Here is a 144179-nt window from a genome sequence, read left to right as displayed (position 1 = left end):
CCTATGTATGTTCCTATTCTGGTTAAAGTGGATACAGGAACAATTCCCATTACGGAAATCATCAGAACCAAACGGGATTTTGGCATAACTGCAGCATTGGTTACTGCCATAACCCTTTCTGCAGCAGTGGCTATGACTGCTGCCATTGCCATGGCTGCTCAGGTCCAATCAGCTGAGACAGTCAATGACATTGTGGAAAAAACACCCACAACATTAACTACCTTAAGCTCTATTGATGGCCATTTAAAAGCTGACATTCTAACTGTGAACCAAAGAATGGACCTGTTGCAGGAACAGTTGGATGATTTAGTAACCTTAACTTCCATAGGATGCATTCATTTCTTTTCTTCTTTTTGTATCACTTCCAGGATAGCCAACAATTTCATGAAGAACAGCAACCTGAGTTGGCAGCTGAGTGCCTACCTTCAGGGAAATTGGAGTCAACAGTTCGAGAACCTGACAGATACCTTAACACAACAGATTGTTTCCGTGAATGCTACACACCTGAGCCTGCCCACTGTTAGTACCTTCTTAACTACTCTTAAGCAAGCCTTTAGTTTAGTTAAGGAATGGGCTGGAGTAGGGGTTATGCGTTCCATGATGTTGTTAGACATTTTTGTTTGCCTGTGTTGTCTATGCAGGTTCAAGAAGTCACAAAAATCCCAAGCTGCCATATTGGTACAGGCCTTTGCTGCAGTGGAAGCAGGACAGTCCCCTCAAGCATGGTTATCCATGCTGACAGACAAATAGATGCCTGTCTCACCCTTACTGAGTGAGTGATGCGTATCTGAATAAGTCATGCTCAATGACGGGCACCTACCCTCTTGTTGAGCGAATAAGCATACATGTGTTCCCTTCAACCTAAGACATGAGCCTGTGAGGGCGACACAGTGACTCTTTGACGGGTAAGATAGGGACATTGGGGTTGAACCTAAGACAGAGATGACTGAAATCTGATAACAGATACTGCTACTCCTATAATATTAAAACAAAAGGGGGAAATGTTGAGAGCTGCAAAGTACCTCACCCAAAAGATGGCGCCGGTTTCCCCCTTCCACCAGCCCGACGGCGAGTGCTCTCTGTGGTAAACAACTCTTAATTTGGTAAAGGCCATGTATCCTCTTAATTCTGCTTGGAGACAACCTATCCTGGAGCACCATGTAGGGTTAGGTAATTGGTAGATGTAGACTATATCAGGCCCTGTCTTCCTCTACCCGGGGCAGCCACTTTGCTGTAAATCAAGGTTTCCAATTAAACTGTGTGAAGAAGATTCCTCGGTGTTGTGTCGTTCTTGCTGGTCAAGGGTGGACGTGACAAAAATTAACCTTAAATTTGTATCAGTAAATCAAAATCCATACAAATGCAAAATATTCTCTTCTATATCGTAGTCTCCCCTTTTCCTTTAAAAAGAGATTGTCTGGGATCATTAACCATTTATATCCAACCCCATTTAAATGAAAACAAACATTTATAAACAGTATTTGGGAATTTGGGCATTGTTCTCTCCAAACTGCTTCCTGCTGTTTGTGGGCATCGTCAAAACCATGGGGATCATAAGAAAACACAGAAACCTGGACAAATCCTGGCTGTAATAGTCTTCAAGGTTTCATTGTCCCAGTTGTCTTGGATGTTGGATCACCTGGGCCACTGCTTCAGGGGGTATTGCTTCATCAAACCACATTAGTCTGGACAGAATGCACAGCTTTGCATTTTTTGTGGAAACACAAAATATTTTCCCAAAAAAATTCCTTATACTTAAATTTTGAAGTCAAAGCATTTTCAAAATATAAGTTGGATTAATTCATCAGCATTTATAATAAAATGTCTGTCAGTTTCTTTCTTCATCAATCAATCAATTTAAAGACAACACAACATATAGTATTCAGACTCTGTGTAATTTCCATCTTTACATGGCTTTTAAAAAAATTATTACTCTATTTCTTCTACTTCCCCCCCTTTTGAGACAGGGTTTCTCTGTGTACCATTGCCTGTCAATCTGCACACCATGCTGGCCTTGAAATCACAGAGATCTGCCTGCCTCTGCCCCCACTCCCACCCCATAGTGCTGGGATAAAAGGCATGTGCCACCACTGCCCAGCTACATTATTTCTTTTTTTTAATTGCTTTATCTTGTTTATTTTCTCTCACAAGCCTAGGTATTTTTAGTATATTTTTAAACACACTGTAAACCCTCTAGAGGTTTTACTTCTTCTGAATCTGTCTTTACTGTATAACTCTATCTTTTTCTAGCCATGGGTCTTTTATCTGCTAAACAGTGTTGCTAAAAGAGCCTTGTTTTTTTCCACTTATGCTGAGTCAAGAAACCTCCCATAAGGGAGCCTTGAGCCTCTGCTTCTCTAGCAAACAGAGATCACCCAAGAAAATGCTGCTACCAAGAAGCTGTGCTTGATTTTGTTCTTTGGTTTCTAAAATCACTTTTTAAGCTTTTGTCAGGTTTTACATGGAAATTCCTCCAATCCACATTGTTAGCACCATTTTGTAGGTGGTGATTCTTTCCCTATCAGCCTGGTCCTCTAGCCACCTCAACCCCAAATAAGTACACAGAGACTTATATTATTTATAAAACTGTCAGCTGGTATCTTGGGCTTCTTATTGGCTACCTCTGTCTTAATTATTAACCAATTTCTATTAATCTATGTATTTCCTCTTGGTGGTCTTGGCTTACTGGAAAACTCCTAGTGCACCCTCTCTTCCTGGAACTACATGAGGACTCCATCTGCCTACATTTCCCAGAATTCTCCCCATCTCCTAGCCCTGCCTATGCTTCCTGCCTGGCCAATCAGCCAATCAGTGTTTTATTCATCAAACAATAAAAGAAACACACACACACACACACACACACACACACACACACACACACACAGACATCTCCCTTAAGGTTTTATTAGATTAACTGAGTAATTACTGTTTAAAAAACAAATAGTGTATGGATTAGTGTAGCTATATTCCATTTATTGTATTTTAGAACCTAAAATAACTTTCAGCTTTTTGCCTTACTTTAGAAGTGTCTGTATACTGCTCAGGTACATCTGTTGAACACAGACATTTCATAATGTTCTACAAGTGTTTATGGGACAATGGCAAACTTAATCCATTGTCTTGAGAACTTGGGTTGTTGTGCAATTGTTGGGCCCCAGCTCCCATGGGGACTCTGTGAGTTGCTTGTCAGCCAATAACCACAGGTGCATCCTGATTCCTAGTCTGGCTTACAGCCCCAGCCTTTTCCCACTGGCATCAACATCTAGCTGTGCATACATGAACTCTTGAACCTTGATTTTTCCACTGTGTTGTAAGTCTGTATATAACGCTGCTTCCTCCATGCAATAAAGTCTCTCTCTCTCTCTCTCTCTCTCTCTCTCTCTCTCTCTCTCTCTCTCTCTCAGCACAAATGACCGGATGTGTTGCCTTTCATTTAAATCTCCAGACTTTGTCCTGATACATTAGACTTGCTCAGGTGCCACATGGAATATTATTTTAACTATGTAAATATGTGCTACATTTTTCTATTCTGTGAAATATTACTTTAACCTTGTAAGGTAGGTTGTAAACTTTTAAGCAGAGATTTCTTTCCTGCCTGGTCCCATAGCCATTCATCCCCAAATAAACACACAGACACTTATATTAATTATAAACTGTTTGGCTGATTGCTCTGGCTTCTTGTTGGCTAGTTCTTTCTCAATTATTAACCCATTTATATTAATGTCTGTAACACAATGGAGCTTTGGTTTACCACAAAATGCCTGGGCATCCTTTCTTCTGGGTAGCAACATAGCATCTCCCCAGTAGCTCCTCTCTGCCTTCCTCCTCCCTGCGTTCTCCTAGGTAGACCTGCCTATATTTTCTGCCTGGCTACCAGCCAATCAGCATTTTATTAAACCAATTAGAGAAACATATATTCACAGCATACAGAAGGACCTCCCCATCAGTGTGTTGCATTAATTTATGCTGCACTTATTTAATGATATAGGAATTTATTACATTTTTTTCACTTCACCTGGCTAAGGCACCTGATAGGTCTAATAAAGAGAAGAATGGCCAATAGCTTTGTAGAGAAAAGATAGGTGTAGCTGTCAGCCAGAAAGAATAAGTAGGAGGAGATATCTAGGCAAAGGAAGAGAAGAAGGAGTAGAGAAAGAGGAAGAAAGAGGGATAAGCTCAGGGTCAGAAGCCAGAGCTGAAGAGATCGATCTGCAGTCCGTAAGGCTAAGGTTTCTTTATTCAGATAAACACCAGCCAAGCACAAGCCAAAGCGTGCCAGGGGCAGCAAGGCAGCCAGGCCAGAGAGAAGGAAGAAGGGGCTCTCCACGTGTGCATGGTCCCTTAAGAACTGTTCCCGCATCACCTTAGACTTCCCCTCACCATGCCCTCATGGTTGTGTCCTGGCACACCTGTCCGGGCTACTAGGAGGCAGGGCTACAGTGTCTCCCTACATTTTCCCTTTTAGTCTAAAAGAGGATTAAAACTTAATAGTGTAAAACATCCAAAATTAACAATCATAAAGGTGAAATATAAGAAGATACAATAATCTGCTATTGCACATCCTAACTATGTCTATTCCGGCTAAGCCCTAAAGTCATGTGGAAATGGTGTCTAACTTGAACACCTCCTTCCAAACCCAACTCTAAACAATAAGAAAGTTATTCCTAACTAGGCTTACATACCCTAATAAATAATAATGGGGAGTGGGGGCGTAACATCTTCTAAGTTACTTCCTGCTGAAATGGAACGATGGTAGCCTTGTGGGGTCTTGTGGGAAAAAAAAAATGTTAGCACAGGGAAAGTCTCTATTGGGTTATCTCCAGTCCATGTTAGATGGGATTTGCTTGATTGAAGATCTAGGTTGAAATATTCAACTTGATTGAAGTCACTCAAGGCTCTGGTGGGAGTGTCAGTCGAAACAGAGTGAGTTGAATCCAGTGCAGTCAGAGAGGTATGGCCCAATTCTTTTTCCAGAGCGTGCATGGATTGTCATCAGGCGGGTCTTCATTGGCTGTATGGGACTCAAACATAAGTGTCATCAGAGAAATGTTTGCTTGTACATGTATATGTACTGGGAAAGACAACCATTGAAAAACGACAATTATGAGAGGGTGTAGGCCTTGAAAGAAAGAGCCAAGAAAAGACAAAGATAGTCCTCCAATTCTTCATTTATTCTGTATTACATCAATTGGCTTCTTTAAAATTTTGTTAAATAACATGCTTGGATTTTAGGGGAGGAAAGCCAAATCTAACTCTAAATCCAGTATCAATTTAATTGAATAGGGACTAGGAAATAAAGAGAAATAGAGTTATTTGAGAGACAGCTGTAAAGTTTACAGTATGGCATGTTCCTTTTGTTTGATGGTTATAGCTATGTTCTGTCCTTTGACTTCCAGAGGTGGGTTTTCCTGTGAGGATGAAAAAAAAGCTCTTCCCATTCCTTTGGGAGGCTTTTATTTAGTTCATGAGATATACCTCAGCAATACCTGTCAGTCGTCCTTGTTGAGAGGGTTGTCTTTTTCAACTAGAATCTTGATCAATTTTGATGGTATCCAAAGATTTTCTTCTCCTGTGGAAACAAATGCAAAATCCCTACCCCATCGTATCACATGTCCGGGTTTCCATACCGAGATCAGTACATCTTTGAAGTATACTGGTTGATTCAGTTCAGCAGTTTTTTTTTTTTCTGTAGTCCAGTGTCTTTCAGCAGCTGTTTGTCCTTTGTCATTGGCATTAAGAAAGTTTAGTGTCAATAAAGTTATTATGCCACCTATATTTGGGGGGTTTTGACTTACTAGCTTGCCTATGGAGCATCTCCTTAAGTGTCCTGTTAGACCTCTCAACAATTGCTTGTCCTGTATGATTGTGTGGTATACTTGTGACATGCTTCATGTTATAATATTTGAAGAACTGTTCCATTTTTGTGGAGACATATGCTGGAGCATTGTCAGTTTTTATCTGTACAGGTATGCCCATAACTTCCAACACCTCTAGTAGGTGTGTAATAACAGAATCAGCTTTTTCAGAGTTGAGAGCAGTAGCTCATTGGAAACCTGAGAATGTGTCAATGGTATGATGCACATATTTCAAATTTCCAAATTCTGTAAAGTGAAAGACATCCACCTGCCAGATTTCATTCCCCTGAATGCCTTTAGGATTACAGCCGCTGGCAGTGGAGTTTGGTTATAAAAGGATCAAGTAGGACAGTTTCTCACTATCTCCTTGGCTTGTTGCCAAGTGATTGAGAAGTCCTTCTTTAAACCTTTGCTATTTACATGATGTTTTTTATAAAATTCTGAGGCTTCTAGCACAGTGCCAATTAATAAATCATCAATCTCGTCATTGCCTTGTGCTAGTGGGCCTGGCAGACCCGTATGGGATCTGATATGCGTAATGTACAGAAGATTACTTCTGTTTCTGATTGTTTCCTGCAATTGTAAGAACAATGAGGTTAGTTCAGTATTATCAGGGACGAATTCTGCAGTCTCTATGTGCAAGATGAGTCTCTCCGCATATTGGGAATTAGTAACTACGTTAAGAGGTTCTGTAAAATCCATAAGCACCATGAGAATTGCTTATAATTCTGCCTTTTGTACAGATGTGTACGGACTTTGAACTACTTTACTTACCTCACTTGCTTTATAACCAGCCTTACCTGATTTGTTAGCGTCAGTGTAGAAGGGAAGAACTCCAGAAATGGGAATTTGTCTTACAATGAGTGGAAGAATCCAGACTGTCTTTTTATGAATTTAATTCTGTCAGTTTTGGGATAGTTGTTGCTAATTATTCCCAAAAAGTCGATAAGAGCTATCTGCCCATATTCATTATCCTTCCATAAGGAGAAAATTTCATCATTAGTTAAAGGTCTATAATTTCTGCTGGATCTTTTCCAGTCAGTTGACGAAGTCTTAATTTGCCCTTTAAAATCAAATCAGAAATCTTTTCTATATGTCTTTAACTTTTTATTCTGTTTATGTGGCAGAAATATCCATTCTAATATAGTGTCTTCCCTCTGCATCAGAATTCCAGAAGGATATTATTTGGATGGCAAGATTACCAGAATGCAGTCTAAATCAAGGTTTATCTGATCTACATACGCATCCAATATTCTGTTTTCTACTCATTGTAACTCTTTTTCTGCCTCAGCAGATAATATTCTAGGACTGTTTAAGACCTTATCACCTTTTAGCGCCATTTTTAAATGCTTTAAGTCATGTCCTTCCATACCAATAATCGTCTGTAATTGAGAAATTTCTCCTATTAGCTTCTGAAGACTGTTAAGAGTTTGATAACAGTCCCTTCTCATTTGCAGCTTCTGTGGTCTAATTCTTTGTAAGTCTATCTTATATTCTAAATAGTTAATAGAATCTCCTCTTTACATCTTTTCTGGGGCTATTTGTATCTTTTCTGGGGCTATTTGTGACCCCCATCTAGGCAGAGCTTCCTTTACCATGTCAAACATACATTCCAAAGTTTCCTTATTAGGAAACTTTTTCCATATAATGATAAACAAGAGATTGTGGAAATTTATTATGAATTATTTTTAAAGGTTGTTGTACAAAGTGTTGACACAAAGTAGGACTATTTAGCATCCCCTGAGGTAAAACTTTCCACTGGTATCTCTGAACTGGCTGTGAGTTATTAAGAGTTGGTACTGTAAATGCAAATTTCTCTCTATCACTTTCTTGTAATGGGATAGTGAAAAAGCAGTCTTTCAGGTCAATTACTATGCTCGGCCACCCTTTAGGTATTAAGGAAGGCAGTGGCATTCTAGGCTGTCGAGAGCCCATAGGTTGAATTACCTTATTTATGGCTCTCAGGTCTGTCAGCATTCTCCAGTTATCTGACTTCTTGATAAGAAATTCAGGAGAATTCCAAGGGCTGGTAGGCTCCTCTATGTGTCCAGCCTCTAGCTGTTCCTGTACTAACTTTTCTAGAGCCTCTAGTTTTTCAGAGGTCAAAGGCCATTGCCCTGTCCAGACCTGTTTATCTGTAAGCCATTTTAATGACAGGGCCTTTGGTTCCTCTGAAGGCCTATCATTTGTATTTAGTGTCTGTACAGCCTGGATAGTTGGTAACCATTTTTCATGGCATCTTACCAGATCCTTCCTACTATCCAGCGATTTTCTAGAATGCTTATCTGACATTGGAGGGATGTTAATATGAGTATTTCATTGTTGTAAGAGATCACGACCCCAGAGATTTATAGCTGTATCTGCGATGTAAGGTTTCAGTCTTCCTTTCTGTCCTTCCGGTCCAATGCAGACCACCAAGTTAACACTCCGTCGAACTCTAGATAGAGTACCAATTCTTAAAAATTGTACATTTGCCTCTTTAAGAGGTCATTTCTGAGGCCAAGCCTTTTGGGTAATAATAGTTACATCAGCCCCAATGTCCACTAAGCCTTTAATAACTTTGCCATTGATTTTTATTTCTAACTGAGGCCTGGAATCAATAATAAAAGCTTGCCAAAATATGCGTTTCTCATTTTTACCAGTCACATGTGATTCTTTATCACTATTCAACTATCACTATTCAAACTACCATCTAGAGCAGTATCATTTCCCATAATAGGCAACGAACTATCTATTCATCCTGTGAGAGATTGTCTCCCATTGCCATTGGGAACGATCGGATCTTTCTCGATGTGGGGGGCTGCTGGAGGCCCCCTTCGGAGTTTCTTGATATTAACAGGTTCCCTTGCATGTCCCTAGTCGATCTCCATTTGTTAGACCAGTGTTTGTCCTTACCACATCTCCTACATAACCCAGAGGGCAATGACCTGTCACGTGGGGAATTGTTAGAATTTCTTTGCCTACAATTTCTCCTTATATGTCCCATTCTACCACAGCTGAAACATCTATTCTCCTGATGCTTTCATGGACTCCTGGAGCATGCTCTTCCTATGTGAGGCTCCGGTTCATGGTAGCGATGAACACTGGCCTCTCGATACCTGTATGAGTCCCTGTAAGGTGCTTCTCCTTTCCAAGTCCTTCTGTTACTATCTCTCCTAATCTCCTGCTGTCTGTTGAAACCTCTTGGGACAGCCTTTCCTGCCCAGATTCCAGCATCTTGCATGTTATAGTCAATGTGGGCAGTATGCAGAACCCATTCTTCTAATGGAGCTGATCTGATCTTTAAAGACAAAAGTATTCTTTTGTATATTGGGTTTGCATTGTCATAAGCTAAGGTATACACAATTGAATGTTGTATCGCTGAATCTGTTACTTGTATGTCTACTGCTCTGGTCAACCAGTCTAAGAAGTCCTTAAATGGTTCTGTTTGTCCCTGTTCTATTTTGGTATAAGCTTCTAGTCATTCTCCTGGCTCACGAACCTTATCCCATGCATTTAGTGCTGCTTTTCTGCATAGGGACAGCATATGGTCATCATATTCAGTCTGAACCTGTGAGTCATCATAAATACCTTCTCCTATGATTTTCTGGAGGGGCACATCAACCCCGTCCTTAATGGCCTGCCGTTATAGGAGTTACCCCTCCTCTCTAAGTAAAGCCTTCCATTCAATTTGGCAAGAATTCTCAAGGACAACTGACACCAGTCCTACCCAAGCTGCAGGTGTCACCCTGTTAAAGGTGGCCCATGAATGCAACAGCTGTTTTACATATGTGCTATGAAGGCCATATGAGACAACCGATTCTTTAATATGCTTAAGATCTTTCAACTGGATTGGTTGCCATTTTAAGTTTGTTATCCCTGTTCTGTAATTCATTTGTAAGCTTTGAAACTCAGCTCTAATTCTCCCATAGTCTCTCTCTGTGAGACCCATTGATTTAATGGCATTACACGATTGTTGAAGCCTATTCTGGCTATCTTGTACCTTAGTAACAAAGGAATAGGAGAGAGGGACTATTTGAGTTTCTAGTTGGCTACATATGTCCTTTAATTCATCACAGTCCACTGCCTGTCTAGCCCCCAACTCTGCTGAAACATCTGTTAATTCATTATGGTCTGTAGCTTGCCTGACCTGTAAGGCCCCTACAATATCCTGTAATTCATCACAGTCTTTGCCTGCTTAGCCTGTAAAGCCCCTAAAATAATTTTTAATTCATCATGGTCTTCTGCCTGCCTAACCTGTAAAGCCTCTAAAATGGAGCACTTCAGCTTGAGTAATTGACAGGTCTGCCTGTATCGTATAAAACATAGAAGAAGCCTATCATCCAGTTTCTGTTCTGCCATCTCCATAAGCATTTCATAAGTCATTCTTGTCCCTTCTAAACCTCGTTATGCAAAGCTTGCATGTCCTGTAGGCTGGTGGGCAAATCAGCCTTCCCTTTATTCCTGAGGAACGACAATATGTGAATTAATACATTCACAGCTAATAAGACATATATGCCAATATTCAGCAAGTCAGCATGTTTCTCCAGCACTGAATGCGCGTAAGAATAGGTGAGAATATATAGAGGGAAGGGCGACAGAAATTCAGCTACATTTAGTGGCAATGCCATTTTCAGGTGCAGTAACTATGTGTGACCAGCAGGTGGCGCAGCCGCATCTATTTTCAGTAGGATCCGGACCTTTCAGAAAATTTCTAGCCACTAAGAAATTCTTAGAATGTACCTAGCAGTTTTTGCGTCAGGCAGGTGATCATACCCACAGCTAAATTTGAAAAGACTCACCCAGCAGCAGATGCATCCAGGGTCTGGCCCAGCAGATGGCGGGCAGAGCCCGGGAAACAAAGAAAACAGGTGAAAAGCTGAGGTGGGGGACAGCCACAGCGGGAACCAGGGGATAGGAGGTGAAGCTGCAGTGGTGGCGGTGGTGGCAGCAGTGGGACAGCTGAGGAAGACTGGCCGCGTGGGCCAGCGGGCAATGGTGGTGCCCATGCGTCTTTCACAGTCCAGTGCAGAGCCTCAGCTGGCCCCCGAGCCCAGCGTGTCGTGGGGGTTCAGTGGGCACCAAGTGAAGAGATCCATCCACAGTCAGTAAGGCTAATAAGGTTTCTTTATTCAGATAAACACCAGCCAAGCTCAAGCCAGAGCGTGCCAGGGGTGCAAGGCAGCCAGGCCAGAGAGAAGGAAGAAGGCGCTCTCCACGTGTGCGCGGTCCCTTAAGAACCATTCCCGAGTCACCTTAGACTTCCCTCTCACCACACCCTCACGGTTGTGTCCCCGCACACCTATCTGGGCTACTAGGAGGTGGGGCTACAGTGTCTCCCTACACCGAGCCACCAGGCAGTCAGACAGAAAGAAAGGAAGAAAGAAAAGTAAAAAAGCTTTAAGGTAAATTATACATGAAGAGAAACAGGCTAAAATAACATATAAGAGCTATTGGGGTAAGTATAAAATTAGGCTGAGCATTCACAACTAATATATCTCCCAGTGTTGATTTGGGATCTGGTTGGTGGCCCTCCAAAAAGAAAGGCTGGTACACTTGGGTTATGGGGCACACTTTAATACCAGTGTGCCGGACGCAGAGGCAGCTAGGTCTCTATGAGCTGGAGCTCAACTTCGTCTACATAGTCAGTTTAACACCAGACACACTTTGCATTTTCAAACAATTTATTCATACACCCTTCAAGGTTCTTGAACATACACATGTTCACTATTTGAAGTCCTTGTCTTGTCCCTCAGGTATATCACATTTCTCAGTGCCTACAGTATAGTTTATGGATTTTGATGGAGGCATATTGTTAATATTTTTGTTTTGGGGCTAGTGTCTAGGCATTTCACATTAACATGATTGAGGTCATTCTGGGTATTGATGTCTAGTCTTGTCCTTGTTGGGTGTTTTATTCCTTGTTTTCTGTTGTCTTCTCTTTGTCTTAGGAAAGTGTGGTTGCAGAAGCTTTCCATGGTGTAGAGTGCTTTTTCACTCAATTGGAGGCAGAGTGAAATAGAGGTGGGATAGGAAAATTGGATAGAGGAGCTTCAGGAAAGAGCCAAGGGGATCTAGTCCACACTAAGAGGGCCTCCTGAAAGTAAATTACAGTAAGTAAAGAATCATCAGGAGAGACAGGGATAAGATGTCTATGGGAACCTTGTGTCTATACCAAGAGTTGGAGTTTGGTAAATGGAGTTGAGGTAATAGGAGGGGCACAGGCAAGCAGCTTGCTGCACGACTGAGTATGGGAAAAGAGAGATTGTAAGGGGGGACAGGAAGGATAGTGTGAGTCACCAACTTAAGTCCAGCCTGATGCTATCACTAGGGCTCCCAGATTGAAAGGCTTTCTAGGTACTGGAGGTTGACACAAAGGAATGGGGAAGGGATACAAGGGGGGTGATAAGTACCATAGGAAGTAGGAAAACTAGGTCTGCTCTAAAATTCAAAGGCATCACCTGGGAATGGAGGCAGATGGGGATAAGGGCATCTGTAAATAGGCTGATGCAGGGATTGTAGTGATATGAGCAAGATTATAATGGATGTCAAGAAGGAAACCAAAAATTACCTACTAAGTCTTAACCTAGTATGGTTACTGGGGATCCCAGATTGAGAGTTTTTCTAGGTATTGACAGATGACACAAAGGATTGGGAATGGGCTAGAGGGGATGTAGAAAGGGACCACAGAAAGGAGGGATTAGCATCTTGACATTTATATGCTTAGATATGGTTTTCTCTATCTTATTGGGATTACTTTTTTATTTACTGACATCATTGCATATATGGTTTTGCATCTTTCATTAATTTCTTGAAACTTGTGCCAATTGTGTTTCCAGTTGGGGTTTCTACATAAACTACAGGTGTGTAGGATAAGTTAACACAAGTTCCCAGCCAGTGAATATGAAGAATGCTGGAGACTGCATGTGATATTTATTCAGTATAGTTGTTGCTCTTCTTTAGATATTATATATGTTTATGGATGTTCAAGAAGAGTTTGATTTGGGTTTTGTTTCTATACTAATTGTTGTCAGTGAACTACAGACATCAAATTGTTCCAGTAGGGAATGAGCTTCCTTGTGCCTCTGGTAAAATCTGGGCCACTGGAAAGTCTAGTGATAAAGCACATTTTCTTCAGGTCCTGTCTGTGTATTGCACAAATAATGTCCTCCTATGCCATTACTTGTCAGTGTTGCTCACATGGCACATTTTTTCCCCATTCGTGGAAGTCAGGCATGATTCCTCTGGTTAAATCTGGATTTCAGAAGGACCTGTGTGTGCAGACCTAAGGGCCTGACCTTGCCCTTTAAAAAATATGTTTATTTATAATACATACAGCATTCTAGCTGCATGTATGCTTGCATGCCAGAAAATGGCACCAGGTCTCATTATAGTTGTGAGCCACCATGTGGTTTCTGGGAATTGAACTCAGGACCTCTGGGTTAGCAGCCATCTATTAACCCCTGAGCCATCTCTCCAGCCACTGACCTTGTCTTCTATTGACAAATTTCTTGGGATGAAATGAAGTTTCTTTATCTCTTCCTTTGGAAAAAATTTTATTTCCATCACCTCCAGTGGTGGCATCCAACCTTTGAGGTGACCACAGATAGATAACTGGGTTCTGATGCTCCTGTTTCTCCTCTTAACAACAATCCTTTGCCTTGCACTAGAGGACATGAGGGTGCCCTGGCTTGATTGAAAAGGCAAACTGCTTCTGCTGTTTATGTACAAAGGGACCAACAATACAACACAAAGGTAAGGGAAGGGCAAACTTTGTTCTTCCTTAGAGCAAGTCTATCACCATCAGATGCTTTCTTAGTTGCTGAAAAGTTCTGTTAGATTGGCACAGGATGTCCCTCACTTCTGAGGATTGTGAGGTTTCACAAAGTACAGACTTGCCTCTACTTGGCTTTGAAGAGGTCCTTAAAATGTCAAGCTTCCTCATGGTTCTTTTCTGTTGATTCTTTCCTTCTGTGTGTCTTTCCAAAATGACCGATATATGTCCTGTACTGTTAGGAGCCATTACAAGCTGGTGCGTATGTTAGGAGCCGTTGCAGGCTCTGCGCAGGTACACTAGGTAACTTTGTAACTCTCCAGCCCTTAGTCTCTGCCCCTCCCATGACGTCATATGGTTCGATTAGCTGACGTCACATGATCCGACGGGCTTCATCCAGTCAGAAAGTAACAGTCTGAGGCGACGGTTGCCAGCCTATATAAGGAAGGGTTTTTGGGTGTTCAGGGTCTCCATTTTGTAAGCTTATGCTCTTGCTCTCAAGAGGCATTAAAGCTTTACTGCAGAAGGATCCTGAGTAGTATCCCCGTGTCGTTTTTTGCTGGCGAGGTGGTTAGAGAGGGACACTGTACTTCTTCCTAATAGCTTCTTATACTCTGTGATAAATTGACCTGATGAGTACAAATTCAGATCCATGCTGGACCCCTGAAATATTATTTTTTCTTGATTTACATAAATACTGTTGTCAGGCTGGAATGGCATTCTCTTTGTCTTTATATATTCTCACTGGAAATAAAATTTCTAGAGTTTTTATTTTTGCAGAGCTATCTTTGTCATTTAGGCTACCAGAGGACAAAAATAGTAATTCTTACCATCCCACACTTTTTATCCCTAAGAGGCTCAATTCATTTCTGCTTATATATGCAATGAAGCAATGTGAGAGGGGATCCATGCTGAGTATAGCAAAATGGTTAACTAGGCATTTGCCATTATTCATGTATTGACTATGATGACTTATTGAATCTATTAATGAAAGAAAAATAATTTTTCCTGTCAAGGAAATGCATATGAGCCTACTGGCTTAGGCTTCAGTCAGTTGTTTTTCCTGGTATACCATGTGGCACTTCAAGTGGTAGAATTATTCAAAAGCTTCATGGATTTTGACAACACGTCTATGTTTTAGAAACAAAGATAGGCTCATCTGTTCTGGAAAGTCACCCTCTGCAGATACATGACTCAGGTTCGTCCTAAAAAGGAAGCTGATCTGAAATTTCATTTTTATATCAAGCAAGTTTCATACCATAAACCATGGTCATTTTCTTAAGTAAGATTTTTAACCTCCAAGAATGTAAGTCCTTTTCTGTGGCCCCTGCCTTCATTCATAGCGAAATATATTCCTTCCTGTTTTTGGAAGGGGATGAAATTTTCAGGACAATTCCTCTTCACTGGAAAACTTTTCATTCAATGCCATTGGTTGACTCCTTGTATTGTGATTTTTGGTTGTTCTTCCAGCTCTTCTACCACAGTAGATGTCGCTATGTCTTCCTCTTTGTCCTGACTTTTATTATTTATTTGATACTTCAACAATTTTGCTTCAAGTAAAATTACCCATTTGTGTAGACACCATAAAGAAGCAAGCCTGGAGATACTGGATGTTGGTTCACTTGTGCTGTGCTTAAACATTTATTTTTTCTTGTTTCATTTAAAAATGTTTTTATTGCAAAGAAAACACAAACTGAGGGAATGCTGGAAGTGGAAAAGCTTAGTAAACAATCAGAAACCACAGATGCAAGCATAACCAATAGAATACAAGAGATGGAAGACAGAATCTCAGATGCTGAAGACAAACTAGAGGAAATAAACTCGTCAAGCAATGAAAATCTGAAGTCTAACAAATCCAAAACACAAAATATTCAGGAAATTTGGGACACCGTGAAAAGACCAAACCTAAGGATAAGAGGTATAGAAGAAGGAGAAGAAACCCAACTCAAAGGTGCAGAAAACCTATTCAACAAAATCATAGAAGAAAACTTTCCCAACAAAGACATGCCAATGAAAGTACAAGAAGCCTACAGAACACCAAATAGAGTGGACCACAAAAGAAAGCCCCCTCGTCACATAATAATTAAAACACCAAATGTACAGAATAAAAAAAAAATATTACGAGCAGCAAGGGGAAAAGGCCAAGTAACATATAAAGGCAAACCTATCAGAATTACACCAGACTTCTCAATGGAAACTCTGAAAGCTAGAAGGACCTGGATAGATATTCTACCAACTCTGAGAGAACATGGATGTCAGCTCAGACTACTATATCCAGCAAAGCTTTCAATCACTATAAATGGAGAAAACAAGATATTCCACGACAAAACCAGATTTAAAAAATATGTAACCACTAATCCATCCCTACAGAAAGTACTGGAAGGAAAGCTCCAACCTAAGGAAATTAACTACACTTGCATAAACATAGGCAATAGATAATCCCACTCCACAAAAACACAAAATAAAAGGCATGGTAAATCCACATACAACAGCAGTGCCAACAACAGACCAAAAACAAACAAGAATAAACACTGAATGGAACTTAATTTCCCTCAATATTAATGGTCTTAACTCGCCTATAAAAAGATACAGGCTAACAGATTGGATATGAAGACAGAATCCATCCTTCTGGTGCATACAAGAAACACACCTTGAATTCAAAGACAGACATTACTTTAGAGTAAGGGGTTGGGATAAGATACTCCAATCAAATGGACCCAAGAAACGAGCTGGGGTAGCTATCCTTGTATCTAATAAGATAGACTTCAAACTAAAATCAATCAAAAGAGATGAAGAAGGTCATTTCATATTCATCACAGGAAAAATCCATCAGGAAGAAGTCTCAATTCTAAACATCTATGCCCCAAATACGAAGGCAACAACATTCATAAATGAAACATTATTAAAACTCAAATCACAAATAAGGCCTCACACACTTATAGTGGGAGACTTCAACACCCCACTCTCACCCCGACAGGATCACCAGCCAGAAACTTAACAAAGAGACAAAGGAACTAACAGAAGTTATGACCCAATTGGGATTAGCAGACATTTATAGAACTTTCTATCCAAACACAAAAGAATATACCTTCTTTTCAGCATCACATAAAACCTCCTCAAAAATCGACCACATTCTTGGCAACATAGCAAACCTCAACAGGTACAAAAAAATTGGAATAATCCCCTGAGTCTTATCAGACCACCATGCTTTAAAGATAGAAATAAAAAACAAATCAAAGTGCAAAAAACCTACCAACTCATGGAAATTGAACAACATGCATTTGCAACATTCCTGGGTCAAGGAAGAAATAAAGAAAGAAATTAAAGACTTCCTAGAATTCAATGAAAATTTTGATGCAACATACCCAAACTTATGGGACACTTTGAAAGCAGTGCTAAGAGGAAAGTTCATAGCTCTAAGTGCTCACATGAAGAAACTAGAGAATAGCCACACCAGAGATCTGACATCACAGTTGAAAGCTCTAGAAAAAATGGAAGCAAATTCACCACGGAGGAGCAGACACCAGGAAAATCAAACTGAGGGCAGAAATCAATAAAGTTGAAACAAAGAAAACAATTCAAAGAATCAATATAACAAAGAGTTGGTTCTTTCAGGAAATCAACAAAATAGACAAACCGTTATCCAAATTAACCAAAAGGCAGAGAGAGATCATGCCAATTAACAAAATCAGAAATGAAAAGGGGGACATAACAACGACACTGAAGAAATCCAGAGAATCTTCAGGTTGTACTTTGAAAACCTGTACTCCACAAAATTGGAAAATTTAAAGGAAATGGACAATTTTCTGGACAGTTATCACTTACCAAAATTGAATCAAGAACAGATAAGCAACTTAAACAGACCTATAACCTCTAAGGAAATAGAAGCAGTCATCAAAAGCCTCCCAACTGAAAAAAGCCCAGGACCAGATGGCTTCACTGCAGAATTCTACCAGAAATTTAAAGAAGTGCTAATACCAATACTCCTCAAATTGTTCCACAAAATAGAAGCAGAAGGGACATTGCCAAACTCTTTGTACGAGGCTACAATAACCTTGATACCCAAGCCACACAAAGACACAACTAAGAAAGAGAACTACAGACCAATGTCCCTCATGAACATTGATGCAAAAATTCTCAATACAATCCTAGCAAATCAAATACAAGATCACATCAGAGAAATCATTCACCATGATCAAGTAGGCTTCATCCCAGGGATGCAAGGATGGTTCAACATATGAAAATCCATCAATGTAATCCACCATATAAACAGACCGAGGAAAAAAAATCACATGATCATCTCACTAGATGCTGAAAAAGCCTTTGACAAAATCCAACACACCTTCATGATAAAGGTCTTGGAGAAATCAGGGATAACAGGAACATACCTCAACATAATAAAAGCAATATACAGCAAGCCAACAGCCAACATCAAATTAAATGGAGAGAAACTCGATCCAATTCCTCTAAAATCAGGGACAAGACAAGGCTGTCCACTCTCTACATACCTCTTCAATATTGTCCTTGAAGTCCTAGCTAGAGCAATAAGACAACAAAAGGAGATCAAGGGAATACAAATCGGAAAAGGAAGAAGTCAAACTCTCACTATTTGCAGATGATATGATAGTCTACATTAGTGAAAAAAACTCTACTAGGGAACTCCTACAGCTGATAAACACCTTCAGAAAAGTAGCAGGATACAAGATTAACTCAAAAAAATCTGTAGTCCTACTATACACCGATGATACATTGGTGGAGAAAGAAATCAGAGAAACATCACCCTTTACAATTGCCACAAACAACATAAAATACCTTGGGGTAACACTAACCAAAAATGTGAAAAACCTGTACCATAAGAATTTTGAGTCTCTAAAGAAAGAAATTAAAGAAGATACCAGAAAATGGAAAGATCTCCCATGCTCTTGGATAGGTAGGATCAACATAGTAAAAATGGCAATCTTGCCAAAAGCAATCTATAGATTCATTGCAATCCCCATCAAAATCCCAACACAATTCTTCACAGACCTTGAAAGAATAATTCTCAACTTTATATGGAGAAACAAAAGACCCAGGATAGCCAAAACATCCCTATACACTAAAGGAACTTCTGTAGGCATCACCATCCCTTACTTCAAGCTCTATTACAGAGCTATAGTCCTAAAAACAGCTTGGTATTGGCACAAAAATAGACTGGTAGACTAATGGAATGGAATTGAAAACCCTGATATTACCCCACACACCTATGAACTCCTGATTTTTGACAAACAATCCAAATTTGTACGATGGAACAAAGAGAACATCTTCAACAAATCATGCTGGCATAACTGGTTGAAAACATGTGGAAGACTGCAGTTAGACCCAAGCCTTGCACAAAACTTAAATCAAAATGAATCAAAGATCTCAACATAAATCCAGCTACACTCAACCTATTAGAAGACAAAGTGGGAAATACCCTTGAATTAATTGGTACAGGAGACCGCTTCCTGAACATTACACCAGTAGCACAGACACTGAGGTCAACAATTGATGAATGGGACCTTCTGAAACTGAGAAGCTTTTGTAAGGCAAAGGAGACAGTCAGCAAGACAAAACGGCAGCCAACAGACTGGGAAAAGATATTCACCAACCCCACATCTGACAGAGGGCTGATCTCCAAAATATGCAAAGAACTCAAGAAGCTAGTCTCCAAAACACCAAACAACCCAATTAAAAAGTGGGGTAAAGAACTAAACAGACAATTCTCAATAGAGGAATCTGAAATGGCTGAAAGACACATAAGAAAGTGCACAATATCCTTAGCCATCAGGAAAATGCAAATTAAAACAACTCTGAGATGCCATCTTGCTCCTGTCAGAATGGCCAAAATCAAAAACACCAATGACAGTTCATGCTGGAGAGTATGTGGAGAAAGGGGAACACTCCTCCACTGCTGGTGGGAGTGCCAACTTGTACAGCCACTTTGGAAATCAGTATGGCGACTCCTCAAGAAAATGGGAATCAGTCTACCAGAAATTCCACTCTTAGGCATATACCCAAAAGAAGCACATTCATACAACAAAGACAGATGTTCATAGCAGCACTATTTGTAATAGCCAGAAATTGGAAGCAGCCTAGATGCCCCTCAACTGAAGAATGGATAGAGAAAATATGGTATATTTACACAATGGAGTACTACTCATCGGAAAAAAACAATGGAAACTTGAAATTTGCAGGAAAATGGATGGATTTAGAAGAAACCATTCTGAGCCAGGTAACCCAATCACAAAAAGACAAACATGGTATGTACTCACTCATATGCGGATTTTAGACATAGAGTAAGGATTACCAGCCTACAATCCACACTGCCAATGAAGCTAATAAACAAGGAGGTCCCTAAGAGAGAAATACATGGTCCCCTGGAGAAGGGGAAAGGCTCAAATCTGCTGAGCAAATTGGGAGCACGGGAAGAGGGGGGAGGGAGCTAGGAGAATGAGAAGGAGAGAGGAAGAGGGATGCTGAGGACATGAGGGAGCAGAAAATATAAGTCAGGGGAAGAATACATGATAAGAATGGAGATATCATAATAGAGGGAGACACTTTTGGTTTACAGAGAAATCAGGCACTAGGGAAATGTCTGGAGATCTACAAAGATGACACCAGCTAACTATCTCAGCAACAGAGGAGAGGCTACCTCAAATGCCCTCCCCCAGATTATGAGATTGATGACAGATTTATATGCCCTCATCCAGCAGCTGGTGGAAGTAGAAGCAGACACCCATAACTAATCTGAACTGTAACCCAGATGCAGATAGCTGGAATATCAGCATGGTACTGATCCAGACCCAAGGAACATGGGTTTCTGGGAGGAAAACTCGGAAATCTATAGGACCTCCTGTAGAAGCCATATATATATATATATATATATATATATATATATATATATATATATATATATATGCTAATTGAAACTCAAATATGTGATGAATCCAAGGTGTTTCAGTGAGTGCTCACCTGTGCATGCAAATTTGATTTCATCTTTAGTAAGTAGTAAAGTTATATGCTTGCCAAAAAAAAAAAGTGACACACTGGAAGACAAATGTCACACAATTTCAATTTTATGTGTAACCTAGAAATGATGAACTTATGGGAACAGAGAGCAGAATTGTGGCTATTAGGCTTCAATGTGGGTCTTTTAACAATGGGGAAACGATTGGTTTAAGGATATAAAACTGCAGTTGGACAAGAGGCATGGACTCTGTGAAGTCTTGAGGTCTACTGAGAGCATGATAAATATGGTTGATAACAATATGCTATATTTTAAAAGTTGTGAGATAGTATACTTTAAGTGTTCTCAAAACAAAAATGATGAATATGTGTGATATAACATGTTAATTGCTTTAATTTAGCCATGCCATTGTGAATGTACTGTATTCTGCATCATAATTGTGCATGACTTTATGAGTTAAATAAATGAATGAAAAAAATGCAAACAAAAAAAGAAAAAAATAGTCAATTACATAATTCCAGTTTATAACTACACATTAATATACATTAATTTTCCAAAGTGGGGAAATGGGGACATAGGAAATAACAAACCAAAGCAAGTGCAAAGCTCAGGAGTGAAAATATTTAATCCTATAGCTCCATTTCAATCGTCAAGGGTTTCAGATGGCTTTAGCTCTCCAGCTTAGCTGACAGCATTATATATTATTCCACTTCCTGTTTGCTGTGCGCTCTGGTAGATATCTCACTGCTCTGGCATCTCCAGTATCTTGTGGTCTCGAATGCCACCTAGGATTCACTTTCACAGCTTCATGTAATGTCTGTCATGAGAAGGAAATGCCCTGCCAAGTGTTTGCTGGCCTCTGCAACAGACTGAATCTGTAGAGGATGAATTTACACACACCCCACTTTTGAATCTTTTTATTTTTTTAGCTTTAATTCTTCTATCATGTAATACAATCCTACCACATTTACCCATCCCTCCCCCAGTTCCTCATCCTACCTCCTCTCTTCCCCAGATCAACCCTGCCTTTCCCTTCAAAAAAAAAAAAAAAAAAAAAAAAAAGCAGCATCCTAGGGATATCTATAGTGGGAAATTACCAATATGGAGTCAGGTAGAAATATAAGGGTATTTAATAGGGAAAAGCCTTACTTACAGAGCGACCTAGCCAGCTGGTGTGGCAGCAGTCTGTACAGCAAGCTGAAAAGGTGAAAACTGAAAGTGAAACCAGCCAACTGAAACTCTTACTCTACTCGCAGGCGTGGTTAGGCGTGGTCAGGCAGACCTGTAGCCAGCCCCTAAGCAGGCATGGCTACAGGTTCCTCTACAGATATCCATTGAACATGGCCCAACCAGATTCAATAAGACTGGGTACAAACCCTCACATCATGGCTAGTTGTGGCAACCACGAAGGAGGAAAAGTTTCCCAAGCACACAGGCAAAAGTCACTGGTATAGTACCTTAAGAAAAACAATGTCAGATTTGCTTTCTAGCTTGGCATGGGTGCTCACACCCAGGAGGCACATTTGTAGCTGCTTCAGTAAGCTTCCTTAGAATAGAACAACCCCGTGATTTCCTTTACAAATTAGAATGTTCTCTGGGTGCCCTTATTGTCATTTTTCCTTCCTTTCCACACAGATGTCTCTTCTTACTAGTGCTAATTTCCTTGACAATTACAGCCTCTCTGCTAACACTTTCATTAATTATAACACTAAGCTTCCTTTGACTCTTTTATTCTTTTCCAAAGTGTACAAACTTATTTCTTTGCTTCAATTCTTCCTTTTCACTGGAGATACATAAGAGTGGTAAATAACACAGAGCCATGGGTTCAATGATATGTTGTCTTGAAATATTACCCATCAATGAAATGAATCCCTACATTTTAATTTGGCTCCAGGCAAGTTCTTGGAACACTTGGACAGAAGATAGACAAATTCTTTTTAAAAACATCACAAGAATATCTGCTCGACAAGTTGTCTTTGCCTCCCTTTGAATCTTCCATAGTCCACAATTCTCTCAGTGCTATTTTTTCCAGAAACCTACTTGAACAACCCATTAAGTTCTGGTTACAGAATTCCATTACTTTTGTAGTTCACAGTTCCTAAAATTTTGTACCTCTCTCCAAAAACCAACATTGTCATGTTCTTCATAGCAGTGACTCACACTCATGTACCAGCTTCTTCTGCATTAGTTACTTTTCTGTTGCTGTGCTGAACCAAAGTGATTAAAGGGGACTTGTAGAAGAGTTTCATGTAGGGGTCCCGATTGATGACTCTGCCATGGAAGGGAAGCATGGCAACTGTGTCACACATGACAGCAGGAGCAAAGTGCTAAGAGACCACATCTTCAACTGCAAACATGAAGCATAGAGAGTAAACTAGCATAGGAGTAAGGCTAGGAATTCTCAAAGCCTACTCCCACTGTAATGCATCCTTCATCAAAGCCTCCTCCTGTAACAGTGACATCAGTGGGGGACCAGTGTTCAAATGCATGACCTATGGGAGAAATTCTCCTTCAAATCACTACAGTGAGGTAAAAGCAGGGGTGGACGAACAAAGGAGGAAGGGCGAAATAAGGTGGAATGGGTCTGGGAGAGTTAGGGAGATGAGTGGAGATGAGAATGTATCAAATGTGAGAAATTCCTGAAGATTAATAAAAATGTTGCATTAAAAAGAGCCTTAATGGTTAATTAAAAAAAAACATATACTTCTAACATAGAGAAAATGTATCACTAAGAAAGGAAATCACCTGTGGCTAAACCCAAAGACTTCCTGGAACAATGTAAATCCATCCTTTAAAGGAAGCTGACAAAAATGCCAGAGTGGAGTAGTGGTGCTTCAACCATGGTTCTGGTGTCAAACTACCAAACCAGCTGTTTGATCAAAGGCATAGCAGCATCTGGATCCCCAAACACTCGTCCTGCAGATTCTACCATTCTTGCCACAAAGTCTGAAAAGGGTTACATAGGACCTTGTAATATCTTTGTAAGATTTCCACTGACCTCACCCTTGTTAGGAAGAGACCTCCAAGCCCTAATGGCAATTTGATTAATCTGATCATACACTTGAGCCTCTGTTTGCAACTGTTTGTTGCTGTGCAAAACATCCTTGACCAAGAAGCATGTCCACATCCCAGTATTGATCACCAGCCACGCGATTAATCGCACCTTGATTATTGGCAAACTCAATTTGGAGAGCTCTCCAATCCAAATATTGTCCTTGTGATAAACAAGCTCTTACCAAATTCGTCCAATCACTAGGTGTCATACAGAAGCGATTGAGTGCTTCTACCTGGGCAATTGTAAAAGCTGCCGTTACCCCATAGGTGCGTACCGATTCTGCCAGAACTTTGACTATTTTAAAGTCAATCGGTTCATAATATTTCTGTTGGTTACCATCTGTAAAAACTGGATAAGCCAGTGGTTGAGTAATCCGAAGCTCAGTGCGAACCGTTCGCCACACTTCCGGACAGAAGGTGGAGCAACCAGGACCTCCTACTTCCTCTTTCGAGCAGTAGGGGGGAGGAGCGATAGAGCAGTGCCCTTGCTTTACAGTCGCCATTTTAGGGCGCTGTTTCTCTGATACTTTTAAGGAATGTTTTTCCAAGAACTCAATAATCTCTCCCTCCTCTTCCTCTGTGAGGTCCTCATCCTCACATATATCCTGCTCTGATCCTGAATCCTCTCCTGGTTCTTTTAACTCCTTCCTCAACTTTCCTAGAGAAGGATAGATTCACTTCTTATCCCCTTTCAGTTTCTCCTTTTCTCTCTCACTTTCTGACTGTTCTGATCTTTCTTCTTGGAGCATTTCAAGGGCAGCCTGTCCATTCGCTATAGCTTTCTTATTTCCCTCTTTGTCCTCTAGACAGCTGTGCACCAGACGCCAAACCGGGCGAACACTCGGCTTCAACTTTCCTTGTTCCCAGGCAAAATCCAGGTCTTTCCCTAATTTATCCATGAGATTGCTCAAGGCAGCCAACCAGGGTGCAATGGTGTCGCATTCATTCAGGAATCTCTGCAACGTGGCTTTAGTTAACCTTAAATTTTTAGAATGAAGCAGCTCTTGAAGAGCCAGGAAAATTGGATGTGATTGTGATGACCCCATTGTGATTTTGTCTTAGTTTGTGCGCTCCGAAGGTGTGCAAGTCGGGTAACACCACCAGAAAACAAAAGCCCACACTGCAATATTAAAAAGCAGCCAAACCACCACTATAATAGTGGGGTCCATTCACTTACTCTCACTCTGCAAGTTAAAGCAGGAGTGAGGTTTTTTACTTTCGGTTCGCTTTTGTAGTGAACAATATTGCTCCTTTCTGGAGACTTTACTGCCTCTTTCCCGAGGGCTTTGGAACTCCTTTACTGGAGATCTTTCTCCTCTTTCTCAGGGCCTTGGTGCTCCTTTACTGGAGACCTATCTCTGAATTCACCTCGGACTTTATGGTTCCACTTACCTTGGGAACTTACCAGCGCCACCCCGACTATGAGAAGTTCTGATTCCCTGTATGGGCCACCACTTGCGGCGTCCACCCTTGACCAGCAAGAACGATGCCACACTGAGGAATCTTCTTTACATAGTTTAATCGGGAACCTCTTTGCTTTACAGTGTTAAATGGTGGCGGCCCCGGGTCAAGGGAGACGGGGCCTGATATAGTCTACATCTAGCAATCACCTAACCCTATGTGGTGCACCAGGATTGGTTGTCTCCAAGCAGAATTAAGAGGATACATGACCTTTACCAAATTAGGAGTTGTTTACCACAGGGAGTGCTCGCCGTCAGGCTGGCGGAGGGTGGAAACCGGTGCCATCTTTTGGGTGCGGTATTCTGCAGCTCCCTACAGATAGGCACCAGACTCAGGCACCTGCTCAGAAGGGCTACGTAAGATGGAAAGATATCCTTATGGGTCTATGGCATGGACCGGACCTGATGTTAGCATGGGCGAGAGGTTCTGTTTGTGTTTTTCCCCAAGATCAGCAAGACCAGGTGTGGATTCCAGAGAGACTAACGAGGCAGTGCAACAAACAAGATGAAGCCTCCGATATTGATCCTGCTGCTGACCTTGACATCACCATGGCTGATCCAGGCCAGAGAACAAATCCTGTGGGCCATAGCAAAAGCGTGGCCAATTCCCTTGCCTATTCATTGTGCATCTAAAGTTTTGCCTGTTTTCTTTTCTACTAGTTGTGAATTGGGCTTGCCTTGTGTAAATTTAGACCCTGACACTGCCCAATATTCAGCCACTAATATTTCTCTCCATGGAGCATTATGCTTCTCCCTTATTAATAATTCTAACCCATGCATTTGGTTGAAAAAGGTTTCTGTTGGCAATTGGCTTGACCCCCTTACTCATAACCAGATCTCAAGCACTATGCTCACTGAAGTCGTGACCCAGATTAGTACAGGCACTAGTTCTGGCCCTGGCACTGGTACAAATGGTATCAAGGATGTAAATATCACTACACTTCTGATGCTGATGGAGGGGCTCTGACCTTCAAATTCACGCTATAGTCAAGAGAACTCCACTGCTTGACAAGTCTTGCCTTATTGTGCACCCAATCGAGGGTATCCTTCTCATTGGACGTCCTGTCAGAGTCCAGATCACAAACTTAAACAGATAGCTCCTGGTTTTGAATTTACTCCCCCTCTTGGCAGGTACCAGTATAACCTAACTCAAGGAGGTTCCCAAAGAACAGGAAGCAAAAATACTTGGCCTTGGTTCCAATGGGTTTTATCCAATGAACGTGGAACATTTACTTCACTTGAACCTTTTGCGGTTCTCCAGAATCTCTGCATAAGACTTCTTAATGTTTCTGGTACAAGGGATGAGAAGGGACCTTCTCTTAAGAATCTATCAATACATAAAACTTTGGATAATTTCACTGTTCCAGCTAGCCCAGTATGTTTAAAAGCTCCCTTTTTCTTTCTGCTCTCTAATGCTACTAATGCTACCAAAGAAGTGATCTCACGCAATTCGACTGACCTCTCCTGCATTGCTAGTCAATGTTGGAATGGTTCTGCTAATACAGCAGTAGTGATGAGGATTCCTATGTATGTTCCTATTCCGGTTAAAGTGGATACAGGAACGATTCCCATTACGGAAATCATCAGAACCAAACGGGATTTTGGCATAACTGCAGCATTGGTTACTGCCATAACCCTTTCTGCAGCAGTGGCTATGACTGCTGCCGTTGCCATGGCTGCTCAGGTCCAATCAGCTGAGACAGTCAATGACATTGTGGAAAAAACAGCCACAACATTAACTACCTTAAGCTCTATTGATGGCCATTTAAAAGCTGACATTCTAACTGTGAACCAAAGAATGGACCTGTTGCAGGAACAGTTGGATGATTTAGTAACCTTAACTTCCATAGGATGTATTCATTCCTTTTCTTCTTTATGTATCACCTCCAGGATAGCCAACAATTTCACGGAGAACAGCAACTTGAGTTGGCAGCTGAGTGCCTACCTTCAGGGAAATTGGAGTCAACAGTTCGAGAACCTGACAGATACCTTAACACAACAGATTGTTTCCGTGAATGCTACACACCTGAGCCTGCCCACTGTTGATACCCTCTTAACTACTCTTAAGCAAGCCTTTAGTTTAGTTAAGGAATGGGCTGGGGTGGGGGTTATGTTTTTCATGATGCTGTTAGCCATTTTTGTTTGCCATGTTGGTACAGGCCTTTGCTGCAGTGGAAGCAGGACAGTCCATGCTGACAGACAAATAGATGTCTGTCTTGCCCTTGCTAAGTGAGTGATGTGTATCTGAATAAGTCATGCTCAATGACGGGCACCTACCCTCTTGCTGAGTGAATAAGCATACATGTGTTCCCTTCGACCTAAGACATGAGCCTGTGAGGGCGACACAGTGACTCTTTGATGGGTAAGATAGGGACACTGGCTTTGAACCTATGACAGAGATGACTAAAATCTGACAACAGATAGATACTGCTACTCCTATAATATTAAAACAAAACAGGGGGACTGTTCGGAGCTGCAAAGAACAGCACCCAAAAGATGGCGCCGGTTTCTGCCTTCTGCCAGCCCGACGGCGAGTGCTCTCTGTGGTAAACAACTCCTAATTTGGTAAAGGCCATGTATCCTCTTAATTCTGTGCGGAGACAACATATCCTGGCGCGCCATGTAGGGTTAGATGATTGGTAGATGTAGAGTATATCAGGCCCTGTCTTCCTCTACCCGGGGCCACCATTCACTGTAAATCAAGGTTCCCGATTAAACTATGTAAAGAAGATTCCTCGGTGTTGCGTCATTCTTGCTGGTCAAGGGTGGACACGACACCCATGGAACTACAATAGAGGAAACAGAGAACCATGCTAATTTAGACATGTTACATAAAAGGTGAGCAATGATGGACCCAGAACAAGATGAATATTTAAATTTGGAAAAGTATTTGTGGGTAAAAGTCATGAATAGGAAATGTGTTTTACCTGTGGCATGTTGAAGCAGAATGTTGAACCAGAAAGTAAAGTCTGCATGGATGCATGGTTTTATGTGTACAGTTTATGGCCAGGTACACTTTCCATGCTAGAGGTCCATTTCAAAGGTAATCTTGGCATTGAACTATCAGGGCTGTTCTATGTGGGCTCCTACCTTGCAGCAAATTTCAGGCTTGTCTCACTGACTTGCCTCTGAGGATGTTTTTGATGCATTCAGGATCCCCAAAACACTTGCATTTTGTTCCCATGGACAACTAGGACCACTTAATCTGCTTCCATGTGAGCACTGGGACTTCGTCTGAGACATTGCTCTTTGGTGCTACTCACTTGGACGCAAGGACAGAAAGTTCCCCTAATCAGCAAGCCCACTCAGAGTTATGAAGTTAAACCCCTGAAGAATCCTACCCTGGAAAGAGGCAGACTTCTCTCTAAAGAGTTCTGAATTGTTCCTAAGACCTTTTGCCTATGTTCTGATGTACAATGGTGCACTCCTGTTTAGTCACACTGGTCTTGGTAGCAAGTGCATACAGGGCCACACTTGTAATTTCTTCTTCCTAACATTTGGTGTCGCTCTTTCCTGACCAGGCTGTGAACTCACCAAGTCTCTCAAATCTGTTTCCTTTTGTTCAATTTCTTACTGTTCTGTTGTTATGAACTCTGCCCTCTCAGCATTAAGCATGCATCTTGGTATTTATTTGCACTCTGTTTTATATAATGCTTCCATTTCAGTCTTTGTGAAACTATGAAGTTCTGTCACAGGTTCTTCTGGGATAAAAATGTAGTTTTGCGTCCCTCGACCTCATCTGCTCTGGAAAATGTACTCAAGGCAGACTCCATGCCACTGCCATGATGTCCTCTAAAACTCTGGATGTTAACTTTTGATTTATTTGGCTATTAAACATAGAAATTTTTAATGTATTGTCTGAATTTTTTTCTGCTGATATGCGATGAGTTTCTACTAGCAGTACCCTTGTTCTGTATGCAGTACTGGATGTAGTTTTCATACACTGTCCTTCCAAAGGAACATTAAAGTCATTCATTATTTATACTCTTCATTGAAATATCACCTTTATTGCACAAGTAACTATATCTTTGAGAAGATATCCCTTAAGAAAGATGAAGTAGTTCATAAATGGAAAAGACTCATAAATGTTTCTTGTCTTGTGAAATGGCTTTATTAAATAAATGGCATTGTTCAGCTACAACATTTTGACTCTAATTAAGAGTGTTATTGGTTTGTGAAGTTTAATTACTTTTATGTATACAATTTCCAGTAAATTGAGACAAAAATCAAAACTATGAAAGAAATTATATTTTCAACAAGTTTAGGTTTATGTTGGAAGGTGATTAATATTTTAACCCTAAAGCTCTATGAAACTTTAAGCAAGTTTCACTTTCTACTTAGAGTTAAATTTGGAAAATATAATTCATTTATGTGTTTGCAAATTAGCACACTTCACTTGTTAAATGTTACTCTTTGGAGGCTAGCTAGTGAATATGAAAAATTTGCTAAGTATATTAAATATTTCATTTGACATAGGTTTCTAATATCAATTATAATTCTGATTGAGAAATTAATACTTTTAGATGTAAGCTCTGTCTTTTTCCTGGGTAAATAGAAATTTTGCAATAACTTTTGTTAAGGATACAGTTGCACTCTATCAATTTCTTTTTTTATTCACTTTTTTTTCCAATCAGCCACAGCCTTGCTTGGTCTTTATGCCCTTTCCAAATTTGATGCTGTGATAAATGCAAGCAGTACGAGTCTGGTCCATCCTGTAACAAAAGGAAAAGAAAGTTAAGAAGTAAAAACTTAATTCCTAACTGATTTCTTCATTGGGTAAGAACTGTATGTTTTCCCTTTGTCAATGGAATATCATATTGATAACTTTAAAAACAGTAATAGTGAAGAGTTACATTGAAAATTATGCTTCATATAATTCTACAAGATTTATTACTAGCATCATAATATAGTCTGTGTTAAGATTCTTGAAGCTATTATGAAACACACACTTTTTGATTCTTAAAAGATATTATAGGTCTTCTTTCCCCCCCTTTTCTTGGAAATAAGTTCTTTTCCCTATAATCTACCCTGACCTACAGTTGCCCTCTCCACCCATCCTAGTTCCTCTCCACTCCTCATCCCTCCAGATGAACCCATGTCTGTTCTGGTTAGGAAAAAAGCAGTCTTCTATGAGATAACAGCTAAACATGACAAAATAAAAAGGCATAAATTGAAAAACCATCACATCAATGGTGGATGAGACAACCCAACAGAAGGAAAAGCACCCCCAATAGCAGGCAGAAGAATGAGAGACATATTCCTTTATACATTTAAAGGTCCTGTTAAAATACTATGCAGAAAGCTACTATATATATATATATATATATATATATATGGAGAGAGAGAAGAGAGAGAGAGAGAGAGAGAGAGAGAGAGAGAGAGAGAGAGAGAAAGACCCATGTGTAGGACCTGTGTTTCCTGATTTAGTCTCTTTGAGTTCATAAGACTGTTTCTCAGTTGATGTAGAGGACTATTTTCCTGGTGTCCTCCATCCCTTGTGTCTCTTACACTCTATCTGCCTCCTCTTTCTCTGGGTTCTGGGTGTTCTGAAGGGAGGGATTTGATGGAGACACCTATTTGGAGCTGTCCATTCCAAGGGCTCTCTCTCTCTTTCTCTTTCTCTCTTTCTGTCTGCCTCTGTCTCTTTTTCTGTGTCTCTGACTGTCTGTCTGTCTCTCTCAGTCTCTCTGAGTTTTCTTTATATTTTCGTGTCTGCATCTATTCCTTTCTGCTGCAGGGGGAAGTTTCTCTGACGATAACTGAATAAGGCACAGAATCTGAGTATAGCAGAATATCATTTGTGGTCATTTTAGTTTTTTTTTCCTTTTTTAAGACCAGTAGTGTTTGTTTTTACTTTTGGTCTCTGGGCTATATAGTCTCTGCTTTTTGTCACCCAAGCAGTGCCAAGCCTGGATTCTGTCTCATGGAATGGGCCTTAAGTCAAATCAGATATTGGTTGGCTATTTTCATATTTTCATGACAACATTGCCTTCCAAAATCTTGTAGTCAGAATTCATTACAGGTCAAAAGGTTTGTGGCTGGTTTAGTATTTACCCTTCTCTTTTGGTAGCCTACAAGGAACCTTTCCAGACTAAAGACACCAGAACATAGGAGTGAAGGCTCAATGTAGGAATCAGCTGAACTTCTTTGTGTTCTATGAATTGTGTGTGGTTGCCCTTGGAAATGGGCCCCTCTGTCAGTTTGTGAAAAGAAATCCATAGTCTTAACAACAGCCTGGGTTATGTAAAGATTTCTGTGGGAACCCCCCTTGGTAAACGACTTGATATCATGCAATGCATTTCTGTTACTAGAAGACTTCTTTGAGACAAGAGATGGCAAATTAGGGATTCCCCATGCTAAAGAAACCTGATGTGGTTTGTTTTCTTTTTTAGGGAGTTTCTACTGCCCTATGGATTTTTGATACTGTCTCTCAAATGTCCCACAAATCCAGCCATCTCTTCCTGCGTTCCCTCACTCAACACAGTCTCCATTCTTCCCCACCTGATCCTCACTTTCACATTCTCATAAGCCTCCAGTCCACTGGACAAAATCTGTTCTATTTTCCCTTCCCAGGGAGACCCACATGTACTGCCAGCCCAGGTCCTTCCTCTGTATATAATCTATGTAGGGGTGTGAATGGAAATGGCCCCATAGGCTCCTAGGGTCTCGAGTTATTGAATATGGCATTGTAGGAGTCTGTGTGGCAATGGTGGAAGAAGTGCGTCACTCTGGGTAGGCATTTAGGTTTCAGATGCTCAAGTCAGGCCTAGAGTTATTCTCTCTCTCTCTCTCTCTCTCTCTCTCTCTCTCTCTCTCTCTCTCTCCCTGCTAACAGCTGGTCAGGATGTAGAACTCTCAGCAACATCTCCAGCACCATGTTTGCTTGCATGTCACCATGCTTTCTGCCATGATGATAATGAACTAAACCTGTTAAGTGTAAGCCAGCCACAATTAAATGTTTTTCATGGTATTGGCATGCCTTCGTTGCAGCACAAATCCTATGACAACCTCTTTGGGTCTAAAGATTGTAGTTTGGTTAACCAATGGCTAATATTCACATATATGTGAAAACATACCACAGCTATCCTTCTAGGTCTGGGTTATCTCACTCAGCTTGATTTCCTGTAGGTCCTTCCATTTCTTTGCAAATTTCATGTTGTCATATGTTTTAACAGCTGAGTTCTACTCCATTGTGTAAATGTACCACATTTTCTTCATCCATTCTTCTGTAGAAGGGTATATAGTTTGTTTCAAGTGCTTGGCCATTATGAATAAAGCCACAATGAATATAGTTGAGTAAGTGACCTTATGGTAGGACAAAGCATCCTTTGGATATATGCTCAAAGTGGTATAGTTGCATCTTGAGATATGTGGGTTCCCAACTGTCTAATAAATTGCCATATTGGTTTCTGTAGTGTCTGTAGAAGTTTGCATTCCCACCAGCAGTAGATGAGCTTTGCCCTCATTCCACATCCCTGTCAGCATGACCTGTGACTTATGTTATTGATCTTAGCCATTCGGACAGGTGAAAGACCAATTCTCAAAAAGTAAGCTTTGATTTGAATTTCTCTGATGGCTAAGGATTTTGCACATTACTTTACTTGTTTCTCAGTGACTTCAGTTTCCCTTATAGAAAATTTCTTTTATATATTTACCCCATTTTTCATCAGGAACCTTTGTTCCCTTTAATTGAATCTTTGTGGTTTTCACATTATGCATTCTGATTCCATTTATCTGCCCATCTCCTTGAATCTGCCCTCTGCCCTTGCAACCTCTCCTACAATCAAAACCAAATAATAATAAAAAAACAACCCAAACCAAAACAAAACAAAGAAAAAATAATAAAATAAAAATTAAAAACAGCAGTAAAAACATCATCAAAAACAACAAAGAAGAATCTTGTGGAAGTTGTAGTGTGGCCTGTTGAGTCACACAGTTTACCATTTAAGACCATTCATCTTTTCTTACAGTGTTCATTGCCATGAATCTTTTTTTCTGACTCGAGGCATCTGTTTTTTTTTTCTACACATCTGATAAGTTTTGAATACACGGTTATGGAGCATCTCCTGGCATTGATGTAATAAGCCAATTCTTTTTCTATACAGTATCTTTTAGATTTCATATTTTAATAGTATTCCAGATTTCCTGAATGTTTGTGTCAAGAATATTTTTAGATTTATCATTTTATTTGGCTATGTATCAATTTATTCTATTGTATCTTCAACACTTGGTATCATCTTTTTCATCTCTTTTATTATGTTTGCAAAGGTTGCCTCTGTAGTTTCTTTTTGAAGTCCATAATATTTCATTTCCAGAATTGCTTCACTTTGGGGTTTCTATGTTGATTCTACTTCCAATTCCTGGTCTTGAACTGTTTTATTCACTATGTTCCACTGTTTGTTTATATCTTCCTGTGTTTCTTTAAAGGATTTGTTAATGTCCTGTATTATGGCGCCTCTCATATTCATAAGGCTATTTTAAGGTCTTTTTTTGTGTTTCAGCTATGTTGGAATGTTCAGGGCCCTCTGTAGTAGGATAACTGGGCTATAGTGGAACCGTACCACTCTTGTTATTATTGTTTGTGTTTTCATGCTGGCATATAGACATCTGGGATTGGGATGAACATAGGTCTAATTGCTGATTTCTTAATTTATCTTCATTGGGTGGGGTTTTGTTACTTGGTGTTCTTTTCTGCTCCAGATTTTCAGAGAGTGTTATACCTGTGTATTCCCTTGTTGAAAATTTACTTTGAACCTGATAGTTATGGCCACTTGGCATTTCAGGTAAAATATGTATATTGAGAGATGAGTGTAAGTATTGGGGATAAGCTAGGTATCTGAGGGGATGCACACAAGAAAGATGAGAGTAGGGTGTCCAACCATGATGTGTTTATTTTATCTCCTTGGGATGGGGGAAGACAGTGAGGAGAGTTTATCCCACAGGTTCTTTTATATCTCTGGGGATGAGACAGACAGATGGGCTCTAGAGAAACTGAGGGAGAGCAGAATATCTAGACAGCCTATCTGATTTCTCGTCAGGATGCTGTGTGGGTTTTCAGGGATGGGCATCTGGAATTAGGGGCTGGGATAAAGAAACAAGTGGTGAGAGGGAGGTAGGAGGGGAAAGCCTGTGGGATCCACAGGAGATGTGAGCAGAGGAGGAAAGATGGCTGCAGTAGGTGTTCTGTTGCAGAGTTAGGGATGAGACTGGAGGATTGGGTTTAGAGGAGAGGAGGGCATGGTAAAGATCCTCAGTGTACTTACCTGTTTCCTTAGACTGCACAGCTGGTGTGTTCACAGGGAAACCATTCTCATGTTAGATCTCATGCTGAGATACTGAAATGAGTTGGTGGAAGGGAATTTGGAGGAGAAGGTCTTTGTGATCTGTTGAGGTTGGGGTCACAGAGGAAAGGGAAACCACAGCAGGTTGTCTGTTACGGTGCTGGGTGTGAGAGTAGCAGATTGGCTCTGGAGCAGGAGAAGAGAGAAGTAAGGGTCCGTCTCTTGTCTCTTTGTTGCTCTAAAAAGAGCAGCCTTTGGGTTTTCAGGTGATGCTTTCTTGGCTTGGGGACTAGACAAGTGGGAGAAGGCTGTAAGAGGAGGAAGATCTGCGGGATCTACAGAAGATGGGATAGTAGAGGGGGCAGGGATGCTGCCACAGATGTTCTGCTGCAGATCTGGAGATGAGTCTGGGGGATTGGACCTGGGGTAAAGGAGGTAGAAGAGAAGATCACAGGAAGCCTGCCTAACTTTCTCAAAGGAGTGGCCTGTGGTTTCGTTGGGGTGCCTGCTGGAGTTTGGGGCTAGGACAAAGCAACGAGTAGGAGGAGTGAGGGGACAAGAGGAATGTCTGTGGCATCTGCATTAGATGGGAGCATGGAAAGGGGACAGGGAAGGCTGACACAGGTATTCTGCTGCAGGGTTAAGGGTGAGATGGGGAGATTGGATCTGGGGGTACAGATGCACACTTAATGCTGCTAATGAGAAAATAACACTTTAAAAAAGAGTGGGAGATGGAAATATGAAAATATACAGTTTAACCCTGCAAGTTTTCTCTATTAGTAATGGCATAGGACATTGGGGAGTCTATTTAACATGTTCTAATTTATGTTTGAGACTTTCATGCATATAAAAAGTGTTATGATATCTACCTCCATTTCCCCAACTCCTCTCATGCCCTTTCAGCATGTACCATTCTCAACTCCATTTCATGCTGTGTGTGTGTGTGTGTGTGTGTGTGTGTGTGTGTGTGTGTATGAGATTGCATGTGTGTGTCATGGCACGTATGTGGATTAGAACTTAACTAAGATCACCAATCTTGGTGGCTAGGGTCTTTTATTGAGGAGCATATTCTCCAGGCCCTAATGTCTATTTTTGTTACTCTTCATTTAGAGTATCAATAATTGCTGCTCCATAACCTTACAAATTGTATAATATCTCTCACTGTAGATCATATGATGAAATTTAAAAATTAAAGTGCTGTTAAATTTCCAAAATATGTTACTTTAGCCTTTTAATGGTCAAAATTCCATTCAATGATGATTTGACATAGATAACTCCAGAAAATTTGCACTACACAATTTTCTGCTGCTTTTTATCTTTTGACATAAAATTTCATGTCATCACATACCTCTACAGTTTTTAGTCACCTGCATTTTACTATCAGTGCCTGATAACCTGATTGACTGCCTATTTTTACTTTATTTTTTCAGTTTATATTTAATCACAACACTTTCTTTTGAAGAAACATTTGCACTTCTACAATACATGTAAACCAACATACTTAATTTTTGTCAAGATAAAATGTTCTTCTAAAGAAATTGTATTTTTTCATATATTATAATACAGCATTTCCTTGTATTTTTCAAATAATAGATAAAATGAATTTTTCATAGGCCAGTGTTCTCTGCTGTTTCTCTAGTAGAAGTTATAAACTTAATGTCACTTTGCGTGGAAGGGTTGCTCTATCCAAGACCCCAACAGACACAGGAGAGTGTGAAACAGTAAATAATCATTGTACTAACACTACTTAAATTAAACATGCAGTATGAAAATCTATAACCTAGGTTTATTTGAAAATTGACTGACTCTTTTTTGGTTTAAACCTGCAGGACTGGAGAACCTGGGAGGGTCCGAGTTCTAAGGACAGCAGTCTATAGTTTGATGATTTCTTAAGATTTGTGGCCAGGTTATAACTCAGAAGAGAAAATATAGCAGAAAACTATCTATGCGGGTCTTCATGTTCACAATAAAGAATACACTTATGAAACATTTCTTATTGTTCTTTATGGATTAGGAATTTTGGCCTTAGATTTCTTGTGGGGATAGCATGTGTTCCTGCAATTGTTCATGCACAGGAAGTCCTCAGGTGTCAGTTTTCTCATACTACTCATGGACCATGGGGATTGAACTCAGATTGTCAGCTCTGGGGACAACCACCCTTACATTCTAAGCCATTTGCCAGCCCTGCATGAGGATTTTAAGATGTTATTTTATGTGTGTAATGTAGATTTTAGTAAGAATTAGTTTTAGATGGGATCTCCGAGTTGTTTTGATTTGCATTTCCCTGATGGCTAAGGATGTTGAACACTTTCTTATGTGTCTTTCAGCCATTTTAGATTCCTCTATTGATAATTGTCTATTTAGTTCTGTACCCCACTTTTTAATTGGATTATTTGGTGTTTTGGAGACTAGCTTCTTGAATTACTTGTAAATTTTGGAAATCAGCCCTCTGTCGAATGTGGGGTTGGTGAATATCTTGTCCCAATCTGTGGGCTGTCATTTTGATTTGTTGACTGTGTCCTTTGCCACACAGAAGCTTCTCAGTTTCAGGAGGTCCCCTTTATTAATTCTTGATCTCAGTGTCTGTGCTACTGGTGTAATGTTAAGGAATCTGTCTCCTGTACCAATTCATTCAAGGGTATTTCCTACTTTCTCTACTAATTAGTTCAGTGTGGCTGGATTTATGTTGAGGTCTTTGATCCATTTGGTCTTAAGGTTTGTGCATAGCAATATGCATGGATCTAGCTGCAATCTTTTACATGCCAACATCCAGTTATGCCAACACCATTTGTTGAAGATGCTTTCTTTATTCCATTGTATAGCTTTAGCTTCTTTGTAAAAAATCACCTGATTTTTGTGTTCATAGGGGTGCAAGTTAATATAAGAGTTTTCAACTCAGTTCCATTGGTCTACCTATCTATTTTTGTGCCAATACCAAGCTGTTTTCAGGACTATATCTCTATAATAGAGTTGAAATAAACCATCTTACACCTGTCAGAATGGCTAAAATAAAAAACACCAATATCAGTTTATGCTGGAGAACATGTGGAGAAAGGGAAACACTCTTCCACTGCTTGTTGGAGTGCCAACTCATACAGCCACATTGGAAATCAGTATGGTGACTTAGAAAAATGGGAATCAGTCTACCACAAGATCCAGCAATTCCACTCTTAGGCATATACCCCAAAGAAGCACATTCATACAACAAGGACATCTGTTCAACAATGTTCATCACAGAATTATTTGTAATAGCCACAAACTGGAAACAACCTACCTGCCCCTCAACTGAAGAATGGATAGAGAAAATGTGGTACATTTACACAATGGAGTACTTACTACTCAGCAGAAAAAGAAACAATGGAATCTTGAAATTTGCTGGCAAATTATGGAACTAGAAGAAACTATCGAGTGAGGTAACCCAGTCACAAATAGACAAACATGGTATGTACTCACTCATCTATGGATTTTAGACATAGAATAAAGGATTACCAGCCTACAATCCACACTGCCAGAGAAGCTAGTAAACAAGGAGGACCCTAAGAGAGACATACATGATCCCCTGGAGAAGGGGAAAGGGAGATCTCCTGAGAAAATTGGGAGCATGGGAAGAGGGGGGGTAGCTACAAGAATGAGAAGGGAAGAAGAGAAGAGGGAGGAAGACATGATAGGGAATGGAGGTTGAGTTGGGGCAAGAACAGAAGAGAGCAAGTTAAGAGATACCATAATAGAGGGAGACATTTTAGGTTTAAAGAGAAATCAGGCACTAGGGAAATGTCTGGAGAGCTAAAAAGATGACACCAACTAACAATCTAAGCAACAAAGAAGAGGCTATCTTAAATTCCCTCTTCTGATAATGAGATTGATGACTGATTCATATGCCTTCCTATAGCCTTCATCCAATAGCTGGTGGAAGTAGAAGCAGACACCCACAGCTAAATCTTAAACTGAAATCCAGTTGCAGAGAAGGAGGACTGATCAGCATAGGTGTCCATACTAGGCTGATGAAACCCACAGAAACAGCTGACATGAACAAGGGAGAGTTCTTGGTCCTCAGACTGATTGATAGCTGGGAAACTAGCATGGGACTGATCTAGATCCTCTGAATGTGGGTGTCAGTGAGGAGACCTTGGAAATCTATGGGGCCCATTGTAGTTGATCAGTAATTATCCCTAGCATAGGAATAGACTCTGGGAGCTCATCCCACATGGAGGGATACTCCCTGAGCCTAGAAACAAGGGAGTTGGCCTAGGCCCTATTCCAAAGCATATGACACACTTTGAATACCCCCTATGGTAGACCTCACCCTCCCTGGGGAGCAGATAGGGTATGGGATAGGTAGGGTGTTAGTTGGGAGGCCAGCTGAAGAGGGGAGGGAGAGGGATGTGGGATAGACATCTAAAATAATTTTCTTTCTAATTAAAATAAAAAGTTAAAAAAACCAAAAATACCGAGGATAGTGAAAATAACCTTGCACAATAAAGGAACTTCAGGGGGCATCATCATCCCTGACCTCAAGCTCTACTATAGAACTGTAGTAGTGAAAAGTGCTTGATATTGGCACAAAAAAAAAAAAAAACCAGGAAGACCAATGGAATCAAATTGAAGACCCTAATATTAATCCACACACCTAGGAACACCTGATCTTTGACAAAGAATCTAGAACTATACAATGGATAAAAGAAAGCATCTTCAACAAATGGTGCTGGCCAAACTGGATGCAGACATGTAGAAGATTGTACATAGATCCATATCTATCACCATGTTCAAACTTAAATCCAAATGGATCAATGACCTCAATATAAATACAGCCACACTGAACCTCTTAGAAGTTAAAGTGAGAGGGAACCTTGAACAAATTGGCACAGGAGACAACTTCCGGAACATAATTTCAGAAGCACAGACACTGAGATTGCCCGTTAATAAATGGGACCTCCTGGAAATGAAAAGCTTCTGTAAGGCAAGACCAGTCAACAAACAAAACGGCAGCCCACAGAATGGGAAAAGATCTTCCTCAAGCCCATATCAGACAGAGTACTGATTTTCAATTTATACAAAGAACTTAAGAAGCTAGTCACCAAAACACCAAATAATCCAATTAAAAAGTGGGGTACAGAACTAAATAAGCAATTCTCAAAAGAGGAATTTAAAACTGCTGAATCACATTTTAAAAAGCCATCAGGGAAATGAAAATCAAAACAACTCTGAGATATCATATGACACCCTTCGGAATGGCTAAAATCAAAAATGCCAATGAGAGTTTATTCTGGAGAAGATATGGAGAAAGTTGAATGCTTCTCCGTTGCTGGTGGGAGTGCAAACTTGTACAGCCACTGTGGAAATCAATATGGTGGTTTTTCCAGAAAATGGGAACCAGTCTACCACAAGATCCAGCAATTCCACTCTTAGGCACATACTCAAAGGACACACATTCTTACAACAAGGACATATGTTCAACTATGCTCATAGCAGCATTATTTGTAATAGCCAGAACCTGGAAGCAACCTAGATGTCCCTCAACTGAAAAATGGATACAGAAAATGTACATTTACATAATGGAGTACTACTTAAAGGAAAAAAAAACAATGGCATCTTGAAATTTGCAGGCAAATGGGTGGAACTAGACAGAACCATCCTAAGTGAGGTAACCCAGTCATAGAAAGAGAAACATGGTATATTCTCACTCATATATGGTTATTAGATATAGAGAAAAGGATTACCAGCCTATAAACCACACCTCCAGAGAAGCTAAGAAACAAGGTGGAGCATAAGAGTGACATACATGGTCCCCAGTGGAAAGTGAAAGACAAGAGCCTCTAAACTAATTGAGAGCATGGGGGACGGGGAGGGAGGTAGGAGAAAGAGGAGGGCAGAGGAGAACATGGGGGATCAGGAACACTGACTGGGGAGAGGAATAGAAGAGAGCATTAAAAGATTCACAAAAATAGAGGGAGCCACTATAGGTTTAAGGAGAAATCTAGCACTAGGTAATTGAACAGAGATCCATAAGGATGACCCCAAGTAGGAACCTAAGCAATACTAGAGAGGCTACCTTAAGTGTCCTTCTCCTATAATGAGAATGATGACTACCTTAAAGGCCATCCTAGAGCCTTCATCCAGTAGCTGACGGAAGCAGAAGCAGAGACCCAAAGTTAAGGACTGAACCAAACTTCTGGAATCCAGTTTCAGAGAGGGAGGAGCAATGAAAAAAGGGGTAAAGACCATGTTGGGAAAACCCACAGAAACAGCTGACCTTAGCATGTGGGAACTCATGGACCCTAGTCTGACAGATGGGGAACCAACATAGGACCAAACCAGGGCCCCTGAAAGTTTTTGTCAGCTTGGAGTGCTGGACATTCTATGGGTCTCTGGCAGTGGAACCAGGATGTATACTTAGTGCATGAATGTACTTCTGGAGCTCCTTTCCCATGGAGGAATACTCTCTCAGCCTAGATACAGAAGGGAGGGCCTAGGTCCTGCCCCTAATGACTTGACAGATTTTGATGGTCCCTCGTGGAAGGCCTCACACTCCCTGGGGTGTGGATATGGGATGGGTTGGGGGAGTCAGTGGGGGGCACGGGAGGATGGGAGGGAGAGGGAACTGAGATTGATATGCAAAATAAGATTGTTTCTAATTTAAATATAATTCATAAAAAGTAAATTATTGATATAATCTTGTTGATATTGTATGATATTTAAGTCTTATCCCAAGTGAGCACAGACAAGGACTTCATTAATTAAGAAATAGTACATTTTTCCTCGTGCAATTATAAGAAGGCTTCTGTTTTTACATTTTCCTTATGTTTTATTCATTTTACAAAGCAGATACAGTTCCCCTTCTTCCTGTCCTCCTGCTCCATCAAGGTGCTTCCCACTGCATCAAGGGTGAACAAGGTGGCCCACCATAAGGAATGGCTTCCAAAAATCCAGTGCATGCACCAAGAATAAATCCTGATACTACCATTAAGGGTCCCACAAACAAACCAACCCACACAACTGTCACCCATATTCAGAGAAGTTAGGTAACAAGGAAGACTCTAAAAGGGACATACACGCTTTACCTTAGGAAGAAGGAAATATATAGGATCTCCTGGGTGAACTGGGGGTGGGGAGAGAGGGAAAGAGGAGGGGGATGAGAATATAAGAAGGCTTCTTAAGTTTCCTTAAGGATTCATTATTTTCAAGTAACATAGTATACTTAGTTTCTACCTATTTTAACAACAGGGTAAGTAAACTGGGTACATGAGTGCTGATTATAGGAGGCAAAATGGAATTGATAGTCAATAGTCTAAGTCTATAATTTGAAAAGAAAATCTAAAATTAGATGGAAGGACTTTGAGGAAAGTTGCTTCTACTTAAAGGACAGAGAATATGTTCCTAAAGTGATGGATATGATGAATAATACCCAAAGGGCAAAAAATGGAGGTTTTACAAATCTTCTTTGCATTAGTTCCCCTGAGACCATGGCATCATTTTCTCTGGTACCTAATGTTAGAAGTAAATTTGTTTTCAATTTTTTCATTTTAACTAGAAACAAGATTGTTTTACATGACAATCCCAGTTCCCTTCTTCCTCCTGTTTTCCCCTCCCACCCCACAACTAAAACCCTACCTATCACATATCCTTTCTTCTATTCTTCCCCTGACTCAAACTTTCTGCTCCCTCATGACCTCTGCATCTTTCCTGTTCTTCCCTTCTCATTCTCGTAGCTCCCTCCCCATCTTCCCATGCTCTCAATTTGCTCAGGGATTCTTGACCCTTTCCTGTAGGGGAACCTGTAGCCACACCTGCTTAGGGGCTAGCTACAGGTTCCCCTACACTTTCCCCTTCTCAAGGGGACTGTGTATGTCTCTCTTAGGGTCCTCCTTGTTTCCTAGCTTCTCTGGCAGTGTGGATTGTAGGCTGGTAATCCTTTACTCTATGTCTCAAATCCACATATGAGTGAGTACATACCATGTTTGTCTTTTTGTGATTGGGTTACCTTTTCTCAGAATGGTTTCTTCTAGTTCCATCCATTTTCCTGCAAATTTCAAGATTCCATTTTTTTTCTGCTGAGTAGTACTCCATTGTGTAAATGTACCACATTCTCTCTATCAATTCGTCAGCTGAGGGGCATCTAGCCTGGTTCCAGTTTCTTCCAATTACAAATAGTGCTGCTATGAACATCGTTGAACAGATGTCCTTGTTGTATGAATGTACTTCTTTTGGGTATATGCCTAAGAGTGGAATTGCTGGATCTTGTGGTAGACTGATTCCCATCTTCTTGAAGATTCACCATACTGATTTCCAAAGTGGGTGTACAAGTTGGCATTCCCACCAGCAGTGAAGAAGTGTTCCCCTTTCTCCACATCCTCTCCTGCATAAACTGTCATTGGTGTTTTTGATTTTGGCCATTCTGACAGGAGTAAGATGGTATGTCAGAGTTGTTTTGATTTGCATTTCCCTGATGGCTAAGGATGTTGAACACTTTCTTATGTGTCTTTCAGCCATTTTAGATTCCTCTATTGAGAATTCTCTATTTAGTTCTCTACCCCACTTTTTAATTGGATTGTTTGGTATTTTGGAGACAAGCTTCTTGAGTTCTTTGTATATTTTGGAGATCAGCCCTCTGTCAGATGTGGGGTTGGTGAATATCTTTTCCCAGTCTCTAAGATGCTGTTTTGTCTTGCTGACTGTGTCCTTTGCCTTACAGAAGTTTGTCAGTTTCAGGAGGCCCCATTTATCAATTATTGATCTCAGTATCTATGCTACTGGTGTAATGTTCAGCAAGTGGTCTCCTGTACCAATTAATTCAAGGGTATTTCCCACTTTGTCTTCTAGTATGGTTAGTGTGGCTGGATTTATGTTGAGGTCTTTGATCCATTTTGACTTAAGTTTTGTGCAGGGAGATAGGCTTGGGTCTATCTGTAGTCTTCTACATGTCTGCAGCCAGTTATGCCAGCACCATTTGTTGAAGATGTTGTCTTTGTTCCAGCATATAAATTTGGATTGTTTGTCAAAAATCAGGTGTTCATAGGTGTGTGGGTTAATATCAGGGTTTTCACCTCTATTCCATTGGTTTACGTGTCTGTTTTTGTGTCAATACCAACCTGTTTTCAGCTTGAAGTCAGGGATAGTGATCCCTCCAGAAGTTCCTCTATTGTACAGGGTTGTTTTGGCTATCCTGAGTCTTTTGTTTTCCATATAAAGTTGAGAATTGTTCTTTCAAGGTCTGTGAAGAATTGTGTTGGGATTTTGATGGGGATTGCAATGAATCTATAGATTGCTTTTGGCAAGATTGCCATTTTTACTATGTTGATCCTACCTATCCAAGAGCATGGGAGATCTTTCCATTTTCTGGTATCTTCTTTAATTTCTTTCTTTAGAGACTCAAAATTCTTATGGTACAGGTTTTTCACATTTTTGGTTAGTGTTACCCCAAGGTATTTTATGTTGTTTGTGGCAACTGTAAAGGGTGATGTTTCTCTGATTTCTTTCTCCACCAATGTATCATTGCTGTATAGTAGGACTACAGATTTTTTTGAGTTAATCTTGTATCCTGCTACTTTTCTGAAGGTGTTTATCAGCTGTAGGAGTTCCCTAGTAGAATTTTTTGGGTCACTATTGTAGACTATCATATCATCTGCAAATAGAGTTTTCCTTCTTCCTTTCTAATTTGTAATCCCTTGATCTCCTTTTGTTGTCTCACTGCTCTAGCTAGAACTTCAAGGTCAATATTGAAGAGGTATGGAGTGGACAGCCTTGTCTTGTCCCTGATTTTAGAAGAATTGCATTGAGCTTCTCTCCATTTAATTTGATGTTGGCTGTTGGCTTGCTGTATATTGCTTTTATTATGTTGAGGTATGTTCCTGTTATCCCTGATTTCTCCAGGACATTTATCATGAAGGGATGTTGGATTTTGTCAAAGGCTTTTTCGGCATCTAGTGAGATGATCATGTGATTTTTTTCCCTCAGTCTGTTTATGGTGGATTACATTGATGGATTTTTGTATGTTGAACCATTCTTGCATCCCTGGAATGAAGCCTACTTGATCGGGATGGATGATTTCTCTGATGTGTTCTTGGATTTGATTTGCCAATATTTTATTGAGAATTTTTGCATCAGTGTTCATGAGAGACATTGTTCTGTACTTCTCTTTCTTAGTTGTGTCTTTGTGTGGCTTGGGTATCAAGGTTATGGAAGCCTCCTAAAAAGAGTTTGGTAATGACCCTTCTGCTTCTATTGTTTGCAATACTTTGAGGAGAATTGGTATTAGCTGTTCCTTAAATTTCTGGTAGAATTTTACACTGAAGTCATCTGGCCCTGGCCTGTTTTTGGTTGGGAGACTTCTGATGACTGCTTCAATTTCATTATGGTTTATAGGTCTATTTAAGTTGCTTATCTGTTCTTGATTTAATTTTGGTAAGTGAAATCTGTCCATAAATTGTCCATTTCCTTTACATTTTCAAATTTTGAGGAATACAGGATTTAGAAGTATGACCTGATGATTTTCTGGATTTCCTCTGTGTCTGTTGTTATGTCTCCCTTTTCATTCTGGATTTTATTAATTTGCATGTTCACTCCATGCTGTTTGGTAACTTTGGATAAAGGTTTGTCTATCTTATTGTTTTCTTGAAGAACCAACTTTTTGTTATATTGATTCCTAGTTTCCATTTTATTGATTTCAGCCCTCAATTTGATTATTTCCTGGTGTCTGCTTTTCCAGGGTCTATTGGCTTCTTTGTTTGCTAAAGCTTTCTATTGTGTTGTTAATTCTCTAGTGTAATTATTCTCCTGTTTCTTCATGTGGGCATTTAGTGCTATGAACTTTCCTCTTAGCAACTGCTTTCAGAGTATCCCATAGGTTTGGATATGTTGTGTCAGCATTCTCATTGAATTCTAGGAAATCTTTAATTTCTTTTTTTTATTTCTTCCTGGACCCATGAATTGTGCAATTGGTTGTTGCTTAATTTCCATGGGTTTGTAGGTTTTTTGTAATTCATGTTGTTGTTGAATTCTAAATTTAAAGCATAGTGGTCTGATAAGATACAGGGGGTTATTTCAATTTTTTGTACCTGTTGAGGTTTGCTATGTTGCCAAGTATGTGGTCGTTTTTAGAGAAGGTTCCATGTGTTGCTGAAGAAGGTAAATTATTATTTTTTGGATGGAATGTTCTATAGATATCTGTTAAGTCCTATTTTGCCATAACTTCTATTAGTTCCTTTGTTTCTTTGTTAAGTTTCTGTGTGGTGTTCCTGTCCAGTGGTAAGAGTGGTGTCTTGAAGTTTCCCACTATAAGTGTGTGCTGTTTTATGTGTGATTTCTGTTTTGGTAATATTTCTTTTACAAATGTGGATGCCTATTTATTTGAGGCATAAATGTTCAGAAATGAGACTTCATCCTGAAGGATTTCTCCTGTGATGAATAGGAAGTGATGTCCTTCATACCAAATTTTGGATTTCAGGAAATAGAATTGAGATAATAAGAAGGGCACTGGAAAGCAGATTGTTGCAGAACTGGGTATGGGAAAAGAGAGATTGCAATTGAAGATAGGAAGGATAGTGTGGGTCATCATTTTAAGTCCCAGCCTGATGCCACCACTAGGGCTCCCAGATAGAAAGGCTTTCTAGGTACTGGAGGTTGATACAAAGGAATGGGGATAGGCTAGAAATGGGAGTATGTGATAAGTGAGGAAAGCTAGGTCTGCTGTAAAGTTCAATGACATCCCCTGGGAATGGAGGCAGTCTGGGATGAGGGCATGTATAAATAGGCCGATGCAAGGCAAGATTATAATGGAAGTCATGAAGGAAACCAAAAATTTCCTACCAAGTCCTAACCTAGTATGGTTACTGGGGATCCCAAATTGAGAGTGTTTCTAGGTAATGACAGCTGACAAAAAGGATTGTGAATGGGCTAGAGGGGATGGTAGAAAGGGACCACAGAATGGAGGGATTAGCATCTTGATATTTATATGCTTAGATACTGTTTTCTTTATCTTATTGGGATTATTATTTTATTTACTGACATCATTGCATATATGGTTGTGCATCTTTCATAAGTTTCTCAAAACTTGTGTCAATTGCATCTCCAAATGGGGTTTCTACATAAACTACATGTGTATGGGGTAAGTTACCCCAAGTTTCCTGTTAGTGTATGTGAAGAATGCTGTAGACTGAATGAGATATTTTCACATGTGTAATTGTGACACTTCTTTAAATATTATACTTTACGATAAATCTTTCCGCCCAAAGCCGCCTGAGCCATACCAACATGTGGGCAGTCTCTGCCAGCCGCCTGAGTTCTGCCTGCCACGTGGATGGACAAAATAATACAGAGAATTAAATTAGGTTCAAATGTTGCTTGGCCAATGACTATGATTTCTCATCTGTTAGATCAGTCTTAATTATCATAAATCTAAATATTCTATAAGACTTATCTTATCGGGCAACTTTGGTGTCCTCCCTTGCTGGTGGATCACATAGTGCCCCTGGAGGAAGAGAGGAGGGGAAAAGGGGACCACTTCTTTTTCTCCTTCCTTAAATATGAGTCTCCCTGCTCTGTCACTTCCTGCCTGCATCACCACTTCTCTACTACATTTCCCAGAATCCTCTTTGACTCCTAGTCCTGTCTAACTTGCTTCCTCATTGGCCAAACAGTACTTTATTTATCATCCAGTAAGAAAAACACATACACAGAAGCACTTCCCCCATCAATTATATATGTTTATGGATGTTCAGCAAGAGTTTAATTTGGATTTTGTCTCCATACTACTCATTGTCAGTGAACTACAGACATCACATTCTTAAAGCAAATGAGCTTCCTTGTACCTCTGGTAAAACGCGGGGCACTAGAAAATCTTGTTAGCGTTAGTGTGCTAAACCACATTTTCCTCAGGTCCTGTCTGTGTACTGCCCAAATGGTAAGTTCCTCCTATGTCATCACTTGTCTGTGTTTCCCACATGACACATTTTCCCCACTTTTGGAATTTGGACATGATTCCCCTGGCTAAATCTGGATTTCAGAAAGAACTGAGTGTCTAGACCTAAAGGCCAGACCTCGTGTTCTTTTGATGAATTCCTTGGGAATAAATGAATTTTCTTTCTTTTTGACTTTGGCAAGGAATTTTTTATTTCCATCACCTCCTGTGGTGGAATCCAACATTTGAGGAGACCACAGATAGGTCACTAGTTTCTGATGCTCCTTTTTCGCCTCTTAAGAACAATCCTTTGCTTATGACTAGAGGACATGAAAGTGCCCCTGCAAAGTGCTTCTGCTGTTTATGTACAAAGGAACCAACAATACAGCACCAAAGTAAGGGAAGGGAGAACTTTGTTCTTCCTCAGAGCAAGTCTATCACCACCAGATGCTTTCTTAGCTGCTGACAAACTCTACTAAATTGGCATGGGCTGTACCTCATTCCTGGGGCTTGTGAGGTTTCTCAAAGTATAGACTTGCCTCTACTTGGCTTTGAAGAGGTCCTTAAAATGTCAACTGTCCCCATGGTTCTTTTTTGATGATTCTTTTCTTCTGTGTGTCTTTCCAAAATGACCCATATATGCCCTGTACTGCTTCCTAATAGCTTCTTATACTCTGTGATGAATTGACCTGATGAGTACAAATTCAGATCTCTACTCTGAAATGTTATTTTTTCTAGACCTATATAACTACTGTTGTCATACTAGGATAGCATTCTTTTTGACTTTGTATATTATCACTAGAAATAAAATTTCTATAGCTTTTATTTTTGCAGAGCTATATTTGTCATTTAGGCTACCAGAGGACAAAAATAGTAATTCTTACCATTCCATACTTTTTATCCCTAAGAATCTCACTTCATTTCTGCTTATATATGCAATGAAGCAATGTGAGAGGGGATCCATGCTGAGTATAACAAAATGGTCAACTAGGCATTTACCATTATTCATGTATTGACTATGATGACAAATTGAACCTATTAATCAAAGAAAAATAATATTTTCCTGTTAAGGAAATGCATATGAGCCTGCTGGCTTAGGCTTCAGTCAGTTGTTTTTCCTGTTATACCATGTGACACTTCAAGTGGCAGAATTATTCAAAAGCTTCATGGATTTTGACTGGTGTTTTCTTGAATAAAGAGACTTTAATCATCGCATCCATGTTTTAAGAGCAAAGATAGGCTCATCTGTTCTGGAAATTCACCCTCTGCAGATACATGACTCAGGTTCATCCTAAAAAGGAAGCTGATTTGAAATTTCATTTTTATATCAAGCAAGTTTCCTACCATAAACCATGGTCCTTTTCTTAAGTGATATTTTAACCTCTAAAACTGTAAGTTGTTTTCTGTGGCCCCATTCTTTTTCAAAGTGAAATATATTCCTTCCTGTTCTTGGAAGGGTATGAATTTTTTTCAGGATTATTCTTCCTCACTGGAAAACTTTTCATTCAAGGCCATTGGTTGACTCCCTGTATTGTGATTTTGGTTGTTCTTCCAGCTCTTGCACCACAGTAGATATGGCTATGTCTTTGCATTTTCACTGATTTTTATTATTTATTGAATACTTTAAAAATTTACATCAAATGATATTATCCATTTGTAAAGACAGTACAAAGAAGCAAGCCTGCAGATACTGCATGTTGGTTCTCTTGTGCTGTGATTAAACATTAATTTTTCCATGTTACATTTAAAAATATTTTTATTGCAAAGAGTCATAGGTCTTGTGTTCTATTCTCCACAGCACCATCAACGCTGTGCACTAGAATTTTCTGGAAATACCACTGCCACTCTGTGCAGTGGAGACCCTGCAGCTTTGGGTCTGCAGATCCAGTCCAGTCACGTGCTCAAGCAGATCGTAGTTGGGGTGGATGTTGAGGCAGACCAAGTCATATCTCTGGATTTGGGCCTGAGTAGCTACATCGCTAGTCTGCCACGTGGCAGATGGGGGGAAATGACTCTGCAGCGGACACTTGCCAGTATAAATGTGTGCTGTATGCTTTGACTTGTTGGGTTGTACTGTGGCTTCCATGATGAGATTTTTAATTTTTTCCTTTTAAATTATTTTATATTTATTTTCATATTTTTTCCTCTTTAATTTTGTTTTATTGGGCTTGGGGGAGTGCATGGGTAGAGGGTAGATGCAAAGGGACCAGGAATGAATGAAATGGACATATGTGATATGAACAACACAAAGAATAAATTATCTTTTTTAGTTATTTGTGCATTTTGTACAACATGGTTCCATTATACTCACCTCCTCTCAGCTCTCCCAGTCGTTTCTTCCCTGTTGTCTTCTTCCTTCCTTTTCTGTGACAGAGAGAAGATCAAATGAAAACTTGGAACTTCGACCACGTCAGTCAACCCTTCTGTAGGGACGTTAGCTGTCTGCACCGGAAGTAACGTTCCCTCCAGAGATTAGAACAGAGTAGCAGCAGTGTTAGTCACTGGAGCCTGAGGACTGCACAGGAGCCTGAAAACACAGCTGCAGTCTTCACGGAGCTGCATCAGTTGAGACATGAGAGAGGAGCCGGGAAAAGAGAAAGATGCCAATAACAAAGATCCAGTGGAAGAGGAGGATGGCAAGGAAAGTGAGGAGCTGCAATTACCTAAAATAAGCACCTACGTAACAGCAGTTCCAACTGCTGTACAAAAGTTAAAAAGGCTCACAGCAGCTAAGAAGCCTGTTATTACTGAAAGTCCCCCAAAGTTACTGGAGGGGCCATTCGGCTTGGGCTCTCTAGTTTCCCCTGCTTTTCAACGTTTCAACAACATTGACTTCTTCACGTTTTTATACTTCGTGGTGGTCACAGGTCATGGTAAGTTGCAGGAGCAGAGTTGCTCTGCTGGCAGTAATATTAAGGTAGACAAGACGGTGGGAATGAAATGTTTGATGATGGGGCAACATTTAACCGGATCCTCTGCCTCTGCTTCCAGTCCTTGGCCACCTGCTTTGTAGGGTCCACGCGACACCAGGGTATCAGCTTCTGATCTCCAGATACAGAGCTGATCAGAAGGTGGTATTGTTAGTTCTTGTTATTTGATGACCAACTTGAGTTCTGGGTTCTATTTCTTGGAGATGAAAGTTGAAGACCACATTGCCAGCTTTTAGATGGTTTCTATTCACAATTGTGAAACACTCTGACAACTTTCTGGAAGCATCTATTTTTTTCTTCATCTTTGAATTGCGTGGGGTCGGCGGGGGGTGGCGCGCAAAGCATAAAGGGTGCTTTTATCCACATGTTGTCTCCTCCATCTTTTTCACTTTGTACTATTTGACTTATAAATTTCTGTTATTAATTTTTTGCTATAAAAAGTCTCACTTTTCTTGCATGTGGTCCCCAAGCTCCATCAGTCCACATCTGAACTTTCCTTTATTTGCAAGTGTTCTGGTTAACTCAGAAACTGCATTTGACCACCACCTGGCTCTCACACTTCTCTGTTGCCAGAGAGAGGCTCGGGCAGTACATATCAAAAGTATAGCAAGAATTTCCTATGGTTTTCTGCTTTGCTGGGGATTTGGGCAGGAGGAGCAATCCTAAGTGTTTGAAGTTCTTAAGGTAAAATAGGGAATTGACATCCTATCAGCAGCAATCACGGATGTTTCCTCAGCACTGTGCTGCTTGTGTCTAGCTGTGACAACTGCTGGGACAGAAGACCAGCAGGTGATGAGCAGCTTCTCAGTGTTTGAGACAGCTGGACAGCAGCATCTGTGCTTAGTGCAGCAATGACTTGTGATCCAGCCCCGTTGCAGACATAAAATGAGTTTTAATTTGTAACTATCTTCTCTTTTCACTCCAAGAAATACAATACATTGTAACTATAACTTGTATCATGTTATTTTTCTTTCACTTAGTATGATTATTTTCTTCTTTACAAGCTGGATGGTTATTTTATACAAATAATACTACCATCTATTTAATACACAACAACATGAAACTATTTAAATTAAGTATATACATTTTTCTTATAGATTGATAATTCCCAGAAACCTTAAACTTCAAGCTCAAATCCTAGCTATGGTATAAGGTTGAATTAGAAATCAAACCTGTGTTCAAATGTTTTCATCTAAAAATATATAAACATTCATTATATTATTAATTCTTCATAATTGATGCATAGTGCATTTAAAAACAGGGATGAGATAATAAAACCATAATTGATTTTTAACAAACTACTAATAGAATTAGTTAAATGAAATTATAATTTTCAAGTAAAAATATTTTGTGGATGTTAAAGAATTGATTTTTTATATACGTTTACTGATCCATGTTTTTATAAAATAAACTTAAATCAGTGTAACATTTTCTTTGAATGATTGTAAAAGTGATATGTTTGTTTACTAAAATGCATTGTTGCCTTTTGTATTTCTTTTGAATTACTAGGTATTGTATTTTCTCTTGTTGATTTGAGTTTTCATAAATTCGACAAGGAATTTTCTCTGTCAGAGAAAGAGAGATTCATAATGGATTACAGTGATTATCATGCATCTTTCCTGGTAGCAATGATCGTAGCATACTATGGAGGCAGAGGGAACAGGCCAAAATGGTTGGCAGTTTCTGCCTTTCTATTAGGAATTGCAGCAATTATATTTGGTCTTATTTTCTTCAAGTATGAAATTATAAAACCGGTGGAAAAAAGTGAAGGTGAGATTTTTTTCAAATATATTACCATATACTAAATTAATATTGAAATCATTGGTTCAAGGAATTTAAAATAGGTCATGATCTGTAACTGTGTATCCTTTCCTTGTTTATGTAACCATGCTTATTGACTAGCTACATTAGTCTAATTAATTAGCTTTCTGATTTCTCTCACAGAAGTGTTGGCCCTAGGAAAGAACATTGTGGTATAATTTGTAAAATGATTTCTTTTAAACAATCTTAGTGTGTCCTGAATTTCTTAAGAAATCCATTAGATACTTTAATACTCCCTTCATTGTCTTTGTAGCACAGAGCCACAGTTCAAATACAGGAATAAGCCTACACATAGAGAAGGGGTAACATTCCGAGTTACTCTTCATATTAAAAAGTTGGATGCTACTCCTTTGACTACCATATGAATACGTAAAAAGAGTGGCTTTCTCATGTTGTTTGATGTTCTTTATTTTGCAATACTTTCATTTTTCCTAGTAAATAAGGTCTACTTGATAAATTCTTAGAGTATATTTGGAATGAATTGTCCCTGATCTTTCCTAATCATCTACAGGCTTTTTATGTATAAGATAAGCTGGGTTTTTAGCAAGACAATATGAGTGAATGAGAAACATCTATGTGTATAGGTATACAAATGTTTTTGAAGTTTAGAATGTATACATATGTGTTTATAAAATATTAAATTATATTTAATATTAAAAGTGGTTACTATGAAGAATAGCTATTTTAATATTAACATAGTTCCACACTATATAATGCATACAAATATAAATACTATATATTATACATATGCCTGTAATATGTCTTTTATATTTATAGAACTGACATTAGCTTCCATAAGAACATGACTTATGAAAAGAAGGGAATGAACAAAATTTCATTCTTTGGTTCTGTTAACTATATTCTGGTCAGAAATGGTGGAACCTTCAGGAACATTGCATCTTGATAAACATTTAAATTCTGATCAGTGGTTAAGAGCATGTAGTACCCTTGCAGAGGACCCAAATGTGGTTCCAAGAATACACACCAGACAGTTATGAACTACTCATAACTACAGCTCTAGGGCATCTGGTACTCTCTTATGGCCTCTGCTTGCATTGGCTTGACACACACACACAAACACACACAATCTAAAAATTAAATATAAATATTTAAAATGTTGTTATCAGTGCTGAAAAGGAGTTACAGCAGTAATCATTTTTCCTTTCTCTTGAATCTTGTTCATGTCAATTATGTTTTTTTTACTTGGGATTACATGTGTAATTACACAGTCATATTTTAGTCTATACAAACACACACAAGAAAGAACTTCTGCATTTGTTTGTTTTATCTACCTCACTTCTCTTATTGCTGTTTCCTGATTGTCTTTTATGCTCTCTTTCTTTTTTTTTGTTTTTGTTTTTTTGTTTTTGTTTTTCAAGACTGGGTTTCTGTGTGGCTTTGGAGCCTGTCCTGGAACTAGCTCTTGTAGACCAGGCTGGTCTCGAACTCATAGAGATCCACCTCTGCCTCCAGAGTGCAGGGATTAAAGGTGTGCCCACCAATGCTGTGCACCACCAATGCCCGACTTACGCTCTATTTCTTTTTTGCACATTATTTACTAGATAGGTACTAGGCTCATCTTCTCTTATGAGCTGAACCTCTTTGGTATCATCCATACCTTTCCCTTTCTATTCTGTTATCTGCTCCATGAGTCCATCTGGTATCTCCAAAGATGACTGGTTCATATTCAAATGTGTGCCTCAACACACATGTGGCATCATACTTCAGCACATCTTGAAATATCCAACACAAAATTTCTCCACAAATTCATGAAAACACTCATACTGTATTGTCATCTTGTTTTCTAATAAGCTTAATATAAAGTGACCATCCACACGTCTGTCTCAGCAGGCATACAGTATCAGCTTTATGGTGAGAGCCATGAGTGCTTACAACTTACTCATAATTAAGACAAACTTCTGTTCTTTCATGAGGACCTCAGGAGAGTGACACCTATTTTCTCTGATTCTCATAGTTACTATTTCCCAGTGTTTGCAGTTTGTTTTCTATCTGTCAACATGACATAGCAACTTCTTTCAATCCTCCTCTAGTGAGTGCCCTCACCTGTCTTCTCTCATCATTCTTTACCTCCTTTGTAAACCTTGGGAGTGAATCATGCACCTGTCCTTTCCCTATGCCCACTGCTGATGAGTCCTGCGATGAATCTGCTGCTGCCAAATGGAAGTTATGGTTTCCTCATAAATAGATCTAGTCACCTGAAATTTGTCTTAGTCCACACTCTATCCTAACCTTTAAAAAGACTTTAATTTTTTTCCTGCATCCTAAGATGTCCTGTGTTGAATGAAAAATGATTTCATGGAGGAAAATTACTCTAATTCCATTACACTGAAATTTTTATTGGGCCTGCAGATATGTTATCAGTATTATTTACTTCTCTCCACCTACAATGAAGGAGGTGTGCTGTGGTGGTTATTCTGTGTGCTCCTGTCCCAAACTTGTCCCACTAGTGATCTCCTTCTACAGCTCTCAGGAGGTCACCCTTCTCTGTCAGTTCTCACTAACACTTAAATGCAAGCAAATTCTTCTCATTCCATTTTGAATTTTTGAATGCTTCATTTGTTTGGTTTTTAAATTAAAATAAAATTATATCATTTCCTGCTTGCCATTTCTACATCCAACCTCTCCCACGTCTCATCCTCTAAGCCCTCCATGTTGTTCCCTCCCTCCCCATTCCTACCTTTGCAATCTTAGTCACTCTCAGATTCATGGCCTCTCTTTCTTTGTTATTGTTAGTCTGTATATGGTGATAGATGAGGGCCTGTCTTAAATTTCTTTAAAATGTTAACTATCAATTGTGTTTTATTTGCTTGAGTGTTCTCCATGTATGCATGCACACACGTGTGCCTGATGCCTTCCAATGTCAGAGAGGCTGTCAGAGTCTGAAACTGGAGGTACAGATGTCTGTGAGCTGCTAGTTGGGTGCTGGAAACAGAATCCAGTTACTCTGGAAGAACACACAGAGCACTGAAATGCTGAGCCACCTCCCTAGCCCCATGATCTTCTCACTCTTAAAGAATGACAATCGCAGGCATGCTTCTAGTCAGTACTCTGTTTATCACCTGTTGAAATTTCCTTGTTTTCCTATGTGAGTTTGTGAAAGACCTATACTGATTTCTTGTTTTTTTTTTTTTTCATAAGCTTCTTTGGTGAAATTTCACATGGCTTTTACCCAAAATGTTGTAACAGAATAATTTCTGACAAAACATTAGCGTGACTCATGCTATTTAATATATTTAAACCTTAATTTTTATAAAAATAGAACTTTAATCACTATTTGTAATATTGAATACACTCTACTTCATGATAGTTTTTCTTCTGAGATTCTCTATGTATTCAAACTATATGTTATTTAGAAACTTCAATTCCTTAATATAGAATTATTTTATTGTTAAGAGTAAAACTCATTGTATTCAGTTACTAGTCAATGGAAAGATCAGAAATGTGACTTTTAGGAGTAGGTAGACTAGTATACTCAACTTTCTAGAACAAGATAGAGGTAAATAGGCTCAGTAAATGTATTGTGACTGTGAAGAGCATGAAGGAAATTCTGGACTCTATTTCCCAGGAAGAAAAATTGGATTTATGATACTAAATGTTTTTCTTCAGCTCCACATGTATTGCTAGAGGTCATGGCAAAGTGATAATTTGACTACAGTTTTAATTTTACTGAGAGTTTTCATGTTGTGAAAGAGCAGAGATATACAGAAGTGTCCATGATAATTACAACAGAAACATATAAGGGACAACTGAGACTGTTAACAGGGGCATTTTAATACCAGTTTTATGTATTATTTGGATCGCATACTGGAAGACATTAGCTGGAAAGATTTGAATAATACAAAATAAAAATGTGAGAATGTTGCATGCTCAGTCATAAGTAGTTCCTCCAAGGTACACTGAACACATGCCAAAGGTGAAAGAAGTAGATGAGGTGGGGGGTATGGGATGTAGTGTGAAATGATGGATTAGACCTGAAATGGAATTGTAAACTTGAACTGGCAGAAGCTGCACACAAATTATCCAAGGTAGCATCTGCAAGCAACATACATGGAGGCAAAAGGAGCTCACAAGTGGAGATTTTATGTAGCTAGATGTTATTCAGAGAGAGAGAGAGAGAGAGAGAGAGAGAGAGAGAGAGAGAGAGAGAGAGACGAAGGGAGAGAGGAAGAGAGGGAGGGAGGGAGCAGTTCAGTCCCTGCCAACCTGCCAATGACTCTGCAAAAACAATCCTTCACCCATTATCCTATGACCAATTCTAACACAAGTCATAGATAATGTAAAAATAAACATGGATGTAGAGAAGGGATCTAGTTGGGGAGAGAAAGCCCATTAGTAGGAGTGTGAGGAAAACAGAAGGGTAAAATGAGATGGAATTCATCAGAACACATCATTTGTATGTATGAAAATATCATAAAGAAACTAATTGACCATAGTATGTATTATTATAATTAAAAAGAAAAGCATGAACATGCTGGGTTAAATCACAATTTTAGGTATACTGTCCCATTTGTATGGAGTTAAGTATTATTCCATAAAAACCAATTGAAATTGAAATACCTTTTCTTTAATATAATAGGTTGTAAACTCCACTTTAATAGTTTTTCTACAATATTTCAAGAATGTGTTAAAAATTTCACCCAAGATATCCATAGTAGATATGGTTTATTATCAGCTACTTAAATCTACAAATCTACTAGCAAGTATAAATAAAAACCTTATAATCATGTGAGTAACAAAAAACAGAAATAACATGTTCTTAATTTTTTCTAAAGGTTTTTAAATCTAATGGGTAAATGGCCACACAGCCACCAAAGAAATCTTTATGTAATATCTTTTTAAAATGATCCCATGTGTACTTAGATGTTCTGTGGCTGTGAAAAAAATGCCAGATATAAACAGCTTAGAAGTAGGAAAGCTCTGTTTTATCTCATGATTTCAGAGAACCCCCTTCATGGGTGCTAGGTTTCATTGACTCTGAACCCATTGTCAGGCCAGGAACTAGGAGTATGCTAGAAAGTCTGTTTAATTCATGGTCAGGGACAAGGAGAGTGAAGACAGAAGCATGATAAGACAAGACATTTCTGTCAGAGACGAGGTGGCATCTCCCCATTACAGTTCTAGCCCCCATTCCAAATAATATCCACAGGAAATTAAGCATTTGGTACATGGAGCTTTAGGTAGGTATTTCATATACAAACCATAAGAGTACATAGTGTAGAAGCTCATGGATCTAAAACAGGAAATTTTTTAATGAAAGAAGCACACACATAATTTAAAGATTGCTAAAGAAATGACTATACTCAGATGGTGGACTTCGGCAATTCAGATCATCCAGGGCATGCCAGTCCTTTTATTCTGGAGACAAAACTCATTAGAACAGGGTGTAAACATAGAAAAGATGAGTGGATATGTGTCTGTAAATGTGTGTCTTTATAAGCTTATCTTTTACATGTGATCTTGTGCATATAAACAATCAAACTGTTTTATTTATACTGTGTCTGTCTTCCAGTATGCCACACATTTTATTTTATTGTACTATTTCTATCTAGAATATGATAATTGATTGTGTGATTACAGTCAATTCAAAAGCACTAAGTAAAAGTAAAGAAGTGTGGTGGTAGCAGCTGCAAGTTAATGGTACATTTAATTTTGAGTTCAATTCAGTAAAATATCTTTCTCATCTTTCAAAAGAGTTGTGCATAGAACAGCACAGGAAAACGACAGATTGTCAAGAATTAAGAATACCACACAGATCAAAATGTATCTATCTCTTCATCGTTGCTCAGTACCTCCATGGAATAACAGGGATGCCTATGTATATCCTTGGCATATCCTTCATTTTCGACCATGTTCCCACATTCTCAGCTGGCCTCTATCTAGGCAAGTTTGTTTCTTTCAAATGTGCATGGCGCATGTTGAATATTCGTTAGGTTTCTGCATGTTTCAACTGATACAGAAAGACTGATTCAGAAGTGTGATGACATTGTACCAGGTAGTGATGACCTGTGGCCATAGCACAAGTGCAAATCACATGGATCTACCTAACTTTGAGGCTTGGAATACTAGGCTAATCATCAAAATGTCTCTGAAAAGAGTTAGTGGAATAGCAAATAATGTATGTTTTAAGTGGCAAAAATTTTTCTATTTGTCTCTGTTTCTCTTTCCCTCTGGGAGAGAGTAGGAGGGAGGGGAGGGAAGGTGACAGAGAAGAGGAAAGGAAGGGTAGGTAGTTGACCACAGTGTCATCTCTTCCACTTACAATGTCTTATGAAATGTGTCCTTAAGTAAACATTGATTCGTCCCCAGATAGTTTACCTAATAACAGAGTCTAGTCCTGGTAGGCCAGAATAAAGATATACTTTCCCAGAGATACCTAGATAGCATTATTTTAAATATGAATCTAATTTGTACTTACTTTGAAAATGTCACTATTATTAAAGGAACTATGGTTTATTAATGTTCACACTGATAAATAGGTGTACATTAAATATATAGACTGAGATACAATTAATTTCAAAATTAAATTTTCGAAGTATCCAGTACTGATTGGATAAGAATGTGCCACCCAATTGTCCTGTTAGACAATACTCTATGTGGCTCTCTGGCAGTGTCCTAGGGAAGATAAATATTCAGAGTCAGACACTGAGTATAACAGATGACCAATAGGTCTGTTTGAAGCAATATGAAGTCCCAACAGTGCAGACTAACAGTTCCCCAAAAATCAGATTGTGGCTCAGCACTAGCATCAACTATAAAACTAGCATCAACTCTTACAAGAATTTTCCACCAGCCTCCTGCCCTACTAATTTGGGATTTGTTAGAATAAATGCCAGAAAATACTTCCAATCTCTCTCTCTCTCCCCACTTCATTTTCCTTCCATTTCTTCCCCTATTTTCCTACCCACCTTTCCTCTCTTCAATAATAGAGATTAGCATGAAAAATATTCAGATATCACAGACTGTTAATTGGTATTTTGTATTATCGAGTTAAGAAACTGGTGCTGTGTTCATTTTCAAGCTATCTGTGATGCTGCACAAGTGTGTGGATACTCTATGGGTTTTGTAATAGGATCAATACGTCCTCCACAGCATGGAAATCCAAATGGAGTGTAAGTTTATACTATTTCCTTTTCTATTTAGTGTACATTATATAGAATATTTGTTGAATAGGTACTATAGTTCAGAAATAATAAACACTTAATTATTAAAAGTTTTAGAAAATATATGTAATGTGGGCAATAAACATTTACAATGTATATTTGTATTTTCACTGTTTGAAAGTAACTAAAATCATTCCTTAAAAGTTCACTAACTTTTTTATGTTTTGTTGTTAAAAACATGCATTATTCATACAATACAATAGTAATAATTATGTGCAGGATACATAGAAGTTTTCATCTTATTTATGATTTAATAATCTTTTCCGTACAATATATTCTGATTATATTCTTCCCTTTTACTAAACTCCTCACCTCCTTGCCACATCAGCTGCTCATGTTCTTTTCCTTTTATTCACTGAGAAAACAAAACAAAAATAAAACAACCCCCACACAAAATTAAAACAAACAAGGAAAAGACTAGTAAGATAAAATAAATGATACAACAAAACAAAATTAAAATCATTTCAAAAAATATGAATTTATTTGTTTTGGGTAACTACTCCTGGCTATGAGACAAACTCTCAAATAGAGCTTTTTATACCCAGTGACACTCTACTGTAGAACACTTGCTGTCCCTTCACAAATGGCCATCCTTTGGATATAGTTCCATGGAGAGAACTGGTACCCCGTGTCTCTTTCCCCCTCTCAGTGTTGGGACCCTATCCTGGACCAGTGCAGATCTTTTGTGTATTGCTACTGTCTCTGTGAGTTCATATGTGCATCAGTCCTATTGTGTCTGGAAGATGCTATTTCTCAGGAGTCATTCATCACTTCTGGTTCTTACAATCTTTCCATCTCCTCTTCCATACAGAGACCTAGGCCTCGAGGGGAGGGGTTTGATGATGACATCCCCTTCAGGACTGAGTGCTCCAAAGTTTCTTACTCCAGTTTATTCAGTTGTGAGTGTCTGTCTTCATTATCATCTACTGTAAGAAGCTTCTCTGATGTGTGTTGAACAGGCATTTATCTACAGGTATACTGAACGTTATTAGGAGTCATGTGATTGCTGTAGTGCTTTAGCAGAAGAATACTATCACGTTTTCTCCTAGTCACATGACTTATCTTGTCTCCAGTTCTTGGCCACTTCAGCAGTATCAGATATAGGATCCATCTTATGGAGTGAACCTTAAATCCAATCAAAAAGTTCTTGACTACTCCAAGAATGTTTGTGACACCATTACACTAACACAAATTAAAGAAGGACTCTGTTTTAGGTCATAAGGTTTATAGGTGCGTGATATTGATGATTGTTTCTGCTCTGGTAACATGGAGAGTATCTTTCAGGAACATAAATGATAGTAGGGATGAAATATTTAGTTAGGCACTAGCACAATTTTTCCATGTTTGAAGATATAAATTAAGTGCTGTCTTTAGCAATTGGGCCTGATTATCAAGTTGTGGTGACTAAACAATAGCCTTGTTAATATCTTGTGATGTATGGGGGTCTTGTGGCATGCCTTCATTAAATTATTCAATAAGATTTTAACTTGAACCTGAGCTTTGATGGCATAAGAACTATTTGGGGCATTGTCTCCTCAATTATTTGATGACTCAGTTTGGATTCTTTTCATGTGTGTATATATTTTAGGAAGTTTTTAGAGTATTAGGTTTTTATATGGAATTTCAAATGGTCAAATGGTCTTTAGTGTTAGAAGTTTCTCCCCATAGTTCCTCCTTTATCTGTCTCCAGTGTCTCCTTCCCTATTTAAACCTTTCATTCTAGTTCCATTCCTCTTTATAACACTATATTACATTGTATTTTCCCTGTCTGGGAGATTCTCTCCTAACTCCTGATGCCTTATTAGATATCTAACAATCTGGGTTATTCTTATTGAAGTGCATATTTAAAATGCTTGAGGGCTAACATCCACATATTAGAGCATATATATATATATATATATATATATATATATATATATATATATATAGAGAGAGAGAGAGAGAGAGAGAGAGAGAGAGAGTGTGTGTTTTGGATATGGGCATCTTACTTGGCATGAATTTTTTTTGGTTCCATCCATTTATCTTCAGCTTTCACAATTTCATTCTTAACAGAAGAATAATACTCCATTTCATAATCCTGTCATAATTTCCTTGTTCATTCATAAGTTAATAGATATGTAAGCTCTTTCCAATTTCTGGCTGCTATGGATACAGCAGCAATGAACATAGATGAGCAAGAGTCACTGTATAGTCCTTTGGGTATATGCCCAATGGTGGTATAATTGGATTGAGGGAGAGTGACTCTGAGCTTCCTGAGAGAATCTCCACTCTGATTTCCATAATGACTGTTCCAATGAAAACTCTAATCAGCACAAAATATCATTTGTGTTTTGAAATTCACAGCTTGACAGTTGTGAGACAAAATCTCAAAGTAGTTTTTATTTGCATTTCCCTGATGGATACAGTTGTTGAGAATTTTTAAAAGTATTTTTCAACCATTTTGTTTCATCTTTGAGACTCTGATTACATCTGTACTCCATTTTTAAGACTAGAAATGTTGTACTCCATTTTAAAATTAAGTTATTTTTTGGTGTTCAGTGTTTTAGTTCTTTACATATTTTTAGATGCTATCATTCTATCATATATAGTTGGTAAATATCTTTACCCATTTTGTTTTCTGTTGCTTTGCTTGAGTGATTATGTGTCTTTGCCTTATAGAAGATTTTCAGCTTCATGAAATTCAATTTTCATTAAAGTTTTGGCCTTAATGATTTTGCTCTTGGAGTACTGTTCATAAAGTCCTTTCCTGTATCAACAAGTTCAAGCCTATCTCCTCCACCCACATTCTCTTCTGTGAGGGTCAGAATGTCTGTTCTTATGTTGAGGTCCTGGATCCTCTTGGAGTTGAGTTGTATGAAGAGTGTCAGATATGGATCTATTTGCATCCTTCTATTACCACCACCACCATTTTTGATAATACTCTCCAGTGTCTATTATTGGTTTCATAGTAAAAACTATCCAGTGTGGGTACATATGTGGAATTATATCTGGGTCTTCAATTTGGTTCCATTGAATCTGTGTTTATGTCAATACTATGATGATTTTATTACTCTAGATCTAAAGTGCAACAAGAAATCAGAGATAGTGATACCTTCAGCAATTGTTTCACTACTCAGGATTATTCTCTCTCTCTCTCTCTCTCTCTCTCTCTCTCTCTCTCTCTCTCTCTCTCTCTCACTCTGTGAGTGTGTATGAAATTGAAGTTAATATTTTAATTGTAAGGAATTGTGTTGTAATTTTGATGGGGTTTTTGTTGAATCTGTTGTTTGCTTTTGGTAGGATAGCCATTTTGGTAGGATGATCATTAATCCTGATCCATGAACATAGGGGACCACATCGTCTGGCATTTTTCAATGTATTAAGAATTTATTACACGTTTCTCATGCACTTGGTTTGAGAGATGTCAAGATACTTTGTGAGGCTATTGTAAAAAGTATTGTTTCCCTGATTTCGTTCTCAGGTCTGTTTGTTATTTGTAGGAAGGCTACTGAATTTTGCATGTTAATTTTGTATCCTGCTACTTTGCTGAAAGTATTTATTGGCTTATAAGTTTTCTTTAAGGTCTTATTCATAAAATCATATAATCTCCAACTAAAGATAATTTTAATTTTTCCTTTTCTATTTGTATCTCTTGCAGTTGTCTTATTGCTCTGGGGGTAGACTTAAGTACTACAATAGATAGGTATGGAGAGAGTTCTTTTTTCACTTACTTAGTTTTAGTGGAAATGCTTTGAGTTTCTCTCAATGTATGTTGATATTGGCTGTGAGCTTGATGTAAATCACCTTTGTGTTGTTGCAGGGTGTAAATTATGTCTCTAGTCTCTCTAGGGCTGTTTAATCATAAAGTGTTGTTGCATGTTGTCAAAGGCCCCTTGTGTAGCTAATGAGATAATCACGTGACTTTTGTCTTTTAGTCTGTTTATGTGGCTAACTATATTTATTGATTTAAGTATGTGGGACCTAACCTGCATCTCTGGGCTTAAGCTTACTTGAACATGGAGGATGATCATTTTGTTGCACACCTGTATTCAGTTTGCAATATTTTGCAAGAGTTTTTGTATCTATGTATGGCTTGTAATGCTGAAAAGCTACCTTGACTTAAGAGAATCTTGACAACCTAAACCTAGGGTGCTGTATAGTCTTTACATAGTAAGTACAGACTGCAGACTAAGAGAAAATAAGCATCATGGGTTGAATTTTAAAAAGCAAATGACAAAGACAGTGATATTGCCCACCTCTCTGTTACTGCTACAAAAGATGAATTAGCCAGGGCAATGCTGAGAGCTCACCCTGGTGTTGAGGACAGGGGAGAACTGGTAGGCAGACCAACCCTGCAGCTCCCTAGAACCAGGGTTTTGACTTGGTTGACCCCCCAATATCAATTCCATCAATGACCTGCTAGAGCACATGAAGAACCCTGACCCACAGACTTGAATGTTCAGGAACTCCATGACACAGTGCAACAACAGGATACCCAAGAAGAGTTCCAGTGAGGGCCCAGAATCTCCATTTTGATGTAAACCAGAGGCCTTGAACCAGACCAATGATTCTGGAATGAACAATTGCAAGTAATGAAACATGGATGAGGTGGTTTACTATGTGACTCGCTGTGTTCCACTCCAGATTCCATGACAAGACTTTTAATTTCAGCCACTTTTCTCTTAAATTTCACTGTACTTGGGGCAGGAGGGAGTACAGGAGTGGAGGTAGATTCCAAAGTATGGTTAAACGAATGGTATCAACATATATGCTGTAAAAGTCATGTAGTGTAAAAATTGAGGATTAGAATAGAGCCAGAAACTGGATGAAAGCTCTTGGGATGACAACCAAGGTAGTCATCAATCTATTAAGGTCAATGGCATCAAAGGCAGTCTCTCCACCACTGCCTGGATTCTTAGTTGCGGTCATCCTGTGGATCCCCCTATATTACCCCTGTGCCAGACCTCTCTCCAAATCTATACTACCTCCCTCTATCAAGGCATCTCCTTTCTTGCCCTCCCCTCTTCCTCCCCCTGTCCTCCTGATTTTTCCTGTTTTCCTACCCCCTTCCCTTCTTCCCCTCTCATCTTCCCACTTCTCTCCTTCCATGCTCCCAATTTGCTCAGGATTTCTTGTCCCCCTCCTATGGAACCAGAAACAGGCTTCACTGAAAATGATCTCAGCTACAAATCAAAATTATGCAAGAGATTCTATCCATATGAAAAGCAATATGAATTAATTCTTCAATAAAGAATTTAAAATGTCTGTTTTATAAAAACCCAAGTAAGCTTTAGGAAGAGAACTAAAGAAATAATTCATTTTGGAAAAACACTTATCATGTTTTACAACTTTAGTTTAATTTCCGGGACTCTCATTGTAGAATTCAAGAATTTACCCATGTTATTTGTCCTCTGTCCACTATCCAGGTGTTAGGGCACATGTTTAAAATGCATTATTGTCTTTTAAAATTGAAGTGTACTTTGGGTTTTATTAGAATGAGTTACAGGCTGTGGTCAAGCTAATCCTACAATGGCTGCCTACAAATAGAAGTTTAGTAGCTTTTTAGTTCACAAGGCTGGCATCTCAGCTCATCTTCAGTATATTCTGGAGTCCTGAAGAATTGTGCTCTATTGCCAGTGAAGGAATGGATTGCTGGTGAGGGGCAGAGAGCAGGCAAAGAGCAAAAATGGGCAGGGAGAAGTGTGAGCACTCACTATCAGACATATGTTAAAAACTGAAAGGATCAGTTCTTAAAAAAATACAAATGAACAACAAATATTTGAAAAATATTTGACATGCTTCCTCATTAGGGAAATGCAAATTAAGACTGCAGTGACTCTCCATCTCTACTTGATGAGATTAGCTGCCATTAATAGTATAAGTGTTCATAAGGATGTGGGGAAAGAAAAAACTTATTCACTTCTGGTGACAATATAAACATATATATTTTCTGTGGGTGTTCCAGAAAAAAATTCTGAAAAATGAGGTTTTTGAGAGATGTCTTGATAGTTAAGAATGTACACCACATCTTCTAATTCTGTGAAGAACACCATTGAAATTTGATAAATACTGTAAAGTATCTATAGAAAACTTTCAGCGATATGTCCATTTTCATAATATTAAATTCTTCTAACTAATGTACATGAAGGTCAATCAGTTACTAATTTTCTTTTATTTTTCTCAAGTTCTTGATAATTTCCTACCTTCTAGTGTTTTGTGTACTTCACCATAATGTTCATTTATCTTCATTCATTTTTCTTCTCTAGATCCCTTCTGCTTTGAAGCAACTGTTAATGTAGTTGTTTTCCTCAGTATTCTCTGTATGCTTTTCAGTTGTTCTAGGAAAATCACCAATCTTCGTACACACGTCTCTATCCTAGTGCTCTGCCAAAAGAGTCTATCATAATCTATCAAGAATCTTAGGGTATTTTAGGTATAAAATGTGATCATCTTTAAATAAATTTCTCTTTGCCATTCTTTTCTGTACCCAGATGCTTGGGTTAAGACTGTAAGAGGTCTCTTCAGCAAGGGTGCAGAGAGTTGATACCCTTGGTACAGTGTAAACTGTGGAAGAATTGCTGTCACAATGCCCTTGTTTAGCACTGTGCTGGCAGTCATCATGGCTCATGTCCTCTATTGCATGACTCTTCTACAACTTCTTTTCTTGGGGTTTTACTCTAAGGAGGGCTTGAAATTTTACCAGGGCATTTTTTTATAACTATTGATATGATTATGTGATTTTTTTATCTTTGGTTCTCTTTTATACTCTTTCTAACAATTATTGTAAGCAAGGAATTTTATAATTCGATATCCTCATAACTAATAGTTTTTCTTCTTTTTTCATTTAAGCTGCTTTTCAATTTAGAATTAATTTCTCTTTCATTTTAGATACAAACCCTAGTTCCCCCTCCATCTTCTTCTTCCCCTACCAACCTCCCTCTATGGAAAGGCTTATTAGAGCCCACTCTATATAGTGGCATACCTTGCTCAGCCTTGATAGTTTTTCTTCTTTTACAGAGGCAGAGGCAGAGGCAGAGGCAGAGGCAGAGGCAGAGGCAGAGGCAGAGGCAGAGGCAGAGGCAGAGGCAGAGGCAGAGGCAGAGGCAGAGGCAGAGGCAGAGGCAGAGGCAGAGAGGCAGAGAGGCAGAGAGAGAGAGGGGTGTTAAATCTTTCTGCCAAAAGCTGCCTGAGCACCACCACCACGTGTGAGCTTTACGCCAGCCGCCTGCCCGAGTTGGGCCCAAATGAATACACAGAAACTTGTATTAGGTTCAATGCTGCTTGGCCAATGACTAGGATTCTCATCTGTTAGCTCAGTCTCAATTATCATACATCTATATATTTTATAAGACTTATCTTATCGGATGCCTTATTGGCGTCCCTCCTTGTTGGTGGATCACATCGTGCCGCTGGAGCAGGAGAACAGGAAAAAGGGGACCTTCCTGTTTCTCCTTCGCTTAAATATGAGTCTCCTTGCTATGTCACTTCCTGCCTGGATCAGCACTTCTCTACTACATTTCCCAGAATCCTCTTTGACTCCTAGTCCCGCCTACTTGCTGTCTCATTGGCCAAACAGTATTTTATTTAACAGTCAATAAGATAAACATACACAGTACATTCCCCATCAGAGGGGCAGAGAGATGGGCAGAGAGAGGGGCAGAGAGAGAGGGGCAGAGAGAGAGAGAGAGAGAGGGGCAGAGAGAGGAGCAGAGAGAGAGAGAGGGGCAGAGAGAAAGAGGGCAGAGAGAGAGAAGGGCAAAGAGAGAGGGACAGAGAGGGGCAGAAAGAGGGGCAGAGAGAGAGAGAGGGGGCAGAGAGAGAAGGGCAGAGAGAGAGAGGGATAGAGAGGGGCAGAGAGAGAGAGGGGGGGCAGAGAGAGGGGCAGAGAGAGAGAGGCAGAGAGAGTGAGGCAGAGAGAGCGGCAGAGAAAGAGTGAGGCAGAGAGAGGCAGAGGCAGAGGCAGAGGCAGAGGCCTCTGGGGGTTGGAGGACAGCCTGGTCTACAGAGCCAGTTCTAGGACAGCCAAGGCTACAAGGAAACCATATTTTGGAAATAAAAAAAAAAAACCCTAAAACTAAAACGTAGTAACTGTGTTCACTGACTTCTGTAGATCCTATCCCCAAATGGTAAAAGCAGACAAACAGAAGCCTTTGCTAACTTTAAAAACTATTTTAGGAGGCCTCAGCATTGACTAAAGACAAGAGATGCTGATAGCTTATAATCACTCTGTGAAAGAGAAAGTTAGCAAATCCCAGCACAGGGTCTTTAATATTCTCTGTCTGCCTTTGCCAGCTGCTAAGCTTTGTTAGAAGCAAGGAAAGCTTAGGAAAAATGCACATGGTCCTGTACGGAAAATGGAAATACCAAAGAAGCATCAAATACACTGACCACAAGAAACACAAAGAAGGAAGGGACTTCAGATGATGTGTGACTACAAGGGTCAGATGCCATACCCAGGAGAAGCTTCCACCAGAGGTCCAGGTGCAAGATTTAAAGGTGCAGGATAAAGAAGGGAGACTTGGTTTTCATAGGAGCATGGCTTGAATAGGAACAAATGGGAGCTTATGCCACCTGAGTAGAGTCACTGCAAAGGGAAGTGGGAAAATCAGGCTCTGATGGGAGCAATTTCGAACCAAGAATGCACCACACAACTGAATACTAACAACCAACAATTGGAAACAAAACCCCAAAATTAATAGTGACAAATTAAAAAGGAATGCAAATTAACAGATTATGATTTGTTTCTTTTTTGCTCCTAACTCATATTGCCTATTTTTCTCTGTTGAAGTGAAAACGAGAATCAATTTCGAAGGTTGCAGCGAAATTGGTGGAGTGGATTTTTTTTAGTGGCTCTACTTTCATGGTGTGCAGTGTTACCATTGTTATGTTTTCCAACTTGGTTACCCGGTAAGTATAAAAATATTTAATTATTTAGAGTAACTCTTACCTTCAGCTCCCATTCTCAAAGAACAGATATGCTATATTTCTTTCTGAGTATGTTTCTCCTACTGGTATTGCTCAGCAGTAAAGAAATACTATCATAGTGTTTTCTTTTTAACCAAATCAGTTAGCTTTACATTCAAACATTGTATTTGTATACTACATTTTCATTAGTATATAATTATAACACACATTGTCTCTTTTGAAATACTCTTTATAAAATGTATAGTTGTCTTTTAAAAGTGTGGTATATATAAATCTATTTTCCTAGTGTTTTAATTAAGATTCTCTAGAGTAACAGAACTTAAATATAAAACTCTCTCTCTCTCTCTCTCTCTCTCTCTCTCTCTCTCTCTCTCACACACACACACACACACACACACACACACACACACACACACACACACGGCTGTGTCAACAAATGTTAATTATTAAATATGGCTACTGAATTCTACATTAAATCAAGAATTAAATAATTCAGCCGACTTCCAGGAGTTTAGAGACATACGTAGTGGTTGACTGCAAATTTGGGCAGTGAAGATTTGTGAAATTTTCAGTATCAAGCAATTGTCTTCTGTGAAGTACTTTTGTAGATGAATTTGCATTCTAAAATATGCACTGGCTTTAGTTTGTTTAAACTAACTTACATGTCATTCCAAGATAAATTGGGATTTTTATAACAAGTACAAATTCATAATGTATGTTTTCTTACTGAACTAGACATATCAAAAGATTGTTTTGTTGTGACTTATAGGCGCACTCAAGATAAGCCTTGAGAAAGAAAAGGAATCTCCCTCCTTTAACAAGACACTTAAAAATAAGGAATTTGGACCTAGTTTGAAAGATATGATTGAGGCTACTAAGGTAAAATGAAATAATATAGAAAAATAGAGTAATCAAGCCTGTTTAGTGGATCTGCTTAATTTTCTTACAGAGTTAAGACAATGACAAGTCTTTAATTTCAATCTGGGTGAAAGTTTTGGAGTGTCTTAATTAAATTGTCCATTTTCCTTGTAATGGAGAGAGCTCCTGAATTGGCATTGATAGGGACCTGTCTAGTGCCAAACCCTGAGGATACACAAGGATAATTTTGGTTTAGTTTTCATTGCTTTTATGTGTTTGTTCATTCCCTTTTAAAAAATAAGGCATTTAACATAAAGGTTATAAATTGGAAGAATCCTATTCATCAACACATCTTCCCAACACAAAAAGAAGTCACAATCTTGAATAAAAAATTCTGTTTTCATTGATGTTAATTTAATAGGATTATCGTCCTAACAAATGGCAGGATGCAGAGGAAGCCCCTTCCAACACTCTAATCCTGTTGTGAATATTTTTTCTTTGATTATATCATTTTTCTGGCATATAGATTACATGGTTCTAATTTCCATATACAGATTTCATTCATTTTTAATGAATTTTACACTGAATAAAATGTCTAAAAATCTTTGCTATAACATCAATTGAATTTTCCTAAACCTCATTAGAAGTATATCTCTGTATTCCCAATTACCCATTATTTTTCCTTCTCTTTTTTTTTGTTTTATTGCTCATTGTTCTACTCTAAGCATTTTATTCCTTTAATTTTTTATTTCAAAATTAAAATATAAATATAGCCTTTTGGCCCATTCCTCTTTTCTCTTTTCTCTTCTTCCCTTTCTATGTATCCCCATACCACTTGATCTCTCTCAGTTGGAGAAGTTCTACAGTCAATTAAGGAACAGCACTGACATCAAGAGAAATAACCTTCACTAGGGAAAAGGTCCCTAACCCTTTTAAAATATTTATTAACTATATGTTTTCCCCTACTCCCTTTCCATACACATAATGCTACTGGTCTATAAACTTTGGCTTGTTTACCTATTTAATGGCTAATATCTACATATAAGCAGATACATTCCATATTTAACTTTTTGGGTCCTGTCACTTGGGATGACTTTTTTTCTAGTTCCATTCACTTGTCTGCAAATTCCATTATGTAATGTTTTTCACAGCTAATACTCCTTTGTGTAAATGTACCACATTTTCTTCCTCTATTCTTCTTTTGAGGGGACTCTAGGTTATTTCCTGTTTCTGGCTATTATGAATGTAGCATCAATGAACATGGTTGACCAAGTGTCCCGTGGTAGGAAGAAGCATCCTTTGGGTATATTCCAAGCGTCTTATTGCTGAATGTTGAGATAAATTGATTCCCAACTTTCTGAGGAATAGCCATATTGGTTTTCACAGTGGCTGTACTAGTTTGCTCACCCACCAGCAGTGGAGGAGTGTTCACCTTATTCCACATCCTGCCCAGCATGAACTGTCACTTGTGGTTTTGATTTTAGCCGTTCTGAGAGGTGTCAGATGGAGTCTGAGTAGTTTTGATGTGCATTTCTATGATGGATATGGATACTGAACTTTCTTTAAGTGTTTCACAGCCATTAGAGTTTCCATTGTTTATAACTGTCTGTTAAAATCTGTACCCCATTTTTTAATTGAGTCTCTTCATTGCTGTCTAGTTCTTTGATATATTGAATGTGGAGTTGGTAAATATTATTTCCCATTCTGTAGGCTGCTGCTTTGTCCACATGACTGTGACCTCTGCCTTACAGAGGCTTTATTTAGGTCCTATTTATTAACTGTTCACCTTAGTGCTTGCCCTATTGGTTTACACTAAGAAAACTTCTTGTGACAGCTAAAGGCTATCCTCTCCCTTCTCTTCTATCCTGTTTGGTGTTTTTTTAAAATTATTTAATCTTCTTGATGTGATTTTCCTATTAACATATAGGTGCCTTATCCTTTAGCCCAATGTTGCTTCTTCACACAGAAGTCTCTATCACCACTTTACCTAAGGCAGTTTTGTGTTTAAAACTATACCTTTACATATGGTCTTGCATTATTTTCATCATTAATATAGCAAACAGTTATCTCAAGTCACATTTTCTTTTTTCCCTTTTTATTTATATTAGAAACAAGATTGTTTTACATGTCAATCCCAGTTCCCTCTTTCTCCCCACTAACATCCTACCTACCCTATACCAATTCTGCTGTCCAGAGACAATGAGGTCTTCCATGGGTGGTTCTTTAGAGTCTGTCATAAACTTTGGGATAGGGCCTAGGCCCTCCTCCATGTCTCTAGGCTAAGGGAACATCCCTCTATGTGAAATGACCTCCCAAATCCATTCCTATGCCAGGGACAAGTACTGATCTACTACAAGAGGCCCCATAGATTTCCAAGGCCTCCACGCTGACGTCCACATTCATGGGGTCTGGATCAGTTCCCTGCTGTTTTCCCAGTGATCATTCTGGGGGCCACATGCTCAGGTCAGCTGTTTCTGTGGGTTTCACCAGCTTGGTCTTGACCCCTTTGCTCATCACTCCTCCTTCTCTGCAACTTGATTTCAGTTCAGCTCAGTGTTTAGCTGTGGCTGTCTGCTTCTACTTCCATTAGCTGCTGGTTGAAGACTCTAGTATGGCATATAAGTTAGTCATCAATCTCATTATCAGGGTACTGCATTTAAGGTAGCCTCTCCACTGTAGCTTAGAGTATGTTCTATGCCACATATCTGTTGCCGCATGACAAAACATTTTTAGTGGGACAGAAAACTGTTTTACTAATCTGTGTGAAGTTGTATGAGGCTCTATTCCTCTCAGCTGAACACAGGGTGACAAAAGTGCTCACAAACTGAAGGACAGAATGATCTCAAGACTTCTTTGCTCTACCATTAACTTTATTACTGGTGTGGCTTTAGAACACTCACACACGGGCTTGCTGGCAATTGTAAGGTCATCCTGTGCTCAGTGACTTAGTGATGCCGTGGTACATGTCTGCAAGGGCCAAACTTGAGGTATGGTTATGAGGCATCTTAGAATATAAGCTGTGCCACTAAGTAAACTGTACTCTGAGATATAAGGTGTTGTTAAAAAAGATACAACCTGAGAAAATTTTAGAGCAAAAAGTGAAATAAGTTACTCATAAGCCCCAATATACAAAAAAAAAATCTTCCAAGAACACACAATTCTAAAGATACTGTTGTCAAAGGAGATCAAGAGTGCATGCATAGGGACTTTTATTGTAACCATGTTCGTGACACTGGGGAGTTGAAGGTGACACAGATATTAGATCCTATAGTACTCGAGAGATACAGTGGAATCACATGATACAAAGTTAGAGAACTCTCACTAGATGGGTTAGGTAAATGCAAACTATGAGTGTCTCTAATAAGACACCAAGAAGTACTTTCAACATGCTAGCAGATCCAGAGATAAAAGCTGTTTTTACTGGACAGAACCATCAAATTACAAATATCTTATGGAATATGTCTATTTCAGAATTACAGTTTTGTTTGCATAACTCTGTTTAGACTATAGAAATCTACTTCTGTGTATTTATCATAGGCATGGGAAGAGATGAAATCATTGTGATATGACTTGTTTTGTTTCAGTGTCTGTTGAGGAACCCGCTGCTGATATGCTACTCATTGTGCAAAACCACAGAGTGCCTGACTTTTAGGGGATCTAAGTCATTTCTGCCCATTTATTTACAAAATCAGTTTTTGTTAACGCCCTCACATGCCAGTATGCTCACAGGTAGATTTTTTCTTCTTACTGTGCAGATTTCAATATTTCCACAATGTGTATAATTAAGTGTGATATGTGTATTTAAGAATTATGTCATGTAAGCAGAAGACACAGGGTGAAGTGTACTTAGATGCCTCTTGCTAAAATTATAAAAACACGACTATGCTACACTCCATCAATGTTTTTAATACATAAACTTCACTATTCTGTTTATATTGCTCACTATCTTCCTGCCTCCAATCTACACACCTGCCCATTTCCTTTCCCCTTCTCCATAGGTAAACAGGCTTCTCAAGCCACAATTTGCCCTTCCCTTTTCCACTCTTGTACCTTTCTGCCTGTGGGTCTGTACTCAATGGTTTTCTGAAATATTCATATCATTTCTTACTGATTTTTCTATTTCTTTCACCAGAAACTATACTTTTCAGATTCACATTGATTTGAACTTTATGCATTGTATTTATTCTGTGGTATGCTTCTTTCTTTAACTGCCAGAGACATGCTGCTGTTTACACACATGCAATTGTGAATCCATTACTATACTAAGAAATATGAAATTAGATTTAATCTTTATGACTCTAAACAATGTCACTTGAAAGATCCCTTTAATACCCCTTCATTCATATTTGTAAATGTTTTTCTATGTTTTGACACTAAACAGGAATTGCTATTGTTTTCCTTTTTGTTTTGTTTTTTTAATTTATTTACTTAATTTAGAAACAATCATATTTTACATACCAATTCCTGTTCCCTCTGTCTCCCATCCTCCCATACCCCCTAGTGAACTCCATCCCATCCCCATCTACTACCCAGGGAGTGTGAGGTCTTTCATAGGGTTTCATCAAAATCTGTCCTTATAAGTGTATTGGGAATTTGACTCTTTAAAAGACTTCTAAATAATAGGTCTCATAGGAAGTATTAAAAAGTTCTAGAAATAATTGAAAAGTGAAGAACATAAAAGTTCATTTTAGGCTATGAAAAGCTAAGTAGGTTTTCATGACAGCCAGGGATACACAGAGAAAGCCTGTCTCAAATAAACAATCAAACAAATCTAAAACAAAACAAAACATACCAACCAAAAGTCAACCAGGCATGTTATAGCATTTAGTGGAACCTGTGAAAGCATAGTAAAAAGAGTACTTACATTAATGTTTAACTCTACAGAAGGCCAGAAAAAAGATACTAAAGCATATGGGGAAAAACAAAAGCAAATATTCACAAGTACAGAAGCCTTGATATAAGCAGATTACTGAGCAGATTCTTCTTTTCCAGCATCAGGTTTCCTTATATGTTTACATGTTGTTCTTTTCATGTATCCTGATGCATCAGCCCAGGTATAATAGATGTATTAACAATTGCATACTCTACCTTGTCTTGAAAGGATGAACTTTCATACAATTTTTGTATCTATAGCAATGACTTAGACTCATCTGATGCTACAGTCTGAGAGTTTTCATGCTTCTCTGAGAAAGCTTTGCTTTTTGTCATGTGTCCTGTAGTTAATTATGTTTCATTTTTAGAATCTCCCCAATGTAAAAAGTCATTGGCCTCTAGCTATGTGAGAAAGTCTACTAAAAGATTCTTTCTTCATTCCTCAGAATCTTTTGTCTCATAAGATCACCTGTCACAAAGAGCTGTAGCTCAAGGAAGTGATGTGATTAGCAATGGTTAAGGTACACTCTTAGGAGAAAACTGCTGATACTTCAAGCTAGGCTTGTAAGAAAAATGTTCTCTCCCACTCCAAGAAGCTAACAGTTGCTCCATGGCTTGGGCTCGGTGTTCTTGTCCAACTACTATCATCAAGCTAGGATGTACTCTCACTTGGGCTTTCACAGTTTTTTAATTAGTATATCATTTATTTTTTTCTTTTTTTAAAATTTAATTTAGAAACAATCTTTCTCCACAGGTCAATCCCAGCTTTCTCTCCGTCCCCTCTGTCCCTGCCTCCACCAAGCCCCCAAACACCCACTCCATCACCCCTTCTCTCTCCAGAGAGGGTGAGGCCCTCCATGGGGGATCTCTAAAATCTGTCATATCATCCTGGGCAGTGCCTAGGCCCTCCCCCATGTGTTCAGGCTGAGAGAGCATCTCTTCATGTGGAATGGGTTTCCAAAGACAATTCATTTGCCATGGATAAATGCTGATTTACTACCAGAGACCCCAGAGATCGCTGAGGCCTCCTCACTGACACCTGCAATCAGGGGTCTGTATCAGTCCCATGCTGGCATCTCAGACATCCATCTGGGATGCCAGTACCAGCCTGACTACTCCATGTTTTATAATTCTAGTGTGTGAGTCTTCAACAAAATGGATTTATTTTCAAAATCAGTGATTAACCGAGAAAAAAGGCAATCATTAGTAATGCTTGGGGGAACTGTTGGGCCTGGTTGTCCAACAATTCTAGAAGTAGTAGCCCATTTTTCTGCAGTAGAGGTCCCAGAAAGTGATGTGTAAACAGGCTAGGCAATATCATGTGACCTGTAACACAGAAAATGAACAAAAAAAAAATCAAATCAAAACACTTAGGTCGACAACTCACACCTTTTACAATTAGGTCACTAGTCATTTTTGTCCTTTGATTCAGAGGAGGACATCAGATAACACATTTTCCCCTCTTAGTTCTGGAATGAGTATCATCTTTGTCATCTAAAACCATAAGGTAACTTGTCTCTGCTCTGAGGGCAGAGATACAATCACTATCATCTATGGCAGTTTACATTACCAAAAAAACATGCTTGCAAAGAGTTCAGAACAAAGAGCAGCCTGCTTCAGCATTCAGTGTGTAAATATGATTAAAACTGATAGGGGAAATTATCTAATAAGTATACCTGCAGTTATGTAATATAGGAAGATACAAAACATTGCCATAATGGGAAGACTTTGCAAAATATATTGCTTAACTGAAGCTTTACTTAAACATGGAGGCACATAAATGTTGAATGGAAGAAGATGCTGTAACTCGATGTTTTCCTCTTTCACTTTTTGAGGGGCCCACCAACCAGCTCCCAAATAACTCACACATGGAGGTTTATTCTTACTTATGGATGTCTGGCCTTATTTTGGCTTGTTTCTCTCCAGCTTTTCTTAACTCATATTATCCCTTCTAACTTTTGCCTGTGTGCTTTCCACATTCTCTTCTGTAAATCTGATCCTTATTCTGTGGAATCCTGTGTAGCTGGGTGGCTGATCCCTTGCATCCTCCTCTCTTCCTTTTCTCGTTTCTTTTGCCCAACGGTCCCCAGATTTCTTCTCCTATTTATTCTCTCTACCTTACAACCCTGCCTATCCATTCTCCTGCCTTGGTATTCACCATTCAGCTCTTTATTAGACCAACCAGGTATTTTAACCAGGCACAGTAACACAGCTTTACAGAGTTAAACAAATGCAACATAAAAGAATGCAATAGGTCTCTGCATCATTAAACAAGTGTTTAACAGCATAAACAAACGTAACACATCTTAAATTAGTATTCCACAACATATTTTCTTTCACTTTTTCATTTTTATGGAACATTTCACTTATATGTATTTATTGTGGTATGGTTTAATTGTATGTAAGTGTTGTTATTGGTATTTTTCTCTACCTATTTCTTCTGCACACATTGGATTGATTGGATTGTAGTGTTGTGTAAGTTTACTTTGTTATTCTGAGTGTTTCCTATTTTTCCATTCCTCCTCTGTTATTTTTTCCAGCTCATATTCTTCCTGTGGTTTCCTCTTTCTAAGTCTTTGCACTAAAGTAGAAAAGTGATAGCTTATACTGGGTATTCTGTAGTAACATATTGTTAAGACTGTTCATGATGATCATCTGTGAGAGATCTCAGTGACTTGGTGGGTCTCATTCTTGTTCATAGAATAGTTTCAGAAAGCCTGGTGTTTCAATTGTCTTTCAATAAGCCATTCATTCAATCAGCTAAATAATAATACAGCAATAAGACAGCTCTTAACTTCTATGTGGTATGGACTAAGTTCCTGGCATGTACTAGATAACCAGTGTATAGGAGCAACACATCACAATTCCTTCCAGAATCCAGTAGACATAAAATGGATCCAACCCCATGCCTAAGATTCTATATATTATGAAGTCCAGGTTTATTCGATTTTACATCTTCTTTATTTTTTGTTTTGTTTTGTTTCAATACCTGTATTTGATTAGAGGGAGTATTACCTAAGTGTAGTTATTCTGTAGTCTCAACAGATTAATTTATAACACTATTTTCTTTTCCTTTTCTTAGGCATGATTGTAATTCCAGGAATGGCAATTGGCCATTTTGTGGGAGGTTTAATTGTTGACAGATTGGAAATGAATTCTAAAAGCAAACTAAGATTTACAGTGGTGACATCTATTATAGCACTTGGGCTTTTTATGTTAATCCTTTTTGTAAAGTGTGAAACAGTGAAATTTGCTGGAATCAATGAAGATTATGAAGGGTAAATATGTTTGAGTACTAGATTTTTTAATCATAATAAAGGAAATATTTTCAGTAACCAAATATATTTATATAACACTTAGAATTGTTAAACATGTAAATGAAGTATAAAAACAGTTTTACTCTTCATATTAATGGCAAGTATACATAGAGACATACTTTTCATGTATTCATAAATGATTTAGAATCAAAACTAAACTTTGTGTTAGGGTATGTAGCAATACAAGATGGTACTAGGATATATGTGATTTGACCTTGTGTTTTGAACTAATCTGTCTGCCTTCCTGTAGGCATCAGGGATGAGTTTAAAGTACATATGAGCATGTACATAAACATTTTAATTTAAATATGCAAAAGTGCAAAGTGCTTGGCATGGATTTATATTAAATATTGCATAACATAAATGCAACTGGAAGCCAAAGGATTAAGCAAGTGAAATGATAAAAGGGAACAATAGTACTTTCAATTGCAGTAGAATAGCTTACAGCAAACCAATACATGGTACAGAAGCTATCCATGAACTTTACTTCCTTTACAAATTTATCCCAAGGACTTAGAGGAAGGTCCTGAATTCATAGACATAGCAACAAAAATATAACTGTAACTGAATAAATGATAATTTAAAACTTTCTAACGATTAAAATCCTATTCTGTGCAAAGACTTTTAATCTGGCAGAAGAATTATACTGGGAAATGGAAAAATATATGTAAAATAAAAAATTCAAGTCTGCAGTTGGAGTCAATGACATGTCAACTGAAAAATCTCTGAATACAAAATACTCAGACAATTGCTTCCTCACTCCAGCATAAAGACAAATGGGAAATATTTTATTTTTAAGAATTTAGGGGGATATGAACAAATAAGTTTCCCAAATCAACTTCTCAAGTATTCAATGTGAGCAAAAACTCATAAATAAAATAAACTGCTACTCACTTACTGCTTAGGCAATAGTGCTATTGAACCTCATATGCATGAATACTAAATGTTACTATCATGTCACTTCTTTACAAATTTATTTGAAAATTATTTATAATTTATGAATATCTTTTCAAAATAAATGGGACCTCCTGAAACTGAGATGCTTCTGTAAGGCAAAGGACACAGTCAACAAGACAAAACAGCATCACACAGAATGGGAAAAGACCTTTAACAACCCTACATCTGACAGAGGGCTGATTTCCAAAATATACAAAGAACTCAAGATATCAGTCACCAGAACACCAAATAAATTTGAATTAAAATAAAATTAGGTCATTTTCCCATAATAAAGTTTTCCACACACCTACAGAGCCTGTAGACATAAGCAGAACAATAAACAAAAGGTCAAGAGTGGAGAACATACTGAAGAACCAAAACAATGAAAAGAAGTCAGAGGACTCAACTGGTAGAGATAATTTTTTTTTTTTGTTAAGCCTAAACAAGTACAGTGGTGCTGTCTTTCCTTTAAAGATTCAAAATAGTTAGCTCAGTGATACATTGTGACTATTTAGAGACTTAATGCTTGCAAAGCAGACAATCAGACCTGAGAAGGATGTTACATGTTTTAAAAATATTTTCCAGGGGAATTTACTTTTCAACTGGAAACAGAATTTAAGGTACACTTCCAATTTCACATAATCCTCCAGAGTATAAGAGATCTATATATGTACAATGAATCTTGTAGTGCTAGGGAAAAATAGGAATTATATTTCTGCCTTAAAGTCAAATAGAATTTACCACAAAATTAAATTTCTTTGAATTTATGAATAAATTTATTTTATTAATAAATAATATGTTACAAACATGAGAAACATGATCCATATATATCTTTTGATGCAAAAAATGAAAATCTTTCCTTCTAGATGAAAGAGAGCAGGGAAAATGAGAGATAAGGGCTTTGTCTTCACAATATAAGAAACTGGACTTCTGGATTATGAGCATTAGGTATAGTCTCTTTTGTGAATGCTTATATTTTTTTCTTTAAAGACTATTGTTTCTCAAGCTGGGTACTGGTGGCACATGCCTTTAATCCCAGCACTCAGGAGGCAGAGGCAGACAGAGCTCTGTGAGTCTGATACCAGCCTTCTCTACAAGACATAGTTCCAGGACATCTTCCAAATCTACAGAAAAACACTGTGTCGAAAAAAGTCGAATACAAAATCAAAACAGACTATTGTTTCTCAACTTTAATATCAAATTTCCTAAAAAGTATGTCAAAAGATAGATTACTGCCTCAGATTATTATAATTTCTTACATGAGTAGTCTTAGAATTTGTAGGCTCAGAGGCAATGGTGTTGCTGCTGGGGTAAGGGACACATGTGCACACCGGTGGTTTGGCAAGATTGATGGCAATATTGGTGAACAAGATGGACTAGGGAAACATGAAAGCTGTGACCTCAAGGGGTTGTTTTTGTTTTGCTTTCTTTATTATGAACAAATTTATTGCCCAAAATAGTGCCAAACAGAAATGAAAACTTAGTGTGAATATACACACTATAATTTGACCAAATTCTTAAAATATATGTCAGTTCCACATTATATTTCTTGGATAATTTTTTGGAGTTTACCAAATTTTCAGCCAAATTTGGTAACTATACACCTTTAATTTTCCACATGTTCCAGTTAACTATGTACATATTAATTTTCCAGATTCAACTTAAACTCTTTCAGTAAGTGAGTCTGTGTCTTTGTCCTTTCTTCTTTTATTTCTTTGTTTTTTTTTCTTTTCCTTTGACAAGCAGATGAAAGTGAATACTATCTCACTTTGTTTATAATATCCTTTATATATGACAGGGAGCTGCACACATGAGGTCTTGCCAATATGACTGATGAAAGCAGATCTCTACAAAACAATGCCAGTTGACATTCCAACATGGATGGGGAAATCTCACAAGAACCTGTCCCCAAATTCAGTGGTTGTGGTCACTAAGAAAGGAATAATCTGAGTTGTTCAGGCATGAGATGAGCTCCGTGGTAGTTTATGTAACCCAGACAGAGTTCAGCCTCTTATTATTTATGATTGACAAATGGTCTTATATATCCTAGTCTGAAATTAAATGAGACAGAGTATACTCAGGGGATGGAACACTAACCAGTCATAAGTGAAACAATGCTTCTTTTCAAATTTAACAGGAGGTTTTGCTAAATTAAAGAAAAATAAAGGGCAATTTGAATAAACATATTAGGAAAGTTATGTTTATTTAAAAACAATATGACTGTAGAAAATAAAAAGTCACTAGAACTAATTTATTGAATTTAGGATAATGACACAACACAAGCCTAATTAAAAGGATGCATGATTCTCTGTGGCTGGGGCTGTAGGTCATTGGTTGTCCATTTGCATAATTACTACATGGCTAGGAGTTCTATACCAGCAGAGAAAAATGCAGTCTTACATACACCTGTAACAATTTACAAGCTTCCTACAAACAAGTAGAAACATTGTCATTATAAAAGAACATAACTTTCTTATATTATTTATAAGAGTATATAATTTTCTCCTATTGTATATAAAGAACAACATTTAAATTATTACTAGCAATGGTGTAAAGTATATGTGAAAACCATATATTGATTATTGCAATGCATGGAGGAAATAGAGGCCTTTTAAATGAAAGATACCCCATGAAAGATACCCCTTGAACAGGTGGATCCATTTTTTATGAATATTTCACTTCCTCTAAAGTTTCTGCTATGTATTCAGTATAGTGACAACAAAGTCCCATCAGGCTGTCCTTTGTAGATACCAGCAATAAAATCTTAATTACCACTGATATGCAAAGACCTAGAAAAACAAACAATAAAAAATAACAAAATTAGAAGACTAACCCTATTTGCTTCCAATACAAACTATAGAACTATATTAACCGAGAAAGTGATAAAAGTACATTAATGAAATAAAATGGAGAGACTTTATGAATAGAAACCCATGTATATCTCAATGGTTGATATTTGGCAGGGTAAAACATAATGAAGTAGAGACTCTAGAGTCATTAACAAAAGTACAATTAGCTGACTGTTTGGCCCTTAAAACACACATACAGGTAGCATTATACAGAGTGAGCAGACTTCATATTGAGGATATGATATGACTACAATAATATTCAGTGAAAAAAGAAGCCATGAATTTGAAGGAGATTGGGTAAGGTTCAGATGGAAGAAAAGATGGGGAGTAATGTAATTATATTGTAATCGCAAAAAAATAAAGAACTAAAATTGTATATAAATACTATTTGCAGGGCTAAAGTGATTGCTCAGTGTCAAGAATATAGGTTATTCTTCCAGAAAGCCTGAATTTGTTTCCAGGACCACGTGTAAGTTGGTTGCAAACTGCCAGTTATTCCATCTCCAGGGGATCTGACATCCTCTTTTGTTGTCTGAGGGTACCCACCCCTTTGAGATGTTCTTATACAGATACATGCATACTCAAAATTAAATGTAATAAAAATAATTTAAAGATGTAAAAATGTTATTGAGTAGGGACCACTGGATGCCTATATATAAAGACAGTAACTTGGATCCTGACTTTGAACTATACAGAGGAATTTAAAAGTAATCATAGGTATAAATATAAAATACAATATTCTAAGATTATGAGGGAAATTCCATTTTGATTTTGAAGTTGGCAAGGACTTCTTTTGAATGTCACAAAACACATAATTCAGGAAAAAATGCAATTTGGACTTCATAAAAATTATAATCTGCCTTACTAAGGGCTTCCTTTTCTATTTTTCTTTTTGTCGGGCAGGAGAGCTTGATACAGGGTCTCACTATGAATACCTGTTTATTTTTGTATTCACTATACAGACCAAGCTGCCCTGAAACTTACAGAGAACCATCTGCCTCTGTCTCTGTCTCCTAAATCCTGAGATTAAAGGTGTGTGCCATCATTCCTGGCCTTCAGGAACTTTTAAAATCTTTTTTATCAAGCTACGGATTGTAAGAAGATATTTGAAAATGATATATACAAAATAAAACATTTGTTTCTGATCATATAAAACACCTAATAGTGTCTTTATTAGTAATGAGAAAATAAACAACATAAAAATGAAACTATACTTTCATCAAACACACACACAGATGGCAAATATGCACAAATAAATCATAATTAGTCACTAGAAAAATGTGAATTAAACATCACAATCTTAACAATTGCTCCCACGTCAGAATGCCTAAGTCACTGAGATCTTACTATTACAGAGAACTATGGAGAACAGTTCAACCTCCTGTATACCCCTAGCAGAAATGTAATCATATACGGAGGGGAGTCCCTGCAGGTGTCATGCACTAGGGCAACCAACTGTGAAGAGATGACAAAGAAACTTCAGTTCAGATGGACTCAAAACATTGATCAAACTTTGATGCCATTCTTTGTCTTTTCCATTTTTGTGTTGAAGCTACTCACACACATTCCTTTCCAACTTTGTTGACTAAACTCCATCACTACAGACGTCTCCACTCACTGTACACTTTTTATATTCACAACCTTTCTGCAATATTTTCTCTCAAGTCAGTTTGGCTTCTATTCTCTGTATCTTTACTCTTCATGTGCTAATTTATACATGAGGTGAGTTGATGTTGATCCCAACCTTCCTCCTGTGTTTCGAGGTTAAATATCTTGTAGAATTTAACCAAGAGTCTCCAGGAAGCAACTTAAGAGCATGGTCAAACCCTTAATAGTGACAGGCAGTTAGGAGGATAGCCAACTGATTTAGCCACAAAATTTTAACTTTGTTCTTTCAGTTTATCTAGCATGAAAGTTAAACACTCATTTAAGAATTGATTTGATGACCAAGGGAGGGGAATGTTCTCCATAAACTGAATGATCAATACCTCAGGAAAGTTAATCAGCATCAGTTTAGGGGCTTTATGTATTACTTGCAATTGTGCCTACACTAGAAGTAGGCCACTTTTTAATAATTTTTCCCACATGGAGGAAACTTTGATACTGAGATACTCCTGCTACAAGGGGAAAGACAAAAACAGACACACAAAAACCTAAGCTCTGTGGCAGCTTCATGCTAGTTCATGCTGCAGGTAGTTGGGCTCCATCTGCCATTCCTTGGAAATGAGGTGTTGCTGCTCTGAACTAGTGGGCTCTGACATGAGGAGCCTGACAGGAAGACTGTCAGGAGGCTTGCAGAGGCAGCGCTCTGAGTTCTGGTGGAATCATGCAGTAGGGTACACTAGAACCAGGGTAGCTGGCCTGGGATCTGAGCAGCTGTGGAGCTCTTTCTTCCTGTCCTGCAATTTGTGTATGGCAGGAAATTCTCTCTCTCTCTCTCTCTCTCTCTCTCTCTCTCTCCTACTCCCCCTCTCTTTCATCTCCCTCTTTCCCTCTCCACATCTCCCTCCCCAGCCTGTTTTCTCCCCTTCTCTATTTTATTTTCTTAAATATTTGATGGGATTTTTTTTCTCCATTCTCAAGGGATTTCTCTGTATCAGCTCTTATGCACATAAAGTTGCAAAACTATAGCTTTGACTGTTTTTGTTTTTCTGGATCTTAAACATTTCAATAATTGTACAAAATGATTTGTCCCAAAGACTGGGAAATATCCATGTTAGTGCTACTCTCTCAAGGGTTAAGAGTCTTTTCAGTGAGAGGCCCAATGTTTCTAAAACCCTAATACCTATTTAAAGAAAACTTTCCTTATTTTTCTCAGAGGCTCGTGTGTCCTATATTTTGGCACCCTTAGGTGTCATTGCAGGTAGTGAAATGAAGCAGGAACAGGTGAGAATGAAAACTCAGTTCAGATTGACTTTGTAAACTGGAAACATTTTTTTTTGTAATTATACTGTGTTTAAATATGCTGACACAAGTTTCCTGGTATGATGGGATCTGCAGTGCATAAGGAAGCATGATTGCATTGAAACTCAAATCAGGGTACATGTCATTGCTTTCAAGAAGATAGGTTACAGAGACAGGCTGCCTCTGTTTGTTACCTTAAGCATCTAATGAAGGATTTGGCATGGTCTTGGTCATACACACAGAATGGGGATCATACATGCTATTGGCTACCTCTTGTCCTCATTGTAGGAGCTTGGGAGAGCTCTTGGCTGTATAGGTAATGTACATTTAGATTACTTCTGGTGCCAACTGTGAGATCTTGATATAGCCTGTCCGATGGATAACAGAAATCACGGGACTGTTAATCGTTTCCAATTCCTGACTTGTGGATGGAAGAAAAGGTTATATGTCTGTCATTTTAAAAGACAATCCTGACCCACGACCCTGAGATTAAGAGTTCATTCTCTACCGACTGAGCTAGCCGGGCTACTAGGAGGTGGAGCTACAGTGTCTCCCTACAGGGCTCCTAACAACAAACCACATTGGAAAACTAACAGTTTCTAGAAAAGTTAAAAAAAAAAAAGCATTGGTGGTAGCCAGAGCAGTAGCTCAATGTTTAAGAATACCTGTTCTTTCAGAGGACCCAGGTTTGGTTGCCAGCACCCACATTAATGATCATAATGTCTACAAGTCTAGTTCTTATGGATTCAATGACATAATTTGCTTCCAGAATTCCTGAACTCACACAGTGCACAAATATACATTGAAACAAAACAAACACACATGTAAAAATAATTCTAAAATATTTTGCTTTTAATACACAAGAATCGTGGAAGCACATGACCATATTAGAGCAAAGAAAGATCATTTGCATGCATTTATATGTGCTACTTATATTTCCTGTACTTGTAGAGACCATAAGAGTGTATCCGATTCCCTGCAACTGGAGTTAGTTTTGAGCTGCATTGTGGATTTTAGGAATGGAGTTTTGATCCTTGGGAAGAGCAGGCAGTACTGTTAAGAGCTAAGCTGTCTCTCCCAGACTATCAATTGGCACACTCTTAAATTTGCATTTTATTGTGTTTTATACTTTAGTAAATCTGTGAAAAATAAATTACTGAAATGAGTATGTTTGCAGCTCTTGTTGATATCTTAATATCTGCATTAATAATTTAAATGACAGTGTCATAATTGTATTTCATCTCAACTTCACAGGTCAGGTAATTTGGGAAACCTCACAGCTCCATGCAATGAGAAATGTGCTTGTCCAAGCTCCATCTATGCTTCTATATGTGGAAGAGATGATATTGAGTATTTCTCTCCCTGCTTTGCAGGCTGCAGGGCTTCTAAATATTTAGACAATGAAAAGGTAACTTCTAATTATGCATCTTCCTCTCCAGTACCATGCTCAATTTGTAGACAGTGTTTAGATTTGATTCTACTCCTAGCCCTCTCTAAAATTTTGCTGTTATATTTTCCTTATTTTTAACCTTAACAACCCAGATGGAAAAGCTAGTTTATGGTTTCTAAGTGATTCACTGAACTTTGAACACAATCTTTCAGACACCAAGAGGTTGCCCAGTGCCATGCTGTGAATAGTCTTTTCCTCAAATGTGCCTTCTGCTGAGATTCAAAATGCCTGCTGTAATGATAAATCTTTCTGTCAGCTGCCTGGATTCTGTCGCTGCTTTAGGTTCCCAAATATCACAGCGAGATTAATATTAGTTACAATGCTGCTGGCCAATGACTAAGATTTCTTATTTGCTAGATCTGTCTTAAGAATCAACCATAACTATTAATCTATATATTCTATAAAGACTTATTTTATTGAGGACACCAGAGGCATGAGTCCTCTCTTCCCAGGATCATATGGCTACTCCTCCTTACTAAATTTCCCACAATCCTCCTTCTCTCCGAGTTGTGCCTCTCTTGCTTCCCTATGGGCCAACAGTGTTTTATTCATTAACCAGTAAGAGAGACATATACACAGAAGGACTTCCCCCATTAGCCTACTCTGTATTTTTCTGTGTGTTTGTCTACTTCTGCTCCACAGGACCTCAGATATAGATAAGGTTGTCTCTTTTTTTGTGGGGGGGTGTTGAATCCAGTAATTTGCTACTTAGCTTTTACATCTCCTGGGCCAAGTTCTTTGTACACTAGATCTTACCTCATATACACTGCTTTTACAGAACATATCTGATATTGCCCAAAATGAAAAGCCATACAGAAATCATATGGATGAGAGAAATATGACTTAATTGAATCTGCCTCAACATTCCAGTTATATATCTCATGGTATATCCATGAAATTTCTTATTTCTTTACTTGCTGTCAATGCCCACAATACATTCTTTTTTCCTAGTCCTTGTTCTGTTGTAGAGAGTAATTGCCCATACTACAGTTTGTGTGGTTCTCTTTTTTTCATTTTGTGTGTACACACATTTTGATGTGTGTGTGTGAACATGAAGTTCTCATGCACAACTATGATAGCATTTGATACTTACAAATGGCAGAAGTATTCAGTCTTAAAATATGTGAATGAAGTAGGGTCATAGAACCATCTCTGAAGTCATTCCTCATGAGTAGTCTATCTTAATTTTCTAGGGGTCTTTCACAGGCTTGGAGCTCTCCCAAGTAGGCCCCAGGGATCCACACACTTCTGCTTTTGGAGCAGTGGAGTTACAAGCACACTGCCGTGCTCGGATTTTTATGTGGACACTGGGCATCAAATTCAGGTCCTGATTCTTGGCACTTTACTGACTAAATTGTCTGGCCATGAACATTTTATAGTTGCTAGTTACATTTTCTTCAGTTTCTACATTTTAACTAGTAAAACATTATGGATCTAGGTATGAAAATGCTGTAGGTGTGTTTCTCCCTGTTTCATAATTGCCGTGAAGGGAAGAGAGCTGTAAGTAGGTGTAATTATTGATTCATATATATTAGGTCACTATCTTTGGCAGCATTCATGATTTAGTATCATAACAGGGGTTTTTAACAAGCATTAGTATAATAATTAGTATAAAGATCTTTTGGTGGGGAGGAAAGCTTTATTTCATCTTTCCATTCCAAGTAACAGTAAATCACTGAGATGAGTCAGGGCTGGAACTCAAACAGGACAGGAACCTGGAGGCTGGAACTAAAGTAGAATCCATGGGAAAATGCTGCTTTCCAACTTGCAACTTATGTCTTGCATAGCCTGCTTTCTTTTCTTTTATAAGAAAGATTTTTGCCATTTATAAAATCAATATCCTAAAATTCTATATGTTAAAGTAGTTTTTATGTCTTCAAAATATGGGAGAAATTTAAATGAAATAGAAAAGTATAATGACTCCCATAAAGAGTTTTCCATCTTCAAAAGTTGACTAAGTTATTGTAAATACTAAGTAAATGTAAATAAGTTACATGTACCCATTTCTTCTAGTTATTATGCTAAATTATGTAAATGCAGCTGCAAATGCCTGTCATATCACTGTACAGAAAATGTAGATTCACTGGAAGTCTAAACACTGTCTCACTATTGAGTTCTCCTATGTGGAAAATCCTGCTTTGGAACATTCATCACAAGGAATTCTTCATAATTTTCTTATATTTCTATGAGTCACAATTAATTCATAATCCATAGCACATAATAGATTCTACAAAATATCCACGCACTGTGAATTGAAATATTTGATACTTAGAAATGGGAAAAAACCATTTCCAGTGAAGAGTATAGCTGCCAAAAGTTGTCTAGAAAGACAATCATCTTTGATGGAAATAATTGCTCTGAAGCAAAATTGACAAAAACAAAAGACTATCCTGAGACAAATTTGATATGAATGGAACTGCAGAATGTGTGGAATCAACATTAGTGTGAAATAGGAAATACCGAAACAAAATAATTTTGACAAACTAAGGAGAAACACTGCCTTTACTAAAAAAAAAGAAAACAAAACAAAAGTCTTTTCTTCATATTACTAATATAGACAGTGAGGCTCTTTTAGATCACATTGTTTGTTTTTTTCCTGTTCATGTAACAAAAACACTTTGACTTTTCTTTCTGATCTTATATCTTTGGCTGGTTCTTTTTGTTATCTTCTGTGGTTTTTCTTATAAGGTAGCAAGGCTGAGAACTTCTGTAAGCAGCTTCTTCTGGCTCAACAGACACCCCAGTTGCATTATCAGTGGACAAGCTAGTTTACAGCTCATCCAAAGCACTAGGAATCTCTTAGTTGCCAAAGGACAATGATGGCTTTCAGTGGCAGTTCATACTCTAACAGAAAAGCAAATGAAAAGCAAAGCAAAAAAAATGTCTCAGGTACCTTAGTTTTTCTATTGCTGCCACGAAACACCATGACTAAAATACAAGTTGGTAAGGAAGGGTTTATTAGGCTTACACTTCAGCATTGCTTTTTATCACTTAAGGGAATCAGGACAGGAACTCAATCAGGGCAGAATCCTGGAGGCAGGAGCTGATGCAGAAGCCATACAGGGGAGCTGCTTACTGGCTTGTTTCCGTGACTTGCTCAGGCAATCTTCTTATATAAGCCAGGACCAACTGTCCAGGCACGGCACCACTCACAATGGACTGGGCCCTTCCCCTTTGATCACTACTTGAGAAAATGCCTTACAGCTGGTTCTCATGGAGGCATTTCCTCAGCTAAGCTCCTTCCTCTCTGATGACTCTAGCTTGTGTCAAGTTGAGACATAAAACCAGCTAGCACAGATAGGATAGTATATGACAGTTAAATGGATTTTATTTCACATTTCAATTTGTAACATAATCCTACATAAGAAATTAATAAGGTAAGTCCTACAAACAGAAAGCAACTTATAGAGGAACCAGATGAGTGAGATACAGTAGAAGTAGGAAGCTATTGGTGTATATCTCATTTACAATATCATTTTTGGCATGTAAACTGTAATGGATCCTTTAAAATGAATTATGATTTTGCTCTTGGGTGGCCCAAACATTAGCAAATGTTTCCAGAAACAGTAAGGAGCCCTCAGGGTATCCTTCATTAGAAATATCCTTAAACTATTTGTTACAACTTTGAACACATTTTTACATACATCTTATTTATTCAGTTAGTTTAGTGCCGTGTGTGTGTGTGTGTGTGTGTGTGTGTGTGTGTGTGTGTGTGTGTGTGTGTGTGTGTAAGCTAGAAGCTGGTGACAAATCTCTCCATCAGCTGTTCTCTGTCTTAACTTTTGATTGAGAGAGGGTGTTTTATTGGATCTGGATCTCATGAATTTGTTTAGGCTGGATGGCCAGTTTTCTCCAGGATCCACCTTATATAACTAGGATTTTAGATCTAGTTTTCCCATGGGTGTAAGGTTCCTCTTGTTGTATTGCAAGGACTATATTTTAGAAGCCATCTCCTAATTTCTGTCTATTTACATATATGATTATTTTGTAGACACACCTATACTTTCATATTTAATGGTTTTCAATTGAAAATAGTTTTGTTCACATGGCATATTTGATTATGGTTCCCCCCTTCAATTCCTACTAGATCCTTGCCAATTCCATACCCAATGAAATATGCAACCTTTCATTCTCTTATGTTTAGAAAACAAGCAGGCATTCAATAATAGTAATAATGGGAAGATACAATAAAAACAAGAAAACCAGAATGGAACAAATCAAACGGTGAAGAAATATGCCCAAAGAAAAATCATAAGAAACATATATAGATGCTGAAAGACATTCATTCACACATACAGAAATCCCAGAAATACTAAATTGAAAACCATATTATATAAGCAAAAGATGTGTGGGTAAAAAAAATAGATAATGACATATATAGATTCTGAAAAGTATTATAAGACAAAAACAGTAATAACAACAAAACAAAATAAAAACTCTCAAAAAATACCGGTTGGTTTGCTTTGTGTTGGCCAGATATTGATAGGTGTGAGGTCTTCCATTGAGACTACTTTGAATGCCCAGTGAGAGACTTTTACAAAACAAAACATTTTACCTTTACAAGTAGTTTTCAGTTGGAGATAACTTCTGGGTTTAGTGTGATGGTACATTTCTACTTTCCCCTGAAGAGCGGGTGAACCTGTCTGGCCCAGTCCTCTGCATGCTGTTACTGTTTCTGTGTGTTCATTTGTGCACCACTTCTGTTGTGTATAGAAAACGTTGCCTCCATGGTGCACTCCCTCCCCTCTTACTCTTAAAATCTTTCTGTTTCCTCTTCTGCAGAGTTCCCTGGGATATAAGTGGAGGGACTTGGTATAGATACCCCATTTAGGAGTGAGTATTCCAAAGGCCCTCACTCTCTGCATAGACATGGCTCTCTGTGTTTGCTCCCATCTTCTGGGGACAAAAGCTTCTGTGGTAATGGCTGAGCAAGACACTGGTGTGTATATAGGATTGTCATTAGAAGTCGATTTTGACTATGCTCCTTTAGCTGAATGGTAATATTAGATTTTCTTCTGTATCCGTCATCTACGTGGTCACACAATCGTGGCCACTAAGAAATGTGGGGAATTGGTTCTATCTCAGAGAACGGGGAGGCAAATCAGCAATGTAGATCACAGCAAGTATAGTTGGATTTGTGTTTGTCTTTCTATTGCCTTAGAAATAGCCTGAGTTCTTTGGGAGCTCATGGGGCTTTTTAGGCAATTCCCCATACTGGAGGATTCCCTGGGTGGTGAAAGATAATCAGGTTGGACTTAATCACCCTTTGTTATTTGGTGATTACACTGGGATTTCTTTCATACATGTTTATTATTTGTAGAAGTTCTTTTTTATTTTATTAATTTTATTTAAATTAAAAACAATCTTATTTTTTAGTGGGGAGATGAATAGAGGAGATTAAGAAAAGAAACACATCAATACATGGATCCACTATAGGTTTAAAGAAAAATCTGGTGCTAGGAAATTGTACAGAAATCCACAAGTTTGACCCCCAACTAGGAATCTAAGCAATTATATAGATATTACCTGAAATGCACTTCCCCTATAATGACCATGATGACTACCTTAAATACTATCCTAGAGCCTTCATCCAGTAGCTTATAGAAGCAGAGGCAGAAGTCCACAGCTAAACACTGAGCCAAATTCCTGGAATCCAGTTTCAGAGAGGGAGGAGTGACAAACAAAGGGGTTAAGACTATGCTTGGAAATCCCAGAGAAACAGCTGACCTGAGCAATTGGGAACTCCTGGACCCCAGTCTGACAGCTGGGGAACCAACTTAGGAGAAAACCAGGCCCCCTGAATGTGGGTGTCAGCTAGGAGTACTGGACAGTCTTGGGGTCTCTGACAGTAGAACCAGGATGTTTCTAGTTCTAGACATCAGGAGCCCATTTCCCATGGAGGGATACTCTCTTAGCCTAGATACACAGAGGAGGGCCTAGGTCCTGCCCCAAATAACTTGACAGATTTTGATGATCCCTCATGATAGGCCTCATCCTCCCTGTGGAGTTAATGGGAAGATGGGAGGGAGAGGGACTTGGGATTGATATGTAAATTATGATTGTTTCCAATTTAAACAAAGTATAAAAAATTTCCTGCTTCCATATAAGTCTGACAGATACACTGTGGCCTATGGGCTATAGATGGATGCTCCAACATTACCCAGGAACTTGTGTAACTGTCCTAGTAGTGAGATGTCTCTGTCAATTCTAGAGTTTATATATTATCCTGTTGTCTTTGATGTAGTTGAAGAGAAATATTTATGGTTCTGTTGTCCTTAGTTATGATAACAGATAAGTTACATATACAGCTCTAGACTCAGAAAGATAGAATAGACCATAGGAGATTTTCTAAAAATTTTGCCAAAAGTTAGTTGACTTAATATTGTTAAGTATAGTCATTGCTTGATAGTTGTTTTGTTTTATATAATTTTAGTATGTTAAAGTTAAAACCCCTTTTTTCTTTAGACAGAAAAGATGGGATAATGTGGTATGTTCTTTTGTACATATGTTTCTCTCATTGTTTGATGAACAAAACACTTTTTGGCCTATAGCCAGGCAGGAAAGTTAGCTGTGGTGAGCAGACAAGGAGAATGCTGGAGAGACAGAGAGGCACTAGAAAGGGATGCCATGCAGCTGCCAAAGGAGTTACGGGTCTAGGGATTCTCCAGTTAGCCAAGACCACGTGGAAATACATAGATTTATAGAAATGGCTTAATAATTAAGACAGATCTAGACAAAAGAAGACATAGCCATCAGCCAACATTTTAAAAGTTAATAATGTCTCTGTGTGCTCGTTTGGGCCTGAAGGGGCTACAGAAGCATGCTGGAAAGAAATGTTCACTTACAGGACATGGTTTGAGATTTTCTGTACTGTGACAAATACCAGAGAGAAACAATTTGAAGGAAGATTTATTTTTGCTCATGCTTTCAAAGTCTTCATCCCTTGTGGCTTGCTGCATTAGTTTTCAATCTGTGCAACATAACTAATATGGAGTATTCATCTTATTGCAATCTGGAAGGAGAAAGGGATAAGTGAGTTTGCCTGCCTGGCCCTGTGTTTTTCCCTTGGATAATTTTAATATCTTCTTCTATTTCACTAGTGGTTACAGGTCAATTTATACCTTTCATTTGATCTTGATTTAACTTTTGTAAGTGGTACCTATCATTAAAGTCATCCATTTTTTTCAGGATTTCCAATTTGGTGGGACACAGGTTTTTAAATTACGTCCTTATGATTCTCAGGGTTTCCTTGTCTTTTGTTACATTTTCCTTTGCATTTTTGATTTTATTCATTTCAATACATCCTTCTCACCTTTCCAGCCAGGAACTAGGTTTATAGATTCATTTTTCCAGGGTACTCAAATTCAGTTCTTGGTGAAAGACAAGCCCTGTACTAAGGCAGCCATCTGCCAATATTTGCTCATACATTTTATTTTTGTAAGCACTCCTACACTTATTTTTAATAATTGTTTTACTTGAAAATACATTTTCTTCATATAATTTATTCTAAGTATTATCCCCATTTACATTCCATATAAGATCCTCCCCAATGTGACGATAACATTTAAAATTCATCAACCAATAATAGGAACATATGTACAGAAGACTTCCTCCATCATCTTCTCTTTTCTGTAGAAATAAAAAGAAAGTTTTTATTTTAACACTTTCAAATATATATATATATATATATATATATATATATATATATGTATATATATATCAAAACATATATTAATTAAGAAGTGTAATTACAACTTTTAGCTTAATAACTTTTAGCAAGATTTAAAGAAAATATTTTTCTACCCTATCTTTATGAGTCTAAAGTCTTATATGGTACTTATTTTTTATCATAACTAAAAAATTTATAACCATGACTACTGTCTTCAACCCCATCAAAGACCACAGAAGGATAATATATAAACTCTAGAATTGACAGAGACAACTTGCTACCTGATCAGTCACCCAGAGTTCTTCTGTAATGTTCCATCTTTGGTCCAGAGAACATAGTATGTCTGGTAGACTCCTCAGTAAAGTAGGAAACTTTCAACTGTCTGCCTTGTATTGGCAGTTTGTTGGTCACTTTTCTCTGTGTCCTGTAGAATGTGTGGCAGACTCTTCCATGAAGCAGGAACCCTGTAACAACATCTACCTCGTTTAAGCAGTCACTTTCCTGTGGGTCCTCCATGCCCATTTTATACAGCATAAAGTCAAACAGTCCAGACAAGAGCAGTTTCTTGCCCAAATGGCTAGTTGTGCCATATTGGAAGCAAACTCCATAACAAGTTTCTTTGATGTCCATCTTCCCTTCTGAAGCAGGTGGTGTTGCCAGGAGCATTTGTGTCTCACTGTTAGGAAAAACCCCAAACCGTTTTAAATGCCATATTCTGTAGGTCTTTGAAAGGTTTGACGGATGCCTATCCAATCGAAATATATCTCTATATATCTAGAAATCTTAGTTAACCTAACTATAAGTTTTGACTATTATAGGTAATTATCTATAATCTGTACATAATTACACACTACATTTTAAAATGAGATATGTATACATAATACCTAAACAAGAGGACAAATATACATATCACAAAATTTACCTTAAATTTGTATCAATAAATGAAGATTCATTCCAATAGAAAGTACTCATAATCCAATTTTTCCTTTAAAAAAGAGATTGGCTGTTATCTTTAACCATTGATAATCAACCTCATTTAAATGAAAACAAACATATATAAACAATATTTGGGAATGTGGGTGTGGTTCTCTCTAAACCACTTCCTGCTGGTTGGAGGTGCTGTTTATACCATGGGGAGCTTGAGAAAAGAGAAACATGGCCAAATCTGGGCTGTGGTAGTCTGTAAGGCTGCATTGTCTCAGCTGTTTTGTGTTATGGATCATCTGGGTCACTGTTTCAGGGTCTTGTTTCATCATAAATTATTAGTCTGGAAGGAATCCACACATTTTCATCTTATGTGGAGACAAAAGAAGAATCTGTTTTTCAAAGTAAACTGTCTTTAGACTTAAATTTTGAAGTCAAAGCATTTTTAAAATACATAAGTTAGATTAATAAGTTAGTAGCATTTATAATTAAGTCCCTTTCTCAACAATTAAAAAAATTAAAGATAACATAATAACATACTGAATCCAGGCTCTCTGTGTATTTTCCATCTTTATGTAGCATATTATTTATTTATTATTATTACTCTATTTCTTCTAATTTTGTTTTTTTCCTGTTATAAGACAATGTTTCTCTGTGAACATTTTTTCTGTCCTGGATTTTACTCTGTACACCAGGCTGGCATTGAAATCGAAGAGATTTGTTTGCCACTGCCTGCTGAGAGCTGGGATTACAGGCATGTGCCACCACACCTAGCTACTCTATTCCTTTTTAAATCACTTATCCTTTTTCTTTTCTTTCCCAAGACTATGTATATTTTTCTTTATTGTAAATCTTTATCTTTTTCTACCCACATGAGTCTTATCATCTTACTAACACCACTTGTTTGGTAAAAGAGCTGTTTTATTTTTATTGCCACTTATGCAAATCAGACTGCTACTCTTTTTTTTCCAGAAAGGTACCTTGAAAGGAATCGCACACAAGCCTGTGCTTGTCTTGGAGAATGCCTGGCAAACAGAGTTCATTCTACAAAATGCTGCTACCAGGAAGCTGAGCTTGTTTCTATTCTTTTGTTTCTAAAATCCCTTTATAAGTTTTTGTCAGATTGTTATTGAAGGTTTTATGCCATTATTTTAGAATAACTCTTCCTGCCAGCCTGGTCCTAGTGTTGCCTCAGCCCCAAATAAAACACTTAGACTCTTTTAGTTATAAATCTGTTGGCCAATGTCTAAGGCTTCCTATTGTCTAGCTCTGTCTTAAGTACTAACCCATAACTACTAATATATGCATTTCTACTTAGTACTATCTTACTGAGAACACCAGATTCATGCATCCTCTCCTCCCTGGATCATATGGTGTTTTCCCTTACTATACTTCCCAGAATCCTCCTTGTCTCCTAATCCTGCTTATCTTGCTACCCTACTGATCAACAGTGTTTTATTCATCAAACAATAAGAGAAACATATGTACAGAGGAATCCCTCTATCATCCCACTTCCATACCCACTAAAATCCACAACATTTCTTTCTCTCTATTCTATTATTAGAATACAAGCAAGTATATAATAATTATTAATAATAATATTAATATGACATTAAAAATAGAACCAAACAAAGAGAAGATGAGGTCTAGCCTAATAAATCATTCCTCATCTTCATCCCCATATATTTATGACTTGTGTATCACATCAATTGATTTCATTTTCCAAACATCCCTCCCACAATGAAGCTTTCTACACTACCCTCTATAAACAAAGTATTTTTCATCCAAACACTACTCCTTTAATTTTTCTTCTAATGTCTACTTTGCTCTGGGAAGTGCTTTGTTTTTGACAGCTTGTTCCCTTCCCACCACCTCACTCTATTAGGTAAATATCCTTCTTGTTCCTCTGATTATTTAGGGCACATTCTGCCCTTCATCTCCCAAATATCTCTCAGTGAGACTTTCTCAGCAAAGTACACTTCTATTGCACCTCCTAATTGCATTCTGGGAAGTTCAGCCTTGAGACATTTCCTCTCATTCCTTGCTGAGTATTTAGAGAGTGGGTCACTGATACTCTGTCTAATATTACTGATAATTTTCAAATTCATCCTGAGGGTCTATTTTGCTACTCCTATAATCCTTTCACTCATTCCTTCTCAAAAAACTCACATGCATCCTACTTCATTTGTCATACCTTTGTGCTTCTATTGAACAAACCTTTTCTAATTTCTCATCAGAACCTACTTTGTCTATTATTTCAATATCAATTTTCACTGACAACAACAAAGCCATTTCTTTCAGCTGATGTTAATATGCAGACTTCCCAAATTTCTTTCTGTTTTTTCTTCCATTTTTTATTTTATTTATTTTTTATTTTTTTATTTTTATTTTTTTGGTTTTTCAAGACAGGGTTCCTCTGTAGCTTTGGAGGCTGTCCTGGAACTAGCTCTTGTAGACTAGGCTGGCCTCAAACTCAGAGATCCATGTTACGATAAATCTTTCTGCCAAAAGCCACCTGAGCCCCACGGCCACTTGTGAGCTTCATGCTAGCCGCCTGCCTGAGTTAGTGCCAAATGAATACACAGAAATTTGTATTAGGTACAATGCTGCTTCAACAATGACTAGGATTCCTCATCTGTTAGCTCAGTCTTAATTATCATAAATCTATATATTTTATAAGACTTATCTTATCAGACACCTTGTTGGTTTCCCTCCTGGCTGGTGGATCACATCCTGCCGCTGGAGGAGGAAGGGGAAAAGAGCGCCCTTCCTGTTTCTCTTTCGCTTAAATATGAGTCTCCTTGCTATGTCACTTCCTGCCTGGATCAGCACTTCTCTACTACATTTCCCAGAATCCTCTTTGACTCCTAGTTCCATCTAAATTGCTGTCTCATTGGCCAAACAGTATTTTATTCAATAATCAATAAGATAAACATACACAGTAGTACATTCCCCATCATCTCCTCTTTTCTGTCTAAATAAAAAGAAGGGTAACTTATCTTATATAATAACTGAAGAAAACTATAACCATAACTATCTGTCTTCAACTCTATCAAAGACCACAGAAGGAAAATATATAAACTCTAGAATTGACAGAGACATCTCACTACCTGGACAGTCACCCAAAGTTCCTCTCTAACGGTGGGGCATCCATCTTCAGCCCATAGGCCATTGTGTGTCTGGCACACTTCTCCATTTCAACAGGAACCCTTCAGTACTATCTTGTTTTGTAAGTTTAGCAGTCAATTTCTTGTGGGCCCTGCATGTCCAGATTATACTGCAACAAACAGTCCAGGCAAGAGCAATTTCTTGCCCAAATGGCTAATCTTGCCATGTTGAAAGCAAACTCCATAATGAGTTTCTTCGATGCCCATCCTCCTTTCTGATGGAATTGGTGTGTATGTGGCAGAAATATCCATTCCAATATAGTGTCTTCCCTCTGCATGAGAATTCCAGAAGGGTATTCTCTGGATGGCAAGATAACCAGAATACAGTCTAAATCAAGGTTTATCTGATCTACATGTGCATCCAATATTCTGTTTTCTACCCATTGTAACTCTTTTTCTGCCTCAGCAGATAATATTCTAGGACTGTTTAGGTCCTTATCACCTTTAAGGGCCATTTTTAAATGCTTTAAGTCATGTCCTTCTACACCAATAATCGTCTGTAATTGAGAAATTTCCCCTAATAATTTCTGAAGAGAATTAAGAGTTTGATACCAATGTCTCCTAATTTGTACCTTTTGAGGTCTGATTCTCTGTAAGTCTATCTTATAACCTAAATAGTTAATAGAATCTCCTCTTTGTATCTTTTCTGAGGCAATCTGTAATCCCCAATGAGGCAGAACTTCCTTCACCATTTCAAACACACATTCCAAAGTTTATTAGAATCTGATAAAAGAATATCATCCATGTAATGATAAACAAGAGATTGTGAAAATTTCTTACGAATTATTTCCAAAGGATGCTGTACAAAGTGTTGACACAAAGTATGACTATTTAGCATTCCTTGTGGCAAAACTCTCCACTGATATCTCCTAACTGGTTGTGAATTATTAAGAGTTGGTACAGTAAATGCAAATTTTTCTCTATCATTTTCCTGTAACAGTATTGTGAAAAAACAGTCTTTTAGATCAATGACTATAATAGGCCATCCTTTAGGTATTAAGGAAGGTAATGGCATTCCAGGTTGCAGAGAGCCCATTGGTTGAATTACCTTATTTATGGCTCTCAGGTCTGTCAGCATTCTCCACTCACCTGACTTCTTTTTGATGACGAATACAGGAAAATTCCAACGACTAACTTTTCTAAAGCCTCTAGCTTCTCAGAAGTCATAGGCCATTGTCCTTCCCAAACTGGTTCATCTGTAAGCCACTTCAATGGCAGGGCCTTTGGCTACTCTGAAGTTCCATCATTTGTACCTAATTTCTGTACAGCATGGATGGTTGGTAACCGGTTTCCATAGCATCTTACCAGATCTTTTCTACTATCTAAAGATTGTACATAATTTGTATCTGACACTGGAGGAATATTAATCTGAGTATTCCATTGCTGTAAGAGATCACGACCCTAGAGATTTATAGCTATATCTGCCACGTATGGTTTCAGTGTCCCTTTCTGTCCTTCCTGTCCAATGCAAACCACCAAGTTAACACTCTGTGGAATTCTAGATAGAGTTCCAATTCCTAAAAGTTGTACATTTGCCTCTCTAAGAGGCCATTTCTGAGGCCAAGACTTTTGAGTAATAATAGTTACATCTGCCTCAGTGTCCACTAAGCCAAAAATAACTTTATTATTAATTTTCACTTTCAACTGAGGCCTTTCATCATTAATAGAAGCTTGCCAAAATATGCGTTTCTCATTTTGTCCATTCACACTTGATTCTTCATCACTATTCAAACTACCATCTAGAGAAGTATCATTTTTCACAATAGGCAAAGAACTATCTATTGGTCCTGTGAGAGATTGTCTCCCACTGCAACTGGGAATGACCCGACCTTTCTCGATGTGGGGGCCTTCTTGAGTTCCCCTAGGGGTTTCCCGGCCTTAACGGGTTTCCTTGTATGTCCCTGGTCGATCTACATTCATTGGTCCAGTGTCTGCCCTTACCATACCTCCTCGACTGCACTGGATCCAACTTGCTCCATTTCAACTGACACTCCAGCCAAACCTTCAGATACTGATTTCAATCAAGTTGAGGATTTCAAGCAAGATCTTCAATCAAGTGAATCCCATCTAACATGGACTGGATACTAACATTTTCTTCCTACAGGACCCCACATGACTATTATTGTCCCATTTCAGCAGGAAGTAACTTGGAGAATGCTATGCCCCCTTTCCCCATTGTTGTCAGTTAGGATAGTGTATATACCTAGTTAGGAATAGCTTCCTATTGTTTATGGTTGGGATTGGAAGGAGGTGTTCAGGCTTGGACACCTCTTTCAGATGACTTTAGGGTTTAGTTAAAATAGATAGGATGTGACATAAGCAGATTGTTGTATCTTCTTATATTTTACCTTTATGATTGTTAATTTTGGATACTTTAAACTGTTAAGTTTTAATCCTCTTTTAGACTTAAAGGGGAATTGTAGGGGAAGCTGTAGCCATGCCTACTTAGGGGCTGGCTACAGGTGTGCCTGACCACGCCCTCACAAGCTTGTGATGTAGGGTGACAGCGTTTTCACTTTCGGTCTCTCTTTTGGGCTTGCGTACAGACTGCTGCCACGCTTGCTGGCTAGGTCACTCTGTAAGTAAGGCTTTTCCCTATTAAATACCCTTATATTTCTACCTGACTCCATATTAGTAATTTCTCACTATAGATCTGCCTACCTCTGCCTTCCGAGTGCTGGGATTAAGGGCATGTGCCACCAACGCCTGGCTTCCATTTTTTATTTGTATTAGAAACAAGACTGTTTTACATGTCAATCCCAGTTCCCAACCCCTCCCTTCCTCCCCTGCCCCCCAATAACACCCTACTTATCCCATACCCTTTCTGATCACCAGGGGGGGATGCCTTCCATGGGGGGCATCTTCAGAGTCTGTCTTATCCTTTGGAATAGGGCCTAGGCCCTCCCCCATGTATGTAGGCTGAGAGAGTTTCCCTCTATGTGAAATGTGCACCCAAAGTCCATTCCTATGCTAGGGATAAGTACTGATCTACTACCAGAGGCCACATAGATTTCGGGGGCCTCCTCACTGACACCCAAGTCCATTGGGTCTGTAGAAGTCCTTCAAATTTCTTAATCATTATGGAGTATAATTTCTTGAACCTCACCACGTGAAAACTTTATGATTTCAGTCTCAACTTAGTTTTGGTGCTTTGTAGACAATTACTATAGTGCATCTTGGTCCTTCAGATCTGTTCAGCATACTTATTTACATGTATGCTATGATATTAGAGACCTATACAGGGGTACTTTGAGCATATCAGAAAGATAGAAAAAGAGGAGTGAAATCCACATGCTATTTTCTTGTTTTATTCTGTTGCTTTTCTTGGCTGAAGACCTTCATTTCTCCTAGTAAAACTTTCTCTGTGATTTTATTGTTTGGTTCCATTAATTATACAGAGGTTCCAGGAAAGTCTTTCATATCTACTTTTTACACAATGGACTATAGGATTATTTTCATTATTTTCTCTTAAGTAATGAATTCCATAATCACTGGATTTTGTTGTATGATATTTGATTATTTTATATTACATATCAGCTTTTATCCTTGCCTTGGTAGTTCAGTAATCTCAGCAACCAAAGTGCTTCTAATAATAAATTCTGAAGTTCCTAAAACTACGTTTATAATTATCAATTTCTGAACAACTTAATCTCTCATCCCATAATGGTTTTATTGTTGGTTTTGTTTTTTCAAGACAGGGTTTCTCTATGTAGCCATGGCTGTCCTGAAGCTTGCTCTGTAGACCAAGCTAGTTCCAAAATCACAGAGAACCACCTTCCTTTGCCTCTTGGGCACTGACTGCATCCTGGTCTTTTGTTTCCTGATTCTTTCACATCGTTTCTGCCCTATTCCTTGCTGTGCTTAGTCACTGAACTTTATAATCATCTTCTGGAACACTGCTTCATAATTGACTGCTATTCTTCTCTTATCTGTAACATATGTCTAGATCACCATGTAACTTTCTTCCATATGTTCTTTAAATTTCTTCTCACATATTTCTCCATCATTTCTGCATCCTCTGATTCTGCTAAGTAGAAGAGTATTTCTACAAATACTGCCTGCAGTATTGCCTAGTTATTTTACTTCATAGTAACCACACAGGTATTATATAAAACCTTTTCCTTTGTGTTGTATGATTGCTTGCCTTCCAAGTAGAATTTTCTGTAAATGGCAAACAGATTTCTGTTACATTGTTTACAATATATTCCTTAAATTAAACTGTTTTTTAACACACAGACATTTAAAAAACTTTGGCAGAATGAGAATTTTAGCTTGGGTATTTGTGTATTTATGTTTTTTAATGTGTCTACTGATATGATTTTGTACTCTTAATCACTCAGGTCCAGGACATCTTTAATCTTATTAGCATTGTATTTATTTGTTGTTTTTTCTGTTAAAATTATTGTTTTGCAACTCTGGGCATTTTAAGTGGCCTAATAAATTCTTATATTATGTCTTCATATTAGGTGGTTTGAATGTAATTGGTCCCTAAGGTTCATAGGGAGTTACAGTATTAGGATGTGTGGCCTTGTTAGAGTGAGATGAGTTTGTTGGAGAAAGTGTATCACTGTGGGGCAGCAGGCTTTGAGGTCCCATATACTCAAGCTACTGCAGGGTGGTACCCAGTTTACTTCCACTGCCCAAGGGTCAAGATGTAGGACTCTTAGCTTCTTCTCTAGCACCATGTCCTTCTGCATGCTGGCACAACTCTCTATGATTCTAATGGACTAATGATCATCAGGTTTTCCACAGTAATAAAACCCTAACTAAGACAAACTCCAAACACTGTGTAAGTATTTCTAGCATGAGTCTCTCTCTCTCTCTCTCTCTCTCTCTCTCTCTCTCTCTCTCTCTCTCCTCCCAGGACTGGGATTACAATTGCTGTTCTGTGTATTCTTGAAAACAGTTGATCTCAGAAAAAAATGACTACTATGCTTAATAAAACACAACTCTGCCATGATTATACACAAAACAAAGTATTAACATGGTTATACAATCTTTTATAGTTGGGTTATTGCCCATATTTCAAATCATGGATAAAGTTTAATTTTATTCATCACATACCTTTATTTGCTCTTAATTTATAATCCTATAATATGATAATACTAACATAAGACAACTATTATTTCTTAAATTGGTATAACTCTTCCTCAATTAAAGCAATTATACACCCACAAACACCTACACATTGTAGCAAGAACAATACAAACCCAGAGAAAAGTGTTGTAGTTTAAGCTGAAGATCAGAGAAGCAAAGCAGCCAGCCAGTAGCTCTTACCTCTTCCATGGCTGAAGTGGAGATCCTGTCTTCCCTGGGACCAGAAGCTGCATCTCACATGAGACCCTTTGCTTCTTTAGAAAACTCTCTAGTGCTTGGATTAAAGGCATGGGCTATGTTACATTTTTAGACTGATTCACTTGAATGTAGCCCAAGTTGGCCTAGGGCTTCTGTCCTCTGAATCCTGGGATTAAAGGTGTGTGCCACCACTGCCCAGCTTTTATGGCTCTGACTAGCTTTGCATTCTGATCTTTTATGAAAGCTTTATTAGATCATAAACAATACAGAACCTAAACAATATGTCACCACATATACATAGTATATGATGAACATGTAAAATATTTCAGATTTTACAACTAATACTTCATTTCTAACTGACATATGGCAGGTCTAACATTAGTATATTTATTAAAACTAGGTAGTCTAAGATGGATGTGATTGCAATTAAAACAACTTTAATCCCAGTAATCTGGAAGCACAGGCAACCAGACCTCTGTGAGTTGCAGGCCAGCCAAGGCTACATAGTGAGACCCTGTCTATTCAGTGCTCAGAATAGGGGAATCATGTTCTCCAGGGATAAGCCCACTATCTCCTAATCCAATATAAAATGATCAACCTCAAAACCTTGCAGACAAAGAATATTATACAGACTGAGCAAATTACTTCAAGAAAAAAGTAATGAATTTTAAAGGGGGACAAATGAAAGTTTTTTGAGGGGGAAGTGAAGGAGAAAATGTCATGATCATATTTTAATATCACTAACTTAAAAACTATTAACACAAATGTGCAGTCTCCATTTGGATATTGACTTTTATTTTCATATTAAGCTATTGTCTCCTGTTTCTGAAACACTGTATTTTTATGTTCAATATTCATAGACATACTACAATTGTTCTTGCATTAAAGAAGGATTGACAACTTCAGATACTGAAGGTGATTTTATTGATGCCATTCCTGGAAAATGCAGTAACAAGTGTCACAAATTACCTTTGTTTTTTGCCTTTTCTTTTTCTTCAATGGTTTTTTCCAATTTGCCTAGTATAGCTGTCACCATGACTATCCTCCAGTAAGTATATAATTTTCATAATTGTTATTTATTTACCTCATACAAAACATTTAGAATTAGTTCAGATTATTACAAGAAATGACTTCCTGTGTTTTACAGCTGTACATATAAAGATAAGCTATTTTCAATGTTAAAATGCATGTATAGCTATAATATTTTCTTTTACTTGTTTATTATTTGCATAATATATATATATGTATATATACATATATATATATATATATATATATATATATATATATATATATATAGAGAGAGAGAGAGAGAGAGAGAGATACTCTATTTGTTATCAATTTAATTTAAAAATAAGTGTACATAGTTTTGGTATTTTACATCTTACTTTCTTTTTGTTTTTTAAAATTTTTAAATTATTTTTAATTTCTCATATTTACATATCCATCTCCCCATTTCCTCACCTTCTCCTACCATGTTCTCCACCCAGCCCACCCCAACACATCCCCTGAATCCTGTCCAGATAGTGAGGCCCTCTACCAAGGACCTACAAAGTCTGTCATATTGTTTGGGGGAGGGTCTAGACCCTCCTTGCTGTATCTGGGCTGCAACAGTATCTCTCCATAGGGAATGGGCCCCCAAAGTCCATTTGTACTCTAGGGATAAAGACTATCTCCACTGTCAGAGGAGCCATAGACTGTCTTGGGCTCCTAGCTGGCACCCACATTCAGAGGGTTTGGTTTGGCCCAATGCTGTTTCCCCAGCTTTATGACTAGAATCTTCATTCTATAAGTAGGTCAGGTCCACTGTTTCTGCAGGTCTCTCCAGCCCTGTCTTAGCTCCTTTGCTCAACCCTCCTCCCTCTCCACAACTGTATTTCAGTAGTATGGTTCATTGCTTAGCTATGGGTGTCTGTTTCTGCTTTGAACAGGAACTGGATGAAGACTTTCCTTCCTCTCCCTGCTCCCAGGCTCCACTTTGGTCAGGGGTTCTTGTCCCCATCCCCTACTTTGAGGGAATATGGAATCTTCTCTTGGATTCCTCCTTGTTTCCTAGCTCCTCTGGCAGTATGGATTGTAGACTAGTAATCCTTTGCTCTATGTCTAAAAATCAAAAATGAGTGAGTACATTCCATGTTTATCTTTTGTGATTGTGTTACCTCACTGAGGATGGTTTCTTCTAGTTCCATCCATTTTCCTGCAAATTTCAAGATTCCATTGATTTTTCCACTAAGTAGTACTCCATTGTGTAAATATACTACATTTTCCCTATCCATTCTCCAGTTGAGGGACATATAGGTTGCTTCCAGGTTCTGGCTATTGCATACAACACTGCTATGAACATACTTGTATAGGTGTCCTTATTGTATGAGTGTGTATTCTTTGGGTATATGCCCAATAGAGGGATTGCTGGATCTTGAGGTAGACTGATTTCCATTTCCCTGAGAAACCACCATACTGCTTTCCAAAGTGGCTGTACAAGTTTGCACTCCCACCAGCAATGGAGGAGAGTTCCTCTCTCTCTACATCCTCTCCAGCAAAAATTGTCATTTGGGTATTTATTTTAGCCATTCTGACAGGAGTAAGATAGTATCTCAGCATGCTTTTGAGTTGCATTTCCCTGATGGCTAAGGATGTTGAGCACTTTCTCAAGTGTCTTTCAGCCATTTCAGATTCCTCTGTTGAGAATTCTCTATTAAGTTCTGCATTCCATCTTTTAATTGCCTTGTTTGGTGTTTTGGTGGTTAGTTTTTGAGTTTATTGTATATTTTGGAGATCAGCCCTCTGTCAGATGTGGGGTTGGTTAATATCTTTCCCATTCTGTGGGCTGGTGTTTTGTCTTGCTGACTGTGTCCTTGGCTTTACAGAAGCTTCTCAGTTTCAGGAGGTCCCATTTATTCATTATCGATCTCAATGTTTGAGCTACTGGTGTTATGTTCAGAAAGCTGTCTCCTGTAGCAATTTATTCACCTACCTTCTCTTCTAGGAGGTTCAGTGTGGCTGAATTTATGTTGAGGACTTTGATCCATTTGGATTTAAGTTTAGTGCATGGATATAGATATGAATCAATCTGCAGTCTTCTACACGTCCGAATCCAGTTATACCAGCACCATTTGTTGAAGATGCTATCTTATTTCCATTGTATAAATTTAGCTTCTTTGTCAAAAATCAGGTGTTTATAGGTGTGTGGGTTAGTATCAAGGTTTGCAATTGATTCCATTTGTCTATCTGTCTATTTTTGTGCCAATACTACGCTGTTTTCAGGACTATGACTCTATAATGGAACTTGACGTCAGGGATGGTGATGCCTCTGGAAATATCTCTATTGTACAGGGTGGTTTTGACTATTCTGGGTTTTTTGTTTTTCCATATGAAGTTGAGAATTGTTCTTACAAGGTCTTTGCAGAATCGTGTTGGGATTTTGATGGGGATTGCATTGAATCTGTAGATTGCTTTTGGCAAGATTGCCATTTTTACTATGTTGATCCTACCTATCCAAGAGCATGGGACATCTTTCTATTTTCTGGTATCTTCTTTAATTTCTTTCTTCAAAGACTCAATGTTCTTACTATACAGGTCTTTCTCATTTTTGGTTAGTGTTACTGCAAGTTATGTTGTTAGTTGTTATTGTAAAGGGTGATGTTTCTCTGATTTCTGTCTCAGCACATTTATCTTCTCTATATAGTAGGGCTACTGATTTTTTCTGAGTTAATATTGTATTCTGCCACTTTGCTGAAGGTGTTTATCAGGTCTACATAGTAGTTCCCTGGTAGAGTTTTTTGGGTCACTTATGTAAACTATTATATCATCTGCAAATAGTGAAAGTTTGACTTCTTCATTTCCAATTTGCAGCCCATTGATCTCCTTTTGTTGTCTTATCACTCTAGCTAGGACTTCAAGTACAATATTGAAGAGATGTGGAGTAGACAGCCTTCTCTTTTTCCTGATTTTAGGGGAATAGCCTCAAGTTTCTCCTCATTTATCTTGATGTTGGCTGCTTGTTTGCTGTATATTGCTTTTATCATGTTTAGGTATGTTCCTGTTATTCCTGATCTCTCCAAGACCTTTATGATGAAGGAATATTGGTTTTTGTCAAAGGCTTTTTCAGCATCTAGGGAGATGATCATGTGGATTTTATTTTTTAGTTTGTTTAACATATTACTTTTAAATATTATAGAAAATGTTGGTATCAATTCACCAGTAACAAAATAAACTTAATAGAAAACTTGGGTTTTCCATAAACAGGAAAAATTTTAATTTCACCATAGAGATGAGTGTAAAGCTTGTTTATTGACATGGGTATTTAACTGTACTTCTATGTTAAAAACTGAGCTATGAGCAAACAATTGTCACCCATGTATTCTTCCAGAATACTTAAGTTCACTGAGTATTCATTTTTATTCTAGGAACAGAATGAAAAGGCATTATTTTAAGCTCATATTTTCAAGTTAACAAGTATATTCATCCTAACTATCCTATAAAATATCACCAACAAAATAAAAAATTGCACATTTCTGGCATCAGCTTAATTAGCTGTGGAGTATAAGTAGAGACAGAAATGTGTAGACCATCCTGGTCAGGGCAATGGGCTTGATCTCCAGCAACATATAAATAGGAGTGTTGTTATATGCCTCTAATCCCAGCATAGACAAGACAGTTATAGACAGATTGAGAGTTCAAGGTTGGCTTTAACGGGAATTTTAAGAGAGTCCAAAACAAACAAAATCAACCACCAAGGAGAGAAAGAGAGTGAAAAGAGAAAGAGAAAAGGAAAGATGGGAGATGGAAGGAAAGAGACAAATATAGCAAAGAAAGAAAACAAGAAATGTGTTCTGAGCTGTAATTAATGAAAATGTGGCAAAAAGAACAATGCAAAAGATCAATAAAACTGAGTTGGTTTAAAAAACACATGGAATAATATATAGTCACATTGTAAAGAAGGATTATCCTACAGCATTTCTCACTTTTTTTCTAATTAAAGATGTTCTTAACTTTAACATAATTAGAATATATACAACAAAAACAGTTCTTAAAGTTCATCCAGCAGCTATGGAAGTAAAAGCACATACCCATAGTTAAACACTGAACTGAACTGAACTGGAATCCAGTTGCAGAGAAGGAAGAGTGATGAGCAAATGGGTCAAGATCATGCTGGTGAAACCCACAGAAACAGCTGACCTGAACAAGGGGGAGCACTTGGCCCCTAGACCAATTACTGGGAAACCAGCCTGGAACAGATCCAGACCCCATGAATATGTGTCAGTGAGGAGGCCTCGGGAATCTATGGGGCCTCTTGTACAGGCCTAGCATAGGAATGGATTTTGGGAGCCCATTTCACATAGAGGGATACTCCCTCAGCTAAGACACGCTGGGCAGGACCTAGGCCCTATCCCAAAGGATATGAGAGACTATGAAGACCCCCTCCCATGGAAGGCCTCACTCTTCTGGGAAGTAGAAATGGTATGGGATATGTAGGGTCTTAGTGGGGGGCAGGGAAGGAGGGGAGGGAGGGGGAACTGGGATTGACGTGTAAAACAATCTTGTTTCTAATTTAAAGAAAAAATGGAGAAAATATAAAAAAGAATTACAGTTATAATGTACAGTCCATTTATATTTGACAAAGTTAGAGAAAATACTCAATTATCTACCCAATCTTTGTGAATCTAAAGTTGTGCACCTAAATCACGTTCTATCCTAACTAAGGAAAGCTTTTACTAAATCTTCCACTCTGTCTAAGATCCTAGAAGGGTTCACCTAACTAATGACAGGGACATTTCAGTGTCTGGATAGTCACCCAAGCTTCTGCAATATTGGGCAACCATCCTTGGCCCACAGGTGTAGTATATCTGACTGGCTTTTCTAAGAATCAGGAAATTTTGAAGGCTGTCTTACCTTGTCTTGTCAAAGTTTGGAAGTGATTTTCTTTTGCTTCTTGATGTTCCAGTTTGGACAGTAAATGTCAGCAATTGAGGCAAGGGTAGTTTCTTTGCCAACATGGCAGGGTTTTGTCATAGAGAAAACAAACTCCATATGGAGTTTTCTTGATGCCCATAATCGTCTTTGTAGTAATTGGTGGTGCCAGGAGCAGACCTGCCTCACTGTCATAAATCTTTATGATACTAAATATATTAAATGCCATATTCTGTAGTTCTTTGAAGGTTTTGAATACAATATATCTAACTAAATATATCTGTGTATGACCATGAAGACAGACCTAACATGACTTTAAGTTTGACTATCATAGAAGAATAACTATTATTCTGTATTTCCTAATTATATGTTCCATTCGAAATGATCTAAATGAGCACAATACCCTAAACAAGAGTAGCAACATATAATACAAATTTTAAATTTGTATCAATGAACCATACCAATGTAAAGTAATTTGAGATTAACAGTTATTTTGGATTAAAGTAGACTTAATATTCTACCAGTTTTCCCCATCATTTCTACATCATATACCTCTTTCATCCTTTAGAAAGAGGTCTCTCAATTGTCTAGCTTTCACTCTTTATGACTATGACCAATAACAACTTGTAACCAATCCCTTTTAAACAATAACAATCATCCATAGATAATATTTTGGGGAATGTGGGTGTTTTCGTGTAGACTACTTCCTGTTGTTTGTGGGCGCTATTGTCTTTGGGAGAACCTTGATGAAAATCAGAATAATTGTTAGGTCTTGAATGGGACAGTTTGTGAGGCTGGCCCATCTCACCCAGCAGCCTTGAAAATTTTCTGGATGCTTAATCATCTGGCCCATCCTTTTTCTTTTTTGTCTGGTCCCCTTGTTTGGAAAATGTATAAACGTTTCCAGGTAACACATATTAAAAATGTGGAATATGTGGTGTGTGCAAATCAGTTAAAGATTTTTTGGTTTATGTTTGAGCAGGCAAAATATGAATAATATGTCTTATAGTTCCTTATTTCTCAAACAAACTTGATCATCCTTAACTTTGAAGAAATTCAAATTTTCTGTGAAAATAAAAGCAGAAACACTTTTCCAAAGTAACATATCTTTTGACTTCCATTTTGAAATAAAGACACTTTTTAAAATATATAGGTTGATTTAATCCAGAAGTGTTTATAATCAAATATATCTTAGCAGCTATTGTTCTTTCCTCAGCAGTCAAACAACTCAAAGACAACACATAATATATATATATATATATATATATATATATATATATATAGTAAGCCAGAATTTGTGTATTTTCTGCCTTTAAATGGTTTTTAAAAAATTTCTTTTGTCCCTTTTAAGGAATTTTCTTTATTATTTTAAAATTATATTTTCTAAACCAATGACTGTACATACTTTGCCATCTTTCTCCTGTTCCCCATGCTGGGCTGCCTCATCCAGCCTTGATGTAGGGGAGGAGCTTGGTCCTGCCTCAACTTGGTGAACCATGCTTTCTTGACTCCCATAAGAGGCCTGCTCCTTTCTGAACAAAGAGAAGTAGATGGGGTTTGATAGATGGGAGTTAGAGAGGAAGGAATGGGCAGAGAGAAAGGAGGTGAAACTGTCCTCAGTATGTAAAATAAATGAAAAATAGTATTTAAAAATATCTGAAATATAAAGCTATTAGTTATGAAAATACCAGTCTTGAATGTTAATGCCAAATTCTATAAATAGTACATTGTGTAAGGGGTTTAAATATTTAATATAAGGAAAAATAGCTAAGGTTCTTTACAAGAAAACGGTTTATAACAAAGCTGTACATCATTTTCTTCTTCAACATTTTATCTAATCAATGAGAAATACATAGATCTTCCTGTTTATTATTCAACTCTTTCATACTAAAATATAATGAATATAAATATAAAATATAAATATAAAATATAATGAATTTTAGCTTTTTATACCATTTAGTCTGTTCTTCTTCCCTAATAGGCCAGGCCTTAGACATGTCTTTCTGTGTGTGCCTTGCTAGATTCATTAGAGTTGTTCACATTATTGTGGGTGAGCACCTCCTATTTAAAATGATGCCATTTATTACAATTTTGAGTAATGAATATGAGGGTAGCACAGAAAATACAAAACGCTCAGAAATTAGTACTGTTTAATTAAGGTTGACTAAAGTTGCCAGTAAATGTAGGTTGGATGCAAGGTATGCCATTGCAAGGTGTGGTTTCAGCCACCTCACACTCAAAGGAGTGAGAGTGTGATTGAAACACCTGTAAAGACACCTGTCTGTGGCACCCACTCACCCTGAGTAACCAAGAGGAAGAAGCCTGAAGACAAAGACTTGACTTCACCTTTCTTCTTCAAACAAGGTACCATTACTGGCATAATGTGTGGAGTGCAGAATCCATAGCAAATAGCAAACTAGGAAAATGTGGAGTGGACTTCACAAATGTGAAACAGAGTCTAAACAATCCTGTGCCTCACAGCCTGAGCAAAGTTAAATTGAGAATCAGGGAACTCAGCTGTTTCAAGAAGGAGAGGCTCAAGTGCATCTGATCTATTGAGAATGAAAAATGGGAAATGGAAATATCTACACTATGTCTATATGTCAAATTGAACTTTTGTCAACTAGCTGAAGATTTGTAGAATAAATTATGTATAAAATATATTAAAAAATATGTGCCACCATAAGTAATATCATTGCTATTTGCTTTCAGAAGTGCACCTGACAATTTAAAGTCACTGAGCCTGGGTATAAGCTATACAATTTGGAGAATTACTGGTATGTATTTTCAATGTACCAAGTTGACATATATATATATATATATATATATATATATATATTAGAAGCAGATTGCTTTGAAAATTTAGATATCAGTTAAATGCAAAGAGAAATTAATAAAAGCCATCCTGTTAAACAAAGGCATGCATCAATTAAATTTCATCTGCTGGAGCCATGCATTTGGGCCTGTAGTATTTTTATCATCTCATATAAGTAACTCTGAAAGATGATACAAAACATCAGAGTAATTTCATACTTCTTTTTGCTTTCAATGTCCTGAAATGTAATGAGTTTTTAAAAATATTTCCCCCAGTCATGGTATTTGACCACATTTATAACACTAGTCATGAATTCCCTCTTTCAAAGAAGACTCAGATTCAATCAAGAGAGTGGTTGGTTGACCCTACAAAATGTCATGTTACTTTGTACTAGGCACTACCAGATTGGTAGGTTGGTACTGGAGCAGGGTCTCATACTAAGTATGATCTGTTTTCTCTCCTCCATCAGGTTGCATAGTGCCTTATAATACTATGAATGCTAACCATCTGGGAGTTCAGTGTTGTTTTCTCTGAGTCCTGTAACCAAAGCATGTGGTTTCTTCAGTAACAGAGTCTTATAATCAAGTTATGGTAGGGCTATGATCACTGGCAGTAGACTATTGTTTCAGGTACCTCTTAGCCCTCTCTAGCCAATAACCAAAGGAGAAGAAAATTGTGTTTGACATTGAGATTTTCATTTAATAATACATGGAGCAGTACTATGAAGAAAACTCTGTTGAAACTCTGAAATAAATCTTATCACATGACCATGATACACCAACTCCTGGCATATAACCAAAGGAACTTCTTGTTACAAAGATACTTGCACACTTATGCTCAATGATTTCATAACCTTATCAACTAGAAATGGAGTCAGCTAATGAATGGACAATGATATATCAATCTGTCCAAAGAGAAAATGTGACAATGAGAAACTTTCAGAAAAATGGATGTAACTGAAGGAAATTATACTGAGTTAATCACTCAGGACCTAAGATGTAATTCTGAATGTTCCCACTAATATGTGGATCCTAGCTTCCCATAATTTTCATGTTAACCTAAAGTACTTGTGGAAACTAGAAATGTCCCACCGCTTAATGGGATGCATTTGAGAAGAAAGACACCAAAATATAGGTGAGATGAAAATAGAAAGTAAGAATATAGGGAATGGAAGAGTTAAGACAGGGTGTGAAGTGATGGAACAATGGAAAGAAGAGCCAGGGGAAGCCTTAGACAAAAGGAAGTCTTCATGAAGAAGTTACATGGGCAATCTGAGTAAAAGTATGATAAGACGGGATAATAAAACTCATGTGAGATGAAAGAATGGGGGGTGGGAAATGAAACTTTAAAGCAGATGTTGATGAGAGGGAAGGGAAGAGAAAAAGGGGGTGGATACAAAGCTATGAATTATAGAAGCTTTTGAAATCTCAGCAGTTTGTAAGATAAATGAAAGTAAAGGACACAAACAGGTAATGTGTTTTAATTTGACAGCATCACATTGTACCAGAAAGTGATGTGTTTGTGTGCATGTTTGTGTATCTGTGTATGGTTTGGTGCCATGAACAGTATCACACATCCACTGGACAATTTTGGAATCTATTCTCTAGGAATAATTGAAGAATACACATCAGAATGCCATCAGAAAACATTAAGTCATTTTCATTCATTAAAATCTCATAGTTGTGCATCTTTAAAGATACCAAAATTCACAAATTTATGTGGTTTAATGATTTTTGCTCTAAAGTTGTCATCCTAAATATTCCATGAAACTTCAACAAGTGCTTTAAGATGCCCTATAAACAAAAACATAGAGAGAATTGTAAAATCATCTCAAACTACTGGCATTTGTAAGCAGGCAAGGTTCAGGATATTGATTGTCAGAGGTAATAAGCCAATCCATAAAAGACAATTACAGAATTTAAAATAATGTGTTTAGAGGATCCTATGGGGCATGGGCACTGTGTGTGTGTGTGTGTGTGTGTGTGTGTGTGTGTGTGTGTGTGTGTTTAAGAAGAAATTATTCTAATTCTAGGCAAAAGTGTTTCTCTAAAGAACCTAAAATCATTGATGGTTTCATAGGATCCATCCCTACACCACTGGTTTTAGACATGTTAACATCTCAGGCTTGCATTTACTGGAGCATTAATAAATGTGGATTTAAAGACCGTTGTTGGATCTACAATAAGGAAAGAATGTTCTACATAATGATGTCACAATGTAAGTGATCCATATTATATAATTTAAATAAATAAAATATTGTTTAGAATTTGCAATTATTTATAAATAGGTAATATTTAACCATGGATAAATATTTTTGCTAAAGAAGGGCTGTACAATTGTGTAGGATGTATTTTATAAACTAGTACTACAGAATTTATGTAAACACTTGTAATTTTGTGTAAAATACTCTAGAGTTCTGTGTTGTCCAGGAAAGGGTGATAATTAGTGTAATTTATACATCCAAATTGATTACCTTTATGAAATTTCAGTTTTATAGTATTAAATATTATATAACATAGAATAAAAATTATTATAGTTGTAAATGACATCAAAAAGACTCTGAAGATCAATCTTTACAATTTCTCTTTTTATAGTAATACTAGATATATATTTTGTTATTTTTCAGTTACTGGGAATCTTACAAAATTACTTAGTTTCTTCCAAATATATTTCCAACTGTCATTGCCTTGGCTACAGTGATATTGCCTGTTGGATAAACACAAAGCTGAGACAGTTGTTAGGATGTGGTGTCACTGCCCAATCCCCAGTGATATAATTCTTCCATTGAGACTGTTCCACCTCCCCAAGCAGTGATAACCAAGTGTTCAAATCCCTGATCCTATGGGAGCCTTCTCATTCAAGCTACTACAGTCTACTCCATGGCTCTCATAAACTCATGGCTGCATCATAATGCATTCAGTTTACCTTTAAAAGTCCTCATACACTTCAACAGTCCCAACACTGCTTGTATGACCAAAGTCTCTTCAGGGACTCAAGGCAGTTCTCCCTTAACTGTAAGCCCACATAAAGTCAAAAAGGATCCCAAAAACACTTGCATTTTCTTCCCCTGGACAACTAGGACCTGTTATGATAAATCTTTCCACCAAAAGCCAACTGGGCCCTACTGCCACATGGGCACTTTCCGCCAGCCACCCGAGTTCTGCCCACCGAGTTAGGGCCCCAAATAATATACAGAGACGTTTATTAGGTACAATTGCTGCTTGGCCAAAGACTAGCATTTCTCATCTGTTAGCTCAGTCTTAATTATCATAAATCCATATATTTTATAAGACTTATCTTATACAGGATGCCTTCTGCTGGCGCCCTGTCATTTCTCCTTGTCGAGAGGTTTTTCCTTTTCAACTCAAATCTTGATCAACTTTTATGGTATCCAAAGTTTTTCTTCTCCTGCGGAAACAAATGCAAAACCACTACCCCAATGTAACACATGTCCAGGCTTCCATATTGAGGTTAGTACATATTTGAGGTATACTGGTTGATTCAGTTCAGCAGTTTTTTCCATAGTCCAGTGTCTTTCTGCAGCTGTTTGTCCTTTTTCATTGGCAATAAGAAAGTTTAGTGTTAAAGCATTATGCAACCTATGTTTGGGGGGTTTTGTCTTCCCAGCCTGTCTATGGAACATTGTAGGGGAAGCTGTAGCCACGCCTACTTAGGGGCTGGCTATAAGTGTGCCTAACCATGCTTGCGAGGGTGTGGTCAGGGTGACGTAGAGCGATACTGCATTTTCTCTTTCGGTTTCACTTTGGTACTTGCTGGACAGACTGCTGCCACGCCGGCTGGGCTGGCTAGGTCGCTCTGTAAGTAAGGCTTTTCCCTATTAAATACCCTTATATTTCTACCTGACTCCGTATTGGTAATTTCCCACTATAGAGCATCTCCTTAAGTGTTCGATTAGATCTCTCAACCACTGCTTGTCCTGTAAGATTGTGTGGTGTACCAGTGACATGCTTTATGTTATAATATTTGAAAAACTGTTCCATTTTTGTGGAGACATATGCCGGAGCATTGTTAGTTTTAATCTGTACATGTATAACTGACATCACCATTAGCAAGTGTGTAATAACAGAAACAACTTTTTCAGAGTTGAGAGCAGTAGTGCATTGGAACCCTGATAATGTGTCTATAGTATGATGCACATATTTCAAATTTCCAAATTCTGTAAAGTGAAAGACAACCATCTGCCAGATCTCATTCCTCTGAATGCCTTTAAGATTACAGCCTGCTGGCAGTGTAGTATGGTCATAAAAAGAACAAGGAGGACAGTTTCTCACTATCTCCTTGGCTTGTTCTCAAGTGATGGAGAAGTCCTTTTTTAAACCTTTGCTATTTACATGATGTTTCTTATGAAATTCTGAGGCTTCTAGCACTCTTCCAATTAATAAATGATCAGTCTTGTCATTGCCTTGTGCTAGTCTGTGTGGCAGACCCGTATGGGATCTGATATGTGTAATGTATAGAGGATTACTTCTGTTTGTGATTGTTTCCTGTAATTGTAGTAGCAAGCTTCTAGCAGGCGTGGCTTACACTGTTCCCTAAAGGGACCACTTAGATTTGTTTCCATGTGATCATTAGTTCTTAAGTCTGAGCCATGACTCCTTGGTGCTACTCATTTGGAAGCAGGGGCAGAAAGTTCCCCTAAGCAGCAAGCCCACTCAGAGTTATGAAGCTGAACCCCTGAAGAATCCTACCCTGGAAAGGAGCAGACTTCTCTCCAAAGAGTTTTGAATTGTTCCTAAGACCTTTTGTTAATGTTCTGATGCACAATGGTGCTCTCCTGTTTAGACACACTGGTCTCAGTAGCAAGTGTATATGGGGATACACTTGTAATTTCTTCTTCCTAACCATTCCTGACCAGCCTGTAAACTCACCAAGTCTCTCCATTCTGTTTCCCTTTGTTCATCTTCTTACTGTTCTGTTGTTGGGAATTCTGCCCTCTCAGCATTAAACATGCATCTTGGTATTTATCTGCACTCTGTTCTACATGTTCCTTCCATTTCAGTCTTTGTGAGACTATGAAGTTCTGTCACAGGTTCTTCAGGGGTGAAAGTGTAGTTTTGCATCCCTCGACCCCATCTGCTCTGGAAAATGTACTCAAGGCAGACTCCATGCCACTGCCATGATGTCCTCTAAAACTCTGGATGTTAACTTTTTATTTCTTTGGCTATTGAACATAGAAATTTTTGATGTATTGTCTAGATTTTTTTCTGCTGATATGTGATGAGTTTTTACTAGCAGGACACTTTTTCTGTATACAGTACTGGATGTAGTTTTCATAATTTCTCAAATACTGTCCTTCCAAAGGAACATTATAATCACTTATACTTTTCATTGAAATATCACCTTTATTTCACAAGTAACTATATCTTTGAGAAGATATCCCTTAAGACAGATGAAGCATTTCATAAATGGAAAAGACTCATAAATTTTTCTTGTCTTGTGAAAGAGCTTTATTAAATAAATGGCATTGTTCAGCTACAACACTTTGACTCTAATTAAGAGGGTTATTCTCTTGTGAAGTTTAATTACTTTTATGTATACAATTTCCAAAAATTGAGACAAACATAAAAAGTATAAAAGTAATTATATTTTCGACAAGTCTAGGCTTATGTGTAGAAAGTGAGTAATATTTTAATGCTAAATTTCTATAAAAGTTTAAGCAAGTTTTACTTGCTAAACAGAGTTAAATTTGGAAAATATAATTCATTTATGTGTTTTCAAAAGAACACTTCACTTGTTATATGTTAAAGTTTGGAGGCTAGCTAATGAATATGAAAAATTCAGTAAGTGTATTAAATTTTTAATTTGATACAAGTTTCTAATATTAATTATACTTGTAATTGGGAAAATAATAGTTTTAGATGTAGACTGTATCTTTTTACTCAGGATAATAGAACTTTTGCATTAACTTTTGTTAATGATACAGTTGCACTGTTATTAATTTTTTTATTCAGGTATTTTTTTCCAATCAGCCACAGTCTATCTTTGTTTTTATGCCCTTTCCAAATTTGATGCTGTGATAAATGCAAGCAAGACGAGTCTGGTCCATCCTGTAACAAAAGGAAAGGAAAGGAAAGAAGAAAAAAACTTAGCTGATTTCTTCATTGGGTAAGAACTGTATGTTTTCCCTTTGTCAATGGAATATCATATTGATAACTTTAAAAGCAATAATACTAAATAGTTACATTGAAACATATGCCTCATATAATTCTAAAAGATTTATTATGAGCATCATAATATAGTCTGTGTTAAGATTATTGAAGCTATCATGAAACATACACTTTTTGACTCTTAAAGATATTATAGGTCTTTTTTCCCCCTTGTCTTGGAAATAGATTCTTTTCTCTATAATCTACCCTGAACTACAGTTTCCCCTCTCCACCCTTCCCAGTTCCTCCCCACTCCTGTTCCCTCCAGATGAACCCATGTCTGTTCTGGTTAGAAAAAAGCAGTCTTCTGTGAGATAACAGCTAAACATGACAAAATAAAATGGCATAAGATGAAAATCCTTCACATCAATAGTGGACAAGACAACCCAACAGAAGGAAAGGAGCCCAATAGTAGGCAAAAGAATGAGAGGCATATTGCTTCATACATGAAAAGTTCCTGTTAAAATATTATGCAGAAAGCTAATATATATATATATATATATATATATATATATATATATATAGAGAGAGAGAGAGAGAGAGAGAGAGGAGAAATATATATATGGAGAGAGAAAGACAGAGAGAGAAGCCCTGGTGGTGACATGTGTAGGACCTCTGTTTCCTGGTTTAGTCTCTTTGAGTTCATATAACTGTTTTTCAGTTGATGTAGAGGACTATTTTCCTGGTGTCCTCCATCCCTTGTGTCTCTTACACTCTGTCTGCCTCCTCTTTCTCTGGGTTCTGGGAGTTCTGAAGGGAGGGATTTGATGGAGACACCTATTTGAAGCTGTCCATTCCAAGGACTCTCTCTTTCTCTGTCTGCCTCTGTCTCTTTTTTCTGTGTGTCTGTCTGTCTGTCTCTCTCTCAGACTCTTTGAGTTTTCTTTAGCAGTGTGTCTCTGCATCTATTTCTTTCTGCTGCAGGAGGAAGTTTCTCTTATGATGATTGAATAAGACACAGATATCTGAGTATAGCAGGATATCATTAGTGGTCATTTTTTTTTCCTTTTTTTATTTAAAGACCAGTAAGTTTTTTTTTACTTTTGGTCTCTGGGCTATCTAGTCTCCTGCTTCTTGTCACCCAAGCAGTGTCAAGACTGAATTCTGTCTCATGGAATGGGCCTTAAGTCAAATCAGATATTGTTTGGCTATTCTCATATTTCCATGAAATCATTGCCTTACAAAATCTTGTAGTCAGAATTCATTATAGTTCAAAGTGTTTGTGGCTGGTTTAGTGTTTACCCTTCTCTTTTGGTAGCCTACAAAGTACCTTCCCAGACTAAAGACACCAGAACATAGGAGTGAAGGCTCCATGTGGGCTTCAGCTGAACTTCTCTGTGTTCTACGAATTCTGTGTGGTTGTCCCTGGAAATGGGCCCCTCTGTCAGTTTGTGAAAAGAAAACTTGAGTCTTTACCACAGCTTGGGTTATGTGGAGATTTCTGTGGGACCCCCTTGGTAAACGACTTGATATCATGCAATGCATTTCTGTTACTAGACGACTTCTTTGAGACAAGAGATGGCAAGTTAGAGCTTCCCCATGCTAAAGAAAACTGATGTGGTTTGCTTTCCTTTATTTAAGGGAGTTTCTACTGCCCTATGGATTTTTGATACTGTCTCTCAAATGCCCCACAAATCCAGCCATCTCTTCCTGTGTTCCCTCACTCAACACAGTCTCCATTCTTCCCCACCTGATCCTCACTTTCACATTCTCATAAGCCTCCAGTCCACTGGACAAAATCTGTTCTATTTTCCCTTCCCAGGGAGACCCACATGTACCGCCAGCCCAGGTCCTTCCTCTAAATATAATCTCTGTGGGGGTGTGAATGGAAATGGTCCCATAGGGTCATAGGGTGTGGCACTATTGAATCTGGCATTGTTGGAGTCTGTGTGGCAATGGTGGAAGAAGTGTGTCACTCTGGGTAGGCATTTAGGTTTCAGATGCTCAAGTCAGGCCTAGAGTCATTCTCTCACTCTCTCTCTCTTCATGCTAACAGCTGATCAGGATATGGAACTCTCAGCAACATCTCCGGCAACATGTTTGCTTGCATGTCACCATGCTTTCTGCCATGATGATAATGAACTAAACCTGTTAAGTGTAAGCCAGCCGCAATTAAATGTTTTTCATGGTATTGGCATGCCTTCGTTGCAGCACAAATCCTATGACAACCTCTTTGGGTCTAAAGTTTGTAGTTTGGTTAACATTTATCCAATGCTAATATTCACATACATGTGAAAACATACCACAGTTATCCTTCTAGGTCTGGGTTATCTCACCCAGCTTGATTTCCTGTAGGTCCATCCATTTCTTTGCAAATTTCATGTTGTCATATGTTTTAACAGCTGAGTTCTACTCCATTGTGTAAATGTACCACATTTTCTTCATCCATTCTTATGTAGAAGGATATATAGTTTGTTTCAAGTGCTTGGCCATTATGAATAAAGCCACAATGAACATAGTTGAGTAAGTGGTAGGACAAAGCATCCTTTGGATATATGCTCAAGGTGGTATAGTTGGATCTTGAGATAGATGGGTTCCCAACTGTCTAATAAACTGCCATATTGGTTTCTGTAGTGTCTGTAGAAGTTTGCATTCCCACCAGCAGTAGATGAGCTTTGCCCTCATTCCACATCCCTGCCAGCATGACCTGTGACTTGTGTTATTGATCTTAGCCATTCTGACAGGTGAAAGACCAATTCTCAAAAAGTAAGCTTTGATTTGAATTTCCCTGATGGCTAAGGATGTTCCACATTACTTTACTTGTTTCTCAGCGACTTTAGTTTCCCTCATAGAAAATTTCTTTTATATATTTACCCCATTTTTAATCAGGAACCTTTGTTCCCTTTAATTGAATCTTTGTAGTTTTCACATTATGCATTCTGATTCCATTCATCTGCCCATCTCCTTGAATCCTCCCTCTGCCCTTGCAATGGCTAATATTCACATATATGTGAAAACATACCATATTTATCCTTCTAGGTCTGGGTTATCTCACTCAGCTTGATTTCTTTGCAAATTTCATGCTGTCATATTTTTTAACAGCTCCATTGTGCAAATATACCACATTTTCTTCATCCATTCTTCAGTTGAGGGATATATACATTGTTTCAAATGTTTGGCTATTATGAATAAAGACACAATGAACATAATTGAGTAAGTGACCTTATGGTAGGACAAATCATCCTTTGGGTATATGCTCAAGTTTGTATAGCTGGATGTGGAGATAGATTGATTCCCAATTTTCTAAGGAACTGCCATATTGGTTTCCATATTGTCTGTAGAAGTTTGTACTCGCACCAGTGGATGAGCTTTGCCCTTATTCCACATCCCTGTCGTAATGACCTGTCGCTTGTGTTAGTGATCTTAGCCATTCTGGCAGGTGTAAGATTGATTTTTAAAGGAACTTGATTTGAATTTCTCTGATGAGCTAGGATGTTGAACATTACTTTGTTTCTCAGCCACTTGAGTTTCCCTTACAGAAAATTCTGTTTATATTGCTATCCCATTTTTCAACAAGATCCTTTTTCCCCTTTAATTGATTCTTTGTGATTTCACATTATGCATTCCGATTCTGTTCATCTGCCTACCTCCTTGAATCTGCCTCTGCCCTTGAAAACTCCCCTACTATTAAAACCAGATAATAATAAAAAAACAACCAATACCAAAACGGAACAATGAAAAAATGACAAAACAAAAATTAAAAACAAAGTAAAATCAATAACAACAAATAAGAAATATCTTGTGGAGTCACATGGTTTATTCTTTAAGTCTATCCATCTTTACTTACAAGTGTTCATTGCCATGAATCTTTTGTCTGACTCAGGTTTCTCCTATATCACTGATAAGTTATGTAATATCTGCCACCACTGATGCAATAAGCCAATCAAACCAAATTAAGAAATCCAGGTTTCATGAACAGAATAAAGCACTCCTGGGTGTTTCCTCAGGATGTCAAGAGAGGATTCAAATTGCAAATATGGTGACTAGATCTTAAATAGTCTATAGCCATGGTCTTTGAGCAGCCCATTGGGGTGGCTGACTCTTGGTTGGCTTTCTGGATTTGTATCTAGGACTTGTATCATGAAGTGTGTTGTATTTTGTCAAAGGCCTGTTCAGCATCTAATGAGGTCATACCATGGTTTTTATCTCTTTCAGTTTGTTTATACAGTGTATTGCACTTATCCATCTTCACATACTGAACTATTCCTGCATCTATGAGATGAAGGCTATTTGATCATTTTGGGTGACCTTTTTGATAAGTTCTTGGATTTGATTGCAAGTATTTTATTGAATATTTTTGCATTTATGTTCAGAAGAGAAATTTGTAACACTCTTGCTTTGTTGGGTCTTTATGTGGTTTGGGAGTCAGGGTAGATGTGGCCTTAAAATATGAACTGGGCAAATGCTAATTCTGTTTCCTTTTTGTGGAGTACTTTGAGGAGTATTGGGATTAACTTTTCTTCGAAAGTCTATCTGTGTGTTACAATTTTGCACTGAAACCATGTAGTCCTTGGGTTTTCTTTTCTTCAATTGGGTTTTTTTTCCCAGCAAATCAAATAACATGGATTTTATTTAGAGATTTATCTTTGCATATAAAAATTATGCATTTGATGTTTATATTAAAACAGATTGTGTCAAATACATGTATTTTAAAACATACATAAATGTAAAGATACCTTTAAAACTCACTTTCATCAATGTAAGACCCTAATCTGTGATATAATCCTCCCCGCACCCCCAAACCCCCACCAGCCACCTCACTCCCTTCTTCTCTCTCCCTTTCTAAGTGTCTAAGTGGTTTATATGGGTAATGGTGTGTTTTTCTTCCCTCTTTATCTTCTTTTTTTGTATCCTGTATTTTCTGTTAGTTAGCTGTTAGTTAATTTTGTAATGGAAAAAGCACAATAAGCTTGAATTTTGATAAAATAAGGAATATAATATTTAGTATAATATCATGCTACCTGACTGATGTTTATGATAATCATGGGGGTTGGGGACAAGGTCAAATGATATCAAGGAGGTCTTGAAAGGCTTTTCCTTATTGAAAATTTTCAAATGATCACACTTAACTTTTCCTCTTTTCCACATAAAGAGAGCAGAAAAGCTTATTTTTAAATGTTCCATAATTACTTTTATTTTTAAATAAAACATAACAGTAATTAAGAAAAATACTGCCCCACATAGTTTTTAAAGTATTGCTTAATTGACTTTAAACTTGCTTCATGTATCTTTATTCAATTTTTAAAAAGACAAATTAAAGTTTGTGTGTGTGTGTTTGTGTGTGTGTGTGTGTGACAAATGGTGGTCAGAGCAGTTTTTGAGAGTTAATTCTCTCCTTCCACCAAGTGTGGGTATTAGGTATTGAACTCAGATCCTCAGGCTTGGCAGCAAGCACCTTCATTTGCTAAGCCATCTCACTGGTTCTTTCTTCACATTTCTGTTGCTGCTTGTTCTACTTAATTTTTAGACTTAGTATTAAATTTTTTGTTGTTTTTTGCTTTCCACACAGGGTTTCTCTTTGTAGTCATGGCTGTCCTGGAACTCACTCTGTAGACTATGCTGGCCTCAAGATCCATCTCCTGAGGCATTAAAGAACTGTGCTACCACTGCCTAGAAGCATTAAGATTCTTTTTGTTGTTGTTGTTAGTTCAATTTAGGGAACAAGCTTGTTTCACATGTAAGTCCCTTCTCCCTCTTCCTCTCTCTCCCCTCACCACCATTCCTCCTCTCCCACCCCCAACCTACCCCACACCCCATCCACCCACCACTCCCCAGGCAGGGTAGAGCCCACAACGGGGGTTCTGCTAAGTCCACCAAATCTTCCTGTGCTGTCCTGGGTCCTTCCCCATGTATCCAGGGTCAGAGTGTAACCCTTCACGTGGGATGGGCTCTCAAAGTCTCTTCTTACACCAGGGAAAAATACTAATCCACCACCAGAGGCTCCCTGGAGTGCAGAGGTCTCCTTATTGACATCCATGTTCAGGGGTCTGGATCAGTCTTGTACTGGCCTCCCAGACAGCATCTGGGGTCGATGTGCTCTCCCTTGCTCAGGCCAACTGTTTCTGTGGGTTTCTCCAACCTGGTACTGACCCCTTCGATCTCCATTCCTCCCTCTCTTCAACTAAATTCCCAATTTCAGCACAGTGTATATCTGTGGATGTCTGTCTCTGCTTCCATCAGCCACTGGATGAGGGCCCTAGGATGGCATAAAGCGTAGTCATCAATCTCATTTTAGGGGAAGGGCTTTTAGGTTATCCTCTCCACCATTGCCTGAATTGTTAGATCATGTCATCCTTGTAGGTCTCTGGAGATCTCCCTAGTTCCAGATCTCTTTTGGGACCTATAGTGGCTCCCTCTGATATGGTATCTCTCATCCTGCTCTCTCTCCTCTATTCTTCCCCCAACTAAATATTTCTGCTCCTCCATTTCCTCTCCTCTACTCCTCTTCTCTTGCTCTTATTGTGTCAGCTCCCTCTCCCCTACCCTCATGTTCCCAATTAGCTCAGGAGTTCATGCCACTTCCCATTCCTGGGGTCCATTTATCCCTTAGAGTCCTTCATGTTTCCTAGTTTCTTTGGTGAAGAGGATTATAGGCTGGTAATCCTTTGCTCTATGTCTAAAACTCATATATGAGTGAGTACCTACCATGTTTGTCTTTTTGTGACTGGGTTACCTCACTCAGGATGGTTTCTTCTACATCCATCCCATATGCCTTTGAATTTCAAGATTCCATTGCTTTTTTCTGCTGAGTAGTATTCCATTGTATAAATGTACCACATTTTCTCTATCCATTCTTCAGTTGAAGGGCATCCAGGTTGCTTCCAGGTTCTGGCTATTACAAACAATGCTGCTATGAACATGGTTGAACATATGTACTTATTGTACAAGCATGCACTATTTGGGAATATACCCAAGAGAGGAATGGCTGGATCTTGAGGTAGACTGATTCCTATTTTTCTGAGCAACCGTCATACTGATTTCCAGAGTGGTATTAGAAATTCGCACTCCCACAAGCAATGGAGGAGTGTTCCTTTTTCTCCACATCCTCTCCAGCATATATTATCATTGGTATTTTTGATTTTAGCCATTCTGACAGGTGTGAGGTGGTATCTCAGATTTGTTTTGAGTTGCATTTCTCTGATGGCCATAGATTTTGAACACTTTCTTAAGTGTCTTTCAGCCATTTCAGATTCATCTGTTGAGAATTCTCTATTTAGTTCTGCACCCCGCTTTTTAATTTCATTGTTTGTTGTTTTAGTGGCTAGCTTCTTGAGCTCCTTATATTTTGGAAATCAATCCTCTGTCAGATGTGGGGTTGGTGAAGATCTTTTCCCATTCTGTGGGCAGTTGTTTTGTCTTACTGACTGTGTCTTTTGCCTTGCAGAAGCTTCTCAGTTTCAGGAAGTCACATTTATTAATTGCAGACCTCAATGTCTGTGCTACTGTCGTAATGTTCAGGAATCGGTCTCTTGTGCCAGTTTGTTCAAGGTTAATTCCCACTTTCTCTTCTAGAAGATTCAGTGTGGCTGGATTTATGGTGAGATCTTTGATCAATTTGCACTTAAGTTTTGTGCCTGGTGACAGATATGGATCTATCTGCAATCTTCTGAATCTCTGAATCCAATTGTGCCAGCACCATTTGTTAAAGATGCTATCCTTTTTTTCCATTGTATAGGTTTAGCACCTTTGTCAAAAGTAAGGTGTGCATAGGTTCGAGGGTTAATATCAGGGTTTTCAATTCACTTCCATTGGTCTATCTGGCTATTTTTATGGCAATACCAAGCTGTTTTCAGAACTATGGCTCTATAGTAGAGCTTGAAGTCAGGGATGGTGATGCCTCCAGAAGATCCTTTATTGTAAAGAGTTGTTTTGGCTATCCTGGGTTTTTTATTTTTCCATATAAAGTTGAGTATTGTCTGTAAAAAAATCTGTGTTGGGATTTTGATGGGGATTGCATTGAATCTGTAGATTGCTTTTGGCAGGATTGCCATTTTTACTATGTTAATTCTACCTATCCAAGAGCATGGGAGGTCTTTCCATTTACTGGTTATCTTCTTTAATTTCTTTCTTTAAAGTCTAAAAGTTCTTATTGTACAGGTCTTTCACCTTTTAGGTTCGTGTTACCCCAATATATTTTATGTTGCTTGTTGATATTGTGAAAGGTGAAGTTTCCCTGATTTCTTTCTCATTGGATTTATCATCTGTATATAGTAGGGCTAATGATTTTTTTTGAGTTAATTTTTTATCCTTCTACCTTGCTGAAGGTGTTTATCAGCTGTAGGAGTTCCCTGGTAGAGTTTTTCGGGTCACTAATGTAGACTATCATGTCATCTGCAAGTAATAAAAGTTTGACTTCTTCCTTTCCAATTTGTATCCCTTTGATCCCCTTTTCTTGCCTTATTGCTCTAGCTAGGGCTTCAAATACTATATTGAAGAGATATGGAAAGAGTGGACAGCCTTGTCTTGTTCCTGATTTTAGAGGAAACGCTTTGAGTTTCTCTCCATTTATTTTGGTGTTGGCTATTGGTTTGTTGTATATTGTGTTTATCATGTTTAGATATGTTCCTCTTATTCCTGTTCTCTCCAATATTTTTATCATGAAGGGTGTTGGATATTGTCAAAGGCTTTTTCAGTGTCTAGTGAGACACTGTGAGTGTCTAGTGATCATGTGTTTTTTCTTTTTCAGTTTGTTTATATGGTGGATTACATTGATGGATTTTCGTATGTTGAACCATCCTTGCATCCCTGGGAATAAGCCTACTTGATCATGGTGGATGATTTTTCTGATATGTTCTTGGATTCGGTTCGCCAATATTTTATTGAGTATTTTAGCATCAATGTTCGTGAGGGATATTAGTCTGTAGTTCTCTTTCTTAGTCATATCTTTGTGTGGCTTGGTTATTCAAGTGATTGTAGCCTCGTAGAAAGAGTTTTGCAATGTCCCGTGTGCTTCTATTGTGCAGAACAGTTTGAGGAGTACTGGAATTAGCCCTTGTTTGAATTTCTGGTAGAATTCTGCAGTGAAGCCATCTGGCCCTGGGATTTTTTTAGTTGGGAGGCTTTTGATGACTGCTTCTGTTTCATTAGGGGTTATAGGTCGATTTAAACTGCTTATTTGATCTTGGTTTAATTTTGGTAAGTGATATTTATCCAGAAAACTGTCCATTTTCTTTAGATTTTTGAATTTTGTGGAGTACAGGTTTTCAAAGTATGACCTGAAGATTCTCTGAATTTCCTGTGTCCGTTGTTATATCTCCCTTTTCATATCTGATTTTGTTAATTTGCATACTATCTCTCTGCCTTTTGGTTAGTTTGGATAGAGGTTTATCTATCTTGTTGATCTTCTCAAAGAACCAACTCTTTTTTCATTGATTCTTTGTACTGTTTTCCTAGTTTCTACATTATTGATTTCGGCACTCAGGTTGATTATTTCCTGGCATCTACTCCTCCTTTGTGAGTTTGCTTCTTTTTCCTCTAAAGCTTTCAGTAGTTCTGTCAATTCTCCAGTTTCTTCATGTGAGCACTTAGTGCTATGAACGTTCCTCTTAACACTGCTTTCAGAGTGTCCCATAAGTATGTAGGTTTTCTTCAATTCATATTGCTGTTGAATTCTAGCTTTAATGCATGGTGATCTGGTAAGATACAGGGGGCTATTTCAATTCTTTTGTAACTGTGGAGGTTTGCTTTGCTGCCAACTATGTGGTCAATTTTAGAGAATGTTCCTTGTGGCACTGAGAAGAAGGTATATTCATTTGTGTTTGGATAGAATGTTCTATAGATATCTGTTAAACACAGTTGGTTTTTATAATTTCTGTCAAATCCTTTGCTTCTTTGTTACGTTTCTGTCTGGTGGTCCTGTCTAGTGGTGTAAGGGCAGTGTTGAAGTCTCCTACTATAAGTGTGTGTGGTTTTATGTGTGGTTTGAGCTTTAGTAATGTTTCTTTTACAAATGTGGTTTCCTTTGTATTTGGGGCATAGATGTTCAGGATTGAGACTTCATGTTGATGGACTTTTCCTGTGATGAGTATGAAATGCCCTTCTTCATCTCTTTTGATTGATTTTAGTTTGAAGTCTAATTAGTTAGATTTTAGGATTGCTACACCAGCTTGTTTTTTGAGCCCATTTGATTGGAAAATCTTTTCCCATCCTTTTACTCTGAGGTACCATCTGTCTTTGAAGTTGAGGTGTGTTTCTTGTAAACAGCAGAAGGATGGATTCTGTCTTCATATCCATTCTGTTAGCCAATATCTTTTTATGGGTAAGTTAAGACCATTGACATTTAGGGATATTAATGTCCATTGTTGGTTGGTTCTTGTTTGCTTTGGATTTATTGTTGGTGGTGTCATTGTGTGTGGATTTTGCCCTCCTGTTTCTTTTTGTGTTTGGTAAAATTTGATTATCTATTGCCTGTGTTTTTGTGAGTGTAGTTATGTTCGTTGGGTTGGAGTTTTCCTTCCAGTACCTTCTGTAGTGCTGGATTTGTGGATATGTATTGTTTAAATCTGTCTTTGTTATGGAGTATCTTGTTTTCTCCATCTATAGTGATTGAAAGTTTTGCTGGGTACAGTAGTCTGGGTTGACATCCATGCTCCCTTAGTGCTTGTAGGGTATCTATCCAAGACCTTCTGGCTTTCAGAGTTTCCATTGAGAAGTCAGGTGTGATTCTGATTGGTTTGCCTTTATATGTTACTTGGCCTTTTTCCTTTGCTGCTCTTAATATTTTCTCTGTATTCTGTAGATTTGGAGTTTGATTATTATGTGTTGGGGGGACTTCTTTTTTGTGGTCCACTCTGTTTGGTGTCCTGTAAGCTGCTTGTACTCATAGGCATATCCTTCTGTAGGTTGGGGAAGTTTTCTTCTATGATTTTGTTGAATATGTTTTCTGTATCTTTGAGCAGTGTTTCTTCATCTTCTTCTACACCTATTATTCTTAGGTTTGGTCTTTTCATGGTGTCCCATATTTCCTGGATATTTTGTGTTAGGGATTTGTTGGACTCGAGATTATCTTTGGTTGATGAGTGTATATCCTCTAGCGAGTCTTCAATAGCTGAGATTCTCTCTTCCATCTCTTGAATTCTATTAGTTATACTCACATCTTTAGTTCCTGATCGTTTATCCAGTCTTTCCATTTCCAGCATCACCTCATTCTGTGTTTGCTTTATTGTGTCTATTTTAGCTTTTATGCTTTGAACTGTTTCAAGAGCTTCCTTCACTTGTTTGGTTATTTTTTCTTGGGTTTATTTAGATTCATTAAGAGATTTGTTTATTTCTTGAATTTTTTGGTTTGTCTTTTCCTCCATTTCGTATAATTTTTTGCTTCCTTTTTCTTCTATTTCTTTAAGGGATTTTCTTGTTTCCTCTTAAAGGTCTCTATCATCTTGCCGAGATAATTTTTGAGGTCCATCTCTTCTTCATGCTCTGTGTTGGGCTTTTCAGATCTTGCTGGAGTGGAGTCCCTACATTCTGGTGGTGTCATATTGGTCTTTCTGTTGTTGAGTGAGTTCTTATTCTGTCTTCTTCCCATATCTTCTTCCAGTGGGTGCAGGAGTGGTCTCTCTATCTCCTCTTGTGACCCAGTGGTGTGTGGGGGCCAGGAATTCACTGTCCGCTTCCCTGGATGGTCTTGCCTCTCCTGGTAGTCTCCTCACTCTGAAGGAGTTAGGCCTCCATAGGGGTCAGGTCGAGGTGGGGGAGGGAGGTGACGGGAAGGAAGAGTGGGGTTTTTCCAGATTCAGGGAGCTCCTCCCTGCCTGGGTGTGTCTACCCTAAGCAAGCGCAGGCCAGGGGAGATCGGGGTGAATGATGCTTTCTACGGGAGTTGGGTAAGAGCAGAGCCTCACTCACCTCATTGTGGATCAGTCAGCGGAAAGGGAAGGAAGAGTCCAATTGGGTGGGTTTAATGATTGCTTCTATATCTCTAGGTCTATTCAAATTGCTTATTTTATCCTGAATTAATTTTGCTAAGAGGTACCTATCCTGAAAATTACCATTTCTTTTAGATTTCCTAATTTGGTGGAGTACAAGTTTCTAAAGTATGATAGTGATTTGATGGATTTCCTTGGCATCTGCTATGTTCCTTGTTTTGCTTCCGATTTTGTTATTTTAGATAGTCCCTTTATTTTTTGTTAGTTTTTGTAAGGATATGTTTATTTTGTTGATATTCTCAAACCATCGTCTCCATGATTCATTGATTCTTTGTGTTGTCTTTGTTTCTATTTTATTGGCTTCAGACCAGAGTTTGATCATTTCTTGGCATCTATGCCTCTTGACTGTGATTTATTCTTTTTGTTTTTGTATTAAGATGATAATACGGCTTTCTCCAGTTATTTTTATATAGTACTTAATACTATGAACGTTCCCCTTATAAAACCTTTCATTGTGTTTCATACATTTCATATGGTATGTGATACTTTGCATTGAATTCCAGAGAGCATTTAGTTTCATTATTTCTTTCTTGATCCAGTCTTCATTACATAGAAAATCATTCAGTATCCATGAGTTTTTTATGCTTTCTGTAGCTACTGTTTTGTTAATATCCATTATTAATCTGTTGGGATCTGATGGGATATAAGAAGCTATTTCAATTTTCTTCTATCTGTTGAGACTTCTTTGTATGTCTTGAGTGTGTGGTCAGTGTTTAAGAAAGTTCCATGAGGTGAAGAAAAATTTGTATTTTTGTGTGTGTTTAGGTTAAATACTCTAAAAAGTTCTAGCTCTGTTTGTTTTATGATGTCTGGTAGCTCCAGCATTTCTCTTTGTGTTTTTGTTTGTATGACCTTTTTTTGGTGGGAGTAGAATACTGAAGTCTACCAAGATTAGTCTGTCAGTGCTAATATATGATTTAAGTTGTAATGCTGTTTCTGTTTAAAATAAAAATACCCTTTTGTTTTGGATATATATATATATATATATATATATATATATATATATATATATCATCTTACCTGATTTTTTCCTTTGATGAATATGTACTGTCCTTCACCATCTCTTTTCATTATTTTTTGCTTGAATTCTATTTTATTAGTTATCAAAATAGGTACACCAGTTTGTTTCTTAGGTTCTTTTGCTTGGAATATTTTTCAACCTTTTGTCCTGAAGTAATGTCTATCTTTGATGTTGAGGTGTGTTCTTTGCAGCAGAAAGATGGATCTTGTTTTCACATCCATTCTGTAAATCTGTTATTTTTACCGGGGAGTTGAGGGTGTTGATATTGAGAGATATCAATGACCAATTGTATGCTAATTCCTATTTGGTGTTGTTTTTGTTGTTGTTGTTGTTGTGTGTGTGTGTGTGCATGTCTGTGCTTCTCACTTGGTTTTTCTGATGTGAGATTATTTATTCCCTGTGTTTCCATGATTGTAGTTTACCTCTTAGTTTGGAGTTTTCCTACTAATGCTTTCTATATGGATGGATTTATACATAAATGTTTTTTGAATTTAGTTTTTCATGCAAAAATCTTATTTTCTCCATCTATTGTGTGAAAGTTCTGCTGGGTTTTAGTAGCTTGGGCTAGCATTTGTGATCTTTCATAGTTTGCAATACATCTGTTGAAGCCCTTATGTCTTTTAGAATATTCATTGAGAAGTCAGGTGTAATTCTGTTAGGTCTGCCTTCATACATTTCTTAGGCTTTTCCCTTTGCAGGTATTAATTTTCTATGCTTGTTCTGTTTTATTATGTGCTGAGAGGACTTTCTTTTCTGTTTCAATCTATTTGGGCTTCTGTATGCTTTTTCTAACTTTATAAGCACCTCCTTCGTTTGGTTAGGAAATTTTTTTCTATGATTTTGTTGCAAATGTTTTCTAGGCCTGTAAGACAGGCTTCTTCTCCTTATTCTATACATATTTTTTTAAATTTCATCTTTATTGGTATTTCACATTTCCTGGATGTTTGTGTCAGGATTGTTTTTAGATTTATCATTTCATTTGGCTATGTATCAATTTCTTCTATTGTATCTTCAACACTTGGTATTCTGTCTTCTGTCTCTTTATTATGTTTTCAAAGGTTGCCTCTGGACTTTATTTTGAAGTCCATAATTTTTCATTTCCAGAATCCCTTCACTTTGGGGTTTCTTTATTGATTCTACTTCCAATTCCTGGTCTTGAACTGTTTTACTCAGTATTCTCCACTGTTTGTTTATATCTTCCTGTGTTTCTTAAAGGGATTTGTTCATTTCCTGTATTATGGCCCCTCTCATATTCATAAGGCTATTTCAAGGTCCATTTTGTGTTTCAGCTATTTTGGAATATTCAGGGCCCTCTGTAGTAGGATAACTGGGTTCTAGTGGAGACATACTACTCTTGTTATTATTGCTTGTGTTTTTATGCTGGCATATAGATATCTGGGATTGGGATGAACATAGGTCTAATTGCTGATTTCTGGATTTATCTTCATTGGGTGGCATTTTGCTATTTGGTGTTGTTTTCTGCTCCAGATTTTCAGAGAGTGTTATACCTGTGTATTGCCTTGTTGGAAATTTACTTTGAACCTGATCATTATGGCTACTTGGTGTTTCAGGTAAAATATGTATATTGAGAGATGAGTGTAAGTATTGGAGATAGGCTAGGTATCTGAGGGGATTCACACAGGAGAGATGATAGTAGGATGTTCATCCATGATCTATTTATTTTATCTCCTTGGAATGGTGGAAGACAGTGAGGAGAGTTTATCCCATAGGTTCTTTTATAGATCTGGGGATGAGACAGACAGATGGGCTCTAGAGAAACAGAAGGAGAGCAGAATATCTAAAGACAGCCTATCTGATTTCTCAGCAGGATGCTGTGTGGGTTATCAGGGCTGGGCATCTGGAATTAGGGGCTGGGATAAAGAAACAAGTGGTGAGAGGGAGGTAGGAGGGGAAAGCCTGTGGGATCCACAGGAGATGTGAGCAGAGGAGGAAAGATGGCTGCAGTAGGTGTTCTGTTGCAGAGTTAGGGATGAGACTGGAGGATTGGGTTTAGAGGAGAGGAGGGCATGGTAAAGATCCTCAGTGTACTTACCTGTTTCCTTGGACTGCACAGCTGATGTGTTCACAGGGAAACCATTCTCATGTTAGATCTCATGCTGAGATACTGAAATGAGTTGGTGGAAGGGAATTTGGAGGAGAAGGTCTTTGTGATCTGGTGGGGTTGGGGTCATAGAGGAAAGGGAAACCACAGCAGGTTGTCTGTTATGTGCTGGGTGTGAGAGCAGCAGATTGGCTCTGGAGCAGGAGAAGAGAGAAGTAAGGGTCCGTCTCTTGTCTCTTTGTTGCTCTAAAAAGAGCAGCCTTTGGGTTTTCAGGTGATGCTTTCTTGTCTTGTGGGCTAGGCAAGAGGGAGAAGAAAGTAAGAAGAAGATCTGTGGGATCTACAGAAGATGGGATAGTAGAGGGGGCAAGGATGCTGCCACAGATGTTCTGCTGCAGATCTGGGGATGAGACTGGAGAATTGGACCTGGGGTAAAGGAGAGAGAAGAGAAGATCACAGGAAGCCTGCCTAACTTTCTCAAAGGAGTGGCCTGTGGTTTCGTTGGGGTGCCTGCTGGAGTTTGGGGCTAGGACAAAGCAACGAGTAGGAGGAGTGAGGGGACAAGAGGAATGTCTGTGGCATCTGCATTAGATGGGAGCATGGAAAGAGGACAGGAAAGGCTAACACAGGTATTCTGCTGCAGGGTTAAGGGTGAGATGGGGAGATTGGATCTGGGGGTACAGATTGCACACTTAATGCTGCTAATGAGAAAATAACACTTTAAAGTGTGAGACAGAAATGTGAAAATATACAGTTTAACCCTGCAAGGTTTCTCTATTAGTAACTTGACATAGGACATTGGGGAGTCTATTTAACATGTTCTAATTTATGTTTGAGACTTTCATGCATATATAAAGTAAAGTGTTATCATATCTACCTCCATTTCCCCAACTCCTCTCATGTCCTCTCAGCATGTACCATTCTCAACTCCATTTCATGCCGTGTGGTGTGTTTGTGTGTGTGTGTGTGTGTGTGTGTGTGTGTATGAGTTTGTGTATGTGTGCCATGTCATGTGTGTGTATTAGACCTTATCTAAGATCACCAATCTTGGTGGGTAGAGCCTTTTATTGTGGATCCTCTTCTCCATGCCCCAATGTCTATTTTTGTTACTTTTCATTTGGAGTATCAATACTATAAATTATATCATCTCTCTCTCTATAGATCATATAATAAAATTCAAAAATTAAAATCATGTTAAATTTCCAAAATAGATTGCTTTAGCCTTTTAAGGGTCAAAATTCCATTCATTGATGATTTGACATATATAACTCCAAAATAATTGCACTACACGTATTCTGCTGCTTTTTATTTTTTGATATAAAATTTAATGTCATCACATACCTCTACATCTTTTTCTTCACCTACATTTTACTATCAGTGCCTGATAATCTGAAATGACTGCCTATTTTTTCCTGGAACTCACTCTGTAGACCAGGCTGGCCTCAAACACACAGAGATCCACTTGCCTCTGCTCCCAAGCATTGGGATTAAAGGTGTTCACCACCACACCTGGTTCCTTGTTCACTATTAAGCAGGGCTTTGATGATTAAAAAAAGTTTCTTTCCTTCTCTGGGCCTGAATTGTCTCAGCTATAAAGTTGGTGTAACAGGTCAGGCTTGGACTACAAAGATGATCTTGACCAACCCCTGATGGATCTCTTTTCCCTGCAAGTGAGGAAGCTGGACCCATTTTCTTCATAGGCTTTTGTGGGCTGAAGCTAGGTGACTGAAGGATGCTTTGATAAGCCTAAAATGCTCCTCAGGTGTGAAAGGTACATGGCTATGACCAATCTCTGGTTTTGTTGAAGAAACCTTTGCACTTATACATGTTAACCAACATAGGGAATTTTTCTCAAGTTAATTTTAAAAATAAAAAGAAATTTTATTTTTTCATATATTTTAATACAGCATTTCCTTATTTTTTCCAAATATTAGCTAAACTGATTTCTTTATAGCAAGAACACATAGGCCAGTGTTCTCTGCTGTTTCTCTGGTAGAAGTTATAACCTTAATGTGACTTTGCATGGAAGTGTGGCTCCATCGATGACCATGGCACACACAGCAGAGTGTGAAACAGGAAATGATCATTGTGCTCACACTCCTTAAATTGAACATGCAATATGAAAACTCTATAACCTAATTTTATGTGAAAATTGATTGACCCTTTTTGGTTTAAACCCACAGGACTGGAGAACCTGTGAGGGTCGGAGCTGAAAGGAAAACAGTCTATCCTTTGAAGATTTCTTAAGATTTGTGGCCAGGCTATAATTCAGAAATGAAAACATATCAGAAAAGTATTTATGTAGGTCTTTATTTTCACAATAAAGAATATTCTTATGAAACATTTCTGATTGTGTTTTATGGGTTAGGAATTTTGCCCTTAGATTTATTGTGAGCACAGCAGGTGTTGTTCCTGCCAAAGTTCATGCACAGGAAGTCCTCAGGAGTCAGTTTTCTCATACCAGCTCGTGGACTTTGGAGATAGAATTCAGATTGTCAGCTCTGGGGACAAACACCCTTACCCTCTAAGCCATTTTCTAGCCCTTTATGAGGATTTTAAAGAGTTATTTTATGTGTGTAACATAGATTTTAGTAACAATTAGTTTTAAATATTTAAATTAAAGCTGTTAAGCACTCTTCCATCTACCTATAGTTTGTATATGTATACACAGTTAGATAATGAGAAAAATCATAACTGAGATTCTTTGAATATACATGTAATATGTAGTAGTGCATTAAGGACTTATTTAATCTATGCTTGCTCTCTTCTGATTATATTACCATCTAGGGAATACCCCTCAGGAATTTTGATGCAGAAGAAAGATATCACATTAGAATGGATATTTCTACCACATAAACAGAATAACAAAATTAAAAAAATATATAGAAAAGATTTCTGATTTGATTTTAAAAGGAAAATTAAGACTTTATCAACTGACAGGAATGGACCCAGCAGAGATTATAGTACCTTTAACTAATGAGGAAATTTCCTCCTTATAGAAAGATAATGAATATTGGTAAAACCTGTAATAAGTTTTTGGGAACAATTAGCAACAATTATCCCATAATTGAGAGAATGAAATTCAATTGGATCCTTCTACAAATTGTAAGGAAAACACCAATCAGTACAAAGGGCAGAATTGTATGCCATTTCCATGGTACTTACAGATTTTACAGAAACTCTCAATATAGTAACTGACCCTCAATGTTCAGTGAGAGTGGTCTTACACACTGAAACTGATGAATTTATTCCTGATGATACAGAATTAGCTTCATTGCTTATACAATTGCAAGAAATACTCAGGAATAGGACTCATCCTACATACATAACACATCAGATCCCATATAGGCCTGCCAGGTCCTCTAGCATAATGAAATGATGAAATTGACCATTTATTAATAGGAAATATCCTGGGGGCCTCAGAATTTCACAAAAAAACATCATCTGAATAGCCAAGGTGTATAAAAGAACTTTTCATTCCTTAGCAACAAGCTAGGAAATAGTAAAAAAAAAAGTCCTACTTGTTCATTCTATAACCAATATCCTTTGCCAGCAGGTAGTAACCCTAAAGGGATACATAGAAATGAAGTCTGGCAAATGGATGTGTTTTATTTTGCAGAATTAGGAAATTAAAATATATTCACTATTCAATAGACCCATTTTCAGAATTTCAATGGGCAACTGCTCTGAGCTCTGAAAGGGCTGATTCTGTTACTACACACCTATTAGTGGTAATGGTTATTATGGGTATTCCTGCACAAATAAAATATGACAATGCTCCAGCATATGTCTCCAGTAAATTAAAACAATTTTTAAAATATCATACTATAAACCATGTTACTGGTATACCACACAATCCTACAGGACAATCAGTTGTTGAGAGATCTGATCACACTTTAAAGAAATGCTCTATAACAGACAGGGGAAACTAAGATTTCCCCAAAACAGATTACATAATGCTTTACTAAAATTAAACTTTCTTAAAGCTAATGAGAAAGGGAAAACAGCCACAGAAAGACATTTGACAATAGAAAAATTTTCTGAGCTAAATCAGTCAGTGTAGTTCAAGGATGTATTGACCTCAGTATGTAAACCAGGTTATCTGTTATGTTGGGGTAGGGGTTTCATTTTTGTTTCTACAGGAGAAAAAAAGCTTTGGATAACATCAAATTTAATCAAGATCTGATTTTCATAGGAGAAACCTCATGATGAAGAGAAATGAGGGGTCATCCATCAAGGTATATCCATTTGTGAGGTATAGAGACATCACAAAGGTAGAGAGAGTGTTCTGTTCTTGTCTTTACAGGAAAACAGAAAACACTTCTCTTTAAGAAGCCAAAAGACATTGGATGTGTACATGTCTAAAGAAAGGATAGCTATCCAGAAAGAACCGTCAAAAAAGAATTTGACTTATAGTACCAACATCTATTATTAGTAAAAATTTTTATACATAAAAACTTTATCTCCTGCTGGGCCTTGGTGGTGCACGCCTTTAATCTCGGCACTCAGGAGGCAGAGGCAGGCAGATCTCTGAGTTTGAGGTCAGCCTGTTCTCCAGAGCGAGTGCCAGGATAGACTCCAAAGACCCACAGAGAAACCCTGTCTCAAAAAACAAAAACAAAAACAAAAACAAAAAACAAAAAAACCCCACTTTATCTCCTTACTTCCTAGTACTCTGGTAGTCCTGATTCATATAAAACAAATGCTGGCTATAGAGTTGGATTTGGCTTTCCTTCTCCAAATCCAAGTATGTTATTAAAATAAAATTCAGAGTCTGTCTCATATTAAAATAAGCCAACTGGTGTAAGACAGAAGAAAACAAAATTGGTCAGTCTGCCCACTCTGAGAACTCCTGTCCTAAGGTCTGCTGGCAGATGAACTTGGCCCCTGAGGACCAAGCAACACTGAATCTGCTGAGACCACTGGGCTACTGCAGCCCCCACTCAGGGCAGAGGTGAGCTGATTTGGCCCCTGCCTTGGGCCCAGCTTTTGCCTGCTCACTCTGGGAACTCCCATCCTGGGGTCTCCTGGCAGATCTACTTGGCCCCTGAGGATGAAGCAACCTTGAATCTGCTGAGATCACTGGGCTACACCTGCCATCACTCAAGGCAAGGAAAAGTCAACTCGCCCCTGAGGAACAAGCAACCCAGAGTCTGCTGACATCTCTGTGCTAGTCCAGCTCCCACCCAACTGGAGAGTGAGTGCCTCAGATCTGTCTTCACCCACCTTGAGACTCATCAGAGTATCAGACCCTTGAAAACCCACTTTAAGAGAACCTTGGACCCATACACACCAGGAAAGGAAGAAACACCATCTGACAACACTGGAAGAAAGATGGCAAGGTGACAATATTAAAACATCCAACAACAGAAAAAAACACTGTGACACCCCTAGAGTCTAGGGACTCAACACCAGCAAGACCTGAACAGACCAACACAGATGAAACAGAAGAGAGCAACCTTAAAAACAACTTCTTGAAGATGATAGAGACCCTAAGAGAGGAAATGAGAAAATCCTTCAGAGAAATTGAAGAAAAGACAAACCAAAAGATGGAAGAAATCAAGGAAAGCCAAGGAAATACAATTAAACAGATGAAGGAAACAGTACAACACCTGAAAACTGAAGTAGAGACAATAAAGAAAACACAACCTGAGGGAATGCTGTAAGTGGAAAAGCTGAGTATACCACCAATGCAAGCATGACCAACAGAATACAAGAGATAGAAGACAGAATCTCAGACACTGAAGATAAACTAGAGGAAATAAATTAATCAAGAAAGAAATTAAAGACTTCCTAGAATTCAATGAAAATGAAGACACAACATACCCAAACTTACGGGACACTTTGAAAGCAGGACAAAGAGGAACCGCATATCTCTAAGTGCTCACATGAAGAAACTAGAGAATAGTCGCACTAGAGAGTTGACATCACTACTGAAAGCTCTAGAGCAAATGGAAGTAAATTCACCCCAGAGGAGTGATAATAGGAAATAATAGAACTGAGAGCAGAAATCGATAAGGTCAAAACAGAGAAAACAATTCAAGGAATCAATGTAACAAAGAGTTCGTTCTTCGAGAAAATCAAAAGATAGACAAACTTTTATCCAAACTAACCAAAAGGCAGAGAGAGAACATGCAAATTAACAAAATCAGAAATGAAAAGGGGGATATAACAATTGACACTGAGGAAATCCAGAGAATCTTCAGGTCATACTTTGGAAATCTGTTCTCCACAAAATTCGAAAATCTACAGAAAATGGACAACTTTTGGACTGATATCACTTACCAAAATGAAATCAAGAACCGATAAGCAACTTAAACAGACCTAAAACCCCTAAGGAAATAGAAGCAGTCATCAAAAGTCTCCCAATCAAGAAAAACTCAGGGCCAGATGGATTCAGTGCAGAATTCTACCAGAAATTCAAAGAGCTAATACCAGTACTCCTCAAATTGTTCCATACAAGAGAAGCAGAAGGGACATTGCCAAACTCTTTTTATGAGGCTACAATTACCTTGATACTCAAGCCACAAAAAGACACAACTAAAAAAGAGAACTATAGACCAATATCCCTCATGAACACCGATGAAAAAATACTCAATAAAATCTTAGTGAATCAAATCCAAAGCACATCAGAAAAATCATCCACCTTTGATCAAGTAGGCTTCATCTCTGTGATGCAGGGTTGGTTCAACACTCAAAAAACTATCAATGTAATCCACCATATACACTAACTAAAGATGAAAAACCACATGATCTCATTAGATGCTGAAAAAGCCTTCAACAAAATCCAACACCCCTTAATGATAAATGTCCTGGAATGTCAGGAATATACCTGAATATAATAAAAATGATATTCAGTAAACCAACAGCCAACACCAAACTAAATGGAAAGAAACTCACATCAATTCTTCTAAAATCAGGAACAAGACAAGGCTGTCCACTATCTCCATATCTCTTCAATATTGTCCTTGAAGTTCTAGCTAGAGCAATAAGACAACAAAAGGAAATCAAGGTGATAAAAATTGGAAAGGAGGAAGCCAATCTTTCACTGTTTGCAGATGACATAATAGTCTACATAAGTGACAGGAAGAACTCTACCAGGGAACTCCTACAGCTGATAAACACATTCAGCAAAGTGGCAGGATATAAGATTAACTCAAAAAATCAATATCCTTATTATATATGGATGATAAATGTGCTGAGAAAAAATCACAGAAAGATTACCCTTTACAATTGCCACAAACAACATAAAGTACCTTGGGGTAATGCTAACCAAAAAAGGGAAAGACCTGTATCATAAGAACCTTGAGTCTTTAAAGAAAGAAATTAAAGAAGATTGCAGAAAATGGAAGGATCTCCCATGTTCTTGGATAGGTAGGCCAACATAGTAAAATGACAATTTTGCCAGAAACAATCTACAGATTCAATGCAATTCCGATCAAAATTCCAGCACAATTCTTCACAGACATTGAAAGAACAATTCTCAATTTTATATGGAGAAACAAAAGACCCAGCATAGTCAAAACAACCCTGTACAATAAAAGAACTTCCGGAGGCATTACCATCCCTGATTTCAAGCTGTATTATAGAGCTATAGTTTCTGAAAACAGCTTGGTATTAGCACAGAAACAGACAGGTAGACCAATGGAATCAAGCTGAAAACCCTGATAGTAACCTGCGTACCCATGAACACCTGATTTTTGACAAAGAAGCTAAAGCTATACAGTGGAACAAAGAAAGCATCTTCAACAAATGGTGATGGCATAACTGGATGCTGACATGTAGAAGATTGTAGTGAAAGACTCTCAGATTGAGGAGCCTCCACAAATTGGATGGTTTTCCCCCCAAAACTCAATGTCCAGTCCAGTTGATGTAAAAACAAGAGGTAAGTTTATTGCAAGGCTTTTGTGCAAAAGGGCCTCCCAGTCTGGCAGACAAAGAAGCCCCCATTCCTCAAAGGCAGGCCTCTTTTATAGGAAGAAATCATAAGATTTTGGGGAGGGAGGGGGTTTGGGTACATAGCCAGAGTCAAGTCCTTTGAAGGTCTCTTATCTTTAGGGCCAGATGGTCTCCTGCCTCACCAGTTGGGTCAACATCCCACGGAATGTGCTGATGGGAATGTGCTGATCCTTCTTGCCTGAGCAACCGGTAATTGCAGCTATCTTTGGTTTCTCAGGGGCTCTCTTTTGTCAATTGTTGTTACATTAACTGGTGTAGTCTGTTCTTATCTTCACAACCTCATGGGAGGGTGGTCCTTTGGAAGTTCTTGGTATTTAGTTAGGCTATCTTTCGGCCTTGTAAGGGAGTTATTGTGGCTGGCTAGGAAATTCCAGGGACTTGAGTCATTGTGGCCTTGGTTAAATTTTTAAGTCAGGCCGCCCTGCTTTTAGTGTGGGAGGTTTTTCTAAGCCTCCTTATTTTATTTCTTTGGTAATTTTTAAGTCCTTCAGTAGATAGATCCATGTCTTTCACCGTGTGCAAAGCTTAAGTCCAAATGGATCAAAGACCACAGCATAAATCCATCCACAAGGAACTTATTAGAAGAGAAAATAGGAAATACCCTTGAACAAATGTTCAGGACATTGATTCCTGAATATTATACCAGTAGCACAGACACTGAGATCAAAAATTGACAGATAGGACCTCCTGAAACTGAGAAGCTTTTGTAAGGCAAAGGAAACAGTCAACAAGACAAAATGACAGCCCACAGATTGGGAAAAGATATTTGCCAAGGCACATCAGACAGAGAGATCATCTCCAAAATTTACAAGGAACTCAAGAAGCTAGTCTCCAAAACACCAAATAATCCAATTGAAAACTGGGGTATAGAACTAAATAGACAATGCTCAATAGGGGAATCTAAAATGGCTTAAAGACACATAAGAAAGTGTTCAACATCCTTAGCCATCATGGAAATGCAAATCAAAACCACTCTGAGATACCATCTTACTCCTGTTAGAATGGCTAAAATCAATAACACCAATGAAAATCTATGCTGGAGAAGATGTGGAGAAAGAGGAGCCCTCCTCCATTGCCGGTCGGAGTGCCAACTCGTACAGCCACTTTGGAAATCAGTATGGCCATTTCTCAGGGAAATGGGAATCAGTCTACCACAAGATCTAGCAATTCCACTCTTAGGCACATACCCAAAAGAAGCACATTCTTACAACGAGGACATCTGTTCAACTATGTGCATCACAGCATTATTTGTAATAGCCAGAACCTGGAAGCCCCTGAACTGAAGAATGGATAGAGAAAATGTGTTACATTTACACAATGGAGTATTACTCAGTGGGGAAAAAAACAATGGAATCTTGAAATTTGAAGGCAAATGGATGGAACTAGAAGAAACCTTTCTGACCATGGTAACCCAGTCACAAAAAGACAAACATGGTTTGTACTCACTCATATGTGGATTTTAGACATAGAGCAAAGGATTACCAGCCTACAATCCACACTGCCAGAGAAGCTAGTAAACAAGGAGGACCCTAAGAGAGACATAAATGGTCCCCTGAAGAAGGGGAAAGGGACAAGTTCTCCTGAGCAAATTGGGAGCATACGGGGAGGGGAGAGAGAACAAGAAGAATGAGAAGGGGAGAAGAGGAGGAGTGAGAAGGACATGATGGGGCAAGGAGTTTGAGTTGAGGGAAGAACAGAAGAGAGTAAGATAAGAGATACTAAAGTAGAGGAAGACATTATAGGTTTACAGAGAAATCAGGCACTAGGGAAATGTCTGGAGAGCTACAAAGATGACACCAACTAACAATCTAAGCAACAGAGGAGTTAATGGCCTTAAATGGCCTCATCTGATAATGAGATCAATGACTAATTTATATGCCATCCTATAGCCTTCATCCAGGAGATGGTAGACGTAGAAGATGACACTCATAGCTAAACCTTGAACTGAACTTGAATCCAGTTGCAGAGGAGGAGGACTGATGAGCAAAGGGGTCCAGACCAGGTTGGTAAAACCCACAGAAACAGCTGACCTGAACAAGGTAGAGCTTTCTTGGTCCCTAGACTTATAGGTGGATAGCCAGCATGGGAGTGATCCAGACCTCCTGAATGCTGGTGTCAGTGAGGAGACCTCAGAAATCTATGGGTGCCCTTGTAGTGGATCAGTACTTATCCCTAGCATAGGTGTGGACTTTGGAATCCCATCCCACATGGAGGGATACTCCCTGAGCATAGACTCAAAGGGGTGGGCCTAGGCCCTATCCCAAAGGATATGACCGATTCTGAAGAGCTCCTATGGAAGGCCTCACCCTCCCTGGGGAGCAGAAAGGATATGGGATAGGTAGGCTGTTAGTTGGGGAAGGGCAGCAGGGAAGGAGGGGAGGGAGAGCGAACCCTGATTGACATGTAAAATACTCTTTCTAATTCAAATTAAAAAATTAAAAATAAAATAAAGCAAACAAAATCTAGGGAGTATGATTTATCAAAACTCTGTTATCTCTCTGTTTTGAGTGGCTCAGTGGTAGTGGGAAGTGCTTGTGTCATGAGCAGGTCATCTGCAAGCCAGCAGCTCCCGTCCAGAGAGGGTCTTTCCTGGCCAGCTAGTCCGATGTCCCAGTGGGACCCACAGGCTCTACCAAATGGGGCCTTGGTTTACAAGCTCCTGCTCCTGAAACCAGATATTGTGGTAATTACCAATACAGAGCCAGGTAAAAATACAAGGGGATTTATTAGGGAAAAGCCTTAATTACAGAGTGGCCTAGCCAGCCGGCGGGGCAGCAGTAAGTACAACAAGCTGAAGGTGAAATGGAAGAAGGGGCTCCATGTGAGCACCCCTCACTCTTAAACCTTCTCTATATCACCCTGACCATGCCCTTGCAGGTGTCTTCAGGCACACCTGTAGCCAGCCCCTAGAAGGCATGGCTACAGTGTTCCCTACAATTCCCCCTTTTAGTCTAAAAGAGGATTAAAATTTAACAGGGTAAAGAATCCAAAATTAACAAGCATAAAGGTGAAATACAAGAAGATACAACAATCTGCTTATGTTACACCCTAACTATGTCTATTTTAACTAAACCCTAAAGTCATCTGAAACAGGTGTCCAAGTCTGAACACCTCCTTCCAATCCCAACCATAAACAATAAGAAGCTATCCCTAACTAGGTATATACACTATCCTAAGTGACAACAAGGGGGGAAGGGGGCATAGCGTCCTCCAAGTTACTTCCTGCTGAAATGGGACAGCCATAGCCTTGTGGGGTCCTGGAGGAAGAAAATGTTAGTATAGTGAAAGTCTTGAATGGATTGTATCCAGTGCAGTCGAGGAGGTGTGGCCAATTTTCTTTCCCGGGAGTCTAGGGTTGCTATCAAGCAGGTCTTCATCGGCTGTGTGGGACTCAAACATAAATGTTAGCAGAGAAATGTTTGCTTGTGTAAGTATGCATACTAGAAAAGGCAAAATGGGAGAATAACAATTATGAGAGGGTGTACACCAAGACAGTTCCCAAATTCTTCTCTTATTCTGTATTACATCAATTGTTTTCTTGATATAATACAGAACTCTGAAGTTTAATTAAACAACATGCTTGGATTTTTCTCTTTTTATTTAAATTGGAAACAAGAATGTTTTACAGGTCAATCCCAGTTCCCACTCCCATCCCTCCTCCCCTACCACCCCCACTCCAACTAAAACCCTACCTATCACATATCCTTTCTGCTCCCCAGGGAGGGTGAGGCCTTCCATAGGGGGTCATCAGATTCTATCATATCCTTTGGGATAGGGCCTAGTCCCACCCCATGTGTCTTGGCTCAGGGAGTATTCCTCTATGCGAATGGTCTCCCAAATTCCACACCTATGCTAGGGATAAGTACTGAGGTCCTATAGATTTCTGAGGTCTCCTCACTGAAACCCATGTTCCTGGGGTCTGGATCAGTCCCATGCTGGATTCCCAGCTATCAGTCTGGGGACC

The 144179-nt window shown here is 38.2% G+C and overlaps 1 protein-coding gene and 2 long non-coding RNA genes across 3 annotated transcripts; 2 read left to right on the top strand and 1 right to left on the bottom strand.

The window, feature by feature from the left end:
* Positions 1-49852: 49852 nt before the first annotated feature.
* Positions 49853-113307, top strand: LOC100771790 (solute carrier organic anion transporter family member 6A1). The gene is made up of 11 exons (XM_035438856.1): positions 49853-50153; positions 51720-51980; positions 57744-57936; positions 67980-68098; positions 68886-68995; positions 72559-72703; positions 76929-77124; positions 85107-85260; positions 103218-103405; positions 110980-111044; positions 113162-113307. The coding sequence occupies exons 1-11, from the start codon at positions 49853-49855 to the stop codon at positions 113305-113307; spliced, it is 1878 nt and encodes a 625-aa protein (XP_035294747.1).
* On the bottom strand, positions 92785-93766 carry LOC118238435. Its single transcript, XR_004768760.1, has 2 exons — positions 93253-93766; positions 92785-92931 (listed from the first exon to the last, which is right to left on the bottom strand). It is a non-coding gene; the product is annotated as an uncharacterized LOC118238435 (long non-coding RNA).
* Positions 113308-114862: 1555 nt separating the features above from the next.
* On the top strand, positions 114863-134541 carry LOC113833547. The gene is made up of 3 exons (XR_003481374.2): positions 114863-114900; positions 117055-117208; positions 134440-134541. It is a non-coding gene; the product is annotated as an uncharacterized LOC113833547 (long non-coding RNA).
* The last annotated feature ends 9638 nt before the right edge of the window (positions 134542-144179 follow it).

Source organism: Cricetulus griseus, chromosome 2, assembly GCF_003668045.3.
Source record: "Cricetulus griseus strain 17A/GY chromosome 2, alternate assembly CriGri-PICRH-1.0, whole genome shotgun sequence".
Classification (NCBI taxonomy): Eukaryota; Metazoa; Chordata; class Mammalia; order Rodentia; family Cricetidae; genus Cricetulus; species Cricetulus griseus.
Note: the sequence above shows the minus strand (reverse complement) of the source record. Positions and strands in the feature narration are given on the sequence as shown.

Bases quoted from the DNA above. Each gene is read 5' to 3' on its own strand.
- LOC100771790 (XM_035438856.1), top strand. From the start codon at position 49,853: ATGAGAGAGGAGCCGGGAAAAGAGAAAGATGCCAATAACAAAGATCCA. The intron at 85,261-103,217 runs GTAACTTCTAAT...CAATATTCATAG, and splicing joins AATATTTAGACAATGAAAAG to ACATACTACAATTGTTCTTG. The intron at 111,045-113,161 runs GTATGTATTTTC...ATGGTTTCATAG, and splicing joins TACAATTTGGAGAATTACTG to GATCCATCCCTACACCACTG.